Consider the following 112,491-nt stretch of genomic DNA (forward strand, 5'->3'; position numbering starts at 1 on the left):
AAATATATTCCCCACTAAATATCATAAAAAAAACAAAACAATTAACAATGAATACATTATTACATGGCTGAAATTATTGAAAGGCATTTTTAGAACAATATTGCAGGCTTACAATACCTTTAAAGTTGCAAAATGTGAAATCATAAATAAATAATTCCAGCAATGAACTTCCCCGTGACTCTTGTGAAGAAAGAAAATGGATGGATGGATGAAATTTCGCAGAGCTTGTCTTGCCTGAAACTTGACGTGTATTTGACATGCAATGCCTGCCAGCGTTGGAATGTTGCGGTTCTATCCATAGCCATTTATGGTTTTATCTAGGGATGTTCGATACCACTTTTTTTTCCAGATCAATACCGATACTCAGACCCTCAGTACTCACCGATACCGATACCAACTGCCGATAGCAGTAGTACAATTTGACAAATAAAAAAAAAATCACTAAAAGATATTTTTAAACAAATATATTTCCTTTAATTTTGACCAAAAAAACAGCACAGTCACTCTTCAATAGTCTTAACGCTAAAAAAAAAACAACACAAAAATGCTCTTTTAGTTTAAGATTCACAATTTTGAAGTATTTCCAAACCGGTAAAGTTTTGGTGAAAAACTGCTGCAAGCTAGCACCAGTTACAGGCAAGGAGGACTCACTTAACGTCTTCCCCCTCCATAGGGCTCCAGCACCCCCTGTGACCCTTCTGAGGAATGAGCGGTTCAGAAAATAGATGGATATACTGTTAATGTTTTTACCTTTAGTATGAATATTTCATTAAAATTTTTCGCAGAGAAATTTTGAACATGTTCAAAATTTGATTGCAACAACAAAAATGGTTTGAGATTATAAAGAGGGCTTGAAAGTGCCGCTCAGTGAGCTACGGGTTTACCCAATTTTTCCATTCTATTTTGACAACTGTAAAAAAAAAATCGTGATGCTGTATGGAAGCCAAACTCCTTTAATACAACATGTAACAAAAAACGTGTTTGGGTTGTAATTTGTTCTTGATAAACCATGTGTATCCCTCTTTCTGATCACCACAGGCACACTTTCAGTATGATCAAATGTTTCTTATATGGGTGCCTGTGCAATGGTGTCCATGTCCTTTGAGACAAATAAGTTTAAAAACTTGCGTGTGTCTTGGGAGTGCAATCGACTATCCACTTGTGTTTACTCTCACTTCTTGCTCAATTATGTTCCCTCATTGCCTGTATGGAGGCCAGTCTGTTTGTCTGTATTCCGTGGCACTATGGCAAGATAAATAAATGCATAAATAAATAACAATACAACCTCACCAAGTCTCTCTACCGCTCCAAGATGACACACAGACACCGGCACAAACACACCCCAACATTGAGATGACTGATGGCCCCGGGCTCCACTCTGTAAATGACAAGTGCCATCCATAATAGGCAGGCCGGAGCTGGTAAAAGTGATTACGTGCATAGCGATCGGCGTCACGGCAAACACAGCTGGCACCACGTCTGTCATGCCCGACATGAAGGCAAATTGCTTAGTGTGTGTAAAATTATACATTGCGTTTTAGCTTTCTTGACATAGCGTCAAACACGCACGCATACGCACGCACGCACACGGATGGGCTTCATCTTTATTTCCCCGCGCCGACTGAAGCAACTGTGACCCAGCCGGAGGACGTCAGGCCGGAAAAGGATGATAAAAGCCGATAAGATACCAGGAAGCACACTAAAGACTATTGTGAGGCATTATAAACTCGTTATACTTCACTATCTCATGATGACATGCATCATAATTCATTAGAAATCTGCTATGCCTTAGATAATGAGATCTCTATCTGTCAGCATTATGTGATTATTATAATGATTTGTTATCATAACACAGTGTTTGAAGGCAAGTGGACTGAGTTGATGTGAGTACAGTAACATCCTTGCCACTTTATCAGCATATTAACATAGCAATTGTCAACACATTTTTATAGACAAACTATATATAAATATGCAATTATATTATTCATTAATGTATTTATTTGAATGAATTTACTTGTTTTGACTGGTTGTAAAAAAGTAAATTGACTCTTACTGTAGTATACATTGTTGGTGCCACATTAAGAAGCAGTGTTGTTCCGATACCGTTTTTGATACCGATACCGATACCGATACCGATACCGATACCCAGCTTTGCAGTATCGGCCGATACCGGTACCATACCGATACTTACGATTTTTTTTTCCCTAACATGAAAAAGCTGTCCTGCCATTGGTTCAGAGCATTCAAGGGCCAATAGGATATCTTAGATCGGCATGCAGTGAACATGTCACATATCAGTGAATGTTGTGCACGAGCAAGTCACAAGATGCTGCATCCAAAATCCTATATTAGCGTTGGAATTAATGTTATCGACATGTTACTTGTGAGTAGTCACCGATACCGATACCACTGTTTTTATGCAGTATCTCTGCCGATACCAGTATGGGTATCGGAACAACACTATTAAGAAGTCAAAGACAGCTTTCTCTTTCACAGCACACTATATTTAATTGACAAAAGATGAAATGAAAGGTGATGATGATGTTTAATTGCAGTGTGAAAGTGAAGACGATGTGGAAATGGTGACGTAAGAGGACAAGTCACAACAGGATATTGCTGAATTATGTGATCGTCTCCTTCCATCAGTTACTCATTATCTAATTAAAGGTGACAACCGTTCCTTCACATTCCATCCATCTAGTGTTCACCAACACCATCATTTCTTACCAGGCCGCAGGCTCTAAACAGCACTTGTTGGGGGGGTTAAATAGAACATTAAGACATCTGTGACTCAATCTGCTTGGTACAAGGTTTCAATTTCAAGCAGTAGTAGTGTCGCAATTAATGCTACCTCATCATTATCAATTGAAATGAATGGAAATGTCATTCTATTTTTATTTTAACATTTAATTCTCACACATATATTTTTTTTTTTACTCAAATTACACATAAAAATAAATACCTTCCCTTGAAAATAAATACATACAATACGAAATCAAAATAAATAATAATTTGGTTTGCATCTTTGTTATATAAAACTCTTAAAACATTTACCACAAAAAAACTGGAGCTCATTTGAATAGGTCCCCTTTAAACAGGCATTTAAATTTTAATTATCAGGGAAAAAAAACATTCATTTTCCCCCAAGGAAACAAGTTGTAGCGCACAGCCGCACACATACCCTTTAATATTTATATTATGAAATGACTGAGAATGTTTACTTAGCATCTTGGAAATAAAATATTAAGCATTTCCATGAACCCCCTACAATGTGCTAGCATAACCCTAATTGGGAAACACTATTCAAAACCATGATCCTCGTGTGTCCTTTACCTACTGTACAATATTTAATGTGTCAGTGCAATAATCCAAATATTGCTACCGGTACTTAATTAAACCACAATTGTATTCATTATCTTCTTGTGTGACTACTTATATCCTGTTAGCACACCTGATGATTACAATAGTTGAAATCACTCCAAGTTAATTATTATTTTAGTAGAAAGACTCATGCTAACACAAAATGAGCAGCGTCCAAGCTAATATTATTATGGACTACTACGTAACCCAGCTGCCATTCTGACAATTTCTTAGGCGATTCCTTCCCTGTCGATTACACACACCTATCATTTGTTCATGTCAGCATATTTATCAGACCCCAAAGCAAACACATTTCACCACTAATATGCCCTTGTCAGCCTCAGGAGTTGTGCCTACTTGCTTGCTCACGTGGGATTTGTTTGCTCCGCCAGACCACCATCAATCTGATGACTTCTGCTCCATCAATAGGCAACTGGCTTTCTAAAAAGACACATGTAAGTAATAAAACGAATGTTGGATGAATTCCATTTAGCTGCCAGCATATTATGCTTGATGGTTCTCGATCACTGTCATTGCTTATTGGTCACATTAACACAATGGTGCCAACGTTTTGTTGTTTAGTTGTACCAGGAGGAGAAAATGGCTAAGTTAAGGCAATTTTGACATTTGATGAAAGTGTCTGTATGGTCTTCCATTATGATACAGTTAAGCATGCCAAATGGTAATAAGCACAGCCCCGCTATGTAAAACATACTGTACATACAGAATAGTTCTTAGTTTTGTGTTCCTGCCACTACAGCACTGTGGTTATAGATGTAAGTGCAATGCAAACATCTGTGCTGACTGGACAGGTGGTTGCTATGCAGTGTTGTATTCATTGCTATGACTGTCACAACACTGTAAAACTAAATGATGCATAGGGAAATGCAAGTTTGGAAAAAAAAATATCAAACGTCACTAATGAAACAATATTGCATGCACAAACAATGCATGGTGCACTGTAATGAATATTTTGGTCAGAAGCAAATTTTCTCCAAATTAAAGTCCTATTAAAGGTTACTTTATTTTTCGAGACAATAATATTTGTATTTACCTTTCTAAAAGAAAAAATGGTGTGCATGGGTATAAATATAAATCAACCGGTAAATCGAGAATGTCGAAATTATAGCTCCTGCAACATGTATAATAGCTTTTTATATTGTTGTAATGTTTTGCATTTCCTACATTGTAAAATCTCACTGCGCACGATCAAACAAAATTTCACAAAAAGTAAGAAACATGTTGTATTCATTGGAGTTTTATGGTGTGCTAAACTCCGCAGTTAACAGAAGAAAGAGGCAGGCCTGCCATGTTGACCCTGAAGACCTCGAGCATGGTGGTTAGGGGAAGAGAAATTCAGATTCCATTTGTCTTTGAATGGAATCTGAAGAGGTCGGTATACTAAAGTACTTCTGTCTAAGTGCATATCTGCACCTGGAGAAAATAAAATGTACTTTGGTGTTCCTCACTAGACTTTTGTATGTGAAGATGAGTTTGATCTTTGTCATGAACTATGAAGCAAGAATATGATTGTATGTCTAGTACATTTGATACATAAAATTTTGCCCCAAAAATCAATGACAGATCATTTTAAAGACACACGCATACAGTTGTGAACATCGACACAAAAACAAAAAACATCCATAAAATTTGGTTCTTATATGAATTTATTATTTGTTAACAGAAAAAGTGACCGAATCTGCTGGGTCAAAAATACACATACAGCAGCACGAATTTGCAATGTTGGTAACTTTGAAAGTTTGTCAATGAAATGAGCGTCATACCATTGCCATTTAACTTCTTGTGTGTTATTATGAGTGATCTGAGATCATTAAAATAGGGTTCACTGGATACCAATAGGGATGTAACACATCACAATACGATATTATCACGATATGAAGATCACGATACGATAATTATCACGATATTGTTGGCGATATTTAAAAAAGATCACAATATTGTAAAAAAGAGAGCTCATACTAAAACAACAACAACAATATTGTGCTTTTGTACATAACAGCAATGCATATAAACCACCTCACAACCTCAAATAATATTCAGGCACTTACTTGGTAATGCAAGCACACTTTGATCGCTTCACAAGCAAATTACGTTCCCCCTTTTCTGACAATTAGCATAGATTTTAAACATAGAAGGCCAAAACATCCCTAATGAAAATTAAATAGCACTAATAATCTAGCCACTAGAGGGTGCTAGAACTGCACTAAATCAACCTGACTTTTTTAACAGATGTGATCCTTTCAAATATTGTGGACATGACAACGACGATATTGTGGCAGTTTTAATATCACGATGTTGCCCCTATCGTGACATCCCTAACCAATGCCCACAAATGCAATAATGGACAGTCAAAGGAGCTCAGCAGTTGTCAAAACTGATCTGAAAACGCAAATCATTGACTTGAACAAGTCAGGAAAGTTGCCAAGAATTAGAAGCTGCTGGAATACAACTGCCAGCATCCACAGTCAAGCGTGTTTTTGCATCATCATGGATTGAGAGGCCGCCGTGCTGAAGGAAGCTCTTCCTCCAAAAGTGGCACCTTAAGGCTCGACTGAAGTTTGCTGCTGATCATGCGGACAAAGATAAGACCTTCTGGAGGAACGTTCTGTGGTCAGAAAAAACAAAAATTTGAGCTGTTTGACCACAATGTCCAGCAATAATTTTGGAAGAGAGAAGGTGAGGCCATAACCCCAAGAACACCATGCTCATCCGTATTGTACAGTAGCTGATTTGTATTTTAATCATTTGCAGGGCTATTGTTGTGGGTGAGGGAACAGGACATCTTGTAATCAAGCAGAAAGCATTATGCAAATATAAGAAACACAAAAAAGTACAAAAAGGAAAATGAAGGGGTTGACGTTTTAATGCAGAAAGTGAGTTCACCCGAGTAATTCAAACCTGGGAAAAGCCAAATGAACAAAAACAGCAACTAAAACAAGCCATTACATGTTCAAGTGTTTTGAGCCAAACAACCTACAGCATGTCAGTAACACAAATATTCCGACATGATCAGCATGATGAGATATTTCTTTTGGAGTCTCAGCTCAAGTTAATTCAGACGTGTGCACGCAGTCTGCGTTCACTTCACGCACCTGAGCTGGCGTTATGAGGAGCTTCCATGAAGAGATAATTAGTCCACAGTCTGCCATCTTGGAGGATGAAGCGAGAACATTCAGAGCTCCGCAAAGATGGGCGATTTCGCTTCCTGCTTATGCTAATATAACTGTTAGTGCATTCTCATCAAATAAGAATATTGTCATTGTACTTTTAGGAGCACAATTAGGTAATGTTGTCCAATGGTGCGTCTCAAAAAGGAAGCGCATTTGTACGTTTGACTCTTTAGTCTTGGTGTTGCGGTGACTATGTGAGGTCAAGATAGCTGGACGTTTCATGAAGACGCTTTTTAGTCAGGAGATTAAGTATTGAAATTGTGAAAGGGCAGAATGACGCAGTGGGCAATTGACAGAATAAAAGGTTTTGGCTGAAAGTTCATCACAATAAAATGAAAGAGCAAGTCAGGCGGACCGAGGTTTCATTAAATACTGAATGACACATGCTTCACTGTAGAATCAACTGAAAGCAAGGCTTGCTCTGCCCCCCCCAATAATATCCTGTCCTCTTCAGGGAAATTAAGCCAAAACCATTCTCACAACAAACAAACATCTCACTTCAGGGTTGCACAAAATAGCTCCAGTTCTTCCAAGTAATCTCAGTATAGCGTGGGGTTTATTTAGGTAAGTAAACCTTGAGCCAACATCTAAGAAATGTCTGAAATGTCTCAGTAGTTTGTGGAGACGGATGACAGAAGGCGGGCGGGCATTTAAGTTGTTGGCATGGCAGCAGCTGGAGACAAGAAGCACAATTGTGAGCGAATGGGCTTCGTGGTGGAGTGGGTGGTCAAGGCCAATTGGCCTTGTGTGCAACACAGGCAATGACGGCAGGGAATATAATCAACTTTTTCCAAGGAGTCGAAGGAATGGCTGTGTGTTGATTGCAAATGCAGAATGAATGCTAGAATGGATTGTACTAAAGTTTAGGCAAGTTAGAAAGAGACTTTAAAAATGTTGGACGATGACGACTCACAGCTGCTGCAGTGCACTTGGCTCGCTTGATAAAGTGCTGCTGCCACAAATGAAAAAACAAAACATGACATTTCGGTTGACAGAGCAGTGAAAAAAATATTCTCTCGCTTCTTTCATGTTTAAGATCTTAATATCTGTATGTTCAAAAACTCAGTGGTGTTTTTAATGTAAAAAAAAAAAAATCGTTGGGGAACCGATTTTGCTTGGACTCACGTTGTTATGCACAGTCCAGTGCAGTTATGTGCCCCCAAAGAGCTAATAATTGCTTTCAGGGCTGTACTGTTAAAAGAGGGTGGATATTATTCTTTAATTTGGAATCCTTGTGATATTTTGTCGCAAATCATGTCAAAAAGATAGTATTAAGAGGACTAGGAACAGTCTGAAATCATGGAAGAATTACAAAATAATATGTGTGTGCATGGTTTTTTTTTTTTTTTGTAGAAAAGGTTCAACAAGTAGCTTGGTACATTTGTCAGATTTCACTGACTGTGGAGGCCATTTGAGTCAAGTGATTCACCATCATGTAGCCGACCAGAAATCAGTTTGGATTGCATGGATCATTATCCTGACGGAAGTAGTTTCAAGTTGACGATTGATTCTTGATTTGAGTTGTTTACATCATCTGAAATGGAGACTCAAAGAAGAAAGACTTTTCAGTTCTTATAGTGTCCAATTTCAGTGAGCTCATGAGAAACCAAGTTTCAATTTAGTGTTCCAAGCAGGAGGTCAAGAGTGTGTCTTGTTAGATTCTTCACCTTCTTCATTATATAAACAATATAAAATAGACAAAACATGTTTGAGTTGAGTATACTTTGTACATTATTTGAGCTGTTTTAAATTCGACAAGGTCATAGAATTTGAGATTATTTAATTTGATGAATAACTGATTTGTTGGTTCTATATAATGGGAGTGATTAATTATTCGTATGGTCCTTTTTTTGTCATTTAAAGCCAGATTGTGTGTTGGTTTTGTATGTATTTTCCCATATTTCGACACAATAAATCAGGTTTGTTACTAATAATGTACAATATAATGTATACAATTATTTCTTATTTAGAATATCTTTGATTTTATACAAAATACCAAGGGTATTAGATATTTTCTTTTGACATTTTCTACATGTCATTTCCAGCACAATATTGCATCAATTATAACACCAAGAAATTTTATTGTGGGAATGCTTATTGTGATTTTTATTCTCTACACTTTTTTGCCGCCTGACCACTCCCTCATAATACTTAATTTACATTGTTCAAATGTCAACTACCTTAAAAAATTCACGCCTCCCGGGGTATATAACATCTGATTCCACATTACTTACAATGTTTGCACAATTTCATTTAATATAAAATTTTCCCCATTCATTTTCAATGGGACAGTCATTGAACTTTTTCTAAGTATCACTTTCCACGCCCACTTCCATATATATAACGTACCATAATTACCAGGTGTCTGACACTGCTCTGTGGCACAGTTGGTAAGGCGCATTGTCCACTAACCAGGAGGCTATAATTTCATAATTTATCTCAATGTGCTTTCAGCATTCCAATTTCTCCAGAAATTGCACTTAGTCTAGTTTCATTTACTCTTTAAATTTCAGTTGAGTCAACAATGATTTTTGTCTGGATGTCTAATTAGCCTATATTATAAACTTTGTCTTATATAAATTCAATGATAATTTGTTTGTAGCAAACCAGTTTTTTAATATATTGAGCTCTTTTTCCACAGTACTCAGAAGTTGCCCCAGATTTTCTCCAGAGCAATATAAAGTTGTGTTGTCAGCAAATATAACTTTTTTTTTTCCACATTTTTGGATATACAGCACGTCATTAATATATAATATGAATAATTTAGGGTCAACCTTTGGGGGACCCCATGGACAATCTTCAATTGATTTGATTTTGAATTATTGAAATACACATACTGGTTCCTATCATCTTGGTCGCTCTTACAGTAATCCATCTATATGACAGACCTCTTATGCCATATCTTTCCATCTTTTCCATTAATATGTTATGAGCTATCGCATCAATGCTTTTTTTTTTTTTTTTTTTTAAATCTATAAAAATCCCAACTATAAATTCCTTATTATCTATACTTGTGGCTATTTCTTCCACAAGCTCCATTACTGCCATAGATCTCTTTTCTCTAAAACCGTATTGACTTTCAGAGAGAAGATTATGTTTCTCAATAACATTGTTAAGTCTATGTGAAAATAGTTTTTCTAAGATTTTTGAAAACTGTGGAAGTAATGATATTGGTCTGTAGTTAGTAAATAGTCATTTTATCTAGAAAGATACCAGTTTTAAAGGATAAGTTACAGTCATAAGGAAAAGCAAGTATATGACTTCAGTTTGGGTGGGGTGTGGGCAGTGGCTTTACCAAAACAAAACTGTCCTCATAGTGTCAAGGGACAAAAAAAAAAAAAAAAACACTTTACAAACATTGTTTCAAGAAACATTTTAACATTCAAAATAATGATGTGACTTTGCTCAATAAAGGTTGGCAAACACAGAACAGACGGATACAGGAATGAGCCGCAGAATGAGTAGCGTAGTCAGTACAATATGGCCATCTTATGGCCAGACCATGTATTGTTTGTAAGGATCCTGCAAACTGCAGTCAGATGCTCGGGAATGCTTGAAAAGAGCGAGCATGAAAGCTTTCCATTATGGAGAACAATGCTGCTTCTCATTAGACTGGAGAACAGGAAGTCAGTTTCTCAAAGAGAACACTGTCACTGGAAATAAGTATTGTTGCACATGATTAAAATGTTGTGAACTAGTGTAATTTCCTCTTCATTTTCTTGAGGGTTCAAAATCAGACATAATAAGAAATAATGAAATAATAAGAATAAAAAAGCTCGTTTCAGATTATGCATTTTTTTCCCCCTCCAACTAATTTCCTCGCAAAACCTTGCATATGTGGGCAATTGACTCAGCAGTTTTGTGGCTTTTTTTAAATTCTTTGTTGTCTTGTGTTTCAGGTTACGACTGAAACTAAACAAACGGTTGTCAAGGGTCTTGTAAAATATGTTTCCTGATTATTTCCAGAGTCAAAGATAGACGGATAAATCCCACACTGCACACAAAAACTCTCCACTTGTTTGAGTAATGATTTATTAACATTTTCTTTTCTCCAACATGGTTTCTCTTTATAGCAATATTATTTACCTTAAAGTGTATTTTTCATTTTTAAATTACATTTATAATGATTTACTCACATACACACATATTATTCAATATCATCTTATTGCAATAAACAAGAGTAGCCAGAATGAGTCAGGTATTGCTACAGTTCATCATACAAACTCTTTGTCCGTCTGACAATGAAATTCAAAAATAACTTTATTGGCAAGACAAAGTTACATCATAGCCTCTCTGTCTCTCTCTCTGCCCCTGCAGGAGAGACGGAGGGCAGAATAAGGCTAAGGCTAATAGCCTAAACACAGCTAACATGAAACACCTGCTCTGAAAATAAGAATCTAATCTTTTTTTTTTCTTTTTCTTCTTCTTTTTTTCCATTGGTGAATAATGAACATGAGTCATGATAGCTTCAAATGTCCTGTTTGCAGTACATTGGATCAAGTGATGGAACAGCTCCCAAATGTGCAGTTTTTCCAGTATATTGTGTTAGGCCACTTTTGAACTCCATGTGGCATTAGACAGAAGGGAGCGAGCAGGTCCCGGTACACACGAGAACACATACAGTACAGTATGCTACACACACCGACAGGAAGGAGAGCACAGACCCTGGAATTGTTCCTTACTCGCCAAAACTCACAAAAGAACTTTTGCTTCGGCAACAAAAAGAGCACGACGGTGGACGCCGACAACAAGGCCAGCCACCCCTTGAAGTTGATGATCCTCAAGAGTTTTACACCCCGAAAACAACACAACTAACCACAAAACCGCTCTGCCAGTGTTGTGAGTCTATAAGCTTTTGTCTCAAGACCTCTGGTGTTGTACCCTGTTCCCAAAGCGGAGATTACCCAATCAAAAAAAAATAAAAAATAAAAAAAGGCCCTTTAATATGAAGGGTCACTCCCTAAACCCAAATTCCACATATGTTTCTTTCTCTCTCAGTCCAGTTTAGGAACCCTGAGAAGGGTTTACGAGCCTTATGGAAGAAAAAGTATGCGTGCTCCCAGTTTACATGTATGACTTCAAACATGTCACAAAGCTAACAATAAGAAAAAAAATGCAAATTGCATTGCAATATTCAAACAAAAAGGTAAGACATTAGAACTCATTGCTTCTCAATGAAAGGGCACAGTGTACATCTCAATAGCTCAGTTACGGCATTGCTCGCTTTTGACTCTCCTCCCCCTCTTTCAAAGTCCTTAAATCTTTTCCCGGCTTACAAAATAGAATCATTTCTTTGTTGTTGTTGCTCATATTAATACATGATATGAAGTTAAAGCAAACAGTGGGAACTAAACAAAGTGCTCACCAGTCTTTGTGAAGGAAAACAAATCATGGTGCATTTCATGGCTTTCAGTTTCTGGAAGAAAACGAGTGTCTGTGTTGCATTTGACCTTGCTGCGGAATCTGGATCAACTGTCACCCAGACTCAAGATCATCGCTCTAGTCATGTATTTAGCTTTCATCTAGTTCTGCCTACTTTCTTTTAACTCTGATTTTTAATATTAATGTGCTCTGGGGAAGTGAGGTGAGGTGAGGTGAGAGAGAAAGGGCCAGGTTTTGTGGGGGGGAAAAAACAGCACGTTGAGATTGACTTTGCAGATGCAAATGTAAGGGTGCAAGCAGAAATAACTTGGTTACATAATAAGCAAGTTCAAGCTCACTACCCACTGCGGGAAGACGGGGCTTGATGAGAGGTGAGAAAAACATCTTCTTGAAAGCCGTTTGTGAGCTCTCGTCAAGAGATCATGGTGTAAATACAGCAGTTACAGTACAGCAGAACCTCTCAAGTTAAATGTTCTTAAATAAAACGATTTGGAGTTCAAACCATCATTGTGTTGGTTGGTCGTAACGTCAACCATCTTGCTCAATCTCCGCTCAGTTTGTGGTTTCAAATGTTTAGATTGGTATCAGTGATGGCTAAAACACAAAAGTACTCATAGGTACAGACATGAAAACAATTGTGTCTGGCTGCTGTGCACAAGATAAGTAACACAATTCGTTTTCATAACCGCTACATACACACATTTTGACTTTACCAAGCAGTTGCTAACGTAACTAACATGCAGCTGAAAGCATAATGGCATGAAAATAACCAGAGAAGCTTGTCAGCAAATGGCACATTTTTACTTTGCCAAAACCTCACTCAACCTCAAAGGAAGCAGCCACGGTTGCCTTTCTACAGACACAATCCCAGCAGTACTAAAAACAACCACTAGATGACATTATAGCTTTATGGACACCTTCCTGTTCTCTCCAGTATTGACCGACTGCAGCGAAGGATTAGGAGTTCTCTGTTCTAGCCTGATTACACGATGGTTATCTTCTATTTTCAATTGTATATCAATAAGAAATGCTCAAATGTAACTTAAATCACCAGTGTGGAGTTAATACATGTCTTTTTTATATAATGGTGGTAGTTTCAGCATTTAACAACCTACATAAAGTTAACTGTAGATCTATATTGGGCTTTCAGGTGAAATTTCAGGATGAACGTTCTCAAATATGGGGGTGGTGTGTTGACAGGGGGTCACATGTGACCACAGGGAACTTTTTTTTTTTTTGCCATATTGGAAAATAAGTGTAATTGCACATCCGCTACAGTAGGTGGCAGTGGCGCTCTCATTGTCAGAAAGTGCGCAAGGAGTATTATGCTATTTATAGTCACGGGTGGAAATTATTGTCTTCATTCTTTCGGAGGCGCAACAAAAATAATAATTAAGAAGCACTCCTATCCCAAACTCAATACTTTTTTTTTTTTTTTTTTTTTTTTTTGTGAATAGCGAATGTTGTTTAAAAAAAATGTGAACAATTTGGAAGTCACCTTGTACCGAATATGTTCCACCGTACGGCCCAAACTGTTCTAGTTTCTACTATTTGTGAAGTCGGCCTTGTGGAAATGTTTTTGTTGGTACAATCTATTATAGAAATACAGATGTGTCCAAGGTCATCCCATCCAACACTTTTCTCACCTCAGCTTCTCACGACATCACAAAGGAACTCCCCTGCCTGTCATCAGATATTACAATTTATCTTGTTGTTGTTGTTGTTGTTGTTACGTAAAGAGGAATTGCAGGAGTGTGTGCATTATTACCACCATTATACTCTATATGGCGCAAACACAAAGGTTGAATATTTCGGCAAAGCTACCAGCAAAAAAAAAAGTTTTTAAGTGCATAGGATGCGAAGAGCACATTTTATCGTGGTGACAGGAGAGAAACATGTTTTAATGATACATGTGGTTTTGATGGTGCGCATGTGTTTCTTTTGTAGCTATTCAGGCAACCATGGCTGATTGGGCCACAGTGCAAGGAAGCAAAGAGAGGGGAACCAGGAAGGTTTGGGATGTACCAGGGGGTTCAATGCACAATGAACAATTATCTCTTCTCTGCCCATTCCATCTGCAAGTCACACAGAAGTCTCAGAAATGGAGGAAGAGTTTCAGGTAAAGGGAAATACGAGAGACTGCTCCTCCCTCATTGTTTTTTCTCAGTACACATTTAAATAGGTTTGGATCGGTTGCTGTCTGTGGATCATGTTTGTGTCTTCACAGTGTGCTTTTGGAGTGGCTGATCCCGACCGGGCCCAAGTCGGCGGGTAATGCGTCAGTAAGGGGAGAATAGGATGGGCCCGTGGGCGGTGCGGATGGGCCCCGGAGCGGGTCTCAAGATGGCGTGGCTGAGGGGCGGTCCTTGCAGAAGGTGATGATGCGGGTGAGGCGCCGGAGCCGCCGCGCGGAGAGCCAACGGGTTTGTGGAAGCGGCCGCGGCCATGGCGGCGGCCACAGCTAAGGGGCTGGGGAGCAGGCCGGGCCCCAACGCTTTGGTGAGACTCTTGGAGAATGTCAGAGAAGACTAAAACACCACAAGGAGGCACATGAACACATGCAGGGCAGAGAAAGAGAGACATGAAAAAGATCAAATGATTACTTCCAGATTTTTTTTTTTTTTTTTAACCTGAGCTAAGACTCAACAAAACGCAGTTTTCTCAAGTGTGGTGATCTTGCAGAAGGGTCTACAAATGTGCTAACTGCATCACAGGAAGAGCAAAAATCAAATGCAGAAACTTGAAAGGTTACCGTCAGATCAGCTCCCCTGTGCTTCTTGTGCCGGCTGAGGAGGGGGTTCGGCTTGCCTGCCATGCCGTCCCGGTGCCTTCGACTTGATATGTGCTGAAACAACAAAGCAAAAACAAACATTTACTTAGCAGTTAGCACTTGAAGAATAATCGCGCAGTGCCTGAAGATTTTAGTGATGCAATTTACGAGATTTTCATGATTTGAGCTGTTGTTATGCCATTTTCTTTGTTTTCTCTGATTGCAAGCTAAAATTTGAGATCCGAGCTCTGTATGGTGGCAGTGAACTCCACTCAACTCGATTTACAACAAGCAGTAATTTTACATGACAAACATTTTGAAGGTCTGCAATGGATTTCCATCCACTTCGATGGGGAAAGATAATTTAAAGAGACACTTGACTCATTGAGTCATTTTCAGTAGTCAAAAGTTCATATTTTGTCTATAATTAATGTGGTAACGTCATTATTTTTCATGTACAATCAGTACTTTTAAAAAGTAATATTTCTACTTGCTGTCGACTGATGATGACATCACCTGTGCTGAGGAAGTAGGAAATGACCAATCATGGCTCAGTTTGCTGACCAACCCAGTAAACAGGTGAGACATGATTGGTCATGACCTACTTCCTCAGCACAGGTGATGTCATCATCAGTCGACAGCAAGTAGAAAAATTACTCTTTTTTTCTTTTCTTTTTTTTTGTATTAATTGTACATGAAAAATAATGAAGTTACCACATTAATTATTGACAAAATATTAACTTTTCACTGCTGAAAATTGTTCAATGAGTCAAGTATTCCTTTAAGATACACAAGTTCTGAAATTAAACTTGTATTTTAAGGAACTACTTTATGTCTATTACAGTAAGGACATTGATTAATTGATTGACTAATTGATTGAAATATTTATTGATAACAAAGGATGTTTACAAACATACAATAGCTACCAAAGGGATAAAAATACAATAACGTCATGGGCTTATTTCCATTGTGGACATGAGTCTTGAGAATAAATAAATAAATAAATAAATGAATCAACCAATCAACCAATCAATCAATCAAGGTTTGAGCAAATCTCTTTTTTTGCCCCTGCATTTTAATTATTATCATATTAACTATAGCATTAACTACAAACAAATGATATTATACAGTGATCCAGGCCCAACTTCATATTGTTGGTGATGGGGTAACTATTTCTGTCCATATGGTATCCATTGAAAAACATCTCGAACCTCTTCCACATACCTGTTTGAGTTGCAGTTCAGAATTGACCCGCACATTGCAGATCTCACAGTGGAAGGTTCTTTCCTGAGTGTCGGGGTCCACTGGGCCGCCTCCCTGCTCCCCACTGGGCTTGGGACCCAAACGTGGATACGCCTTGATGGGGCCCAGCCCACTCCGAGCCTCCAAAATTGTTTTGTGTTTGGTACCTGCACACACGCACACACAAGCACACATCAGTATTACTATGAACTATTTCTAAATGTTTCTTTTTAATGTTCACAAGTGTCATGAACAAAGGAAAATGTATGGGCGCCATACATGATCTCAATAGCTCAGTGTATTGCAAATGTAGTACGAAGCGTGTCCCCTAAAGAACGCTATTCATACAGCTGCGCAGCAGGTGAGCCCCAAGAGGTGAACTGAAGTTTATCATCCATGTGAGTTCGATTACAATTGTCGATTGAAGTTCAACTGGGTGGATATGGGGGAGGTTAATGTATAGTAGACAAAATGCCACGTGTGTCCCATGTGTAACGTTACTGCATCCATATAAGTTTTATTTTATTGCATCTAATTATGGGCTGTGGAGTCTGGATGAAGGCATTTGGTGTTTGTATTTATATATTTTTTTGTTGTTGTAGCACTACAACACCAAGTGATTATGGTGCTGTAGTTAGTGTTGTTTAGGATTATGATTGGATATGTATTAGTGTGACAATAATAGTCAACAATTCCACCAAGTGTTTATCTGCATAGAAAGACATATAGAAGCCATATAAATGAAATACCTAAGCAGGGAATTCAGAGAATTTGTTTGTGAATACGATATCCACGGTTGAAGATAATTGCTGAAAACATGCAACTATTGCAACAATTTTTTCACCATTTCAGTCTTCCTGATGTTTTGGGTGAAGCTAAAACGGTGCCACGTAACACACTTTGGTGTCCGGCATTAGTTTCCCCTGTAAATAAAAAAAATAGCACCATTGTTCAAACTAGTGGTTACCCGACACAATTGCAACATGTAGTTAGCTGGCTTACTATGTCTTCATCACGAAAATGCATCATGCCTTTGTATATTCTCCCTGACGTGGTCGATTTAGAGCGCCTTGTGGTTGACCTTGAGTGCACACAGCACGCTGAGAAAGACAGAAGAGTGTGGAGGGTGGAAACAAACTAAAAGGTCAACTTTCGAGTGAGTGTGTAATTGTCACGGTGTGTAAAAGCCCAGTGACTGACTATGCATGGGATATTGTTCATATTCCAGCTACCGGAGGCTTTAAGCAGCTATATTTTTGCTGATGAAACTGTTATATGCAAGCGTAAGAAAGATGCTAGACGAAGTAGCATCCATTTTTCCAGGACAGTAGTGTTGTTTGATTGACAGCTGACAGTTGAGTTGGGCCTAGTTTCAATGCATTCAAGCAGACACGCCCACAGTGTTAGATATTGGAGAGGTTTTTTTTGTTTTGTTTTGTTTTAGCATCATTCTGTCGTGTTTCGGTTTTGGGGGGTTGGGTTTTGGTTTAGTTTGGGGTGTTTATGTTGTCTGTTGTCCGGTTTTGTCTCCCCTAGTGTCGTCATAGTTAACCTCGTCCACCTGTGTGTAGCTCCCCGCCCCGTTTGTATTTCTAAGTAGTGGCGTCTGCCTGCTGTGTTTCCCAGGTGTGTCTTGTTAGTGTCTCGTTAGTGTTGTATTTCATCAGTGGGGTTTGTTCACGGGTTGAGGTAGCATTGTCTTGTCTGGTCTTGTCCTGGTGTGGTGCTTTGTTGCTGTTGGGTCAAGTTCGTCTACGTCTGGTCAAGTTTCCCTACGTCTGGTCAAGTTTCTCCACGTCTGGTCAAGTGTCTCTCGTCCAAGCCAAAGTGTTCTCTCTCACATCCTGCCAAGTCTGTCCACGTCCTGTCGTCTGTCTTGCCCATGTCTGTCCATGTCCTGCAAAGTTTGTCCACGTCATGCCCAGCCTGTCCACATTCAGTCCAGTCACTCACGTCCCATCCGGTCTTCTACTTGGTTCTAGTAAATCAAGTTATTCTCATTCCTGTTTATTTCCCAGCCTTGTTTCTCCGCCTTTGGGTCCATCCACCACATCCATACCCCACATATCTTAACACATTCAAATTGAGCAGGATTTCCAATGGCCCTCTTTTATACACGACATTTATTTTTACTTGACAGGCAATTCTGTGGTGCAGACTTTTGATGGTGTCCGCAGAATCACTCTGACATACAATCACATCAATCAAATGATGCCTCATGGACTATAAAAATGAAATATGCAGCAAATTAGAGAGATGTTGATTAAAAACGAGGTTAAATGTTTGCCTTATGTCTGCATTTAAAAGTTATATTGCTACTGGGAATATACAGAAGGGTCATGTTGTTGACTCTTGAAGTGTATCAGTGTCAATCACTTGATCATGTTCTACATCAACAGCTTACATCACCACCTCTTCTATGCCCCCTTGCCCTTGAAGGAAAGCCATTGGCTCAGGCTTGACTCTCCCAAATCCCTTTGAACAGAGTTAAGGTTACAGAATAATGGGGCGGGGTAGGGGTGAGTTGCACGGAGGCTCCACTGAGGACAACGAAGGCTGCTTTCACTCAAGGGCAGAAATGTTCTCTTGGGGTGTCTTCTATTTCGGTCAGAAAATGGATAGTGCAGCGGATTTGTTGTCTTTGTAAACTTGACTCACACGTGTAAACCAACACATCCAAGCACACCCAGAAGCACATTTCTGTAAATAAAAACTGCGGCAATGTGTTTGCCTAAATGTTTGACAGCATTACACACACTTTCTTTCCTGTCACTCTTCGATTCCCTTCTGGGCGCTTTCTCTGTGTCAGTGCTGCCTGCACATGTCTTTATTTTTAGACCCTGCAAACATGCTCAGTTTTGTTTTGGAGAATGAGCGCAGGTCATTGATTCCAGAACATTCCAGCTCATTTGGAGGGGGCTGGACTTCATAGTCATCTTTTGAGGATTGGTTCTTTTTATACTCAGACTTGCAGACACAAGTCATTCAAATTGATTGTTGAATGTAAATGTCTTTATTTGTAGGCTCAAGTGGCAAGTTTTTAGTGCATCAGTAGCCTTTTATTTGTTGCATATATCATTGTAGAAATAAATCCTAATACAGGACAAACTCAAACAAAGTCTCAAACAAGTGAACAACAAATTGCACAGGAATATAAAGGCGTTGAAACCTGCCTTTCCAAAGCCTAAAAGAAATACAGTATAACCCCGAATAAGGGCAGATTTAACAGATCCCTCAGAGCAGAAAAAAAAAAGGTCACATGGAGGGCAAGGAGGATTAAAACAGGCAGACGCTGAGAAAGTGACGTCTTGTTGCATGGAGAAAAGCTCCATGTTTTTCTTTCACATAAACATCTTTAGCGCAAACTATTTCAAGAAGAAGGCCTTGGGCTACGGAGACGAGCTGCATGTAGCCAAAGGACGAGAGGAAATAATCGTGTTCATCTCCGGTAGTCTAATTCTTCATGACAATAATATATTCACAGGGATCCGTGACTTATTTTGTTGAAAGTCAACAGGTGGGTACACATTTCATGCACATTTAACCATGTATGTAAGTTAAGGTTTGTTGCACACTCTGGGGCATAATCACTAAGAATGTGCTGCATCCGGTAATAGTGCGAAATATTGCACCACAACTGCACCCGTAGTCTGCGCCCAGTTGCCTACCTAATCACTAAGGATATTGCTCTAATCATATACGGGCGCAATTGGAGCACATTTACGCCTGATTTACCACACATGGCAATGGATTTGCGCCAAGAACGTTGTTGTTATAGCAACGGTTGCGAGAAAGATGACATTATCAGAAAGCGAGGTTGGATCAAGAGTAAGCGTTTAGAGCACCATTAAGCTGTACAGAGCAGAGAGGATGATAACGAGGTCATTCATTCATAACATACAAATTATTAGTGCGATCGTTTCTTAAAAATAGTTTTTTAGAGGTTGGCGTGGGCGTAAGTATGCATCTGGCACGAAAAAATGATCGTAAAATGCCTCCCCGCCATTGCCGATCAGCCCGGGTTACGTTATGTGTCCTAAACTAACACGGAAATATTTCCCCCTCTCTCTCCTCTCTGCGTGATCTGCCGTGGATGTTGTGTTGCAAATGGCACGCACTGCTGTCATGATTCCGGGATCGAGGTTGCGTCAGGATAATACATGCTTTCCAAAAACGTTACTTGCGTCACGCAAACTTCATGTGGCTGTTTGCGCTGGCGTTAGTGAATTAGAGGCTGTATATCAATGAGCCTCATTTGCATTGGGGTGGGCATATTTTGCATCAAATGTATGCAAATTACTTAATTTACATACGTGCAAATAACACTGGGCACCGTGACGCAATCTGTTTGGCCACGCACATAGTGACCGATTTCCCCATCTGCGCGTGTTTACTAAATTAGCCGCTCCCAGATTGCTCCATTTTTGCCAGTTAGCGCGGTGCAAAGGCGGCACAAACCTTTAGTGAATAGGCCCCTCTGTGCTATCTACAGAGGTTATGTAGCTTCAATAACACTATGGCAAAAAAAAAACAAAAAAAACATGAACATCACAATATGGAGTCAAGTTTATAGAAAAGTCGCACCAGACTGTGAGTGTAGGACGTCCACCAAATTTAATTGTTATATTTATAAACAATGTAAATTATGAATGTTTAGTTATACATTACAACATTGATAGTTAAATATGTCAAGTGCCTTTATTTTAGATTTCATTTAATAATATATTTATGTTAAATGAAGTCTAGAAAGATTGTCTTTTTCTTTTTTTTTTAATTAAAAGTAGCCCATTTATGTAAAGTGGATCCATAAGACTCCTTTTTTTTTTTTTTTTTTTAATTAAAAATAATTATGGGAAATCAAAAAGGTTGTACTGTTATATTTTATTTTTAATAAAAACTAACTTTATCCTTAAATGTCACTGCTAAAAATGAACTTCCAATTCAGTGGCAAAATCAGGTGTTATTTTTATGTTCAGCAGTAGTGCTGAATGTAACTATTAAAGTAGCTTGTTATCTAATTTAGTTACTTTTAAAAAGTAACTAAATTAGATAACAAGCTATCAGCATAATCAGTAACGTAACTAAGTTACTTTTTTTTAAAGGTAACTGTGGCACACGATGTGACACCCAATCCTGGTTGGGAATCACATGTCATGTGTGAGCATGTAACATGGGATGTTAGAAGATATTGATCAGTACTCTATAATCTAGAACCTTCACAAGGTCATCCACAGGTTTGGAGCATTACCCAAATCAAGATGAACGATGGTATTTCAAGACTTTTGTATGTCTGCTTGTTCCATACAAGACCCACCTTTGTTGTGAGCCTCTAGTTGTGACAAAGAATTGACTGCCACCTTGCACAAGGAGCAATACAGCAGCTTCTTTGCCTTGTCCTCCTCTGTCTCCGGGTTGGATGGGCTGCCGGAGGCCGAGGGCCCAGTGGCTCCCGAGACCAGGGGCGGCTCTGAGTTGGGGATGCTGCTGCCTGGCGATGAGGAAGAAGTGGAGCTCGTGGGAGGGGTGGAAGTGGTCAGGGTGGGATATTCAGCGGCTGAATCTATGGGTGGGCTAGGTGGGGTGGTCTGGGGGGGAAGAGGTTCTGTAGGAAGCAGGGGCCCATTTAACAGAGGTTGTGTTTCATCTGCAGAGATAGAAAAAAATAATACATTAACTCATTTGTTCCCCAAAACACATATACGTTCTATTTTAAATATTACCATGATCCCAAAGACATATTTATACGTCTTTTTTTTTTTTTAATGCTAGAACATACAGAAGTCTTTGATGCAGCCTCTGAACTGAAGAGAATGCTTGAAGCATGGTAGTTATTACAAAAACGGTCAGCAGGTGACAGCAGAGTATAAGAGATCAACCCGGGCCATGTTGCAAAAGGCTCTTTTTCCCACTGTTTAATTAAAACATATCCATCCATCCATTTTCTGAACCGCTTGTTCCTCACAAGGGTCGTGGAGGGTGCTGGAGCCTATCCCAGCTGGCTATTGGCAGTAGGAGGGGTACACCCTGTACTGGTTGCCAGCCAATCGCAGACTGTTTAAAACAGATTTGTGAATAATGATGAAACTTAGCTATATTCTCATGCTAATTGCTGTAAAACTGAAACAGAAGACTCTAATCTTTCTTTTGGTAGGTTTCATGTTTTTATAACAAAAGATCACAATATTCTGCGGGCCTTGCAAAATCAGTCAAAATCCAATAAAACAGCCAGGAGCTTCAGTGAAAAAGGCTGGGAGTGAATGAGTTAAATACAGTGATGAAGTGTCATTAAATTGTTGTTAAAAAGGTAAACATTTACATGCTTTAATTTGGGCTCAGTGTATTTAAATGTGGTGAAGCGAGTGTGAAGTGAAACCACAAGGCCAACCATGTGGCGATCACACAAACCAAAGTAAAGCACTTGCAGGTGCAAGTCAAATAGTTTCATTTCCGACTGCACATGGCAAAAATAATGAAAAACATTTTGTACATTTGACATCAAAAAGATGAGAGCGCATATTTCCGGCAGTCACAGGAATGCCTTTTGTTGGGAGGTGTATGTTTTACTTGATTGAAATGTTTATTTGAGGTAGAAAGCCGACACTGCAGCTTGTCCACTTTGGTTCTTTCCCACACAGCTGTTACTTTTGGCCGTGCTGAAGCTCAGGCATGGCACACACTTTGTCACAGGCCAAGGCAGGAAGTACAAAGAAAATGGAATGAAGTGAGATGTCCTTTGACTCGGACTCCCACCTTACTGTACTTCCCATTTCTCCATGTTTTTGTTATCTTTCTTTTATATTCTCTAGATGTTTGAGAACCTGTTAAAATCGACATGTATACACACACACATGTTTTAGATCATCCTTACGCCATGCCTGTGGTATTCACCCTGGGTGTTGTCAGAATAAGACGCCCTAAGTTTGGGTGGGTTACTCACCCCCACCCCCAATGAGGAGGGACCCTTAAGACAAAAATCCCCTGGAAGTAGAGCCAAATTGAGCATCACGGTAAAGCCCCGACCTTATTATGGCATTAAAAGGCTATTATGAGATATTTGTGGTAAGAAAACAAATACTGATTTAAACCACTCAATTGCCTTTTAAAGATTGCCGCTTGCTTTGTCATGACAGGCCATACTCGTATATTTATGTTCCATGAGATCATTTTGGAGTTATGTAAACGGAAACTACATCCACAATTTCATTACATCACATCAGATGAACATGCCATCATAAAAGCTTTCCATTCCAGCGACTTCCAAAATCACAATCTTCTCTTTTCCACACAGGTTTGGAGGATTCCAGCTGCAGAGCCGCTGCCTGCAGGGTGGTGTCAAACAGATGTTCTTTTGGAGAGAGCTTATTTCTCACTATGTTTTGGTAGAAATAGAGCCCTCTCATTTGTCCCATGCTGTGAGCCAGTGTTTGACAGTCTTTACATGGCAAATATGAGCAGGATGCTTGCAAAGCTTAACAGTGGTTGCAATGCAAGTCGATTAAGGCGGAAGCTTGAGTAGATTCTAATGCAAATTGAGCACACATTACACACGCACACATCCAAATTCTAATACAGAAAATGTGATTTGAATTAAAGTTGGGAGGACTTATTGATAAAGGATCAATGGGACTGTGCCATACCAAACCTCCACATCTGGTCAAGCTCATATCACAGCTGAATGCCTCTTCGCCTATGAACCAGGTCATCCAAAGGCTAAACCCCTCTAAGCAACACTAACACAAATCCCTTTTTGTCACTGCCATTGGTTATGGGGATTACCTCAAGATTTGCAAATTATCCATCCATCTATTTTCTTGACTACTTATACCTCACAAGGGTCGCGGGGGGTGCTGGAGCCTATCTCAGCTGGCTTTGGGCAGTAGGCGGGGTACACCCTGGGCTGGTTGACAGCCAATCGCAGGATTTGCTAATTACCATATGTTTTTTTTTTTTACATTGGGAATTTGTCACTGACAGCGTGTTCTCCACAAAGCACCGATAGCGCCAATTAAAGACTGACAAGTGACCTTCCTTCCTGATAGTCTGCCTCAACTCCAAACAGCAGAAACATTCACTAAGGGGGGGTGGGTGTGGAGGTCAACAAAGCCAGCTAACTCAGTCCAGATGCTTTATAGTACTCTGCTGTGTCTGCATACTTAATCCATGTCAGGAAATTAAAGTTATGTATCATATGCTGTTGGTTTGTTGGTAAAATCGTGGGATATTTCAGACAGCCTTTTTGGTTGAACCAAAGGAATGTTGGTTGTTTGATGAGAGTTACAAATTGAGCCAGATGACTCAACTGTAACATTATCTGTCATAGATTTTTGGAAATGCCAAAACATTGGGATTATCCAATTATGTTGTGGTCAGCTGCAACCGCCAACACATAAACTTTATGGAACACGGAAAGTCCAACTCTATTGTAGTAAACAATTCAAATGTAAAGGGAGGAAAAAATAAGCAAGTGTTGTACTTCATTAGCCTATATCAATCATACTGGACTGATGTTAACCCTGCCATATGATAAAAACAAACTACAAAAATATAAAACGAGGCTTGAAATTTGTGAAAAATCAAGCCATTCCTCAAATTGTCAATTAAATGCCACACATTATTTTTTATACCTACACATCCCTGTGTTTAAGTTGTGAAAATTGCTTTCTACGACACAACAAGAGATGCTAGCCACCAGCTAGCTTGCGAGCTACCTAGGGTGACACGAGGCTAGCAGGTGGATGACGGGCTCTTCCGTGGTGTTGTGTCAGTGTGTGGGTCCACATAACAGAGAGACGCTTTAGCAAAAGTTAGCACTTATTAAACACAATAGCGCACGTCTTTCAGCATGTGTCTCATACTACATGACAGACATTTGAGCACATACTTCTTGCTAGTAGTTATACTACGGTATACTTGGAATTCTTTAGCATACATAAGAACATATTGTGGAAGCCTATATAACACAAAACACAAATTGGGAATTTAAAGTAGAACTTTAAGATGTCATGTAAATTGTGACATCCATGGAAAAAGCATTTTTGGAATGTAATCATAGCTATAGCTAGCCAGCTGTAGCTATTTTGGTTGAAATGGCCCAAGTACACTTACAACTAAGTAGCCTAAATTGTAATCGCGTCAAATAACCACTAATGTGAATGAAATTCTTATACAATGGTAGAGTGGGGACTACAATGCCAAACTCTAAAGTGCATCTTGTGGCTCTGTTTTAGCCACAGCCACTAAAGCAGGAAAACTGAAATAGTGAAAAACATTTTTAACGCTATATTGGGTACTATATATAGTCCTCAGTCTTTTCACGTTTTCAGTTATTACCATACAAACTTAGTCTCATATTGTATGTTGCACCATAAGAGAGGCTTCTGCAATTGGCATTTCACAAAGCCGCTTCCCCCATAGTTATTGTGACTACTTGTCTGACAAACTTTTAACATTACACTCCCACTGTCTGTATAAACAGGATCACCTTGTTACTGTAGCTGGTTAAGCTCGCTAGCAGCAGGGCTATAAAAGATCACTTAATTGTTTATGATGGATGAGCTCTGAAACTCAATCCCATCCTGAGAGAGCTGATCCTCATTCAAAATGCAGGCCGATCCCTCTACCTTGGTATACTGTATCTGTATCTTGCAAGCATGGGCCTTTTCAACATCATGATCATACACATGTTTAATCTCTTGTTGATTTTGTAACACATTCCATGTACAAGACAAATGTGTCTGTCCTGTCATGATTTTATCCCAACAACCACTAGAATGAAAAACCCTATCAACACTGTGTAACTTAACACTGTGTAGGCCATTGGCATGCAACCCGAGTGCTCACATTAAAGTCATCTTCTTTAATTGACCTTGGGTGTGCGTGTACCCGTAAGGATGAGTGGACCAAAGGTTGCAACAATAACAAGGTCCAACATGAGAGTGGGTGCATCAGAGAGTAGCGGGAAGAAAAAGATGAAGTTGAGTTCCGTCAAGTTAACAGCTGCTTCTTCATCCACCACAGAGTCAAACCCTCAGCCCACCACACCAAATCCCTCAACGCAAAGCGTCTCTTCTCCAGAAGGCCCACTTGGATAGATCAACAGCATGGAAAAATGACTCCATAAATCTCCTTTTTCTCCCTTAGAAGTGTCAGTACTCACTGCTAGATATATATGGTACACATTGAATACATTAGTTGATATGACTTAAAAGTATGAGATCTGTACACTAGGACCTCCAGTGTATATTTTTTCTCTGACCACATCTTAGTGAGCGACAGTATCAGCAATCAGCAGCAAACGCTCCAATGAGAATGAGGCAGTTAACAGAATTAAGTTTTATTGACCTTCTAACAGCCAGTTTGCAACACCCTGTCATTAAAAACACGAGTCGACATAAACAGCACGCTTACGTTATCGGGGCGATCAAAAATGACGTCATCTTTTCCCAAATCAGCAGATATTTTATCGGGTCGATAAATATCGTGCATCCTTAGTCATCCTTACCGCAGTTCACTGTTGCTTCATTTGTCATGTCAGGCTTACTGTAGTGCTTTTGTTTGCTTGTGTTTCTATGATACTTTGAATTGTGATATGTTGATACAACATTAATTATTGAATATTTTTGTTATTCCAGGTGCCTGTTTTTTCCAGAGTAAACCTTCTCAATTCCACTGCTGTACTGCAGGTTCCAACTCTTAACACCGACAGTGAACTTTTCAAAGAAAGTACTTACTTTTAATGTTGTAAACAAAACTTCAAGTGTTTTATACTGCTTTTATTGAAAGTGTTTTATTTAACTTGGTCCATTATCTGCTGGTACGCACCGAGCATTGAACCTATTCATAAAGACAGACTGGCGAGAAAGCCAAATAGCATTGTGACTATACACACCTTATTTTACACAACTATCTACACTTTCTGCTCTTTGGAGTCCATCATGAGTTGGCCCTCCCCCATTATTCAATAACTTGAACGTAAAGGTAAGTTGCATGGGTTCTTGCTTAGCACCAATCCACAAACTCTTCACGGAAATTGTTACACACATATCAAAAACCGTAGCTCTCTTCCTCGCATTTTACACAAAACACAGTTAAATCGTTGTTCTTGGCCCAGTGGGATGAACCGAAGTGAAACCACACACAGATACATTCACATGCATCAAAGAGGCCAAACAGGAAGACACAAGGTTTAGGGTCACAAGAAGTAGATTCTTTCACATGTTTCTACTTTGTGATGCCAATAATAGCAGGTTTTTTTTGGCTCACCATGTTGGAATGCTCTTTGATGGCGATTTCCAATCCCTCTGAGGGATGGAGAGCAAACCAAACGGACCTCTTGCTATTCTGGGTTTGGTAACACAACAATCTTCACTTGTAAAAATATTTTTGTGGGTCAAAAAAAAGAGTCAAAGAGGGTGAAAAGTTCATGTCTTTGTGTATAAAATATAACGACGTTTTGGCATTTATCTATTACAGCCTTGATCCGACCCTCAAGTTTGCTGCGCAGCTTCCACTCACTAAGGTGGAAATGTCTGGTAAACAATAAGCCACATGCAGGAACCTTTGTAAATGTCACCAAAACATGGCAGCTCTGTGGCCTGGTGCATGATCCAAGGACAAGCGGTGACACTGAGGGAATGGAAAATGCGGCATGCAGAAAGGAACAGACAGGAGGCACACAGCCTCGAGGTTAAAGCTAGAAATACAAAGATGAGCTGAGCGGAGCTGATGGATGAAGCGATTCCGAGAAAACGAACACAACTGAACGGGAGAAGCTTGGATCATGACTCTTATGCCTGTCCAACTATTACTAATGTTTGTTCAATGGCGCCATTTGAATTGTCAGGCAAGTTACTTTCAATTTCATTGCCGCTATTTGAAAGTTGTAGGTTGTACAGTTATATTATAAAAATCTGAGGTTCAACAAGTATGAGCTTTCAATTTAGTACGCTCCAGACAATGATGTCGAAATCTGGCATTAAATAAAGAGGAGCAGACAATTTTACTGAAATGTTATTAGTAATGCCTTACATCATTACATTACAACATAAAAAAAAGATAGTTACTGTAAATGTGCTGGTGTAATAGCGCATTCCGCCCACCACTGCTCACAAGTCACAAAACATAAACTATTTGCACAAAAACAAGCATGCACTCCACTCCTTGAGGAGATGCCAAGGGAATGCCCTGCTGCTCATGTTCAAAACGTGTTTACATTTAACAGATGGAGAACATAACTGTGGTTAGACTTAATTAAAACAAGATATTATTTCTGGCACACGTGTGATTTGTCCTCTTTGAACACCCGGTTACAAATGGTGGCCAGACGACAACCGAAAGCAAGGAAAGGCCTTCTCAGATTTTTGCTATTGTAGACAATGAGCAAGTAAAACAGCACTTCTGGTTTAATGTAATCTGACTGGCACGAGTGTTGTGATCATTTACAGCTGGAAATGTTTATCACAGAGTAAAGACGCTGGAATTCAACCAGTTTTCTTCACTCTGACAGTAATACACTTATGGGTTAGACACGATATTCTCATCGGATCTGCAACAGGGAGGGCTGTGAGTGGTCAATCATGATCAATTAAACCTCAAGCGGCTCCTTTCGTTCCCTTTAACTGGTACGCAAGCGCAACATAGTGAAAGCATTTCTGCAAAACACCCAATTATTGATGTGACGCCCCTCATTGCTGTACCTTATAGATTTGCATGATAATTTGTTGAAATTGTTAGTTGCAAGCTACCAACCTATAAATCGGCATTGATACAGTCACCACAGAGTCGTCAGCAGTTTGCCTCAGCAACACTGACTTTGTATTTGATATTCTTGACTATTTTACATTTCATTTTCCAAGCAAAGATAAGCACCAGTGCCATTTCTGCCTGCGATTGTGTGAAGCATTTTCTGCTCTGTCACCTTGTTTGCTGGTCTCGCTATCAGAGGCGGCGCCCGGGGCTCCTGGAGGAGACGGAGAGGTGGTGGGGGTCACAGTCTGAGGCTTGTCGCCATCTTGACAGCGACTCTTCGATGTCTCGATGCCTTTGACTCTCCTGGCATGGCGGTTTCCTTTGTAGTGGGCTTCGGCTTGGTTCTGGATAGCAACACAAAACAAACGTGGAAGGTGAACCCAAATCACAAGAAAGAAAGAAAGAAAGAAAGAAAGAAAGATTGCAGTGTTTTCATCTCAGACACTACATTAATGTGGCAACAGAGCTAACACAATACACCAGACCAAAAAAAAATAAAAATATCAACAATAGAAAGGCATATTGTACAGTAAACATTTTTAATATTGCACCATGGTACACATTGTTATATATGACTGTATGCCCAAGTTAACTTAATATACAAAATATTTACAAAAATACAATACAAAAATACAAAAAGTAATATTTACTATAAGAAAATTAAAAAACAAGTATTTCCCCACTTGGAAATTCTAAGTACATTTTACCAGTTTATTAAAATAAATAAATAAATAAATAAATAAATAAATAAATAAACTTAAGTGTTGACGAACGAACTCCCCTGTGGAACATTTTTGATCCGTACACTGTAAAAAAAAAAAAAAAAAAACTAGTATTTTTTTCCCCACTCAGAATTCTTTTAGTACATTTCACCAGTTCATTAAAAAATAAATAAATAAATAAATAAATAAATAATAATAATAATAATAATAATAATAATAATACTCAAGCATTGAGGAACAAACTCATAACCTTCAGCCACTCTACCACCTGAGCCATGCCACTCTTGCTGTTTGCCACGATACTGCATTGCTGATGTGTCAAAAATGAGACCAAAAACGGGTCTCTTGGAGTTACAAGGATTCCCCCTGTCACCATCAATATACAAATACACAGCAGGAGTGGCATGGCTCAGGTGGTAGAGTGGTTGTCCCCCAACCTGAAGGATGTGAGGTTTATCCCTCAACCCTTGAGTCCTTGAGGAGCTTTTGTTTTATTTTATTTTATTTTATTTTATTTTTTATTTATTTTTTAAATAATAAACTGGTCAAATGTACTCAAAACTCTCCTTGTAAAATTTACTTAGAATTTTTGAGTGAAAGAAAGTGAAAAACGTGTTTTTACAGTGAACAGCAAAATAATTATGTTAATGGCCTGAAACAAAAATACAGATAAATCGGAACACGTATTAACCAGTAAGTTTGCAGCCACATGCATGTTATTCTATCGTGAGACTGTGCCACAGACGACAGGCTGGTTTACAGAGACACATGAGATGGATGGGACCAAAACCTGCAAAGATAGAGACACTTGAGACCATTTTGTCCTCCTTTGTTCTTCACTCATCACTTATTTGTAATTTCTCTTGCAGAGTTTTCCAATTAAAAGTAAATGTCATTGTCGCTGAACACACACACACACTTGTGAAACATCACTGCAAAGTTCTCAGATACATCGTCTGCAAGTCTAAACTTTCTGACACTGGCTCCAGCTTTTATTATTACCGGACTGATAATGTCAGTACTGCGGGTCACTGAGATGCTTGTTCTACTTGGTAGGTCCATAAACTTCTCGCAGCCCCTTTCCTAAACACTGCCTGTTATTATACAGCATTTAATCAATGGGTTGCCGGCTTTTATGGTTCCCAAAGAGACAAAGACACCACATATCATGGGGGGATCACAACCCTGCATACTTGGTTGTCGAGTGAAAAGCACCTTAAAAAAAAAAAAAAAAACTCACACTGAATGATCAACGTATAATCTAGGAATCGGGAGGTTTTCAAGAAAAAATATAATCTTCCTGTATTAAAAGAGATAATGTTTCTGAGATTTATTGCAGGAACTAATCTCTGTTTGAAACATTCGCCACGAGCTAATGTGTTTGCACAGAGAGTAAACAAGCAAGGTGAACCATTCATCAGGAGGCGTCTGGGGAGTCTTTGTTTGGGTATCTGCGGAGAGGTATGCGAGGCCGGCACAACATGGCGGATGAGACGCAAGGTTGCTATATTGAGCTGTTGCTACAAAATATGAAATAAGTAAGTGGATGTAGGACATTTTCACATCTCTGTCTACCACCTGTTCATTTTATCTTTGACTTTATTATCCCCATCATAAAGGTTTAAGTGTCCCAAGTTCCCAACAATTAAAAACACAACATTTTAGAGTAGCGCTCGTGTGAGCAGATGTGCAAAGTGGGGTAGTAAAATTGTATTGAGACAATTCATGAAGATGATTATTATTTTTTTAAGTTGCTGTCTCAGTCAGAGACCCTCCTGGGGTCTTGACGGGCTGCTGACAGCTGCCTCGAGTGCTGACAGGCTTGGACAATTTATCTGACACTTAGGCCATTGACCACAGGCTGAGGGGACAGATAGACCAGCTTGATAAAGGCGGTGATGGGTGGGCGTGCCCGCTCGTGTTTGTTTGCTGTATGACACGCATAATCTGGCACTGCAACGTCAAGGCAGTGGCTGGACTGACTTAGAAGATCATGTTTTTCTTCTGTATCACTCGCGGGTCCTCTGTAACCACTCTGTAAGTAAGCCACTCACATTATGTGGAGTCAGATTTTCAAATTTATGAGCCAAACAAGAGTGTCGTGACAGTCTGGCATTAAAAACTGGTAAACAAATGATATCAACATTCTTTTCACACACGTAATATTTGGACATAAAAGTGTTGCATTTCCAGCAGTTCAGAGAGAACATATTAGCAATCACCATTTCTTACTTATTCAAACTGCTCAGTGGTTTGCACAAAAAAAACAAAAAAACATTTCAATAGGCCAGTTTTGAGAATTATTTGAGGTTACATATTTTGTTCCATGTTTAATGTTTCTTTTGGAGCGAGCATACTGCAGCTGATTTCACAGCTGGCTAGGTCCCAATGACACAAGACGTGTCACCAGTTGGCCGGCTCATACGTCAAGGTGTTTTTAAAGCCGAACAACGATGCTGACTGAATCATTGTCCTGCTTGAGGTTGCACAAATCGTCAGTCAGTAATCGATTGCGTGAAATAAACTTTCGCAGGTGGTTTTAATAGTTTTGTTTAAAAATGTTTAGCCCGTGTAACTTTAGTTTGGGAGAAATATCAGATGCAATCATGGGAAATTGCTTGCTCCAAACAACGACAGTAGCCAGGTGTGTTCGGTTTATCTAACGGGAGCTTATTTTGCTGCAGTGCAATCAGTCACATTCAAATGAACTGTGATGATTTATGAGGGTTATTTTCTAACTAACTTTGTTTATACTCAAGAATAGGTGGAAGCTGATTATTCCTTCTGTGGGGATAGTGAAAGTCGCCACATCTGTAGAATGTTTCATTTGACAGCTTGTTTTTTTTTCCGTGCAGACATCAGACCACATATTTTTTTTCTCAGGTGGCATATCAAGGACATACTATGGCATTGAAGGCCACCATTTTGGGCCCATGTCAGAGGTCGTTTTGATTTTCCACATACTGAGATTCCATCACATGGATAAATTGAGAACATTAAAACTTAAAATTGGCAATTCACGACGAGGCGGACAGTAATTTTCTAAGGCTTAAAGCATTAACTGCCACATCGGTATGAGCGATTATTGTCATACATAGCCTACATAAACATGTAATTATGTGTAAATATGTATAAATGTCACACTTTAGTCACAGATTACATCATGTTACTGCTCCAAAAGCTAACTGCAGTATCACCATTCATTCTAATGTTTTTTTTCCCCATTTCCTCTCCATGCTTCTCTGATATGTTGATAATGGAAATGCTAGTCTTGACAGTCACGCAAATGTTGACATTAGTACTATTTTTTTTTAGAAACCACATCGCTGTCACACCGACTTGTACAGATTAATAGGGTGGTCACGACTGCCGCAATATGAGTGTAATCAAGGAGTGGTAAACATAGGAACCATGGTGTCTAGTGTATATCTCTTTGCAGGGTCTCTGCATCTGTAGTAGAATGAGGGTGATGTCTGTCTGTCCGCTCTTTCATTGTGGCAGAGTACTGTCAGCCTTTTATTCGTCTGTGGTTTTGTGTGATCAGCAGCAGGCCTAAATACATGACAAACAAATTCATACAAATACACATGCCTGACAATGGAGCGCATGTGAGAGATGTCTGGACAAATTGGTTTGGAAAGGTGAAGAGAGACAGGAAAATTGCCACGCCAGTTACCGAGGTATTGCGTAACCTGAGGTGAGGTTGCGCACTCCCTCTCTTCGCCTCTTGCTCATGTATTTGAACAGGAAAGATGCAAATTCAGAAAATTTGATGATGAAATCATAGATAATGTTGGATTCAAAGGGTGGGTCGTTATAAAGCTCAGACCAAATTGACGCAGGTGAAGCTCTGCCTACCCTACCTGTTAAAGTAGTCTTAAAATGGGCAAACTAACCGATCAAGTGAGCGAGAGCCGTGTGTGGACGGAGGTGTGGAAAGTCAGAGACATGACCTCTCGGATAAAGTTGGTTATAAGAGCAGATATAGTTATTTGGCGGTGCATGGCGAGGCGGCCATCAAGGCTTTCTTAAGCTCTCCTGCTCAGCCAACAGGATTAACTGCCAGGCAGCTGAGTGTCAGTGGGAGGTCCTGCTTGCCCAAAATAAAAGGCATCTATACTGGGACCCACCAAAAAAGAAGAGTGACACACTGATTGCGTCTTCAGAGTAATTTAGACCATTTTTAACAGAAAACAGTTGTGTTTAAGGTATTCCTTAACTTTATACATAGTGTTATAATTTCCATATAAAAACGCGTGTGGGCTCATTTTTGGCATACGGTTGAAGATAAAGGCGTATTAGAATGTGTAATTTTTAATTCTACTGAGGACTACATTTACTCCCACCATCTGTTACAGGATGGAGGGTAGAGGACCCCGGTGCAGGGAAACAGGGCATGGAGGCAGAGGTGCAATCAAAACAAGATTTACCGTATTTTCCACACTATAAGGGGCACCTAAAAGCCTTAAATTTTTTCAAAAGCTGACCATGCACCTTATAATCAGGTGCGCCTTATATATGGATCAATATTGAGCCGCAACAGGTCTCGCTGTCAAGACGCTATCGGTGACCCTGCACGATCGGTGACGCGCATGCGCAGAAGATCCCGCCATCTTAGATCACTAGCTAATACTAATACTTTACCTCAGAGAAAATAATAAAACAGCTGTTTATTCATTTTGGGAGTGAATGGAGTTGTCAGAAAGCTGGTTTGTAATCTGTTAATAAAGTTTGACTGACCTATCTGACTGTTTTGTTGACATTCCCTTTAGCGCAGCACCATCTAATAGATGCATAACGTAACCCCAGCCTCTACTGTAGCGCCTTATATATGGAAAAAGTTTTAAAATATGTCATTTATTGAAGGTGCACCTTATAATGTGATGCGCCTTATAGTGCGGAAAATACAGTAATTAAACAAAAACAAGGATCTGGCTAACAAAAAAATTTATCCAACAAAAACCGCAATGCAAAACATGGGGGAACGCCTAGACAAAAACAGGCAGCATGATGGGAGGAAAACACAATGAATCAACGTGGACAGTGGGTAGACAAGAAAATAAATACACACACACTAATTGACACAATGAGACACAGCTGGGCAAGAAACAAGTGGCAGAGGATGCTGATTGGTTGACACATGAGGAAGGGTAGGCAAACACAGGTGGACATGACAATGCTTGACAAGACTAGGGAGGCACACCAGGACAACAAAACAAAACAAAACACAGATCATGGCTGAAACTTAAAGAAACATGAGGATAAAGATGAAACCCAAACTAAACCTGAACCGTGACAAAAGTAAAATAAAAAACTAACCAAAACCCAACCCAGACTGACACCATCAGAACTGAATTGACTTAAAATGAACATCTTTTGACATTTAACGGCAATAATAATAATAATAATAATAATAATAATAATAATAATAACCTTAAATGTCATTACTTTACACTGAAATTTAATGACTTTTACTAAATGAACCAAAAGATGTAATTATTTGACAGATGCTACGAAGTTTGTGTCCACTGAGGTTGATGTCAAATTTGACCAACATCTAGTAAAATTGATTTTAGATTTACTAGTCACTTTAAAATGAAGCAAAATGTCAAGAATGGTGTCAGACTTACTTATGTTTGGTGTGTTTGTAATTTCCATTGGAGAATGCTAACAACGTTAGCGAGAGGGACTTAGAAAAAGTCCAGAAAACTCTCTGTGTCCCATCACATTTGCACCTGTTCTTACAGAACAATGCTTCGAGTCATGTACTGCATATATGTAATTTTATGGGACAGTAGGCACAGTGTTCACCACTGTTCGAAACAGTCCAAAGAACTGCCTGTTATCCACCACAGGTTTTTCACAGTTCAGTGTAGCAGCATTGTCTGTATGTACGCATAGAAATATAATCTTTTTTTTTTTTTTTTGCTTTGCTGTCGTATGAATGTACCCTGAGAATAAGATTGATTTAAATGGGACAATAATCTCAAATAAGGAAAAAAGCCGGAGCACAGCAGCCACATTATGCATTTACTATGCAGAGGAATCAAAGGAGAAACTATGATGTGACAGCGAGGCTGCAGCTGCTGATTTAAAAAAAAAAAAAATGGACCGACTAGGACAATAACCAAGTACAATTGAAAGTGACGAAGCCATCGGCAGAGGGAGGTGGCCGTGAAGGAGAAAGGAAGCAAATAATTGGATCCTTATCAGACTAATTCTGCTGCAGTACTTGTGACATTGGTGAACGAGCCTGTGATGTCACAAATGCAGCACCCCATGCACCTACAAAACAGATGCTTATAAACCCAATGGATACTTCCCAACATGCACCGGGGCTGTCATGTCTTTGACAAATGTGCCTTAGTAATGGCAGATAATTTTTAAGCATTTCAATGCACTGAATAATGGACAGAGACAGAGAGAGAGAGAGTGAAAAATGCACTGTAAGAGAAAGGTGCTGAGGGTGAGAGAACAAAATCAAAGGTGAAAATTGTTTGTAGTCATTTCAACAAATTATGATAACCTAAATAAGGATTTAAAAATAAATAAATAGGTCATTCATATAAGAGAAAGCAGCTTTTGAATAGCTGGACCACTGTCCCCGAAAGGGATATAATGAAAACAACATGGGACAAAATCTGACCCTTTGTAAACATGGCCAGTATCATAACATTACATCCTACATTCCTGTGTGTTGCCTTTATGATTCTGTACAAAAGAATCTATGATAGCTAAAAAAAAAAACAATAAAAAAAAACATTAAACCTGTTTCATTTTGGACAGTCATGGAAAATGTGAACAAAAATGGTGATCTCAGTTGGACGTGCAGACGACAATCTACCACAACTTTGACATTGCTGACATTCTGCAGCGACTTCTCATGACGGTGACAACGGAAAGCCGCTGCAGTTCCCCTGGTTGCAGGCCTGAGCCTGCCTGCCTCGATGCGCGTGTGTCTTTCTTGTGTGTGCATCTTTTATCTGCCAAGTAGCCTCGCAAGAATAAAAATGATGTGCAAACTATGCACAAGGTGGTCATACAGCATGTTGAGTGACTTGCTGGTGTGATTTGTGCTGAAAACGACACTACTTGACATCAATCGCAGGGTTATAAGAATTCATCAATGGTCAATGGGCGTTCATTAGTAAACACAATTCGATCTTACAGGGATTCTATTCGCAACTTTATAGTTGAGAGACAATTCCTCTACCATTTGAGTCAAGCTGCTATCACAAGATATATAAATCATTTATGGCAAATACTCTTTCCAAAGAAAGACATACTTTAAACCAAATAGCTACTCACAAAAGATAACATTCCAGTTGTTTTGTTCCTGTGCTAATTGAGTGTTTGAATAGATACATTTAATTGCAGACATAAAAATAGTGAGTGCAGGTGGGAGGGAAAAAAACAGTCTCATTTTACCCTTTATCTGCACCAGTTTTGAAGCGGGATGAGAAGATTAATTATTTTTCAAGGAAAAGATAGCTTGTGGCTTTCACAAATCAGCAGAGCTGATCTCACTGCAGCCAGAGAGCCGGTCCATACATCCATGTTTGTTATAAACACTTCCTTAAAGGTAAATTTTAACACATAGCAATTAGTGATAGACCGATATGGCTTTTTCAAGGCCGATACTGATACCGATTATTAGTAGTCAAGGAGAACGATAACCGATATTTCAAGCCGATATTTATTTGCTGTAGAAGAGAAAATATTAGTGTAAAAATTAAAAAGTACTTTTTCTTTTCAATTTTAAACGATATTGGCAGCTTTGTTTAAAAATTATATTTAAAAAAAATTGCAGGGAGTTTCAACATTTCTTTTTTTTTTTTTTTTTTTTTTTTTTTTACTTTTTTTTTATTCTTAAAAATAAAACATGTAGGGAATTCCCAGTGTCAGCATCCTTATTTATAAAGTGGAAATTGAAATAGATCCATAAATGAAAAGTTCCTGTATTTCACTGTGCAAAAAAATGAACGCAAACGTAGCAAATTTGGGGTTTTCATCAGGATTCATAAAAAGTTTCAAAAGATTTTTGCAGAAGGTGAACAAATTGTCAGAATGTGTTCAAAATACCCGCTTTATTGGCTTTCAGATTGGTCAAAAGGCCGATACCGATATTTGTCAAACTGCCAAATATCGGCACCGATAATCGGCCCGGCCGATAATCGGTCTATCCCTAATAGCAATATTGAAAATGCATGCTTCATAGTGTATGTAGGGTACAGTACATCTCAAAGTAACATTGAGTTACAAAACATACAAACAAAACATATAACTTACTTTTGGTAATTGTTTGATTCTTGATGTGGTGTTACATTAAAAGTATTTACATGTCAGAAATATAGGATTCTTTGATTAGTCGAATTACAGCTGACTCCCACCATGCTAACCACTATTTAGCCTTGAGGCTAATGCTCGGCAAGTTAATGCTGTTTTAGCTAAAGTAAGTGGAGCTGTTCACTATTACAGTTATTAAGGTCAGTTTCACTCTTAGTCTCAGTATCATTTCAATTTATATTCACATGGTTATAGGTCATGAGTAATGTTCGAATTATGGCATCGTAGTTGTTTATGACGGCCACTTTGTTGACATGCAACAGGATCCAAACGTTATCTATACTCTTTCAACTTTTTATCACACCTTTTAGCATATCTATATAGGTTGGAAATTTCGAAAAAGATGATATCATCTGATTTGGGCAACACAGAAAAAAAATGTGCAAATAAACACGAGTCAGTCTACCAGTGTCTCTACTTTAAACCTAGCTTATCCGCCCCTCCTCGTGACCTAAGATGGCGGACAAACAAACACTGATCACGTGACTGAAAACTACCAATGTTCTGGCACTACAATTATAAATAGAAAATGCAAACGTATTGGAAGCTTTGGGAGACAGCTTCGCCTGAAACTTTATACCGCTTACAAAACGTTTGGATGTTTGGAGAAGGCCCTGTTTTTGTCCAGCATGACTGTTCCAGTGCACAAAGCAAAGTGCCTGCTTGGATGGGTTTGGTATGTAGGCGAGTGAGTGGTCTTTGTTGAATATGAAAAAAATAAAATAAAAAATCCCCACTAAAACACTTCAACATTATTAGAAAGTATTGTCAGAGGATTGAAACCTTTTGGGTGGCTGAATACTTTCTTTTCTTTCACATTCATCACTTCATATTTTACTCCATATTGTATATGTTTTTTGTGTACCCTGATTCCTGACAAACGAGAGACAAGTATTGAATCACGTAAACATTCCCAGATAAATACCAGTTTAGTTTGAAGATCTAAGCAGATCAGGTTCAAAGATTATAACCTTGTAGTTGCTTAACCGCATGGTTGCCATGATTGCAGACTTAGCAAGTATATTTAGCACTGGTCCACTCCTTCGTGTGGTCTGTAAGCGTCTGACCAAAAAGTCTGCACCACATTGTTTTGAACATCACAGCCTCCACATTGGGCATTGGGAATGACTTGGCACTATTCCACATTGGAGGCTTCCGTGTCATCAGTCACAAGTTTAGAATGCGCTTTGTCTCCTGTTGAGAAGTGGGCAGCGGTTCAAACTCGGAATCACATTTCCACATTTTCAGGATTTTAATAAAACTGTTGATACTCGAGTGAAAATCTACTTGTAAACAACCTATTACTCATCCTTGGCCTCTGTGTCAGATCTTGCAGCTTTGCTCCACAATCTTTATTGCATCCTTTGATGCTACATTACTTTGAAACAAATTAAATTCCAACGGGGTCAAAAGTGCCAAAACAAGGCAGGGAACTACACCAGTGTCTGTGAAAATATCCGCTTACTGGTGAGAAAACAGAGCCGAAGACCTAACAGTTTTCTAATTATAAATGTTGTGTATAGTACCTCTGAGTTGAAGCGGATCTGACAGACGTTACAGGAAATAACCGGCCGCTTGGTCTTGACCAGTGGAACTCCGAAGGTGTGGTTGATCACAGCCTTCTGGACCGGGTCCATCTGCCATGGAACGACGTGGGAAGTATGGAAAAAGGAGGAAGAAATGAAAACATTTGTGAGCTTTAGTTTAGACAGTGAAGTTTTATGTTTCTTAGCTACTCTGAATGAGTCCAAGCTGCATAGGCTATAATGTTCCCTGTTTCATCTTGCGTTAAATGCACATTCAGATTCTATAACATTAGCACAATTGAATGGGAGCTACAAGCGCTGCTTAAACCATCCTTTATTCTTTTCTTTTTTTTTTTTTTTGTATCAGGGACAATACATATTTATAAACAGTTCAGTCAATATGCCAGAATTAGCCAGAAGGCTATTTTTCATCTGCAGTCTCCTACACAGACGGTAAATGTCACCCTAAATGAATAAGAATACAATACAATAACATCAAGATAAAATTACATGTTTAAATATCTATGCTTTAAGGTTACAACATTATTTTTTTTAATTAAAGAATTGTTTACATCCTTCCAAACGGTTCCTTATTGTGTATTATTTAAGTCATTACAATTTTTAATCGTAATTAATCGCATGACTTAAATAGTTAACTCGAGATTAATTACACATTTTATATCTATTCTAAATGTACACTAAAATATATTTTTCTAAGTTTTCATTCTCTTGTTAACATAAAAGTGGGGGGAAAAAAGTTAAATTAATATGGCTATACAGAAATATGGCTGCATCCTTTAGTCATTAATACGGTAATTTTATAATAATTCATAAAAATGAGTTACAATTATAAAGATACACTGAATTGTAAAAAAAACAAACAAAAACAAAAAAACAAGTGTGATATAGATTTGTGTTGAGGCCATTTTTCTGTCACTAGATGGAATAATTGCATTTGTAAATTGTTGGTGGCAACTCAGTAATTGAGAAGTACTGCGTTAAAGGAACTTTAAATTAATTCAAAATGACTGCACTAATTTTGACACCCCTAGTATTATTAAATGGAAGGACTTCCTGACAGTATCAATGAGAACTGAAGACTTTTTGTGTAAGGAGTAGTTCAGGCAGCAGCATCCAACTGCACCTGCTGCAACCAACCAAGACAACTTGGTGGTTGTGATCCTCTAGTTTGGAGTTTTACATTTTGTTGCTGTGTGACCTTTCTGCAGCTGCTCCATCAATCAACAGCGTGCTGTTAAGCATCTCATATATATTTAACTGACTCAGGTTCGGTACTTTAATCTCATCCTAAACACTAAAGGACTCACGCTGAGGTGAATTCATTTAGCATTCATTGCAAAACGGCTTTAGTATTAGTCTGGAGTCAATGGTGTGGTTTTACACCACAGACAGCTCAGTATTTTGTTTGCAGCAAATAGCATACTGTTAAAAAATAAAAATAAAAAATGCACATATAAGCGATGTGGCACTGTTTGAGTATATGTAGGAGGACGAAAACCAAACTCATGGCCTAAAGAGAAAAAAAAATGCAATTGGTGTTGTGCATTCTAAAAATCATAAGACATTGACATAATGTTCCAGAGAGTCTTCCAAATGTGATGCAAGCGTGCTGCTTTGGGAAGGTTCACAGACAAGAAATTACTCAATTTGGCATATCGCCAGCCTTTCCCTTAAGTCATCTCACGCCCACTGTCACACTCATCTATTATAAAGATATTCTCAAGATGAGAATTTCCTCTTCAAGTATAAACAACATGAATCTCCGTATGTTACTCTGAGACAAGTTAAAGTGCATGCAGAGGAGGTCTTAGATGTTAAATTAATCTGGGTGATAGCAAGGCACAGAAATACACCATCTGGAGAAGCATCATGAAAAACATGAACAGGGATGTACTGTATATAGATAAACTGATGGGAAATGGAAGAAAGAGTAGAGACCATAAATGACGTCATGGCATCCTATCACAAAAAACACAACATCGTCCACTCTTATCTCATGTGATTTTTCCCTTGCAGCACGAATGCTGTTCTGTTCTTGATTTCCCCAGAAACTGACTTAAGTGGAATAGAGTAGTAATAGGTGGCAGCAGCACCACAGCGAGCTATATGTACACTCACCGTATACCACAGTGATAAGGTGCATAATATGAACGATTTGCGATTTCAAAACTGTATTCCTTGCAATGTTGACTTGAATTTGATTAAATGTTCAGCACCAGGTTTCAGAGAGTAAACATACCAATACTGTATTGTAGGGCTGTTAAAAAAAAAAAATCGATTCGGCGATATATCGCGATACTACATCGCGCGATTCTCGAATCGATTCAATAATCGGCAGAATCGATTTTTTTTTATTTTTTTTTTTAGGATTCACACCTTGAGCATGGAAGAATGTTATATGAACGGAACATTAAGCCTTAATATTTTATTTTAATGCTGTTCAAACATGAAACAGATTACAACCTCTATAAGACTGAAATTTCAGATAAATAAATAATACATTTTCATATAAATCTTACACTCTACAAGCTTACTGATTAGTATTTTCTAAATTTGAATGAAAAAAATCGCAACAATCGACTTATAAATTCGTATCGGGATTAATCGGTATCAAATCGAATCGTGACCTGTGAATCGTGATACGAATCGAATCGTCAGGTACGAGGCAATTCACACCCCTACTGTATTGTATTTTCATCCTGTATGTATACTGAAAGAGGTCATTCTTATATGGTGCACTCCATATTCTCCAGCAAGCCTCCAAGTTAGTGTCAGATGTTACCTGCACTATTATGAGCAGCGGGTGCAGATGTGCGTTACATGCTGTACAACGGCGTCTACGCCATGACCGGCCATTGCCCCTCTGGAGAGCGTTTAACAAGAGCTGAGGTAACTGTGCACATAAATTATGGGCTTCAATCCAGATCCCTGGGTGGAGGTCAGATACGATCCATCCAGTCGATTCAGCTGTTAAAAACACTGTGCAGCTGCCAAGAGGCCTTTGTGTGTCAGGGGGTGAGCTCACACAGAAACCAACTCAAACTCCCACTAAAGCTCAGGCAAGTAAACACTCTGTGATTATGTCAGCTGGTCCTTGAGAGTGTGAAGATCCAAAAGTTTTGATGTCAACAAGGCCCACATGCACTGTCGTTACAGTAGTGCCTTCAGATACGAGTTGATGTTCGTCAGTGATGTTCGCAACTCAAAATAGTTATGTAACTGTCATGTTGCTGGGCTCTCGTGTGTTGTTTTTTCCTTTCTCTCGGTGCCTGGTTAATGAGGGGGGAGTGTCTCGTTGCACCGCACCTGCGCCGCCCGCATCAGCCATTATGACTATAAGAGGACTGGGATTCCATGCTTCAAATGTCGGATCGTTACGCTGCCTGCTTGCAGTCATAGTTCAGTGTTATCTACTGTTTTTCATCTTCGCTACCTCTTCCATTCTAAAGTTCTTGTTTTGGGTATACGTAAGTTTTGCTATGTCTCTTTTTGTTCCCACCTTTGAGTGGCGTGTTTTCATAGCTATAGTAAAGTCGTTGCTTTCTTGTGTTTGCGGTTTGTAGCCTTCGGGACTTTTTGTGTTGTTAATTTCCCTCCTTGCATTTTCAAGAACTTTTTGTTAATCTTTTGACCAGCTCTTTATGTTCATTTTCACGTGTTTTGGTGAATAAAACACTTGCATCCTCCTCTGTGTTCTGTGATTCTGGGATCCACTCTCCAGTCATACCGGAATCATAACCGCAACAAATAATCTTTTCCCATTGAAATGAATGGAATTGCCAGTAATCCGTTCCAGTATCTCAAATGTCAAGGCAAAACATATACAGTGTCTTGAAATCTTGTAAGTTGGATATGGCACTGTTGGGAAGTAACAAAGTTACTTTAAAGTTAGTTACTTAAGTTAGTTAGTGACTGTATTAAGTAGATTTTTCAGATATCTGTATTTTACTAGAGTACAGTATTCATTTTCTTCCAACAACTTTTTACATTTACATCTTTCATTTGAACATACAGTACACGTATGTACTTTCTACTACTTTGTTAAAAAATTTATAACAAAAATCTTCAGATCTGGACATTCAAAAATTGTCCATCAAATCGGACCAAAAAATAAAAAATAAAAACACTCACAAAAAGGCTACTGTACAGGAAATTAGTATTTTCAATTGTTATAATTAGCTAATATATCCATTAGTCAGTGTTTTTTTTTCTTTTTCTTCACTTTTGTACTCAAGTACATTTCAGAATCTCTACTTTTACTTAAATCAGTAGGTCTACTTGTGTGTGTGTGTGTGTGTGTGTGTGTGTATATATATAGATAAGTATCTGTACATGTACTGAAGTACTTGTGAGTATTTTTGCCACCTCTGCCCATCTCAACCTGACCAGATGAGGTATAGACATCCCACATGAAGGCTCAATTTTCGTAGACAGGCACCCATGCAACTCAGCGTAAAGTGGTGCTGGGGCAAGTCTAGTACACTTAGACTGTACTGTACCACAGCATCAAGGTGCATAATGTAAATTGTAACAGAGACCTGTTTGGAGCATATAGTATACATGCTGAAATGAAAAGAAAAGAAGAGCAATGTGATGTAACAAACAGTAAAGTTATGACAATACTGAATGTCGAATAATAAAATGACAGCCTATTCCAGCTGACCTCAAGCAAAAGGCAGACTAAACCCTGGACTAGTCGCCAATCGATTGCAGGGTGCATATAGAGGCAGAAAAACATTCACACGCACATTTGCACCATCACTGTGACAGAACTGAACTCACACGGCTTGTACTGCAGTCATTCAAGTGTACCACCAGTACACTGCCGGTGACCCGTGTCATGGACTTAAAACAGGAATTTGTACATTTGTGTGTGGTCGAATGTTTCTCGTGTAACATTACAAGTACATATTATATCATATTCCTCTTTGAAATGATACCCTATCTATAAGAAACATCCATTTTTGGAATGCATTACATCTATAGTGCACCCAAAATGTGCCAACGCTTCACTGCCACCGCTAAACAGCTTTTCTGCTGTTGCTATTGACTCTCCTGTTGACAAACTGATTGTAGAGTGTGGCAGCATTCATCACTGGAAAAATCAGGCTTGTCATCATCGAAGGAAACGTCATATGTCCTCAGTCTTGGATGGAACTTCATCCTCCCAGATGGCAACACTTGCCCTTACAGAGTGGTGTTTATCAGAGACGACCCCCCCGATTTGGGAGTAGAAAGAATGGAGCGGCCTGCCAACAGTCCTGACCCGAAGCCAACAAGTAGGATCCGTTTGGGTGTTCTGTTCACGCCTGAGCAAGTGTCACAAGCACGTTGAACGAGTGCAATGCCATCCCACAGAAGCGTGTGACCAAGCTGCTGTGCCTCTTCAGAATGTTTTTTTCTTCTTCTGCATGCTAGCTCCTAACTGCTGATTAAAGCAAACCGCACGTGTCTTGTAGATGTCATTGTAACCCAAAAGGAATTACGGACTACTCGTGAAGAGCCTTTCTCATGTTCCAAAAATGACTTTTGTCATATCTTGCCGTCTTGTTTCCTGTCTCGTCTTGCTATCTTGCAGTTCTTTCCAGTTCACTTCCCTGCTGTGTTTGATCACTTCTAGACAGCAAACTGTTTTCATCATGTCAAACTTGAGCAGCAAGGAATGCTCCCAGTGGCACTACTCTGGCACTTGCGGCGTAATCTGCACTGAAGTGGATGTAACACAGTCTTTGAAGCACAAGTTGTGCTTGACTGGAGGCCAGATTAAGACACAGCGGGGTGAAAGAAGAAGAAATAATAAAAATGAAAAACAAAAACATTTCCAAGGAGCTGTGTACTAACCTTCTTGTCCTCAATGTCTGTGGAAGCTTGGAGCTGCATCTCTCCTCGCGTGTGTGTGCTGGTGTCACAGGTGTGCGTTTGGGTCTCAGAGTGTGTGAGACTGAAAATGCGTGATGCACTTTCCGCTCTCATTCAAGCTTCCTGCTTACTTTTCAAAGATGAAAACAACCTTAAAGGACTAGTGGTGCATTGCCGCCAACAGTGTCTTGGCTTGTCCTTTTTGACCTTTTGGAGATGTTGGGATGCTCTCTCCAAACTCCGCAAGTGTTTCCACACCTTCTGCCTAGCGTGCTCCTCTTCTTGCTCTCAGCTTTCCTTCTCCATGCCCTAATGCTTGCCATGGTGAGTCCTCAAGCTGCACTGCAATGTCTCCTCCCCTTCTCCTTCTCTCTCCCCTCCTTCTCATGCATATTTGCTCTCTCTGGATGTGCTTGAAGGATTAGGAGTGTGTTCCACTTACCCCCCTGCGTGCCAATGTCCAGCCAATCTAAAAGAACCGTGCACAGCTGAACCATTTGTTTTGCTCACCAACTCGGACTAGCAAGATTGATTCATGGTGTTTGAAAAGTCACCGTTTACTTGCATTTGTAAGAATTCAACACTGTGTGGAAGGCTTGACACTCAACTTCAAGATGTACAGAGTCATCAGCATGCAGAGACTCCAGGTGCTACAAAGAAAAGTCAGCAGGTTCAAGAGCATTTTTTTTTTTTTTTTTTACTAACCGGGATCCAGTTCACCGGACTATGATACCCGACCTGTGAAAATGAGAGAAGCTACTGCTGTAGAAATGTTTAAATCTCATCTAGTATGCAACAAGTCTCTTGCCTTGCCTGCCGTCCTGCCGTCTAAATTTTGGACTGTTTTAAGGCCAAGATACAGCAATCCGACGTCGGGAGTCGGACAGCGTTGACATGCGCCGTCTGATTAGTGTATTAATCACTGTCATAAAGTCGGATCGAGTTGGAATATGTCGGGGTTCCAGCAAATTCGACATATTGAATCGGCGTCGGGTGTCGGGCATTTGATCACTGTGATTGGCTGTTAGCTAGCAAATCAGCAGATGTGGCAAGAAGAGGAAGTGACAAACGTGAATAAACAGTACTGATGGAAAGCCTGGATCTTTTTTTTCCCGCTCATTTTGCACACCTGTGTGTGTCTTCCCTTCCCAGTATGTGTTACCAATCAGTGCCCTCTGCCTATTGTGTTCCCCAAGTGGGTCTTGTTAGTGTCTCGTTAGTGTGGTGTATTCAGTCTGTGCTGTGTGTTCACTCGGTGTGGGATTATTGTTCCGTCCTGTCCTGTCCTGTCCTGTCTGGTTGTGTTGGTGTCATCGTTGGTATCAAATTCAAGTCCCCCCCTCATTTTCACCACGTCAGTCGTTCACGTTTCCCCTTAGCTGCTGTAAGTAGTCTACTTTCTGTACCCATGTTTCTGTCAAGTTGCCCCACGCCTCGCCAAGTTTCCCCATGTCCCGCCAAGTCTGTCCACGTCCCGCCAAGTCTGTCAACGTCATGCCAAGTTCTGTCAAGTCGCCCACGGTCCGGTCCCCCCTCACCTCATCACAGTCTTGAAAATGAAGTCCTTACGTTCCTCTCTCCATCATGTGTCTCCGCCATCGGGTCCTACGTTCACATTCACCACGTTCACCCCGCACCCACCAACCGTGACACCTTTAGGAATAATGACTACTGCCGCCGATGGTATGGAGGGGAATTACTTCTCGAGCATGCGATGTACATAATCGTCGGGGTCGGTGCGGTGTATATTTACGTCATTTTTCTACGTGACGTGCCGATATTTATATGGTAAGGGATGTGTCATTTAAACTTAAGTCAAAATGGACACCACACACCTTATAAGGCTGTGGGACCATATTATTTGCAGCTGAAAAGTATTTTCTCCAGACTGATTGATAGGAAAAAATAAAATAAAATCTACAGCAAGATATATTCGACAATACTGAATATAGGTCATAATGTAAAAATAAATGCATAGTTGCACTAATATGAGGACTATCAAGTAAAACTTGAGTCTGATAACCAAAACGATGATCGCTGGTTTATTGGCAACCATCAGTAATGAATGAGCAGCTTTATGTGTCTGTGCTAATATTGTTGACAAATTATTACAGACTGCTAATGATTCTTTTATTGGGCCAGAAGTTTTTTGTTTTTTTCCCCCAAGTGAAATATTCAATGACATCACTTGATTAAAATTTGACACATCTCCAGAGAGAAATGGCGCCGACTGGACTCAGACATTTGTGTTTATGTTCCTGTGGAAGTTTTTTTTTCATTGTCTTGTCAAAATGACAACTTTAGTCATGTAAGATAATAACATTTTCACCTAACATCAGGACTGTAATTCTCATATTACTACTTTTTTTCTTGTTATTTAAATTCTTTTCATCATATACTCCTTCATATAGATTTAATCAGTGAAGAACGGTTGGCTACAGTAATGGTAATGCATTATGATGATGATAATAATAATAAAATGGGTAGAAAAACATGTTGGTATAGCATGATGAATATTATAAAGAAATATATATATGATGTAGTTTTAAATGTTCAGTGGGGTAAAAACTGAATGTATGACAGAACCAATTATTCTGCAAAGTTGATCATGTTGAAATTTGCCTGATAAGACAGCACAATTGACATTTCCTGACCTTTCCTCTACCTCAGAAGAAGCGTGAGCATGTGGTCTATATTGGGACCAACACACACTATACTGTAAACCAGCCCCATCACTGTCCAAAACCCCATTGGCAGTGACAGGCAGGTGGAGTACAAATCATATTACAGGACCATTAAAGCTGTACTGTATATATAGAGGTGACATCGGAGAGGCCATTCCTCTGTTATAGAGGTAATAACCCTCACTGTTAATGTAGGGCTAATTATGATGTACAAACTCAGAGAGATCAATTCTGAAGACAGACAAAGAGTGACTCGCTGCCAGCTAAATGCGCAAGGACATTTCTTAATGTTATGGCTGCAATAACAGTGAGACTCCAGTGAAATATTAAATACGTACGGAAAGCAGAAAGACTCCAAGAGGCTTTTAAGACACTCAAGCACTAATCAGCATTTCTCCTTCATTCATACAAGACGCAGCGAAAAACGGAAGAGTGTTGAATTATTCTTCCACATCAAGCTGCAAGCACATACTCACTGACTTGAAGACGAATCTGGGGCATCTGGAGGTAATAAATTTCTCTTTGTCAAAACATCAGACTACTTCAAAGTTGTTGTTTTTTTTATTGTATTTTCTAAACAGGTTTTACCACGCGGAGCACACATTCCGAGACATCACACATCGGGGAGCTCCTGCCTGTAAATTCTCTCAACTCTAAGATCATTCATTCATTCATTCATTCATTCATTCATTCATTCATTCATTCATCCACCCACACATCCATTCGTTCTCAGCAGATCTTAGCAGCTGACCACCATTTAATCACAAAGCCCACACAAAGAAAAATAACCATTCACACTGATATTCACATTGTCACTCAATGTGAACTGGATAGACCCTGTTTGGAAGACAGGCGAGTGAACCACTAAACTATCAGGACCAGTCTTCTCTCCATTACAGTTGCGGTAAAATGAGATATGAAAGCTGAATCTAAATGTACTGTAAGGACGCGTTATTTGCTGCAAGGTCAAACTTGTTTTCTTGCCTCTCCTGTGGCCCCCTCTCCTGGTCGCAGGTTCATATAACATTGAGCACAGGGGATTTTGTAGACTCTATTGATGGATAACTTCTTTTGTAGCCGCACTCTAAAAAGAGAATTGTTGAACCAATTTAAGATTACAAATTGTTGATCACCTTTAAAAAAATTCTTCACTCGGGTGCTCATAAAAGCTTCTCTCTAAAGAAATATTAAGCTAAAGGTGCTAAAAAGTGATGAAGGCTAACATTTAAAAGCCAAAATTAAAAGAATAAAATGAGTAATGCATCTCATAGATAAAAATGTACTAATGTGTCTTGAGAAGCTACTGATTAAAAAAAAATTCCAATCATTCCATATCGTTTTCAACCTTAATTCTAATTCCGTCCTCGCTTGAACAATGACTTGGACACTTTGTGACCTCTACAATCTCCAATAATTTTAACTAGGGATGTTCGATACTACTTTTTTTCAGACAGATACCGATACTCAGACCCTCAGTACTCACTGATACCGATACCAACTGCTGATACCAGTAGTACATTTTGACAAATTAAAAAAAATCACTAAAAGATTTTTTTAAACAAATATATTTCCTTTAATATTGACAAAAAAAACACAGTCACTCTTCAATAGTCTTAACGCTCAAAATAAAACACAAAAATGCTCTTTTGGTTTAAGATTCACAATTTTGAAGTATTTCCAAACCGGTGAAGTTTTGGTGAAAAACTGCTACAAGCTAACGGCAGTTGCAGGCAAGCAGGACTCACTTAACGTCTTCCCCCTCTGCCATCGGTCGCTTGTACTCGTCTGCGTCACGAGTACTCGAGTACTTGAAAAAAGGCTGGTATCGGCCCGATACCGATACCTGCTATCGGTACTCGCCCATCCCTAATTTTAACCATCTGAAACAGAATTCGATTAAAGTCTTTGCCACTCTCAGAGGTCATGTCGGCAAATGTTATTAAGAAATCAGAAGCTACTTGCTTGTTAAGTTAAATACTGCAGCTAAAGTGCACAGCATTCACAGCATTATTTGCCTTGTACAATCAAGGTGGTGACGGTTTGGTTGAATGCTTATCAGGCCGAGGCAAGCTTGACATCATTCCCCACAGAGAACAAAGCTTAGTGGTTTAACATATTGATGAGAAATGTGTTGACATTCTCAAATGCAGTTTGGGGGAGCAACATTATGCTGAATTGATGAAGTGTTGAATGCCGCCACGCTCCGCTCTGAATTATGAACATCTTTTCAAGGCCTGAGGGGAGAAGGAAAGTTCCACCCTGTCATAATAAACACAGAATCAAACAAACTGTGCTATTTGAAGTACAGCGCTCTGGAGCTGCCGTTCATTTATCAGCCTTGACTCACACAAGCAGAACTACATTTCATCGTAGCGGCCCCAAAATACCACTGTCAATAGTAATGATCATTTATTATTTCAAAGTTTGTTTTCTGAAAATATATATGGGTCTCATTGTAGATTGCTCCAATGTACTGTACTAACAAAAAGACAAAGACGCAACATGTTGATGAGGCAGCCATTTCGTAAATTAAAAGACACACACGGGTGGTGATACAACAGCACTGACCATAAAAAGTGTTCTGTAAGCAATAACAGTAACACTAGCACGTCAATTTCAATGCAATTACGTTTCCACAGTACATTTAATCTTTCCAGTAATAACACCACACTGCGGCAACAACTTGGTGTCATTCAAAGTAGTCTCAGTTTCTCTTGCGCTTCTTACCGTGCTGAAGTTGTGGAAGAGGCTCATGCTGTGTAGTGATGGTGGTGGAGGAGGAGGACGAGGTGGAGGAGGAGGGGTCTCCATGGGGAACTGCAGGAAGGGCTTCATGTCCAGGTGTGGCTGGATCACTGTTGGGGTCCGCAAGAACGCTGGCACCGCTGCCCCGGCACGATTTATACCTCCTGCACACAGAAATGATATCATATTCAAAACTGGATTAATACATTCTACAACTTTACAAAATGTGCACTTTTCCTGTGCACAGTCCCAACTGGGCTCAATTCAAATCTATGTGTTTCACTTCAGGGGCTTTTCCACCGCCGGAACTTTTGGAGAACTTTTCAGTTCGTGCGTTTTTCCACCAACGAAAATTTCCAGAGTAATTAAATTCCCCAGGGGGCATCCAAGTACTATCACAGGAGCAGGCTGGAACTTTGAGGGGGTGGGCTGCATTTGGGGGGGTGTTGGTTTTACATTCGCTGGGCTCATCAAATTCATATGTCATCAAACTCATTTGAATTAATTACGCTGCTGTGGAAACACAATTATTGTTGTGTTCTGGAGTTGGATCCCAAAAACGCAGGCACAAATAAGAGGTTAACACTTTATTCGCATAACATCAAGAGGCGAGGAACTAACTTGACCAGACCAGAAACAACGAGAAGGCATCGAGGAACAGAGGAGCAGGTGGCCAGCTGGACAGACGAATAAATTGGCACCAACACACTTCTCTGTTAGACTTATATAGACAGCAAATGGATCTGATCGGCTGTGGCTAGCCATGTGGCTAACAGGACTGACATGGAATTATCTGATTGGCTGTTGACCAGATAAAGAGATTAAATATTCCTGACATCACATAGCTCCTGACCAGTTGGAACTAGCTGCTGATTATATGCTGATTGCATCAGTTCAAATAAAACAAAACACTGTCGTTACATGCCGATTGCATCTTGCATCAGTTCAAATAAAGTCAAATAAAGCCAAACATCAGACATTTGCCACAAACAAAACACAGTCATGACAGTTATAAATTCTCTGCTGAACTTTTACAACCAAGAACTCCCTTTACCCAGAACTCACAGAATCCTGGGCTTGTTGGTGGAAAAGCAGCTAATCGGACGGATTTCAAACGAAAAACGCTAACCAGGGAAGTGGCAAAGTGAAATGACAACATGGTTGATGCCTATAAAATAATTAGTTAATTGTGAATTGTGGGAACATTTGCTTTGAACATCTTTGAAAAGCGTCCAAAGCACATCCCTTAACAACAAATTCCCTTTCAACTTGAAATCCTACTTTTGTGATCTTGTCTATAGAGCATTTATGGCATTCATTCCATTTATCCACTTGCCCCACAGTTCCACTGGATTAATTAGATTTTTTCTTTTGAGTAAATAACAATTTTAAACTTAACAAAGTTAACCCTTTAGGGTTATAGTGTAGCACAATCACAGATGCAACACATTTTTGTCATAGTTTTAGGTCTCTTTTCTGTACCCTAGTGCCTGATGTTGACAAAACAAAACAAACACTGACCAATCACAGGGCAGCACAGAACAACCAGTCAGACTATAAAGAAACTGAATTTCAACTAAACATCCATCTTTGTGTTTGCAGAACACATTTTCTCACTGGTATGTATAAAATGTTGCTTGGATTACCTTTGAATAATTAAATCTTTTGCTAAATTTGTAGCTTGTCAGCTAACGTCACCGACTAATTCAGCTCGTCTGTGTCATTAATCTGAGCAACACAAAAGTCAAATAATTATCCAATCCCTCAATGATAACAATGATTTCTGAATTTCCATTATTTCTCATTTTGAATAAACGTACCTGTTAAAATGTAAATTATGGACAGTATCAGCAATTCACCTCATGTAAAATCTTACAGAAGAAGATTAAAACCATTTCATTTTCAATTCAACTCAAAAATTTAATTTCATTAAATAAAAAAAAAAGAAATGAAAGCGGACAGAAAGAAGTGAAATTTATATCTGCACCTGATATAAATAAAAAAATAAAATAATAATAATTTGAATAATAATAATAATAATAATAATAATAATAATAATAATAATAATAATAAACACATAATAGATGACAGTAAGCAGTCAAGACGCTTTTATGGTAACAATTAACTCTTTGACCGCCAAAAACGTTTAATAACGTTTAGTAAAATCACGATGTATGGTGCCATAAACGTTAAGTGACGTCAACTACTTTTTTTTTTCTTTTTTTTGTGAATATATCAGTGGTCAGTGCAACGTCCAAGTGCAGCGCAGCCGGGTCAATGAGTTGTGAAATCAAAAACACCCACTAACTATGGCCAGCAGATGGCAGCGGTAGCTGCTCTGGCCCTAACTAGAGCTGCAAATTACAATGAAACATGGCGCATCGATGAAATAGAACGTTTTCAAGGCTGACGTGAATGATCAAAGCTTTTGTAACATTAAACCTAATTTGACGGAGCGTCACTAAAAAAAATATTGGTATCAAAGTCACTGTTGTGGACAAAATGTATCTTTTCGTTTCAATTTTCGCTCAATGTCACTCAAATGACCTATTTTCATATGGTGATTACTAAAGAACGGAATAAGTAGAGACATATTTTTTTTTCAAATGAAATAATGGAATGCCATCTTTCATGTTGTTTATGTAGCAAAAGAACACATTATTCTGGTTGCTTCGAAAAATGAGTTAAAATGCTCGAAATCCGCTGGCATTTAATAACGTGTGGCAGTGAAAGAGTTAAACAAAATGACTGCTCTAACCATTTTCAATGCCTCTGTCTGTTCAAGATCAGTTGTTTTTGTTTTTTGTAACCATTGATGACATTGAATACCTCCCAGAAGTATGTGTGATGTCATGGTGAAAAGGTCTAGTAGCCTTTGTAGATTTAGTATAAAATTAAGAAATTAAAATTAACACACCTGTACAACCCCACAGTGTGTAAATTCCCTAAAAATACATTCAAAGCTGACATCATAATACTTGGCTCCCAGTGCTCGTCATCTCTACTCTTCCCTTCTTGTCTCCTCTTTAACCTCTGTCAAGGATGATAGTGATGGGGCCCACACAGCAAAACTCAGCCTCAGCAAGCACTCGGATTAAGCCTTTTAATATCCGCCGCCGGATTGCGCTGGCGTTCAAATTCCCTCTGCGACTTAAAGCTTTTTGCTGCTCTCCTTTTGGGGATTGCTCCAAGCTGCAGCATATTCTCTCGCTCTTGCTCTTGCGTGTATTTTCTCCCGCTTGCCCTCGGAAATGTTTTCATCTACCTGCCTCAAGATGTAATTGGAGGCTTTTTCGACACCCCTGCATTTTCATCAAGCTTTAAGTCAGCTGAATGGGAAGAGAGCAAGTAATGCGGCTTCTGCGTGGATGATGTTAACTGATGCGCTCGACAAAGTTTGGATTAGAGAGAGCGACTTTGTCAGACTGAGCGAAAGTGCTGTCAAGTACAGATTGCCTTCTGCTGCGCATCTGTCGGCCTTGAGGTGGTGAGGACTGCATCATTACCTCTACTTAAGCACTTTGAACACTAAAAACACGGCCACATTAACAACACTTCTGCAGAAATGAACGCACTCACATGCTCTGTTTAGGGAAATAGACATGAGTAAGTTACAATTCAAACAAATATTTCCATTGTAAGATCTATTTAGGCCCTAAAAAAGCTCATTCCCTAAATTTTAGGGAATGAATTTACTGTAAGTAAGCTTTACAAATTGCCCCTGATATACAAATATTACAAATTGTTAGCGTTCAAAAATTCTGGAAAATGTCATGTGAAATGTCAGCAAATCTCATGAAACTTCAATTCGGTGAGCATCTGCTGCAAGGTTTGACAACACGGAAAGTGTGCTCCCTCGATTTATTGTGAAGTGGGAGGTCACAGCGATTGATGAAGGCAGCTCCTCCTCAGGGGTTGCACCACGAGCAGTTTGACAAATATTTGGCTGGTTGGCTGCATTAATCATAACACAATCGAGGGGCCTATTTTTATTTTTATATAGTTTACATTCCTGTCTGTGACTCCTTGTGCAATTGTATGCAAATATAACTGTGAAGCATCAACACGTAGACAAATAATATAACATTATTCACAGGCATATTTTCTTTATCATCCGTAAAGAAAGACCAATATTACAGCTTGCTGAGGATCTGTGACCGTCTCTTTATAAATCTGTGAGTTTGTTTTATCATGCTCCCAGTTGGTCAAAACACACACACCCACACACACACACCCACACACCCCCACTCACACACATACACACACACACACACACAACAGAAGAAGAATTTCCATTGAATTGAAGCAAAACTGCTCTTTAATTATGCAATTACTGTATGCTTTTTATCAAGTGCAATAGGATTCTATTTTTTATTATTAAAACACTTTTTTCTTTGTTTGTTGCATTATCATTTATTTCATTGCATGGGGAAGTTGTTTTGAGTTGTGAGCATGGTCACAGGGGAAACTAAATAAAAATGTGTATCTAAAGGCACCACTGTATATCAATGTAACATATTTTATTATTTTCCACAATACAGTACAGCATCAGTACTCTAGCTGGCCAACATCCGGCGAGTTAAAGTTTCAACGTGATGTGAATTTTAGAAGTTATCTATAACACAAGCCAATGAATTTCTATATGTTTTATTGCTATTTTTTTATGTTTTGGCGTGGGCGAAATATAGTCTCACAACAGCATCTACTGTAGAGACTATTGATTAGTTGTGCTGTTAAACCAAGAGTGGAAAAATTTTTAAATAGATGACTAATTAAAGTTATTCTTTCTTTTGTACCTGCATCCACCATATAATTTTGAATTCTGCAGAATTTGATGTAAATTCAATAACATTAATTAGGGATAGACCGATAATCGGCCGGGCCGATTATCGGCGCCGATATTTGGCATTTTGACAAATATCGGCATCGGCCATTTTTTGAATCTGAAGGCCGATAAAGCTCACTGAGCAGGGAATACTTGCGAACGTAGCGAATTTGGGGTTTTCATCAGGATTTGTAAGATGTTCGCAGTCAGTTTTTATTTGTCGAATACACATTTGGAACATATTCACACAATTGTTCACCGCGAAAATCTTTTTGAAACGTTTTTACGAACCCTAACAAAAACCCCAAATGAGCTACATTCACATGAATTTGTTACTCAGTGACAAATTATATATAGTTTGAAAGAATTCCCCCCCATTTTACTGCAAATGAATATCGGCTTGAAATATCGGTTATTGGCCGACTTGACTACAAATAATCTGTATCGGTATCGGCCTTGAAAAAACCATATCGGTCTATCACTAACATTAATCAATCAAACCATGGGCCTTCTGTTTTCAAACTGTGTAATTTACCTAATCAATCCATCCATCCATCCATCCATCCATCCATCCATCCATCCATCCATCCATCCATCCATCCAAATCTCGCTTTGGGGACCTCCTCAAAGTTAATTACTCACACAAATATTGCTGCGTAGCACATGCATAAGTTGGCTTGTGTGACCTCTGATGTATCTTAAAAAGTGTACATATGTGACACAGTAGTTGTTGTTGTTGTTGTTTTTTCTTGCAATTAATTTCAAAGACATTGCAGACTGCTGATTTAACAATGCTTAACATTTGAAAACAGTACCCCAATTACTAATTTCTTACAGCCAATTGAAGATGTAGATGCCAGTAATTATTTTTATTTTTATGTTTTCTTCTGAAGAGGAGGCTGCTGCTTGGTGCAGTATAGAAATCATCAATATAGAGGCAAGCAGTAAGGGCTAAAATTAGAGAGGAGGCGTAAGAACGAGATCTAAGAGAAAGCAAATGATTTTCCCATTTGGAATTATTTGCCAGCCTGTCTCAATAGGCCTTGCTGTAGTATATACACATACATACACACTTATTACACATAGTTGAATTATTTGGATGAAAATAACTTAGTAATGGTGTGCTTCCTCTTTATGTCTCAAAATAGAACGGCAGCTGAATATAGAATATAAGGAATATTGCGTAATATAGCGTATGTCAGTTAGAGAGAGGCACTTATGCAGGAGAATCTTTTTTTTTGCCAGCTGTTTTTTTTTGTTTGTTTGTTTTTTCATTGCACAACTGCTAATACAGGCCAAGAGTCTTTCCCCATCTCAAGATGAGCAAACAGGCCTTTCAGGTTGTGTCGCACAGCCTGCTTGCCTCCCCACAGGGTGCTGGGTGCATTCGGGGGAGAAAGTAGGCATGCAGACACACATTTGCTGGAGCTGCTGGCAGCAGCAGCAGCAGCAGCGTTAGGGAAAAGGAGGTGACAGGTTGTCTTTGTGCAGGGCCATGACGCGGGCACTTGTCCTCCTCATGGTGCGAGGATGTGCGCTCAGGTCGACACATGTTGTGATAACATTTGATTTTGGCATATTGATGACAGAAAGACCGATGAGATTTGAGAACAACATCCCCCACCTCGGATTTGCACGATAAAAAGGGAGGCAAATAAATAGCGTTTTGGTCTTTCTTCAAGTTCTTTGCCAAGTAGCAGTTTTAGTGATGAACCGTGAAGCATGCATAATTTATGGTATCAACTGGAGAGTTCTGCAGTATTGGGATCCGATGAAAAGCTGCTCCTACACAATGCATACTTTAGTGGGAGTCAGTTAAAAGATATAAAGCTGTTGCTTTGGGAACACCTTCACCATTAAGCATCCCATACTTTTTCCAAACAAATTAGCTATACACCATGGTGCCCTGAGATATGGGTTTAATTTGTTCCATGACAAGAAAAAAAAAAATCTTTCTCTACTGCAATGATTGAAAATACCAATTATGCATCCCCCACCAAAAAAAAAATCTTTTAAAAGTGTTATTATTATTATTATTATTATTATTATTATTATTATTATTATTATTATTTTGTGAAATGACGCATTACACATTGGCCACCTGAGAGCAGTAGACAGAAGGATATTGTTGTGTTCTGGGGTTGGCTCCCAAAAACGCAGACACAAATAAGATTTTAACTCTTTCGTCGCATAACAGCAAGAGACGTAGAACAAACTTGACTAGACGAGAAACAACGAGAATGTATTAAGAATCATGAGACGCTAAGCTAACTTGGGCTGTGGAGGTGCACAGAGGAACAGAAGTACAGAAGTAATAATCGGACAAAAACACACCCTCCTCAGACAGGCTTATTTAGACAGCAAATCGATCTGATTGGTTGTGGCTAGACATGTGGGTAACAGGACTGACATGGAATTGTCTGATTGGCTGTTGACCAGATAAAGAAATGAAAGATTCCTGACATTGCATAGCTTCTGACATCACATAGCATCTTACCAGTTGAAACGAGATGCTGGTTACGTCAGTTCAAAACAGACACTTGACCTCATGGTCATGACCCAAACATAACCCTTGCATGACCCAAGCATAGCCCTTGCATGACCCTAGTCATGACAGTAAACATAACCCTTGCATGACCCTAGTCATGACAGTAATCATAACCCTTGCATGACCCTAGTCATGACAGTCAGCATAACCCTTGCATGACCCCAGTCATGACAGTAAACATAACCCTTGCATGACCCTAGCCATGACAGTAAGCATAAGCCTTGCATGACCGTAGTCATGACAGTAAACATAATCCTCGCATGACCCTAGTCATGACAGTAAACATAACCCTTGCATGACCCTAGTCATGGCAGTAAGCATAAACCTTGCATGACCCTAGCCATGACAGTAAGCATAACCCTTGCATTACCCTAGCCATGACAGTAAACATAACCCTTGCATGACCCTAGTCATGACAGTAAGCATAACCCTGGCATGACCCTATTCATGACAGTAAACATAACCCTTTCATGACCCTAGTCATGACAGTAAACATAACCCTTACATTACCCTAGTCATGACCAATATATATGACGATGGTCCGAATTCCTCAGTAAACTGCCCTTATATCATTTTTCCCCAGAGGATAAAGAATATATACCTCTGAGTGTCATTACTTCCATCCATCCATTTTCTTGACCGCTTATTCCTCACAAGGGTCGCGGGGGCTGCTGGCGCCTATCTCAGCTGGCTCTGGGCAGTAGGCGGGGGACACCCTGGACTGGTTGCCAACCAATCGCAGGGCAGTGTCATTACTTTGTATGTCTAAATGCATCGTTTGTGTTCAACTATCCCTTGCTTCAAGAGTTATAACACGATGCCAGTTTGGATGGTTTGCTAGAATTAAATTAAGCAGACGTGTTGTGGTTAAATATATATATTTTTTATGCTTAATTTGAAAGTAAGCTTCAACAGGGATTAAAATCGAACGGTTTGAAGCCTCTTTTTTTAAGAATCGTTCATTTTGTGCCAAGAGTTGCTTGTGTAGTGAGTTCAGTTTGAACCACCACAATATTATACAGGGTGCATATCCCAAACTTTGCTTGAAAGTCACAGCAAAAAAATCAGCTGAACGACAGCTTGTATCTAAAATAAAATAAAAAATTGTTACTTTGGTCACACGTATGTCAAGGCACTACTCTCTTTCAGACAATTCGACAACAACAACCTGTGTTTATGTAATATGTGGTTTGTTCTCTTAACATGCTTTTCAGTCCTCGCCTCCCTCTTGATAACGCCCGGTGCGTACACACCTGCGCTCTGGTCGACAGAAAATAGCCAGGTTTTTTCAGCATATGGTTGTTTTCATACTTATTGCACAAGAAGGGAAAAAAGGAACAGGTGTGACCCTGTGCTATTGCGAATGGCTATCAAATGCCAGGCCCTGCAGGTCACAAGGCTGCCTATCATGTGATCACGGATGCCATTACAGACAGAGCTTTCGATGCACTGGAGGCAGTAGACGCAAATGCAGCTCATGCACAAGTGATGCAGAAGCACAGTCAGAATGATTGCGGATGAGCTAGTCAAGCAAAAGGCAACATTCCGATGACTTACAAGTTATTTTGGATTTAGACCCACGTCAAAGATGAAGCAATATAGACCGGAATCAGTCCCACAGCTTCATTTTTAAAATCTCAAATTGCAAATCAGGGTGACGTCGACCAGGTTGACCTTGTCAGATATCCTCCGAAATATTAATTATTGCTGCCTAGACAACGTGAAAAATGAAAACTTGTCGGATTAGACTCAGTCCATTTAAAAAGATCCCGTCGACTGGTGTAATGATGACCTGCTGCAGCTACTGCACTTCCTAAGATCCATTCTGAGCTGTCAGCTATTATCAAGTCAAACTTAAATATATTCATTCACTCTGTTGGAATCAATACAAGAGCTGTGGGTGAAGCTTTCCTACTCCAAGCCAAGCCACAGTCATAGTTGGAAGTGACCACTAGAGGGTACTGCTGAGGTCCCTGTGAGTTCTTCAAATCTTTGCTGAAATCATCACTTAAAAAAAAAATTAAAAGATGAGGAAGCACTCATCAAGATGTATCTGGACCATCTTTTCTTAATCGTGTACGCTAATTAAAGTTCCCTGTGAGAGCTATTCTAATATAGCTTTGATAGAGTGATAAAAATCGATTTGATTGAGTTGCCTGGGATTGCTGCTGATATGCTTAAATGTGAAGATTATTCAGGGAATGTTGGGAAGGCTCCAACATGTTTCATTTCCACAAATATGATGAGAGGTTGCATGTATTGTAAGGTATGTGTGAATGCGGCAGCGTGTGTGTCAGCGAGGGTGTGTCAGAAAGGTCACAGGAGCTCTGTGACTGTGAAACGATCCAGCAAATGTCTGCTTCAGAAACTGTCTTAAATGCCCCTCTGTAATCACAGGTCCTTTCAGATCGTTCTCAAACTAACAATTTGCAGAACGATAATTCGACTAATGCCATTGCATTATAAAAGAAAGTGCAGACTGTGGTAAAAATTGCAAAGGTCGTTTTGGTTCGTGAAAAGAACACCTTATAAGTACTAATTCCCTTCTTAGATTTCTTCCCAAATGTGAATACAAAAAAAAAAAGAAAACATAGAGAAATTATTTAATTTTAAGGCAGGTTAAACCTCGAATTTATGGTGTATGCGTAATGAAAGGGTCGATGCAATAGTAATGACACCCTGGTTTGATTAATATGACAGTTGCAAGCCCCCGAAAAGCCCCCAGAAAGATCCCACTTTGATCTCCCTCAAGTCACTGAATCAAGGCATGGAGGGTTTAATTGCCCGTCTGTTACTTTACAAGACATGCAGGAGTCTTCTAACAACAGATGAAGAGAAGGTGAAGCTAAGAACTAATGTAAAAAATAATGGACTAACTGCCTGTGAGCTTTCTCACCTCACCAAACCACAATGTCTTCAACACACACACACACCCCCACACACACACACCGACGCACGCAAGGGCCAATGCACGTGAGCCGCAGATGCACACCGCTTAATCCTTGAGATAAATCTCTTGCTGGCTCCTGGGCTGGCAGCAAGTGAACCTTTGGAAGTGCTTGGCTTTTGTACTTGTGGCTTGAGGGATTGCGTGTGTGTGGGGGGGGGCACCTCTCACTAACACAGACACACACGCTCGCATGTTGACGTGCACACGCATGTACGCAGATCTGGCGGATGGCAAATGCAACAGAACTTGATTGGTTGATCGTTTTCAGTTGTACTCAACTTTGCACGACCAAGTCCTTTGACAAGCAAGCACAGTGAAGGTGGATGCATAAAGGCATCTGGGCCGCATGTCACAACACGCACTCACTCAGCACAGGATTTATATACTTAATGAAAATATGCTCGAATTGGCTCGGTCCCATTGCATTCCCTCATGATATTTATCTCCAAGCGTGATGAAAAACACAACATGTAATCAAGGCTGAACCGCAGACCTGGCATAAAATCATTTTGTTGTGGAAAAAATAAAAAACTGGGCTCTGGTGTTGCTGTGTTTATGTGGTAACAGAGAGTGTTTGCACTGGTTTGAGGTCAGTCATGACAGACAAATAGCTGCCAGGGCTAATAGGAGAGGACGTAGAATGAAGATGGGGACATAGAATTCACCACGCTGCATGTGCAGCATCGGCCAATTGTAAAGTGAACGCATACATTGCTAATGCAGCACTGTTTATCACAACAAAAGTAATATTCAAAGTAAAAGTAGAACATTAATGCACGCTTGTTCGTTGGCCCTCCTTAGGGTACCCACTCAGAACAATCTTTCAAACAAAAACCTCTCTGGATACGTTATTAACTAAACCAGCACAGTGCATTTTTCATTATTGACACTGTCAGAGAGGTATTACCGTTCCAAATGTCGCCATTAAATTGATTCAATGAGCCATTAAATATAAATATGGATGAAGTAATTTGTTTTACTTAACAATCTTTTATTAATAGTTTGACATCGTCTAGTCAAACTTGAGTATGTCCACCTGTGTTTGCCTACCCCTCCTAATGTGTCAACCAATCAGCAACCTATGCCACTTGTGTCTTCCCCAGCTGTGTCTCGTTGTCAATTAGTGTGTGTATTTAATCTCTTGTCTTCCCTCTGTCTACGTCGATTCATTGTCATTTTCTTCCTGTCATGCTGCCGGTTTTGTTCCACGCCTTGTCTCATTTACGCTTTCGGACTTTGTTGTTTTTGTTTTTTAGTTTGTAGCTCATTTTTGCCTCCTCGTTTTTGTTTATGAAACATTTTTTTGACCGCATTCTTTGCCTCCTCGCCCTGCTTCCTTGCATTTGGGTCCATCACCACACCTCAATCGTGACAGTTGCTTTGCTAGTCTCCCTCTACTTACATAAAGAATATCAAATAGATACCAGTATTCTGTATTTATAAGAATAATTTTCAATAACAAATAATAATTTTAAAAATTATTTTTAAATGATCAAAGATAAGTACTCATTTCCACCAGTACTTACAGGAAAATTTACATAATTTAAAAACAATTAAAAAAAAAAAAAAGAATGGTGTATTTGAGAAGGGCAGTAATCATATAATTAGTGCAAAAAAAAAAATGTATATATTGTGCAAGGATTCAGGTATTCGACAATTCAAGTATTACAGTTTGCAAAGGTATTGCAGAGTGTAAACATTCAAATGTGCAGGATTACTATATACTGCGATTGGCTGGCAACCAGTCCAGAGCCAGCTGAGATAGGCTCCAGCACCCCCTGCGACCCTTGTGAGGAATAAGCGGTCAAGAAAAAGGATGGATGGAAGGTTTACTATATATAGTACAGGCCAAAAGTTTGGACACAAATTCTCACTGAAGGCATCAAAGCTGAATGAACATGTGGCGTTATGCACTTTAACAAAAAACAAGGCGAAAAATTTTAAATTCTAGTTTCTTCAAAATAGCCACCCTTTGCTCTGATTACCGCTTTGTACACCCTTGGCATTCTCACCTCTGGAAACTCATTCAATACTGTTGGAAAACCATTTCAGGTGAAACTCATCGAAAGAATGCCAAGAAAAAAAAAAAAAAAAATCATCAGAGCAAGAGTGACCATCGGGACAAAAACTGTTCCACCCTGAAAACCCCTTTTTGCTCACCGAATTTGTTGTATGTTGTTTCATATACAAATATTCCTTCTCAGGTAAATGCTTATGCATTGGCTGGTGGCCAGATACGTTTGTAACAGGATGACAGCGGTATCCTAAAGACATGCTTAAATGTCACAGGCTGAAGTCAACACATAAGACAATGATGGATGAACTGCTGGAATTTGTTTCAAGAGAAAGGGAAGTGTTGCTTTGTTGTTATGTCTGCTGCAAGACAGTGACCCAGTGTGCTGCGAGGGGATTAGACTTGATAACATGGATGACGAAAGACATGGGGAAAGAAAATGGGGGAAGTGGGCTCAGGGGGAGAAGAAGGTGACACAAGAGTGGCCCCATCTTCTTCTTCCTGCCACCTGCCCTCTATTGTTCCTTGTTTTCCACCACGTTGCTCCCAAAGTCATCCCACCCCCCACCATAAAATACTCCCATCCTCTTGTGGTTACACACCCTGCTGGAACAATAGCCAGCAACTTTATTCCCAGGAACCTGCGCCCTCAGGTGTGGAATTCTATCAGCTGGAGCAGCCCAAATGCACTTTGGTGGAAGAGTCACAAAAGCAGCAGATTCTCTCATAGATTAGACCCCCACCCCTAAAGGAAAGAACGGGAAAAGGGTGGGCTGGCGCAATGCGGGTGATGACGGCATTTAAAAGCACACACCTGTACTCTTTGAGGAACACTAACAATAACGTTGACCTTTATTCTCCAAGGAGGTTAGAGGGCAACATCCTATCAGCCTAATTGAGTAGGGGAGGGGACTGGATGTGTATTGTCTATGAATATAGAGTAGCCTAACGAACAACATGTCCTCTAGAGCTCATTGCGCATCCCTGAGCGACCAAAAACGGAGCTCAATCGTTCTAAGTGTGTGTGTGTGTGTGGCTCCACTCTAATGTCACATGTCATTACAGGCACCACAAATGACACTTATATTCTGTTTAAATCAGCATCCATCAAAATCGCCCTCTGTGGTGAACATCTAAGGATGTGGATGAACGACAAGAGTTGTACTTTCTAAAAGTCAAAGCTAAAATAATCATTTTAAAATTGTACATTGAATCCTTCTTGTCATCAACTTTATCAAAGCAAAGCTGGAATGCTCACTTCAGATACCTTCAAGTTCTGCAACTTTGCATATTTTTTCTATGAGAGCGGGGAATGCATCATTCAATGAGCTGTGGTTGTTTCTGGCTGGAATAAATCTCAATCCTGCAGCACATGAGATCACAGCAAATGTTGTTAATAAGTGATGATAAAACCAAAAGCGAACAGGCTAAAATCACATCCCAGTGGTAAGATTTTCTAACAAAGTAGACCTTGGATGAAAGGCATGCTGCAAATTTTCAAAGTCCATCCAAAGCAGTTTAATGAGCATTGATGATGATGATGATGATGATGATGATGATGATGATATCAGATGCTGAATGTGGCGCAATATGCTTGTTAAATGTGACTTCGAATGTGATCAGAGAGGAAACCTTGTAAAGCAAATGAATGACCTGTCAAAAAAAAGACCTTGCGGTTTTGGGACAACCTTACTCACCTTATATACAAATATAGGAAATGATATACAGTATATACATGTCTACATGTAGGTATGGTGATCAAATATCCGTTGTTTCTAAGGACATATCACAACACCATTGCCATTAGTTAGCCCATTTATTCCATTTTGTATTGTTTGTTAGCATTATACTAAATTGACTTTATTTACCGGTAGTCTTTAAGTTTGTTTTATGTTTACTCATATCTTTCTGTCTCTGATTTATTTATACAGCAGATCAGACCCGTCACCAGAGCCCAGGCTTAAGGGGGGCACATGAAATGCATGGGCGGGCCCAATTATTATGAATACCATACTGACAGCATTAACTTGCCCAATATATTTGTATAAATTTATGTAGCACTGTCGTGCATCTATCCATTGAATGGCACCCGCTGACAGTATTATCATAGACCGCATTTACAGTACACACACATAAAGTAGACTGCAGTGGCGACGTGAGTACGTTGACGCCGCAGCCATATTGGACGAGGCAAAGTGAAGCTATTTGTAAAGATGCCTCCTTCTGTTTCTCCTTGGAGATGTATCATCAAGCCACAACTCATTGGATTAATAAGGAATTATTATTACCTTTGATTATATTATCCCATTCAAAGTCAATCTTACTATTTTTGCCGATGTAATGGCAAATACAATTGCCACATCCAATAGGGCGGATGTGCTGACGTATTGCTTCGAACGGGCCACCTGTTTGAACGGTGTCTGCAGCAGAATTAAAAAGAAAAAAAGGAAAGCAAAATCATACCTCATTGTAGATGCCAAAACGATATGTGGGCTCCGTAGTTTTTTGTTTTTTTTTCCAAGTGACTCTTTAGTTGCCAACACGAAAGAAGTTTGTAGTATGTCCCTCCTCACTTGTCTTGTGCGCCAGCGTCCTCAGAAACTTGCAGCTTCACTTGTACAAAATGTTCATGACTCTTGCATTGAACGCCAAAATTGACATATCTGTCGCGTATGCGTATAAGTCAGCGTAAGGCATACCTAGCATTATTTTCAGTAAGACTGTGATGGCTGTTGCAGATAAGACTATCAATCAAACAAAACCATACCACTATTTCTTCATATTGTGACATCTTGCAAGAATGCGTTACTTGTACAAACGGCCACCGTTGGCCGTAGCCGACGCCAAAAACAAGAACAATTCGGCGAGTAGCGAGCATTAGAAGCAATGAACTGAAGCAGCCAACACAAACGTAACATACCTCCGACACCGCGAGACCTGTGTTGCGTTTACTGACACTCGGATATAAGAGTGCTAAACCGAATGAATGGAAAAATATAATAATAAAAAAAGGAGAACCATTTTAGACATCCATGCCTCAACTGGGCGGGCACAATCATCTTGGTGGGCGGGCACGGACCCCTATGGCCCGCCCATGGTGACGGGTGTGCAGCAAATTTCATACACAAGGTAACTCAATGTGCTTCACATAGTTTAAAAAAAAAAATACACCATTTAACTAATTTGCTCCCAAAAATGTATGAATACGTTTGATTTTAAATATTACCAGGGTCCCAAAAACGTATTTATACTTTTTTTTTTTCCGTAGAGCATACAGAAGACTGATGCAGCATCTGAACTGAACAGAACGCCTGAAGCAATGGTAGTTATTACAAAAACGGCCAGCAGGTGGCAGCAGTGTATAATAGATCACCAAGAGCCATGTTTCAACAAGCTCTTTTTGACCATGTTTTCACCAGGAATGTGAATAATTACGAAACTTAGCTATATTCTTATGCTAATTGGTGCAAAACGGAAACAGAAGTGTGGAGCTGTGAAGAACAAAGTAAGTACCATGCAGTGGACCAAACGTATGATCGTCAGTGCAAAGTAACATCAAATTACGTGATTTCTCTTACACATAATGAGCATCATCATCCAGTCCATAAAAATATTGCCAAGATAAGTCAAATTTATTAATTATCATATTCATAATCAATGGTAACTTTTGATAGATCCAGCATCTCACCTGACATGAATGCTTCATTGCAGACACGGAACCGATTTCTTGAAAAGGAGACTGAATCACATAATAAATAGGAATATACAAGCTAATTCAAGTCAGTCAGAAAAAAATTAGGAAAGAAAAAAGAACTTGAGCCCTACCAAAGTAAGAAATGTGACATATTCCAATACCATGGACGTCCACAACTTCCAAAGTGAATTTGGGTAAGTCAACAAGTATGTTGGGAAAATATTACTTATTAAAATGCTTTCTGTTAATTATAACCTCATTTAATCTAATTGTTTTAGTGTAATTAAGAGAATTCATTTTACTCAACAAAAATTCACTCTAAAATTCTATTTGTGTGGTGGGGCACCAGTTTCATGAAGCAACTGCATGATGGCCTTATGTGCATAATATGGTTTGACCTCACCTTAGGAGAAATAGGCACACCTCTTAGACCTGCCATTAGGTTGAATTTGACCTGAATTTGACCTCCTTTCATGTGTGCTTTTAATCCCTCGTTCTCAAAGCCTACTTGTCTTGTCTCTGACTTTCTAAAGGGTTCACGTTTCCCATGACAAGAACACTTTTTCCATTTGAAAACTTTTCCAATTTCTCAATTTGTTTGTGTCTCTTCCTCTCACTTGTAAATAGATTCAGAGAGGAAATACAGAATCAACCAACATTTTAATGCACTTGGACTTGAAGTATTAACAAACATGAGTGGAATATCTTGTGGGCCACGAGTGCGATCATGTTATTTATGTCCTACAATTGTATACAAATAACTTCAATAATTAAAACACACACAAGCAAATTAGTCTCTTCAACCCCATGTCGCCATCCCGAGGACCAGAAGAAGAAAAGAAGGGAAATGAGGTTGTTCATAAAGAGTAAGTCCAGCGCTGTGGCTACTTAGGTGCCACATGCCACTGCGGCAGAGCCTCATTGTTATTATGATTTTGTTCATAATGAGCAGCGCGTCGCTCCCCGCTGCCATACAAAGCCTTGATTGAATCTGGCATTCTATTAGCATGTTAAAGAGGCCCGGCTTCATCTGTGAGCTGCTGACTGACAGTGGCCATCATCTCTGTAATTGTGTCTCACGCTGGAGCCAACGCTGGCCCGGCTGAGAGCCACGTGGAGCGAGCAAGAGGAGGGAGTTGGAAAAAGGTAGAGAGGGGATTAGGATTTAAAAAGGGGTTCAGAGAGGAGGGGAAGAGGCTGGTGAAAATTAGCCGCGTTTCTGTATATCTGTGTGGTTTCAAAGCTCTGTTGGGTGCCGGGAATAATCGTTTTGAATAGGTTTGAAGCTTATTCTTTTGACATTTATGAAAGCAGTGTTTTGTCGAAGAAGCCCTGCTTATTTGGAGGTGTCTTCTGATCCAGCCATATATTCATACTTGGTGAAACCTTGGCACAATATCCAGTATCCACCTCAGGAATAATTTAAATTAGTACAGTGAGGCACTGACAATCTCCTTTTACAATACTGACATGTTTTGTTTCGGAGAAAAACTTGAATAATCTGTGTTGAGCAAGTCATTTCCAAAATGTTATACAGTATATTACATTTTACTAGTTAGTGGATGTTTGAGCACAACTACTGTAGTTATTTGATGATATACAGTAACAATGCTTTTTGTTGTTAGTTTCATTCAATATGACATTTAACTTAAATATATCAATAGCCAATACAATACAACACAACAGTACCAAAACAACAATGTTAATGATATTAGCGGTTTACTTTCCAGAAAATCATATATATATATACATATATACATATATATTACAATTCTGCTTCCAAAATATTAAAGGTGTACTTTAAATAACAAAATGTACAGACTGAAATTGTAAAAACGTAAATAAACCCTAAGAATATAAACACAAAATATATTGAACAAATAATAAAATAGATTGACTAAATGATACATACACAAAATAATTGTCTCAGATGTGACACATATTGTCAGTTTATATTGTTAATGTGTTCCTATTATCATTACGTTTTTTCGTTATTGTGACTGATTTGTGAACAGCTAAAAAAGAAACCAAACCGAAGCTACTGTACTGATGTCACCGGCAAGTGCGAAGGCGCTTGAATCTATTTTTTTTTTTTCACTCTTAAAGTATTATGCTTTTATATTTTTAGGTTTATTTACGTTTTTACAATTTCAGTCCATTGTTATTTTGAATAATTGTAAACGGCGAATTTCCAGACAATCCTGTAGCGTGACGTCATCTGCAGGCGACCCCGATATAATTTGGCAGCCCGATCACATCTGACACCGACAACGGTACAGTCTGACTGTGCAAGAAGGCAGGACTTAGACACCCAAGTGACACTGATACGTGTCATATGTGGCGGCTGGTTAAAATGGAATGCGGGACAGTTTTAATTCCTCATGGATGATTTTTGTATGACCAACAAGTGGATATTAGACTTTTAATTTATTCTACAGTAAACTAATCCTAGCACAGCTTTATAGCAATCCTTCTAAAATAGGGGGGTGAAGGTGTGACGCCACGGACTAAAATAAAGTGTAATTTCACATCCACTACAGTAGGGGGCAGTGGTGCTGTCATTGTCAGAGTGCACAAGATTACCTCATCTGCAGATGCTTTCTTACAGCAATTTTGTAGACAAATACTATTTACAGACGCAGGGGAGAGTTGGGGAGGGAGTGCAAAAAATATTTTCTTCGTCCTTGGAGCGGCACGGTAGTCGAGTGGTTAGCATGTCCGCTTCCCAGTTCTGAGGTATCCGGTTCGAGTCCAGGCTCGGACCTTCCTGGGTGGAGTTTGCATGTTCTCCCCGTGCCCGCGTGGGTCTTCTCCGGGTACTCCGGTGTCCTCCCACATTCCAAAGACATGCACGGCAGGTTAATTGGTCAGTCTGAATTGTCCCTAGGTGTGCGTGTGAGTGTGGATGGTTGTTCGTCTCTGTGTGCCCTGCGATTGGTTGGCAACCAGTCCAGGGTGTCCCCCGCCTACTGCCCAGAGCCAGCTGAGATAGGCGCCAGCAGCCCCCGCGACCCTTGTGAGGAATAAGCGGTCAAGAAAATGGATGGATGGATGGATGCTTCATGGAGATGCTTCGACCCAAATTGTTCCCATGAATATAACACAATGTTACAAAATGTAAGTTGCACAATGAACATTCTGGGTGAACTAATTGTTCCCTTTCAGAAGTGTACCTACTTTTATCCACATACTGTATAGCACAAGTGGGACTTTCTCCTCTTCCTCACCTAAAACTGCAATGTCCTTGCTTACGCTGCTTTTTCTCCCTCTGCAAACTTTTGGCTCTCTTCCCTGCGGTAAATGTGAATTGAACCAACAACATGATGGTACAAAAGATGGTTAAACACATGCAATACATCCAAAATGGGCCAATTCTGCTTCCAAGCCCCCTCCCCCCCACACTCTCGCTGTCACTCTCTGATGCTGCACTCGCTTCTCTTTTGGGCCGTGGTGACATGCTTGCAGTCCCACGATTTTGTCATCTTCGTGAAGGAGGATAGCCGAGTAGTGCGCGTGTGCCTGCGTGCTGTGTGTTTGTGTTTGCGTGCGCACGCAACTATGATGTGCAGAGCTAGCACATTTTCAATCTTGAGCCGCCCTGGTGACATATTTACCACACAAGAGCGGCTCCCTTTTTTCCAAAATATCACAAAATATTGGCGCACACATTCTTTGACTCAGTGCAGCTAAACTGTGAGATTTTTTTTACAGTATGTGTCCACTGTCCTTAACTACAGTAAATTATTGTTCACTATTGATTTGAAAATGAAATGCACATTTATAAGCAGCTTGTTGCACAAATATTGACTTTGTCATAACGGTTGCGTTGGTATGATAGCTTTAACCGGCCGACTGCATTTATCCCCCTTATCACAGATACTATTACCAGCCATAAGAAAAGGTAGTTTACCAGAAATTGTTCTGCTGTAATACTGTACAGCACCCTTGTGTGTTTCAGATTCAGCAAACAGGACACGGCAGAGTTTTGAGATGCAATGATTGTTGACATTCACATTGTGTGTGCATGTGAAAGGGAAAGGAAAAATTGCGATGTGCCAAAAAAAAAATATCTTTTCTGCATTTTTCTGACATAAAAGGACAAACAAATGTGATGTGGTTGTATCAGTCTAGAAAAAAGCTAAAAACTATTTGTATTTTGCTTGACTTTAGCGCAGATAGAACTATACTTTTTGTGCCGTTGTGGGATGGAACACAGCTAACTCCTGGCCAGTCGAAGCGGCTCCCTGCATTCTTGTTAAAATTAGGGCGGTTGAAGCACACTAATATCATGCCATTTTTAAATTTAGTCTCAGTTTTAGTCCAGGTTCTGTCATGACTAGGGTCATGCGGGGGTAATGTTTGGGTCTTGACTCATGACTGGGTCACGCCATGGTTAAGTTTTTATCATGACCGTGAGGTCAAGTGTCTGTTTTGAACTGATGTTTTGAACTGATGTAATCGGCATCTAGTTTCAACTGGTTTTAAGCTATGTGATGTCAGGAGCTATGTGATGTCAAGAATCTTTAATCTCTTTACTGGGTCAACAGCCAACCAGATAATTCCATGTCAGTACTGTTACCCACATGTCTAGCAACAACCAATGTGATTGATTCACTGTCTATTTAAGCCAAACTGAGAAGTGTGTGTGCGTGTGTGGGGGTGCGTGTGCGTGTGTGTGTGTTTGTCGGATTATTACCTCTGTTCATCTATGCATCTACCCAGCCCAAAGGGGGCTTGGCATCTTGTTATTTTCGATGCATTCTCATTGTCTCTCGTCTAGCCAAGTTTGTTCTACGTCTCTCGATGTTATGCTAATAAAGAGTTAATCTTATTTGTGTCTGCGTGTTTGGGATCCAACCCCAGAACATAACAGGTTCAATCGCGCTTGTTAGTTTTTATCACAGTTAGTCAACCACAGCCCATTTTTATTTAGTCGACTATGAATCTAGCATTTTAGTGTTTATTTTAGTCCAAGAAAACGTAATTTTATTCATCTAGTTTTAGTGAACAAAAACTGTCAATGTTTTTGTCTAGTTTTAGTCAGGACAACCATTTTACCCTTTTATATTTTTGTCAGCAGATTATATGGAAACGTTTTGAATCAAAAAGTATTTCACATCAAATCTTTTTGATGAAAAACAACTTGACACACAATTACAGTGGCTACTATGGCTCCATGCAATGAGCTAGTAAGTTAGCCAGCATTAGTTAGCAGTCGCATTAACATTATTGTTGAAACGTTACAGCCGGTGGATTAATGTGAAGTTCAACTATAATTTACTTTTTTTTTTTTTTTTTTTTACCTTTCACAGTGAATCCAACTCCTGTCTGTTCCATGTGTTTGTTAGCAGAGGGAAGATTTTACAAAATCACATATTTTTCGTCTCGTTTTTGTTCATGAACTAAAATGTCCATAGATTTAAATCCAGTTTTTATTAAGTGAAGGACATTTTCGTCTCGTCTTTATTAGTCAACGAAAATGCATACTGATTCAGTCCCAGTTATTGTTTATTAATGAGGGATTTAGTCTAGTCTAGTCTAGTTTTAGTCGGATGAAAAATGTGTGTTAACGAAATTAAATTTGTTTAGTTTTTGTTGACGAAATTAACAATAACGCACACAATATCTGCAAGATGTACCATGCCGATGATGTACTCGGTTACACATGTGACATAGGCAATTGAAGACGAGCTTGCAACCACGACCGTGTCTGTGTCTTACAGCTCATTTGAGATAAGAGTGCTTTGAGTTTGAAAGCGCTATATAAATAAAGATGACTTGACTTGACTTGACTTGACTTGACTTGACTTGACTTGACTTGAGTTTGGAACATGGCTCAAATTAAACTTGTATTTCAAGGCACTATTGTATTTGTTTTAAAATTACAGAGATCCACTCGAAGGTCAGATTGCTTGACTTTGAAATGTGTCTACAGTTCTTCAAGGGGCTCTCACTGGGATAAGGTTACCATTATGGCACTATAGTTTATTTTATACAGTATAATCTGCATCAGCTCCACTCAAAAGCTATAATTGAGCACACGTTATGTATGTTCGCATGTGAGGCCTGCTGACATGTGATGGAATGTCATCCTCTCGCTCCGCGGACGCCCAAGGAGCCGACAGATGTGACAGCGACAACAAACCATTGTGTAGCCTTTCCTCCGTCTTGCGCACACCCACACGCCCACACCCCGTGCGTTCTTTCTCCTTCAACCCTGCTATGATGTGAGTCTCAGACTGCGGCAGTGCGGGGCAGTGAGACGGAAAATACAGTGATTGTCGCTGACAAAAATAGAGGAGCTTGGTGAGTGGGGGAGGGAGGTGGAGTCAAAGGATGACAATGCAAGGGCATGAAGGGAATTGAAGAAAGGAATAAAAGACAAGGCGCAGTAAAGCGTTGGGGATATATGGAGTCTCCACCCCAGAGAGTAACAGCCCATGCTTCAGATTTTGAGTTGAGGTGTGATGTAGGTGGGACCGGGAGCCATAAAAAGTCGCACCTTGTTCTGCACCATGCGCACGCAGCAACCCAGCTGTCCGACTCCCTCTCACCATGGGGGCCGATCGGGACATGCATCATTCATGAGCAGGGGTCTATTTGGCTGCGTCATCGCCCTCACATCGCTGCCAATAACATTCCCTGCCACTGGATTCACCTTTACTCAGCCCTCAGCGCACTACAGCAATGTTTTTGTTCACAAACGTTCAGATTGAATTACATAAATGATTGATGTATTTGCATTACATATTCTGACATAAATTTCATCTATTGTGACTCATTAATTGAAATCCAGGAAAAAAATATTTCCGCCACTCTGCAATGAAAAAAAGACCACCTCATTGAAGTAATTATGTAGACTGTAATTATCAAAACTAATGTGGCATATTTCATCCCCAGCATCCTTTTGCCTGCCCAGCTCATGTCGCAGCCTGCCTGCCTGCCTGCTTGCTTGCTTGCCTCCCTGCCGTGAAGGTCACCCTCCCTGCAGCTATGGATTACACAGGCGCACACTCAGGCAGAATGTGATACTGCCCTTCAACGGAGGTCTCTGGGTTGCATTGGGAAGGACAAGCCTCCTGGAACTTCTGGACACCATACCACTTTGTATTTATTTATTTATTTATTTATTTATTTATTTATTTATTTATTTATTTATTTATTTATTTGTTTGTTTGTTTGTTTGTTTAGCCAAAATATAACATATTGAGTTTTTTTTTTTTACCAGGAACTATTTATAACAAATTAGCTAAAGTTTAGCTAATGCTAAATCTATCTTGGTTGTCCAACATTTTTTTTTTTTGCTCGGCAGCTATTGGAAGCTGGCTGTGTAATTTACCTCATGCATAAATCGGTGACTGCAGCATGAGACTAGTAGGACTACATTTCCCATGATTCTTAGACATAGAAGGAGGGAGTAGTTCTTGTTCCAGTATGATGAAAACATGCTTGCTAGCAATTTTAGCAGTTTCTTTCTAATTGGTTTATCATATGAATCACACAAAAAAAAAACTGTAATTATCATGCACATGACCCAAAAAAAGTGCTTGCTAACTGGACTATAAATAAATAAATAAATAAATAAATAAATAAATAAATAAATAAATAGTGGGATGCTGGGATGGATGGGACCTGCATAGTAGTGGGACAAAACAATGGGGCTGACTCAAGGCTCAAAAACGGGACTGCCGTGGTTAAAGCAAGAAGTCTGTATGCCCTATACATGTCACAACAACTAATGCCAAAAGTGCTGATGTTCCTATATAGAGGGTGGTGTGTGTGTGTTTGCAGTTTGTAAATGTGTTTGCTGTTTAAATGTCATTCTTTCAGTACTTTTAAGCCACTTTTGCTCACTTTGCTTTGCGAATGTATTCCGTTGTTCTTTTGTAAAATATTTTAGGTGATGTGCTGTCTTGCTTTGTCTTGACTTTAAACTCATTATCATGATCATCCCAAATGCAGCAACAGAACTGTCGTGTGCCATCACTTGTCCAGTTAAGCGGTTGAATCACACAAACAAACAAACAAACAAACAAACAAAAACAGCACATAGAAAACACAGACACACTTTGTTAATCCTTTAGATGCTCGCTGAGATTAAGCCATATAAGGTTTGTGTTACGTTTGATTTTATTAATTTATAGGGCATATCTTTGCAGAACAACTTCGTATGACTCCAAAAGATTTGGGCATGTCAGAGTGTGTCACATGCTAATGGTCTGAAAAGGAATCCAAAAACAGTAGCTACTGGTGGACCCACTACAGTAAAAATAATAATAATAAAAAAATAAAAAAAGAGTCCTCACAGACCCTGAAGGAGACATGAGGGGGTATAGTTCTTTGTTAGGCATTATCAAAGAGCCATCAGGAGAGTATTCATGTCTGTCTTCCAACCTGGATTCAAAAGAGGGCCAGTGTCACCTTTTATCGAGCAAAATGGTGCGCTGGGGGTCAATTTTCTTCTGAGTGGGACAGGAGCCATTTGATGATAACTCGCTGGAGTCATGCCAGTTTTTAGAGGTCAGAGGCGTTGGGAAAAAATATATATTCATACACATCCACACATATACTGTAGCAGCTCGTGTTGTCCTTTGCAGGCTTGGCCATCCCTGCTGTGACCTTAATTTGTTGTGTCTTGAGTAGGCGTGCCAAACGGGCAGCTGATGCACCCCAAGGGGACACGCTGACAGGACGTGTGAGCATTACGTGCATGTCTCTGTGCATATGCGGGATGAGGAGAGGCAGAGACGACAGGATACATGCACTGTATTGATGTACAGTACATGTGAATATGATTGTGTGGCTGCCAGGTAAGAATGGAAGAAGGAAGGAGAGAATCTTGGTCCGCGAGTGCTGGATCTTGGGCAACTGATGAAAGCAAAAGAACACAAGCTATCTCCCTGCTGGCTAATCCTCTAAATGAAGATTTGTGGCAGTGCCTGGCTGGTGGTTACTGGCCAAGCATACAAACAAAAAAACTCATCAGAGCTGTTGTTAATGCAATACCTCATACAAAAACAGCTCATCACAGGCTCAAATGAGAAAATTAGGGAACTGTCATTGTATGTTTTTGTTGTTTATATTATATTTCATTATGTTTCATTTTGTCTTGTTTTCCTGTATTCCCTGTTTCTGTCTTGTCTTGCTCATTAGGTTTTCAGAGATGAACCTAATAGAAGGCGGGAGAACTTGTGTGAGAGCGAATGAATGCAGGACTTAAGACCACTGAAATGAGTTAATATATGAAAAGAGCCGTGTCAAGAGGTTATAGCGCAAATATACGGGTTTCGCACAACTTGCAAAGGCTATCAGTGCTTACTTTCCCACCAATGAACCTCGTTTGCCAGAGGAGACAAATTCTGATAATGAGTCTGACTCATTTCAAGCAGGGAATTTTGTTTTGAGAATGAGTGGTTGCATGAGTTCACCTGCCTGGGAGGCAAATTTAATGAAATGCAAATTTGGCTGTCGATACAATATGTGCTAGCCGAAACATTAACTTATATTTTTAATGTTTAAGTTGTGTAACTTATTCTTTAGTATTTTTGGTAGTTTCTGGATTGTCAGGGTTACCTGTTTGGCATCTATTAAACACGACACAAAAAGGAGAGAAGACACTCAGTTCAGGGCTTGCGAGGAGAGAGGAGAGGAACTGACTGATACAATTCACTCCTGCACTCTCTGAAGATTCCTCTCCTCACCCTCTCTATTTATTTGGTTTTCCACGCCCTTTCCTTTTTTTGTCAAAGTCGGCTATTTCTCAGGAATACAGTGTGCATCTCTAAACGCTCTGCTAAGTTAGGGACCACAGTAAAAAATAAAAATAAAAATAAATAAAAAGCCCTCATATAATTGTGGCTTAGCAAACTATAGGTAAGTAAATATAACAAACCACTCTTATGACGTGTTTTAGTTCTACACCACTGTTAACAACAATATTAAAAATGTAATTGAAATGATAATTCTCTGACATTGTCATTGAAAATTCTCATTTACAGCTCAGACAAAAAGGAGCCGAAAAGAAGAAACATGTGCTTTATATTTACTGTAATAGCACTTCCAAAATGCATTGCTGTCCTCAACCCCAACATTCATAACATTATTCAAATGTAAATGATATGTGACATTTGTGTACTATATATGCCGCTACCAACTGCATCAAAATGCTAACGCTTTGTGAATTGTGCAGCCGGCATATTGTATGTCCGTTTTATGTGTTATTTTACATTCAAGAATCCCATAAATGTGGCTTTAAACTACTCTGACGTTTGGAAAATGCAGAAATAGAAAAGTCATTTTCACCCATATGATAAACACCTCCCACACATACACACACGCACATTGAGAAACTGGATGGCCTCAGCTCCCACTTTGGCCCTGACAGCCTTCTAATCTGCACCTCTGGCATCTCCCTCCCCTGCCCCTCCCTTCCCCCCGGCCTCAGGCAGGGGCAGGGCAGAGTGTGGGGCAGGTCATGGCAAATCCCTTCTCCTCCCTCTTGCACTGTCACTTTAAGGCAGTGGTGTCAAACATAAGGCCCGCGGGCCGGATCAGGCCCACAAAGGGGTTTAATCCGGCCCGCAAGAGGATTTTTGTCAAGTTAAAAAAAAATACAAAAAATAAATACAAATGTAATGTCGGACTAATTAATCAATCGGCCACAATCAATTTGTATAAAATTTGTAACTTCACAAATAGTCCTCAGATGAGCAATGCAACTTGTACGGGGAATCGTCGTCCTGGATGTCGGTATACTTAAAGTTACGGTTTGTTTAATTATTATTATAATTATTATTATTATTTTTAATCATAGACCGACAAACATGTTAAAGGGATACTTTACTTATTTAGCCATTTTTGGCAGTCAAACATTAATATTTTGTCGATAGTAAATTTTATATTTTCATTATTTTTCACATACATTTAGTACCTTTAAAAACACATTTTGCAAATTGCTGTCGACTGAAAATGACATCACAAGGGCTCAGGTAACCAATCACAGCTCAGCTTGTGAATGTCACACGACCAAACCAAGAAAACAGGTGAGTTGTGATTGGTTACCTGAGCCCTTGCAATGTCATTTTCAGTCGACAGTAAGTTGCAAAATGTGTTTCTAAAGGTACTAATTGTACGTGAAAAATAATGAAAGTATCAAATTAATTATAGACAAAATATTAACTTGTTATTGCTATAATAGGCTAAATAAGTGAAGTATGCTAAATACAACACAAATTCAATTACTGGTAACAAATTCGACAAGGATTGGCATCCTTATAACGTCATTAACTGTGCCACACTATGCATTCTGGGAACAATATATACGCAAAACAGGTCGATTTAACTTCCAGGACTCAGTGTTGCCACGTTCCACTTGCATTTGTATTATTTTTTGGAACAATATGATTACAGTTGAGTTCCGTCATTTAGGGCTGGCACACAAATAACGAAAATCTGCGTATAATTGATCGTTTTTAAGTTACATCCCTAGATTTTACCGATCCGGCCCACTTGATAATATATTTTCCTCCATGCGGCCCCTGAGCTAACATGAGTTTGACACCCCTGCTTTAAGGGATTCTGAGACAAGCTCGCAAGGAGACAGGTGTGCATACCAGACGCCTGCACTGCACCCTGCAACGACTTCTCATTCAACTAAACGGCTAAATAACTCCCTCGGTGGCTGTGCACTCGCTGTCAGTGGTCTGGATGACACAAAGGGGCTACTTTAGACTCAAGCTATTGCCGTATTTTGTTTAATCACAGGGCCATTACGGACACCATTTTAAGATTTAGTCAGCAGCGTCAGCGTGGTGATTCGGGCTATTTTGAGAATGTTAGCGTAACATTCAGGATTAAGAGCTAGACAGTAGCTCAGGGTTTCTTAGAAAGCAAAAGAAGCTACTATACTGTGTGCATGGTTATCGCACGGCGGCTCGATTATGAAGACAATATTAATCATGATTAATTTGGTAATAATTTAAATCACGATTAGGACAATTTTTTTGAGTTTATTGGTATAAAAATAAAATTTGTGAATGTAAAAAATGCTAAGCCAAATACATTTCTTTGAAACATTACTCAACTCAACTTTATTTATAAAGCACTTTAAAACAAGCATTACTGTGTACAAAGTGCTGAACATGAAACAGAAATAGGTCATGCAGTAAATAATAAGAAAAGAAAAACAAGAACAAAGCAAACATTTTAAGTATACAAGTATTTTTTGATATACAAGTAAATAAATTTTACATCAGTAAATTAATAACAAGAAGTAGGCAAGTGAATAAATAAATATATAGATAAATAAATAGAATAAATATCCGATTCATAACACAAAACACAGCGCGCACTACAAAACACCAAAAACAATGTTGAGTCTCATAGTGTGCCAAAAGCCAAAGTATACAGATGGATTTTAATTATACAATGTTCTATAATTGTGCAAGTTCATTTTTGACCAAACAAGATTTATTAAATGAGTCTATATATATATATATATATATATATATATATATATATATATATATATATATATATATATATATATATATATATATATATATATATATATATATATATATATATATATATATATATATAAAATTGGTATTAATAATCTTTTTATTTTTGTTTACAGTATGCGATTGAATTTTGATTAATTGCACAGCCCAAGGTTATCACTTTATAAAGTAATCTCTATAAATGCAAGTGCAAAAATCCAGTGCACACAACAGAAAAAAAAAAAACATCAGGGAAAACAACATGGACACAAAAAGAATGTGTCTCATTCCTGTCCATAGTCCTTCTCCTTCTGAGGTCGCAGAGAATCTGTTTGACCTGTCATTAATTGTCTGTTGGATGCACATGGCACATCTGGATTTCCACAATTTCATACAAACAACACAAATAATCTTCTCAAACAGTTCCTTTAGTCATTTGTCTTATGAAGGAAAAGAAAATAGCCTTTTGAATGGTTGGGATCACAGATTGAGGTGACATTCCCAGCAGTGTGTCATGGATAAAGCTCGTATCAGCCAGATTCCATGAGTCAGATGATACAAGAGACGCTTAGGCTGTATGGGTGTGCGTTGCGGAAAAGAATCTGTTTCTTCCCGTAGGCCAGCTTTAACTGAAAGACTATCATCTGGCCCCTTTCTATCGTCTTACTCTTTGCTCATTTCCTCGCTGCCTTTATCCACTCGTCCCTTCCGTCTCTCTCCCCCGCAAACTCCCATGGATTCCCATGCGGCTTCCTCTCCGGACATGGCAACCAGCATCACCATCTTGACCTTGCTGCGTCTCAAGGAGAATTGATTTCTCTTTGGGTCTTTGCACGAAAGAGTATCTCAACAGCCCTCAGAGGATTTTCTTCTAATTCCTCCCAAGACCTTATTGTCTTTCATGAAGACACTTTTCACTGCATTATATCAGCCAGCCTTTCTCGTGGGCTACCCCTCATCATCTTCAGGGTGCACAGAAATAGAGCAGCCATGAGTAATGCATCATCTTTGCCTGCCAAACGTTTGCTTTGCTCAAGCGTTTTATACTTGGCTGCTGCTGCTTGGGGAATTGTTATTAATGCCCCCTCCCACACTGCAACTGAATTAGTTGATCGATAAAACACTCAGGGCTTTTACTTTTCATGAACATGATCGGTACTGACAAAATATTCTGCTTTTAACGATTGAAATCAACACAAAAGTGAATTTCCCAAAATGACTCATTTGATTTTGCCATTGTAGTGGTGCAAGTGCAGCGGATCGTCATTGCACCGTGGTCGGTTCGGATCGTGCCCGATCCGTGGATTGGTGGTGGGCGAGAAAACAAGAACAAAGCGCGCATTCACAGTCGATGCTATTCTGACATGTCAAGGAAGATGAAACATACTCGACGTAACACGCTAAGCCTGACTTCAAAAGAAAGTTTACCAAAGACAGTAACACATAGACGGCAAAGCAAATAGCATTAGAACGCTTTTACTTTGAAGTTTGCCCACGTTGTGGCGTGATGGCTAGCATGACTTCCCTTTTAGATGTTACTTTCTCGTAGTTGATTGACAGTGAAGTTGCGGCCAACATCAACACATCCCGAACTCATGTTCAATCGCTAATTTAGGACGCTAAGAAACCGCTTATTAATTACGCCGTCATACGGCAGAAGGGGCTAGTGCTACCTGTTAGCATGACCAACGAGTGCATCATGTGTCCCGTAGCAACTTATTTGAATTCTTTTTCAATATTCTGGACCAAGGCTACTTTGTAATTCACTCTCCGTTTGTAAAGGAAGGGAATGTGCTTTAAATTGCACGTTGAGGTTTTATCATTATTTAAAAAAAAAAAAAAAAAAAGAGAAATAGAACATTGTCTTCATTCATTCATTCATTCATTCATTCATTCATTCATTCATAAAGCACTTTTGCCCATTAAAAAAAGAAAAACATTCAACTCAAAATGTCAAAATTAGCTGTTTAGGTTATAGGAACACAACTTTAAGACATTAATACCTTACACATGAACCACGTAAAAATAAGAATGTTTCTGCCTCATATTGCACTTAAAAGTTGTGTTCCTAAATTTAAACAGCTAAACTAGACATTTTGAATTGATTTTTTAATTATTATTATTTAATGGGGAAAAGCACTTTACAAAATAAACAAATGCAAAGTACTATTTATCTTTTCTTCTTTTCTTTTTTTTTTTTTCGGATCCGAAAAACGATCTGATCCGTGACTCAAATCTGTGATCCGATCCGAACCGTAACTTCTGTGATCTGTTGCACGTCTACTTTCTAGTGAAACTACACTGTATGCAGTTGTCACAGTAAATTCAATTTTATAAACAAGATTCAGAATCTTAAAGTGCAACAGAAACAGATGAATATTCATATACATATATAAAATTCTAGTCAAAAGTTTGGACAAAAAATTTCCTAGATGATCAAAATCATCACGTTGCCATGTCGGAATTGGCAACAAATGTTTTTCAACACAAGTGCCAGTGAAGAAGCTACCTGCCAAACACTGCAAGGTTATTATGAATCATCTGTGCCTATTTCTACTGTGGTCACACTGCCTGTTGAAGCATAGCGAACATTGTGCAGGCTTCAACTCCCAGGTGTCCCCTAGCCTGAGGATTCCTCAGTGAAAGCGCTAATGTGACACCATAATCGCACACAGGTGCATGTTGGCTTCACCGAGCAGCGGCACTACTTCGGAGGCAGGTGTGCAGTGCTGGTGTGTGTGCATGTCACTCATTCACCTTGCATGTTGTCGTGGTCTTTGACAGAGGGCACTGCGTGAAACAGACAAGAAATGAACTTCTCTCAGCTCTGCAATGTTGAAAACAACATTGCACATACAACAAGGATGCACTGTAGGATTTCTCTCCACCAGTACAATTCAGGCTTATTCATTCGAGTCTCTTCAGGTTGAACCTACTATAGTAGTTGACAAATAGACTACTCAACAAGTCGACTACACTACTTTTACTTTTTGGCATCTCGTGCTTCCAATCAGCCATTTTACAGAGGACTTTGACTTGTCACAGGCCAATAACACTGTAATCATTACGCATAGCTAAATATAACTCTTTTTAGCCTGGATTTGAACATTATTAAGTTTGAGACTGATGTTCGGGGGGGAGACAGAGTGGACTGAAAGGGCCCCCGGTTCAGACCAGATCAAGTGGAGTCCTGGCTCGGCCCATCTTCAGTGTCCAACAGTTTAATTTAAACTCTGGAGTAAAAACAGACCAAATTCTTCTTGTGTGAAAATTTGGCTAACCTTTGCTAATAGCTAAAATTCCTACGAGAAATCAAAGTCCAAAAGGAAAAAGAGGTTGCAGTCCAAGTTGGGCTGACCACAATGAATTTGATCCACAAAGGAGTAGAAGACTCACAAAAAAAAGTTAAAGAAAAGATACCACAAGGTGTGTCTCATATTTTCCGGGGGGCTGTTCTATATTTTAGCAGCATAAAACTGAAATACAGCCTCACCATGTTCAGTCCTGACTCTAGGCACCAGGAGGAGCCCACTACCTGAGGTTTGCAGGGCACAAGAAGATTCGTATGGCTCTGACATGGCAGAGATGTACTTTGCCGCTAGACCATGAAGAGACGAGCACACAAGCAGAGTTGTTTTAAAGTATGTTCTCTGGGCAACAGGAAGCCAGTGTAGAAACCTGAGCACCGCACTAATATGATCGTTTTTCCCCAATTTAACAGTCTTCATTATGTCAGCGCAGGTATGAAAAGTATAAAATAATAAGCTGGATTTGGATGAGCACCCACGGAAGGGAAAAACATGCACATGGCTCCCACTAATTTCAACAATTACATTCAGGAGATTAGTGAGTATTTTCAAACGTCTGTTTTTATGTTTCTGTGTTGGTCTTTCAAAAGATGTCCTTATGCTAAACCGGTCTGTGGCTCAACGATGTTTGGAAAACGCTGTACTGTGCTGAAAATATATCAATAATGTTATAAACCAGTGGTGTCCAAACTACGGCGCAGGGGCCATTTGTGGCCCGTCATCTATTTTTTAGCGGCCCTGAGCATAAACAAAAAAATAACTTTTGACACAGCCTGTTTTTCTAGACTAGATATGCAAAGAAACTATTTAAATCTAAAACAGAAATATTTATTTTTGTAATTTAATGAATTAAGTCAGTGATTTCAGTTCCAGAAGCAAAACTGTTTTCCTCCATGTTCCGCTGTCTGTGTCAAGGTCTAATTTGTGAACACATCACATTAATAATTAACTAAGATCCTCGAGTGATTTAAAATTCGTCATTTTATTTACCGACTACTCTTCCTTTGATTCTGAATGTGGAGATTGGTTCAGAGATGGGGCGGAGCTATTCTTGTGTGATACAGGGGTGTGGGCTACCCCAAAATTAAGAAAAATTCCAAACTGTCCTGTTTAAAAATAACTATCTAAACTATAGTACATTATTAATCGACTTATTAGTTTTAGCATGTTTAATAAAGTCGGACAATTTCAAAATGGCCCGAGCATCCTTCAATTATTCTGTATGCGGCCCTCAAAGGAAACGGTTTGGACACCCCTGTTATAAACTAATCAACTTCAACTCAACTTTCAACAAAATGTTTAAAAAATAATAATAATAAATGCCATCTTTGAACCCCTGACACCCTGCTTGGCACAAAAAGATCAAGATGAGTGGCTACGGTGTCTAGTTGACCTGAAAGGCTACCTCAGGTTGGGTGAATGAAAAGAGACCAAGTGCTGCTGCATCTTTATCTACAAACACTGACAACCTCATCTCTCTCTCTCACACACACACGCACACACGCAGGTCTCCTCAAACACGTTAAGTGTCACATAAATTTTGCCTCCTAGGTCACTCACATGACACGGACCTCATTTCGATTATGATGATGAAAGTAAGCCGTGTCATTGAAAGGTGAAATAGGTCAAATGCAATATCATTTGTCACAATACAATACTGTATAACAAACAGTATGCATGAATGCACGTAGGCTACTGTATCTCCATTCGTGCATTGGTGTCTTAAGACATCCCAAATACTGGAATTGAACTCATTCCATGACCACACTCATAACTTAGTGTACTCGTATCTCAAATGATCTTTCCCTGTTGAATGGAAATGCCATGAATCCATTACAGCCCCAACTCGCAAAAGAACACAAAATGTTTGCTTTTAGTAAAAAAAAAAAAAAAAAAAAAGTTCAGGGTGTACCCTGCCTACTGCCCGAGGCCAGCTGGGATAGGCTCCAGCACCTCCCGCGACGCTTGTGAGGATTGAGCGGTTAAGGAAATAGATGGATGGATAGTTTACTTTAAACAAAAACTTAAAATAACAGCATTACGTAATAGAATGTAAATAAACAGTTATTTTTACAGCTTATGGCCACCTGTGCGCAGAATAATTCTGATTGAGTGTAGCGACGTATGAATGTTTCATAAGTAACAGTCTACGTGTCTTGATGCACCATTTGCATTCACACATATGTGTTCACTGCACCTGCTATGGTTCACGTCATCAAAGTGAGTGTTTTCAGTTTATATTTAGTTTTGATTCATTTTGTCTTATTATACAGCAGTCAACTTAGAATAAAAGAATAATTTTCGAAAAAAAATGTAAATGATAAGATAACAGTTTCAAAGCTGTGAGGAAAAAAGGGTGACAACAAAGTTGTATTAAAGTTATAATTTGAAGAAGAAATAATGAGATGGGTAACAAATGTTTACAATTTTTTTAATGAGCGATGCAAGGAACCTTTTCTAGATTTTTTTTTTTGACTGCCCTCGTTTGATTTCTCTAGCACATCGGGGTTTCTAAAAAATAACAATAATGTAAAATGTAATAGTAATTAAATTTAGTAATATTTATGAATTAAGGGTAGGTTCAGCAACAGGTGGATTATTTTTTTTTTTTTAACGATCATAGCTATAATTTACACCACATGGTATAATTCATATTAAGCAAGCTTTTATAGGCCACATTAAAAACAAAAAGAAAGTAAAACGATCCCAAAAAAAGTATTTTTTAAATCAGTGTCAAAAATACAAATAGGGACACCTAAAGCCACCTGTGATTAAAATTTGCTGTTGACCCGTGTTGTATTATAACAATTTTTTAATGTGTGGCCCTAATCCACATTCCATTTCAGTTTTAATGGCAGTCAAAATGTGGTGTGGAAACCAGATTGATGTATCAGGACAATGAAAGAAAATTGATTTGAAGAATTGTGGTCAATTGAACATTCCACTATTTGAGCCAATTTTTTTTCATTTCCTTATTCACAACTCTCAAGCGGCCATTGTTCTAAAACCTCTTTATATCTTGGATATGCAAAGAACCCCAAAGGGATGAAGTGTGCCTGCATGCATACCAAATGTCTGACTCATTAAGGCGTTCTAATTACTGTGTCACTTTGACATAAACACGAAGACCTGAGCAGTTGAGAAAATGGGGAAGATCTGCTGAAGAAAAAAAAACATATTCTCTCCCTCATGTGCCATTTTAGGTTGACCTCCAGCAGCCAATTGAGCGCGTGCAGGGGAGAGAGGTGATGGATGTGTGAATGAGCGAATTAAATGATCATTATCTGTAAAGACGGGTCAAAAGAGAGGAAGGTTTTATGAAGACTGATTAGCCAGCCAAATACAAAGAGTCAGCCGAGGGTAGATGAAACATCCACACCCGGTAACTCACGCCCGCCCCCTCTGCAAAAGGTCCACATGAAGCCAAGAAAGTGCAACATCACAAGAACATTTTTTGCTTGTCAAATGCTCATCATGCACCAATATGACTGAAAGTTTTTAATAAAGCACGCTATGTCAAAATATTATCTATCAATTTCCTACCCTTCTTAAGCAAATTAGGGCTGAATTTTGTCTAATAGCAAACGGCCTCAAGCTGTTTATTGCCGCTCCCAGTTGAGGTTTACTGTCAAATTAAATCTAAAACAAAATTAAGAATGAAGCCCTTTTCACGCTGCATTTAGCAGGGTGCAGCATGCTGTCGTCAAATCCATTTAGACAGTGTGTACTCAAAACAATCACACAGCTTTGCCTTCTGCTATCTTAACTCATTCACTGCCATTGACGGATATACACGTCAATGGGAACGGAATTGACTTAATTCATTCACTGCCATTGACGGATATACACATCAATGGCAGTGAATGGGTTAATGCTATCATACAATGCAAAACACTATAGATGGGTTAATGAATAGAATCAGCAGTTGTGGTGTTATAACTCTTTATGCAAAGAATATCTGAAACAAATGGCGCATTAACATTTAGACAGATAATATAACAGTTACTTAGAGTAGTTGTGAAAGGCTTCATTTTTCTCTTCACGATTGTAGGTGGGTGTCTATCCACCTATTATATTCAAATTTTCAAGAATTGCAAAAAAGAAACTGAATGGAAACGCCAGAAATTCGAAAAAGGTCCAAAATTCGAAAAAGGTTTTTACGCTTGGAGGGGGTGGATTTTGAAGTGTATCAAGAAAAAAAAAAAAAAGGAAAATGCACGTTTTGGCGATGGAAACAGCTTTTGCAATTTACTGACTACAAGACCGAATATACGTTGCAGGTTTTGACCGAAACTCTTTGTTGTCGCAAAAAAAAGGGTGGATGATTATGGTAAGTAAGATATGTTTTGCGGCGACGAAGAAACACGATTTCTTTTTAGAATTAATTAAAGAAAAAATACATAAATGGAATTTTAGCTCGCTTTATTGACATCAGCTCTCAATGTAACGACACACTTCACTTACATGAGAGAAGCCAACAAGACAAACTACTTCCGTTCAGTCCATCAAAACCAGCATTCTTACCCGGAACTCCCCATCGTCCCAACGTTCCGTGGGTGAATTATGTACCCCTCAATATGTCATATTCGCAAAACAAGAACGGATGGAAACGGACATAAGTCTCATGTCCGTTTTGCACATTTTCACAAAATTCGCTTAAAAATGTCAAAATATTTGGATGGAAACCTGACTTGCATTGTACTGCCCCCGGTGGTTAAGTTGCACACATCAGGATTTGCAATGAATTGATTATGATGTGAGTTTCCTTGCCCTCTGCTGCTTGAGTCTTGTAAAATCGCACAATCCTTCAGTCAAATGGGACCGAATGGCACAAAACTGAGTGACAATTGATTGACTTTATGATCCGCGAGCTGCCCTGGGGCAGCCAAAGAACACATCCACTGACATTATCATAATAAAGTCATATTTCAAGATTGACACCTAGAGCTTGGACTACCTTCACAAAAAGTGAGTCTTAAGTACAAAATAAACAGGGGAAGGGGGAGTTATAGAACAGTCTGCTCAAGGTCATTCAAACTAGCAACACAGACGTGGCTGGTGATGTAGACTGTAAACACACGCATTCACTCCCTACACAAAACACACAGTCCCCCCCCCCCCCATCTGACTTTATTCATGTTCTATCAGCACTTGTCACAGAAATGCATGTGAAACATTTCAGATTTGTATCAGATAACTGAACGTGATGACAGAACATCCACATCAGCTGGCCTCATTCTTGCAAAGGTCATTACAATGACATTGCCCTTTTCAGCAAGGATGAAAGCCAGAAATGTCAAATCGCTCACCAGCCATATCTTAACATGTGCACTAAGTGTAATAGGATCAAAATGGTGGGCAATGGAAATCATATACAGCACATGCGTTATTGCTTATCTTGAATGACAGCTTCATTTGTGGTGCACATTTGGCAGGTGCTAAAGTGGAAGATTCTACAGACCATGAAATGCGACGAAAAGTTCATTGATTTGGTGCGACTCAGCCATAGGTGAACCCGAAAATTGTGCAGGCAGCAAACTAAAACCGACAGCCTCCCTTGTGACCAACATTGTGCTCTGTGTTTTGCTTCTGCTTCGTCACCAGCCATCGCTCTGCTGATTAAGTTTGTCACTTTTGCAGCTGAGCGTTAATGTTGCCGTTCACACATGCTAGCCAAATATAATTTACAAGAGCTGCCGCCAGCTGCAACCAGATCAAGACGCTGCATGTCTAACTGTTAAGTAGTCGCTTGATTGTCCATGCAGCTGCGGGCTCTGGCAAAAACACAAACAATAATGTTGTAAACTCCCAAAATTAGGTGAAGTTGTTCTTTTCAAAGTCTGCATGAGTCGCGATAATCATCCGAGACGCCTGCTTGAAAAACATGTCTGCCCAGAGAGCAGAAGGGCAGAGCTTGAATCAGTCCAGGCATGCGTTAACACAAAGTGGCGTCTCCGGCAGTGCACATAGCAACGCAATTAACAAACACACACATACACACTATCTGGCACAACCATACACATATTAATATGCTTGCAGGTGCTGGCGGGCACTTTCCTTACTAGTTAAATGCATGAAAATGCATGTCCTTCCCAGCCTACACACATCATGCATGATTGCTCATATGGACTTACAGTGGCAAGCTCCCATCCTCTGCGTGAATGCACAAGGCAGCTATGTGGAGCACACAGGATCCCACTCTCAGACATGGCCACTATGAGACCAGAATACTAAATAAGAAAGTGCTGGCTGAGTCAGAACACAGCAAGACTGCATAATAACTCAAAACGACACTGTGCAGCACGCATACAACTGAATATTTGTACAAATACAACATAATGTGTGGAATTCCTGAAATGAATTTAAGATTTTAACACTGTCAAATGCATGACATCAGTTCACCAAAACCATCAAATACTTTCCCAAGTAGCTGTGAAATTCAGAGTTATCTGATTGGATGTTTTGGGGTGATGCTATGACATCATTGCCACATTGTTCCTTTTCTGCTCTCCACTTGACTGCCATGTAGAAAAGGTCTCCATTTCAGACCCACATATGAAAAAAATAGAAGGATGCAAGTGCCAGTTTAAAATTTTTAGACTTTATTAAACATGCTAAAATCAAGCAAGCAAGCACTTGAATATTGTTTATATTTTCTAGTTTATTTGATAAACTGCTATATAGCAGCTTTCTGTTAAAAGTGATAAGGCAAATAGTTCAGAATTTTGATTTTGGGGTGGTCAACAGCCCTCCACACTCAGAACTTAAAACTGTAGTAAACTGACTGTCATGTCTGGTTCATGCCAGGGTTAAGTTTGGGTTATGCAAGGGTTATGTTTGGGTCATGACCGTGAGCTCAAGTGTCTCTTTTGAACTGATGTAACCGGCATCTAGTTTCAAAGGGTCTTAACCTATGTGATGTCAGGAGCTATGTGATGTCAAGAGTGCTTAATCTCTTTATCTGGTCAACAGCCAATTAGATAATTTCATGTCAGTCCTGTTACCCACAACCAGATCGATTCACAGTCTATATAAGCTGTCTGAGAAATGAGTGTGTTGGTCGGATTATTACCACTGTTCCTCTGTACAACTCCGCAGCCCAAGGGGGCTTGGCGTCTCGTGATTCACGATGCATTCTCATTGTTTCTCATCTAGTCAAGTTTGTTCTACGCCTTTCGATGTTATGCGAATAAATAGTTAAAATCTTATTTGTGTCTGCGCTTTTGGGATCCAACACCAGAATGTAACACTGACCATTTTTAAAATAGTTTGTTTGCATCTTTGCATATTAATTGAGAAAATATCTGCAGTATATTACACCAATTTATTAGTAATAGTGATGCCTATTTTGCATTTATTTATTTATTTATTTATTTTTATTAAGCTTGCCTTGCGGGCCGTGTCAAATGTCATTTTTAGTCGAAGCTGTGGGACGCTTAAAAAAGGATGGCGGGCCACAAATAGCTCCCAGGCCATAGTTTGGACACCCATGCTCTAAGTGAAGAAGATATGATGTAGATAATATAATAGAAATGGTGAGTTTCATGAATTATTGGTTGACCTGATACTATCTTCAACTCCTCCGACGGCACATGTGAGCCTGATCATGTGACCAAATAATCATACAGTTCAGTGCTAAGCAAGTTGACCTTCCCTGTCATCACTCACACCTGCCATATTAATGGCACACTATTATAATAATTACAAGCCCTTGCCGCGATTTAAGGGTTTATCCCGCCGGTCTGTGTTGACAGATGTGGAATGAACACCACGCGGCGTATACTGTACTACTAATGAAGAGCCGCAAGCTTAGCAAAGGAATTAGTGGTCCGACAAATGATTGACCTTCCAAGCAGAAAAAAACAAAAAAACAAAAAACAAATCTGCAAACTCACCCAAAATCATGCTGTGTTGCTGGCTGAGGGTCGTCCAACGGCCCCCGTTTCAAGGTCCTTGGGACAAATAGCTCCAAAGTCCTTCGTCAGAGTTCCCCCTTGGCACTCCAGCAGGAGGCAAGTCAGAGAGGCTGATGTGAGGAGAGAAAACTGCTGCTGCACATGCCGTCCGGTATGCCTGCCCTCTCCAGGTGAAAAGCTAGGTGTGTATACGAGAGAGAGAGAGAGAGAGAGAGAGAGAGAGAGAGAGAGAGAGAGAGCGTGTGTGTGAGTGTGTAGAGGGGGGTGGGGGTCCAGTGATCCTGCAGCTGTGGCTCAGGTAAGCTTGAGGACACTATGGAGGGGGTTAGTTGCAAAGGGGAGCAAAGAGAGAGAGAGAGGAGAGTCAGGAGGAGGCGGGGGAACTGAAAGTGAGGTAACCAATCAGAGGGGGAGACTACAGAGCCAAGATCTTCTTCTTCTCCTCCATAGAAGCCAGGAAGGATTGCGGTGGTCTCCAAGAAACAGCTGACAACTTCTTCCCAACTATCTTTTCATTTCCATGCTTCAGCTGGGAGAAAAGAGCACACAAACACACGCGCACTCGCTCTGTGTAAAACACACACTCACTTCCACAGCTCTGCCGCTTGTTTTTGGGGCTGGGTATAACCTAGAGGCACCTTGCATGCCTTCACTCTGATTGGTGGCAGCCACCGCCAATGGGAGCCGCAGCAGACACTTGTCATCATGCAGAGTGGAAGTCATGAAGGAGAGAGGATGAGCTTGACTGAGAACGCTGTCCCCTCCCACCACAATTTCTCACATTCATTTCCCACAATCCACGCATACACACACACACACACGTCACCTCCCCGCAGGCTCTTCGATTGTCACATCTGTTTACTGCAATTGTTGTCCGCTGGCCCTCTCCTCTCCGTGTCCTTTAACTTGGTGTGTCTGCGGACTTGCCAAAGGATTAACCTTTTCTCTATTTAAATCTTTGCCACCACCGTTTCTCTTAACCTACTCAGCCAAGGTTATCTATCCAGGCAAGAAGAGGGGGATGGCCACGTAAAAAAAGATGAAATGGAAGGCGACAGATCAGAGGAAGAAATAAGGAGGAGGGGGCAGAGATTAGACTAAATGCGAGGCGACAGAGGGATGAAGAGATGTGGAGTGACAGGAAGAGACGATGCAGAGCTCAGACAAAGTCACGGCAGAAAGGCAGCAGAAAATGAAACATTGTGCAACAGAATGCAGGCTTTGCCTAATTGAAGAGCCTCTCAGCAGTACCCTTCGCACCAACAACCAACAAACAGGGCAATGCCGTGTCTTCAGTTTCACAATGAAGAGGAATCACAGGCTAAAGTATGGGGGGGGACCTTTTGAAAAGCACACTGGCGCAATGTTACGGCAAAGCCCGGCGCTTTAGAGAAGGCTTAACAAAGCTGTCAAAAAATTAATCCCCCTGGGCCTGCATGCTTGGAAACGCAAAGATACAAACACGTGAGCCTGGGGCTATAGAAAACACTGCCTGATGTTCACAGCGCCTCCTCTAGTCGCACGTGCTCACTGGCTGGCTTCTCGATCAACCCTCATCATGCTCGCAGGTGGAGGCGATGAGTCACTGGGTGCTGGAGTGAATACCAACAAGGCTCCTCAACATCTTCACCAGTTTGCAAACACTGACAAGTAACAAACTCAAAAAAGCCACTCGTGTACATAAACATTGAGATCTTGTCTCCATTGGACGCGTAGCTGAGCATAAAAAAAAAGACTTAGAACACTCCTTATCTCATTCACTCTCAGCCATTTACACTGAAGCAACCCCCCGGCTATTTTACTGCATTTTTACTGATTTTGCAAGGCCCACAGAATATTGTGTTCTATTGCTATAAAAACATGGACCCTACCAAAAGAAAGAGTCTCTTATTTCATCAGGAAAAAAAAGGTATATTTGTATTTGTTTCCGATGTGCAGAAATTATCATTCGACTATAGTTAATTTAATCAATATTCATGTAATTCCTGGTGAAAATACTGACAAAAAGAGCTTGTGCAACATGGCCTTGCTGATCTCTTATACTCTGCTGCCACCTGATGGCTGTTTTTTTTTAATAACTACCATTGCTTAAAGCACCTCTTCATGTCAGAAGTTACATCAAAGCCTTCTGTATGCTCTTACATTTAAAATAAAATAAAAAAAACGTGAAAACAGTTTTTGGGAGAGAAGGACAAAGTATTAAAAAACACGTTTACACATGTTTGGGATTGAAGGGATGATGCTAAATAAACACAACTAGCATGTCCTTCATAGCGTTTCAAGGAAACATAGTTGGCATACGTGATCCATGTGATTTCTCCCATCCAAAGGTCATGTTCCCAATGGAAAGGTCATGATTGAAAAAAAAAATGAAGACAAAGTATAATATACTGGACTATCATTATAATGGTGCAGTGAGACACGAGGTAAATATTTTCCTTGTAACGCAAAACTGTCATGACCCGTGTTGCTTGGATTTGTTTCATGTTATGTCATGCACTCTTGTGGTTCATGTCTTGTCCTATTCGTCAAGTCTATTGTTTACACCTGTGTTTATCTACTACCTGTTGCCTCATCTACCACACAGCTCTCTCAGCCATTTATGTCATGTCAAGGTGTTTTTCAATGACTACATTTACATGCAGTCAATATTCGGGTTAAGGTCAGAATTACGGTTTCTGAAACAATCAAGGTAACATGTTTACATGTATGGCGGACAGAGTTACTCCTTCTTACATGCTCATTTGTACGCGATTGGAATATCCCATTCGGACCCCGACGCGCAGACAACGTAATTACATAAGTGACGTCATTTCTGCATTTACCTTACTACATTCAATGAAAGACATTATATTTATGTCACTAACCACACTAAATAAAGTAGTCGGTCTTCGTCTTTGTTGACACCAGCTTGTGTATTTCTGATGGGTTACATGCCAGAAGGACCGACTTATGTACTTGTATATATGTGTACATAGGCGCAAAATGTGGCGCTTTCGTCGTAGAGACACAAAATAAAGTGAAAATGCCGCGGAGAAAGCAATGTATTCAAGCGAGTTTTCCGATTTCATACCAGGAAGTGAGCACTTACATCAGAGTTGCGAAGTCAGTGGAAAAATGACCCGGCTTCACTAACTGGCTTCAATCTTACGTCACTCGACAATGCCAAGCCCCATGGAGAGACAGAGCCTAAATGGCAAAACAATTTAAAATATTTTAAGCAGGTATTTATTTATATTCATGGATTTGTTCTTGAATGTAGTTGTTTGAAATATGTTCACGTAACAAACCGTGATTCGGAATGACTGTGTTAACTACTTGTAGAACAACAAACAATTTCTCAGAATCAGCCATCTTTGTTTTTTTTTAAATATTTTCCACGAATGCTTTGAGGTCAGAACTAGGACAATCCAAGTGGGATAAATCCGACGTCCCACCTTCCTCCAATGCAGTAATAGTTCCTTGTTTCTGTTCAGTCTTTGTTGGATCGTTTGCATTTACTCAGACAGTCATTTGAACTGTCCTCTGCCCTGGTGACTTCAGTATGTTTTGGTTGATACTTTGTCTGTTTTTTGATATTTTGTTAGTTTAGTAGATTTGATTGTGCGCTCCTTGTTTGCATTACGTTTTGTTTTGTTTTGTTTTTTTGCGGGGGAGATTTGTTCACGGCTGCTGATTGAGAAATGAGTTGAGTTCACTGCCACAAATCACCATGGAAGATTTGTAAAAACTGGAGGGAAAAAAATTCAGGTTGATTTTTTTTTGTTTTTTCTTTTTTAATTTACCAAAGTAAAAGTTCTTCTGATACATAGTACTGCAATAATAACGGTTAAATTTGTAAGTATTTCAATAAGTGCTCTTTGGGATTAGCTGTTATGAGATCAAATTCTCAGACGATTCAAATGTAGTAATACAGGAGTTCAGTCAAGTGCAGTGCCAAAGCAATATTTTTATATTGACAAAGTGTGATGGTTCTGTTGTCTCTCTAGCAGTTCCAGAGTGTGGCAGGAGGCGGCGCCAACCTCGCAGGCAGAGGCCTGCTCCCACACCTGAGGCTCATCAGCCTGATGAGCCAACAACCTATTTAACCAGCCCCTCCTTTGGTTCTGTGCCGGAACATTCCCTTGCCATACCTGCTACGTTTGCTTGTCTCCTCCTGCCACACCCTTGTTGTGTTCTAGTCCCTGGTCTCCGGCTTGTAGTGGTTTTTTGTTTCTCGTTCTACCGGTCTATTAAGACGGCTCTTTCTGTTGCTACTTTGGTCCCTAGTGTTTTATGTTGCTACTTTGCGCTTTAGTGTTTCTTCATCCCTGAACAAGGTGATTTTTGGTTGCTACTTTGTTTTCTAGAACTTTTTCCCTGAGCAAGGTGATTTTCTGTTGATACTTTTGTGAACAATAAACTGTGGACTTTGTCTCTCACTCTGCATCCTGGGTCCTGGCCTTGCTTTGCCTCACGGCACATAACAGAATGTTCCGGCCATAATGGACCCAGCAGAGTCAGAGCGCTTAAGGAGTGCGCTTTCGGCACAAGGAGCACTTGTTGGACAACACCAATCAACCCTGCAACAAGTGATGGACCATCTACAGCAACTCACCACCAGTGTGGACCAGCTGAACAAGCAGATGGCAGCCATGAGTCACCAACTGCCGTCGTCCAGCTCCTCTGGTTGCTCGCCCTCTCCATCGGCGGCAACCCCTCCAGCCTCCCAGCCGTCTTCTCCCAGAGAGCCATTTATTCCGATTCCTGCTAGGTATTCTGGAGACTTAGGCACATGTGCTCAGTTTTTGCTACAATGTAGATTAGTGTTTAACCAGCAACCCAGTACTTATGCTACTGCCCAGTCAAAAATCGCTTTCATTATGAGTCTGTTATCAGGACAAGCGGCCGCTTGGGCCTTGGCAATCACAGAACAAGGATCGGCAGTGCTAAATGATTATGAACAGTTTACCGGAGAAATGAAACGCATTTTTGATCACCCGGTGCGAGGCAAGGAAGCAGTTGGCCAGTTGCTGGATCTGCGTCAAGGTAGCCACTCTGTCTCTCAATATGCATTAACTTTCCAGGTTCTGGCAGCCAGTAGCGGATGGGGGGACTCTGAGCTACAAACAATTTTTCAAAAGGGGCTCGCTGGGGAGATAAAAGATGAGTTGGCTTTAAGGGATGAATGTAACTCACTAAATGACCTTATTACATTAGCAACACGGATGGACAATCGGCTCAGGGAGAGACGGCGGGAGAGGAAGATGGACACGGCTCGTCGCTCGTCAACTTTCTCACCGTCCAGCTCAACCGTCATGGGGAACTCCACCGCCTCATCTCCGAGCACCGCTCCTGAACTCCATTCCAGCACGACACCTCGCGACGAGCCCATGGAGTTGGGCAGGGCTCGACTCACCCCTGTCGAACGACAGCGACGCATAAGGAGCCGACTGTGCCTGTACTGCGGCCAGGGGGGCCACTTCTTGGCAAGCTGCCCCGAGTTGCCAAAAGCTGGGGCTCACCAGTAGGAAGGGAGGCACTGGTGAGCCGAATATCTTCCCCCTCGTCCTCCCAAATACAGGTACCAGGTATGATTCACACGACACTCTGCTCGTTACCTGTCCAGGTGCTGATAGACTCCGGAGCCGATGACAACTTCATAGACATTGACTATGTTAAAAACAACAATCTTTCCCTGACTCCACTGACCTCCCCCAAGAAAGTTCTTGCAGTCGACGGGAGGCTTCTAGAAAGGGTTACACACAGAACCGCACCCATTAAACTGACACTCTCTAGTAACCATCATGAAGTAATTGAGTTCTATGTGATTTCCTCCCCCCTCAACACCGCAATTCTAGGGATTCCCTGGTTGAAGCTGCATAACCCCCACATAGACTGGTCCACAGGCACAATTCGGAACTGGAGCAACTATTGCCATGCCCACTGTCTAAAGTCAGCCCTACCTGCCAGGGGTCCTAACTCTCCCCACTACTCAAAAGATATTGACCTAAGTAACGTCCCCAGTGAATACCACGATTTAAAGGCAGTTTTCAGAAAGGACTTGGCGTGCTCCCTTCCCCCACATAGACCCTATGACTGCGTTATAGAACTGCTCCCTGGGGCTCCACTCCCAACACACAGACTATACAACTTAACCAAACCCGAACGGGAAGCAATGGAAAAATACATCACCGACTCATTAGCTGCAGGACTTATAAGACCGTCTTCATCTCCATTAGGCGCAGGGTTTTTCTTTGTGGAAAAGAAGGATAAAACTCTGCGTCCTTGCATTGACTACACTGGCTTAAACACCATCACAGTTAAAAACAAGTACCCTCTGCCGCTCCTGGACGCTGCATTCAGCCCTCTCCACAATGCAATGGTGTTCACCAAATTGGACCTCCGAAACGCCTACCACCTGGTAAGGATACGCGACGGCGACGAGTGGAAAACTGCCTTCAATACCCATTTGGGACATTTTGAGTATTTGGTCATGCCCTTTGGGCTCACAAACGCTCCAGCAACATTCCAGTCATTTGTGAATGATGTACTCAGAGACCTGCTCGATAAGAATGTTTTTGCATATCTAGACGATATTCTCATCTTTTCTCGATCACATGAAGAGCATGTGGGGCACGTAAGAGATGTCCTGCGGAGGTTACTAGAAAACAAACTGTATGTTAAAGTTGAGAAATGTGAATTTCATGTTTCCACTGTTAATTTCCTGGGCTATGTGATAGAAAAGGGGCGGCTCAGGGCCGATCCCTCTAAAATCGAAGCGGTTAAAAATTGGCCTCTGCCTACCAATCGGAAGCAGCTGCAACGTTTCCTTGGGTTCGCTAACTTCTATAGGAGATTTATCCGAAACTATAGTAGTATAGCTGCTCCTCTCACGTGTTTGACCTCAAACAAACTTCGCTTCGTGTGGTCTGCTGATGCTCAATGTGCTTTTAACCGTCTGAAAGAACTCTTTGTTAATGCCCCTGTTCTCGCCCACCCAGATCCCGAGCAGCAGTTTGTGGTAGAGGTGGATGCGTCAGATTCAGGAGTGGGGGCCGTCCTCTCTCAGCGCCTGCCTGCGGACCAAAAACTACACCCCTGTGCTTACTTCTCCCGCCGGCTTTCCCCGGCGGAGCGCAACTATGATGTGGGCAACCGCGAACTCCTGGCAGTGGTCCTAGCCCTCCAAGAATGGCGGCATTGGCTGGAGGGTGCAACTCATCCCTTCATTGTTTGGACGGACCACAAGAACTTGTCCTATCTTCGCACCGCCAAACGACTGAACTCTCGTCAAGCTCGTTGGGCTCTCTTCCTCGGACGCTTCAACTTCACCCTCACCTACCGCCCCGGCTCCCGAAACCTGAAACCTGACGCCCTCTCCCGGCAGTTCGCCTCTGGAGAGGAAGAGAGGGACTCAAGCACGATCCTCTCCCCTGAGTGTGTGGTCGGGGCGATGCGGTGGCGAGTAGAGAAGAAAGTTCAGGAGGCACTTGACAACCAACCAGTTCCAAATGAATGTCCTCCAGGGAAACTGTTCGTGCCACCTGCCGCCAGGACTCCTGTGCTCCTCTGGGGGCATACCTCAAGAATCGCTTGCCACCCTGGGATCCACCGGACACTCTCCCTGATCCAACAGCGCTTCTGGTGGCCAACCATGGCTGCCGATGTTCGAGCTTTTGTTGCGTCATGCTCAGTTTGCGCCCGCAATAAACCTTCTCATCAAGCCCCGGCAGGCCTATTACGCCCCTTGCCCATCCCCTCTCGGCCATGGTCGCATATCGCGGTGGATTTCGTCACGGGACTTCCCCCATCCGAGGGCAATGACACAATCCTTACCATCGTCGACAGATTCTCCAAGTCAGTTCATTATGTCCCCCTCCCAAAACTCCCCACCGCCTTGGAGACTGCTAACCTATTGGTCCAACATGTATTCAGGCTCCACGGAATCCCCACAGACATCGTGTCGGACAGGGGTCCACAATTCACCTCTCAAGTCTGGAAGGCTTTCTGTCGGGCACTGGGGATCTCTCCCAGTCTCTCCTCCGGCTACCACCCCCAAACCAACGGTCAGACGGAGCGTGCAAACCAAGACCTGGAAACAGCTCTGCGCTGCGTAGCCTCACGCCTTCCTGCCTCCTGGTCCGCGCACCTCCCATGGGTGGAATACGCGCATAACACACTGATCAGCACTGCCACAGGCATGTCCCCATTTAAGGTGACCTCGGGCTACCAACCCCCTCTGTTTCCCAGCCAGGAGTCCGAGGTTGCCGTCCCGTCCATCCATGCCCACTTCCGCCGTGCCAGACGAGTCTGGAGGGAGGCTCGAGCAGCGCTGTCCAGGACAGCGGAGCGCAACCGACGCCTGGCTGACCGGAGGAGAACCCCAGCCCCCGACTACCAAGTGGGACAGCGTGTCTGGCTTTCCGCACGTGACCTGCCCCTTCAAGTGGACTCCCGCAAAATGGCTCCACGCTTCATTGGCCCTTTTCCCATTGACAAGATCATCAACCCGAATGCTGTCCGACTTCGGCTCCCGTCATCCCTCAGGATCCACCCCGTTTTCCACGTGTCTCTTCTGAAACCGGTCGTGGATAGCCCCCTCCAGCCACCCGCCCCACCGCCACCTCCTCCCCGGATCGTTGATGGACACCCTGCATACACCGTGAATCGCATCCTTGATGTCCGCAGGCGGGGCAGGGGGTTCCAGTATCTCGTCGACTGGGAGGGGTACGGCCCGGAGGACCGCTCCTGGATCTCACGTGCCCTCATTTTGGACCCGCAACTGCTGCGTGAGTTCTATGCCCGTAACCCTGATAAGCCTGGTCGAACGCCGGGTGGCGTTCCTTAGGGGGGGGGTACTGTGATGGTTCTGTTGTCTCTCTAGCAGTTCCAGAGTGTGGCAGGAGGCGGCGCCAACCTCGCAGGCAGAGGCCTGCTCCCACACCTGAGGCTCATCAGCCTGATGAGCCAACAACCTATTTAACCAGCCCCTCCTTTGGTTCTGTGCCGGAACATTCCCTTGCCATACCTGCTACGTTTGCTTGTCTCCTCCTGCCACACCCTTGTTGTGTTCTAGTCCCTGGTCTCCGGCTTGTAGTGGTTTTTTGTTTCTCGTTCTACCGGTCTATTAAGACGGCTCTTTCTGTTGCTACTTTGGTCCCTAGTGTTTTATGTTGCTACTTTGCGCTTTAGTGTTTCTTCATCCCTGAACAAGGTGATTTTTGGTTGCTACTTTGTTTTCTAGAACTTTTTCCCTGAGCAAGGTGATTTTCTGTTGATACTTTTGTGAACAATAAACTGTGGACTTTGTCTCTCACTCTGCATCCTGGGTCCTGGCCTTGCTTTGCCTCACGGCACATAACACAAAGCTTTGGCCCGAACTCAAAAACAATAAAAAGATTCACAAGTTTGCAAATGTCAAACCGCAAATGTGTTGCTTCACTGAAATATCACCGCAATAATTCAAAAGATGTCTCAATCTGCATACCTTTCTCTATTGTGGTAATTAGTCATCTGTTTAATTTACGATCGTGTGAGTTAGAATGAATGCAGGATATTTCCTTTTGAAGATCGGAACAAGCAAAAGCAGTCAAAGTGATCAACACTGTCACGTGTGAAGGTCTCTCTAGTCTATGAGCTTGCGTGTCAGCACAAAAGTTGCGATAGGGTTTCCTCATTAGTTGTGTTGCTATCAATAATTCAGAGATGGTCCTTGTCTGCGTTCAATGGTCCGAGTGCTAATGTGCTGTCGGGCCAACGGGGGCCCCGGGTCAGTGCCACTTTAATGGATGTCATGATGAGAAGGTGAAATAGGAGCACGGAGATCCGTTGTCACCGGTGAACAAGAGCAGTGAGAACCGGTGGGGCGGGGAGACGGCGGTGGGCCGCAGGCCTCCGGGGAGAGGACAGATGGCTTCATTGGACAGGTAGTATGCGAGCGCAAGGACACGGTGGGGGAAATGAGCAATTACTGGAGGTCTGCAAGCATTTGCAAGTGGTTGAAAATCACTTGATGTGTTGACCTCTGTCTCCTGTCACCGCATGGGAGACACGTCAAAGAACAACACAAAGATTATTTTCTATGAATAATAAAACGGCGTTGTCTGACTTGGGCATTCTTCTGGGATTGATCTCACAACACTCGTAGTGTCAAGATGATGACAAATGACTTTTTAAAGGACGTCAGAAGAATGGAATTTAATCATTTTCACATGCTATGTGCTGTCTCGGAATCAATCACATGGATGACAATTACCTGCAGTTACGCTAAGTGGGAATGAAACAGTCATTGGTTGGTATCATGTTAGCAATATCCTAATCACCCCCCCTCCCCACCGTGGGCTTATATTCCAGAGCACCCCCACAATAAGTGAAATTCAAGATATAGAAATATTCAATGTAAATATCCTCCAGACATTTACGGTACTTTTTTTTTTTTTTCCACCTGTAAACAGTATGTAGCTGGCGCTAGTATTTCCCCTGAATGGTTGCCTTGACAACGAAAATATGCAGTCTTTGTTTGAGTTTATTATTATTATTTTTTTTTTATAGATATTCTTATTTGACTGTAAATGTACATAAAACCATTTATAGTTTTGTTTTTCTGTTTATTTTAATGAAACAATTTATGCTGAGAATATTCCTGTATCAATCACTTCCGGTTCGGGTCAAAAAGTTTGGAAGGTGCTAGAACGCGAGAGAGAGACACAAAGAGTGAGAGAGTGTGAGAAACGAAGCGAAAGAGAGTGAAAGACCTCCTGTGGACATCAATACGAAGCCTGATTCTTTATCGGGGTAGTTACACAGTACACACATTTAAAATAACACAAACACATTTAAGCATAAAATATTGAGAGTATAATTGTGCATATCTTCATGAGAAATGTATTTATTTAGGTATTTATTTGTTTGTTTGTTTATTTATTTGTGCTTTATGTTTCGACTGATGTTATGTACAGCACTTTCCTACAGCGGTGTGTGTGTTTTTTTTAAGTGCTCTATGAATAATGCCAGGTGAGTAGAAACACCTGTGGCTAAAGCCAAACTGTGGCAGGGTGTTAACTTTGAGGTCCTGGATTTCACACCTTTGATTAGGACAGAGACAAAAGACATTTTTTCTTTTTTGCTCCAAATATCCTCTTTATCTATTAACTTTAGCTGCAACAACAAGATCATTAACTAACTACGTAAATTAAATGTGATGTGACATGATTGTTTTTATCCCTTCGTGATCATTTCAGTGGGGCTGAATCAAAGGAAGTAAGTGCACAGTCAGGCACACTCAAAAAAGTGTAAGTGGACTCAAGTCACTAGTGATTGAAGGTTATCTTAAGCTTTGCTGCCCTCTAACGGTGGAACAAAGTCAACATTTCAGTCATTTCAACGCATACGGTGAACCTATCATGTTCCTGTATCTTTGACCTTTGTGGAAAGTTCCTGAAAGGAAGAAATGATCTAATGTAATGCTTAAGTTTGAAACAATACAGCAGTCAACAATCAGCGAGCTATGAATACATAAAAACCAAGAGAGTGAACTTCAAATTCCTACAGTGTTATCCATCCTCCGCATTCTTTCATGAAGGGGTGGCCACTCGGTAAATCTCTTACTATTGAAGTATGTACAAGTCAAATGTGGTGTCAAGAGGCAACTTGTGCTCAAGTCATTTATTAAGAACCTGCGGCAGAAAACTGTATGTTGCGAGTTTGTCTTTCCTCTTCATGTGTGGCGTGATATAAAGGTTTGATGTTGATACAGCGCGTACACTGAGGTCATATATCATGGTTTCGGGTGTCTCCTGGCACTGTGGTGGTGAATTTAGAGCCTGCCTCTGATAGTTAAAGGTGAGAGAGGGGCAACCGAGCAATGGCAAGCAGCATAGTTGTGCTTTCTCTCATCACTGGGAAAAAAATGGGGAGCAATATTCACTTGAAAAGACATAGTAAATTTTTACACACTCAGATTCTAAGTACATTTTACAAGCAGAGTTTAATTAGAATTTCTGAATGAAAAATAAAAACTTTACTAGTTAGTAGTAGGGGAGACCGGGGCTAGTTGTATCACTTTTTATACTTTGATATATTTCTTGGAATCAATACATCACATATAAACAAAACGTATTCCAGATGAAAGTCTTGGGTATATTTTTCGTATTCATGTCATTTTTGTACTTTGTGTCGGTGAAGAGTTATAAGCCATCCAATAGAGGGAGTGAACATGTGACATGTTGCCCCACTAATGGGTAAGTTGTCACACTACATGGGGTAAGATGTCACGTTGGATTTTGCAACTAATAAAACAAGGATGATGATGATGATGATGATGATGATGATTATTATTATTATAGGAAAATTATCCTTGTTCTCCTATTTTGTTTTGCTTGTTTTTACAGCCAGAGAAATCGTTTATCATTTATCTTGACAATATACTATAGTCATTGAGCAAACTTTAACATAAAATTTTTATGAAATAAATGAAAGTGGGCGGCACGGTAGTCGAGTGGTTAGCACGTCCGCTTCCCAGTTCTGAGGTCTCCGGTTCGAGTCCAGGCTCGGACCTTCCTGGGTGGAGTTTGCATGTTCTCCCCGTGCCCGCGTGGGTCTTCTCCGGGTACTCCGGTCTCCTCCCACATTCCAAAGACATGCATGGCAGGTTAATTGGGCGCTCCGAATTGTCCCTAGGTGTGCGTGTGAGTGTGGCTGGTTGTTCGTCTCTGTGTGCCCTGCGATTGGCTGGCAACCAGTCCAGGGTGTCCCCCGCCTACTGCCCAGAGCTAGCTGAGATAGGCGCCAGCAGCCCCCGCGACCCTTGTGAGGAATAAGCGGTCAAGAAAATGGATGGATGGATGGATAAATGAAAGTCCTTAGGAACTGCTGGCATATAGGTCATAGCTCTCAGCCTCAAATGGCTGTTTTGCTTCCCTTAACCTGGTAATTTGAGGTTAAATTTAATTTTTTAAAAATTAAACCATTTCAGTTAATAGATGGATGGTTCATTATGAAACTTAAACCAGTCCTGACATGTGAGCATTCGGTAGTTCCAACAACTGGAAAATCCATTTTTATCAATAAAACAAAACCTATCAAACTAAATTTGTCATTCTTCAGACTCATCATCTGAAGAAAAATTCTGGCATACGTAAACAGAGTTGGCAGAGGTGCATTTTTCATTGGCCCATTCTTTGCATATGTGGCAGCAAACCCCAAAATAACTGAGACAAGTTGCCCCAAACGACCATGTTGGCTAAAACTTGCTCTAGTTCAAAGTTAGCTTAAAACAGAGCAGTGACTAAGGCATGACAAGATGGCTGAATCTCTCCTCTAACAAGTCCACATGATTTGCTGCTAGAATTTGTCTATGTACGACGCCTGTTTGAAAATCTATGAAGTTGAATTTTTTTTTACTTTGGGTTGTGCAAAACAAATAACTGGCACTCATCTCAGCTCACAATGTGCTATTCTCTTCTCTGACAGTACACAACCACTGACCATTTATACGAAGAAAACTAGTATTCTACTTTTTCGTTGCGCCCTCTGGTGGAGAACAAAATTGCAATGTGACAACTTACCCATGATACAACTAGCCCCGGTCTCCCCTACAGTGAAAATAAATATTTCTTCTGCGTCTGATACCCCACTGAGCATAGTGTTAACTACCCTGCCAAATTTAAATTATGAAATATATCAAGTATATGAATGAGATTTCAAAATTGTAAAAACCATATCATGGTTTCCGTGCACGTCTGCTAAATTCCCTCTACAGGGTCTTTAAATTAAAGAGGGCTCACCTTGAATTGGCCTGAGCCTGCATGCAAGTCTGACATTGGAGTCTTATCAGTTTGCAGTCATCACAGATAATCAGCACTCTGCATTTAGACCATTGATTGTATGTGCAGGAAACATCCGCAGGTACAGTTTGTTTCCAGTGGTAATGATGGCCACGACCATACACACACAAAGTTTGTATTATTGTTTTACAGTAGGGAATGCAAGGTTTGACAAATTGATGTTTGTGTGTACTCTAGTGGCTGTGTGGTCTGCCCAGAAAAGAAGAATGTTGAAGTTGACTGTCACACTCTTAACACCTTCATGACATTTTTACGCCCACACTGGAGAACAGGGCATCTCTCTTTTGCAAGTCCATTCGGATCACATGCATGCATCAAATTCTATTCTCTTTTGTCTATTCAACTAATGTCAACAATTGGCTAGAGAGTCAAAAAAAAAAAAATCAAGGCATTCCTCACCATGGTGATGTTGCACACTCACGTCATAGATCTTACAATCCGCAAACATCTCACCCACGGTACTTAATGTCTAGACATGCGCACACGTATTTCTTATCAATGCATTTTTATGTTCCCACCTCTTCAAAAGATTATGGCAGGGGTGTCCAAACTTTTTCATGTGAGGGCTACATACAGAAAATCAGAAGGACGCAAGGGCCACATAATGTTATGAAGAGAAATTGTGGTTAGTACTAAAAATTACACAAATAATTTATTTGTATATATATTTAGCAAAATGCTACAGTATATAAACTAATTTATTTGTAATATGGCAGAAGGGTTATTATAGTTTTGGAATTTTTTCATTTTTGTTAGTTTTCAGGGTGGTTCTGTTAGTTTTCTTTATTAGTTTAGTTACTTAAAAATGCTTAGTTTTAGTAGTTTTAGTTTGTTAGTTTCAGTATTAGTATTAGTTTTGTTTTTATTGTGTATTACTTGTACACAATATTTAAAAAACACCATGTGAGCAACGTCATCTGAAGGTGCTTTTCTATTGGCTGCTGCTAGATGACATCACTTCTGTGTGACATACTTTGTAACGTCATTATTCCAATGTATATATATATAAAAAAAAATCTACTAAAAATCACATTTAAAATCATCCACAAATGCTCATGCATTAAATTAATTACCAAAGACTAAAACGAAGGACATGTTTGCTATAATTATAGTTAGTTTTAGTTAGTTTTATAAACATAAAATGTAGTTTCAGTTAGTTTTCGTTTTTTAATAAGCATTTTCGTTTTTATTTTATTTTGGTAACAATATTGTTTTTTTAATTTTAGTTTTAGTTTTTCTATTAGTTTTAGTTAACTAAAATAACCTTTAATGGCACCTTTTTTTTTCAATACATTTTTAGCATATGTCGCAGGCCACTGAAAAATGGACGGAGGGCCGCAAATGGCCCCCGGGCTGTAGTTTGGACACAATGGATTACAGTGACTTTGATTTACCTATGATTCTCAACGCAAGTGCCGTAAGAGATCAGGGGTGCCACGATAAATTATCCAATTTCACTTAATTTGACCAAAAATGATAATTTATTAACTACAAATCTCTCTGTAATCATCTATCTATGCCAGCAAATTACAGTAACAGGCACAACAATTAAGTGCTTGTCCATTAGATGGGAGAAGGTACTAGCACATATCCTCCTTGGTCATTTTTACAACACAATAATAGCTTTGTATTCAGCAACACAAGGTCATCCTTATATCCATATTCGTACTTTTTGTTTGCAGGTGTGCTGTATGATATATATATATATATATATATATATATATATATATATATATATATATATATATATATATATATATATATATATATATATATATAAATATTATTATTATTATTATTTTTTAATTAACATGAGTTCCCTTGGCTTACTAAAAATTGGGAAGCTCTGACCTATTCACACTTCAGTATTATCCTTATACCTTAATCCTATTACATAAGTCTGGAAAGTGGAAACACAAATATGTATCATGATGATCACAATCACACATCACATCACATCACAATCCAGAATAATTAACACAGATAGCTTTTCAAGTCAAGGCAGTGACACACTTTTCTGCATCCATTCACAAAATCCATTTCTTGCCCTTCATTCGAGAAAAAAAAAAAATTACAATATATGGCAGCATTCAGCATCAGTTAGAATTCAAGCAGATTTTAGTAGGGGAAAGGCATCCTTTCCTACCTGCACCCCACATTGATTGCCCCTCTGCTGCACTTCCTGAGTGAGTCAAATCTCCCGCACTGCCGAGTCACACTGAGATGCACCTAACTCCTCCGTGGAAGTGTTTCTTGCATAGAACTAGTCAACACACGCACCACATGGATCTTGTTATCATTCTTTTGAAAATAATTTAAGACCAGCACAAGAGAAGTGCTGTATATCCGCCTAGGATGGTAATGTAAAGGATGTTGTGGTGAGGAGACAGAGACCACAAACGTATTGGCGCCATCACCAACCCCTCACTCCCTCCTTCCTTGTTCCCCCTTGCTTTTTTGCAGCACTGTGTGAAAAAATCTACAGCGAGAAGGGAGAAGCCTGAGAGTGCGTCAGGGAGGCCATTGGCCATGAGGAGAGAACGTGTCAAATGTCAATGAAGTCATGAAGAGTTAGTGAAGTGCAGCACATTTCTTCAAGTTCTTCAAGTCATGCTGGCAAGTGCCTCATGGCTGGTTAAAAATTAATTCAGAGACACATATGTTTAATGCATCAAAGGCCCAGGGTGAAAATAAGTAAAATTCCAATTGTGATCTGACAATGTTTAGTTGCTTATTAAAGAGTAAATGTAAAACACAATTAACTAAATTAAATTTTGATGGTATGCATGAATGCTGTTCCTCCCAATAAGGGGGGTGGGGGGCAGGCACACCACAAATTGTAAATTATAGGACCACCTTTGTGTCTATAATCTGAACATACATTTAGTAACTTTACTACTCTTAATTGCCAATAGGGGGAGCCATGGTCCTTTGCTTCCCCTGGCCTATACTGTACATCATTTAAATGTTTTCGAGCTCCCGTCATATATTTTTGACCACCTTTACAGGTGACGAAAGGCATGAATGGATGAATGAATAAATAAATAATAAATAAATAAATAAATAAATAAACTGTTTACTGCACCAACTACTGGAATAATTGCACTTTGGACCAGAGATCAACTATGACTCTGCTTGATTGCTTATTAACTCAGTAGGCTACTGATACAAAATGTGAAAACGACATTAATACAAAAATATATCGGCTGCATGAGACTTTGGTGTCACGTGTAGGCTACAGTATGCAATCAATATACTGTGCCCCCAAATACTTTTAATTTAAAACATCAAACATGGGGATTACATAAAGGTATGTGCATGTACCAAACCGCATCAGATTATAACCACGCCCACTCAATCAGCGTGAACTGGAAAGTCCTGCGAAGGTTAGGAAAAGGCAATTTCACGTGAAGTTCTCCTTCCCCCGTCCGATGCGTACACTAAAGTGAGGATTAAATCAACTGCAGGACGTATGGTAGAGAAATGTCCAGCTTAGAGGTTATCAAGAATAGGTTTGAGTCATTTGACAATATGTACAGTCGTGATTTACGTTTGCAAACATTTACCAACTGGCCATTTCGAGAAGATTGTAACTGCACACCTGATAAGGTAAACTCTCGCTGACTTGTCACTTGAAGTGAAATTGTGTCATCAAGGTATGCTCGAAGTTAATAATTTCAGGCAAATAATGTGTTGTCATTTGGGGGGTTGTTACTGTAATCCACACCTTGTATGATTAAAAAAATAATAATGTTTTGCTCTTAATACTAGTCAAATGGAGCTGTCGAGTGAGATATGAAACGTTATCGTGGGGTTAGCATATACAAATTATTACTACTGTAAATTGTGCAACATACCTGCCGTTCTACCACACATTTTAACAAACGGTGACATCTAGTGGATATTTTTATGCGGTACATGTCTAACAGCCCATGTTGTACTGTACTTTTTGTGTGCAGATGGCCGATGCTGGGTTTGTGCACTGTCCTGCTGACAACGAGCCTGATGTTGTTTGCTGTTTCTTGTGTCTCCTTGAGTTGGAGGGCTGGGAGCCTGATGATGAACCCTGGTGTGTAAAACTACAAATTATATGGGATTGTTCTCTATAGGTACTACCAAGCAACATTATGGCCACTTTAATAGTACAGATTAAGATCGGGAGAATTTGCTAGTCAAACCCTGAAGTACCAGAACAAAACAATTTGTTAACCTTTGTGATGCTGTCACGGGAAAAAATGATTCAGCCAATTCAATTCAAAAACCTGACATTCAATTCGATCTTGTCCACTGTCTGATCTCACTTGTTGTACAACTCAAGTCGCAAGTTTACGTGACGGTGGACACGATCGTCGTCCATTGCTGGAGCGCTCCATTGCAAGCCGGCGAGACTTCCTTGTTCGCCGAGCTGCTCACTCGGCCAATGACAGGTAGTTTGCAACGGCGGAGTCCAACCCAAGACACGCTTAGGACCGCCCCCTCATTTGAATAACATTTCGACTTGGCTGTACTGCCCAAAACTGCCAAAATAAATAAATAAATAAATAAATAAATGACGAAATAAATAGATAAATAAATGACTAAATAATTAAATGTCTAAATAAATGTCTAAATAAATAAATGATGAAAAGTGAAAATAAAAACGGATTTATTTCCATTTATATTTTTTTAGGTATAATTTTGGAATTATATATATATATACACCTTTTATATTCATTTTTATTTTCACTTTTAGACATTTATTTATTTATTTATGTATTTATTTATTTCGAATTTTGGCCGTTTTGGTCCTCCATATGTTTGAACATACTTCAATGGTTAACTCCACATCACGTTTTATGGATGCCATACTGTCACTATTCCCAGCATTGTCCTGCATGCACTTTGGCATTAAGTAGATGTTTGGCAATTTTTTATATTCATTATTTTTCCAGTGTAGTTGCACTTGAGATTTATTGGTTTCACTGTGCAATGCTTTGGTCTCTCCAGAAATGAATGAAATAACATGACTTTTTTTTTTTTTTTTTCTTTTAACTTGCAGGGACGAGCACATGAAACGCTCCCCTACTTGTGCGTTCCTCCTCCTGAATAAAGACGTCAATGACCTGACAGTGGCTGAGTTGTTCCACTTGGTGAAAGAGAGGACCAAGGCCTTTATCGTGAGTGACTGTGTATTAAGTAAGGTCCGGTCCTGATTGTGCATTGTTTAATGGCTTTTTCTTCCTCATAGAGGAAAGTTGGCGGTATGAAGATGGCACAATTGAGGGATGCGTACGAAAAGGCCCAAAAGAGCATTCAATCAAAATTGCATCCAGGATGACCGTGGTCAGAATGTTATTTTTGATACATATATATAACTACATGTTACGTTTTATCTGTTTCCAATATAAATAAATGTTATGCAGTTGCAGTATTACAATGCTTTTGAAATAAAAGTAGACATATTCCACAAACTATTGGAGCTCCCTAACTCAACAAAGACTTCACAAAAGCAATCCAAAATGAAAGCACACATTGAGTTAGATTACAATGTAGTCTATATTCCTTCCTTTCAAGCACATATTTAGCATATTCGTGAACGTGTAGCCATCTCCAACATCCCTTTTCAAACCTTGACCCTGGACAGATGGCTTGAAGCCCCTCCCTTTCAATACCAACTGTTGCCTCAGTAACATCTGTTACATATGGAAGGAGACCGTGTACACTGAGAGGACCCATCTCGACACTCGACTAACCCTGGGAGGAGCGCTGACATTTTGGTTAATTGAGAATGAGAAGTGTGCTCATGTTGATGCTGGCACATTATTCATTATGATCCATCATTCAATATAGCATGTTTAGATGGCCTTTTTTTCTTTTCTTTTTTTTCTTTTTTTTTTAGAAGCTGTTTTAAAGTTCTTTTAAAGGAGTCGGTGGGTTTCATTTTGTTGAGTGAAGCTCACCATGGGACGGTTGGTGAGATGGGATTAAACTTGATGCTACATCTCGTCTTCGACCTTTTACTCTTCTGGATTAACGTCTAATGTAACGCTCTGGCCACTCAGCCTAGATCAGATGCTTAATTCTTTTATCCACTTGCTACTCGAGCAAATTCAGAAGGAAACTTTTTTTTTTTTTTTTTTTTGGTGTTACTTTTGCCAGAAAGTTAAACTAGTCGACTCTTAAATGTTGCGTTGTATCTTCATGCATCATTTGTGATGTTTTGACTCCTCCAGATTTGAACTCTTGGTTTAACAGTGAAATGCAATCAATTTCTATTGCAAAAGCCTTTTACCTTTAAATTAAAAGCACCTTCAACATAAGTTTAAAAAAAAAAGAGAAAATTCACGACTGCTTCTTGAAGCTTTATTTACCCATGGAACAACGCTCCCTTCTCTTTTGTGAATGAATGGTATTCGTCATTGTAAAGTTTAGTAAAAAAAAAAAAAAAAAAGAGCACACGGCTGTAGTTTGGACATATTGGAAACTCACAATTGTAGAATTCACTTGCATGGAACATACAATACGTGTTGACTGTCATTAGGAATGTGACACTAATCACCGTGTGACAAACTGTTCATGTGCGTGCTCATGGCGTGCGTTCTGGGCCGCACAGATGTCGAGTGACGGTCTTATCTGGGCATGGGAATGGTGCAAACGTGTTAATTCTTTCGGATAATCGCTGATCCTCAGACCCATGAATATCCGGAGTTTGCAATTTCATTTTTTTGGAACCCATCTTCTGTTATTTGTGACAAAAAGTCATTTGCAAGCGTGGCAAAATATTGTCTACAGCAGCATTTGGTAGATTAATTGTACCTTCTACCGTCTATTGGAAGAGCATTTAATTCAAAATCTTAAACTTACTGGATGACACAGTATAGTTGTGTCTCTTCAGTTAAGACAACAGTTACTGTGAACTCCAAACATGCCAAAAAAAAAAAAAAAAAAATCAAACTAGTAATACGCTCTGTTAAATTTATGCAGCAGGAGGCTCATTCCTCATCTCATCACAAATATAGCAGCCGCTGTAGTACATTTGCGGTTGACAGTCAGCAGGTGTACCCTCGGGAACTTTTTTTTTTTTTTTTTTTTCTTTTTTGGTTTCGTTTTTTCTAAGTGTAATTGCACATCCAATAGGTGGCAGTGGCACTCATTGTCAGATTACATAGTATTAGCTCACCTGCAGAGGTGTAAAGTTCTAAAAAAAATTATGAACATGATACTATTTATAGTTGTGGAGGGGGGGAATACTTCCTGTTTTGGGGGGTGTTTGTGGCGTCCGGCAAAAATAGAAAATAGTCTGCATCCGGTGAAAACCCGGGGTTAGTTTAAGGTGCACTGCACAATTTGTTTTTAGCACCTTACACTCGTTTTATTTTCAACAAAAATAAATGCCTTTTTTTTTCTCCCATCTTGCGCTCCTCTTCATATGCAAAAGCATGCACTGTACATTGCACCACTGAACAGAACCTTGCATGTCCTGCACAATTACCAGCCATAAATGTGATTTAATAATACTCACTGTGCACACATTAAACAGACAGGGTTTTAGTTCCTCCTGTTATAATTGATATGCAGTGACAAAGGGATTGAACAAATGGCTCGGAGCACTATCCCCCCCCCTAATTAATCAGCTAAACAAACTGTAAACAACAGTAAGTGCAGCAGATGGACAAACGGCCAGATGTTGCGAGCCGAAAGTTTACAACCTGGGCCTTCCATCAGGCCCATCTGTTGCTGCTGAACCTGGTACCTCCCTCTACCCTCCTCCACCGCCTGTGTCTTCCTATTCTCTCATCAGCATCTATCACTGCACCCTTCTTCCACCGAGCGGCCCCATTTAACCTCCTGCCTGACCTGCTTGAACCCTTGCGAGACAATTAGCCGCTTATTATCACATATGAGTACAAGCTCAATTATCCTGCAATGTTACATTCTCTGCCCTTTACCTTATCAAAATAGATTATATATACCAATATGTAGATGGAAGATATGGTCATAAAAGCAACTGAGGATGCTTTGAAAACATTCTGATACCTTTTGGTGCCACCTTACAATAGGAATACAATTTTAAAGGCTTTCAAGTGTTTTAAATGTGGTAATTAAATAACCTAAACCATTTTTTTTTTAAATTAAACACCCACTACAAACTAAAAAATATATATTCTGCTCTCCAAGTACCACATTCATAACCAAGCTTAAAATACAGTAGTGTTGGAGGCCTACGTGTTCCCCCCAAAGTGAGACAGTTTCTAGCTCTAATAAGTGCAGTTATAAAATAATTGTAAGCCACTGTAACATTAATCACAGTTTAATAGGGATGTATCAATATCCAA

At 40.0% G+C, this 112,491-nt stretch overlaps 2 protein-coding genes across 5 annotated transcripts; one reads left to right on the forward strand and one right to left on the reverse strand.

Moving 5' to 3' along the window:
- Positions 1-10,565: 10,565 nt before the first annotated feature.
- Positions 10,566-90,985, reverse strand: znf385a (zinc finger protein 385A). Of its 4 annotated transcripts, none has more exons than XM_077512987.1 (8): positions 90,330-90,985; positions 50,578-50,759; positions 39,287-39,397; positions 28,862-29,036; positions 21,260-21,589; positions 15,928-16,112; positions 14,686-14,778; positions 10,566-14,461 (listed from the first exon to the last, which is right to left on the reverse strand). In XM_077512987.1, the coding sequence occupies exons 1-8, from the start codon at positions 90,337-90,339 to the stop codon at positions 14,213-14,215; spliced, it is 1,335 nt and encodes a 444-aa protein (XP_077369113.1). In that variant the 5' UTR covers positions 90,340-90,985; the 3' UTR covers positions 10,566-14,212. The 4 variants fall into 4 exon arrangements, with proteins under 4 accessions (XP_077369113.1, XP_077369115.1, XP_077369116.1 ...); XM_077512989.1 differs by lacking the exon at positions 90,330-90,985 and adding an exon at positions 88,569-88,646; XM_077512990.1 differs by lacking the exon at positions 90,330-90,985 and adding an exon at positions 65,396-65,501.
- Positions 90,986-107,521: 16,536 nt separating this feature from the next.
- birc5b (baculoviral IAP repeat containing 5b) lies at positions 107,522-109,592 on the forward strand. The gene is made up of 4 exons (XM_077515270.1): positions 107,522-107,785; positions 108,136-108,245; positions 109,215-109,332; positions 109,404-109,592. The coding sequence occupies exons 1-4, from the start codon at positions 107,660-107,662 to the stop codon at positions 109,491-109,493; spliced, it is 444 nt and encodes a 147-aa protein (XP_077371396.1). The 5' UTR covers positions 107,522-107,659; the 3' UTR covers positions 109,494-109,592.
- The last annotated feature ends 2,899 nt before the right edge of the window (positions 109,593-112,491 follow it).

The sequence above is a fragment of the Festucalex cinctus genome, chromosome 2 (assembly GCF_051991245.1).
Source record: "Festucalex cinctus isolate MCC-2025b chromosome 2, RoL_Fcin_1.0, whole genome shotgun sequence".
Classification (NCBI taxonomy): Eukaryota; Metazoa; Chordata; class Actinopteri; order Syngnathiformes; family Syngnathidae; genus Festucalex; species Festucalex cinctus.

Bases quoted from the DNA above. Each gene is read 5' to 3' on its own strand.
- znf385a (XM_077512987.1), bottom strand. The intron at 39,398-50,577 runs GTAAGAAGCGCA...GTTCCATGGCAG, and splicing joins TCTTCCACAACTTCAGCACG to ATGGACCCGGTCCAGAAGGC. The intron at 29,037-39,286 runs GTACTATACACA...GTTGCTATCCAG, and splicing joins AGATCCGCTTCAACTCAGAG to AACCAAGCCGAAGCCCACTA.
- birc5b (XM_077515270.1), top strand. From the start codon at position 107,660: ATGTCCAGCTTAGAGGTTATCAAGAATAGGTTTGAGTCATTTGACAAT. The intron at 107,786-108,135 runs GTAAACTCTCGC...TTTTGTGTGCAG, and splicing joins GTAACTGCACACCTGATAAG to ATGGCCGATGCTGGGTTTGT. The intron at 109,333-109,403 runs GTGAGTGACTGT...TCTTCCTCATAG, and splicing joins AGAGGACCAAGGCCTTTATC to AGGAAAGTTGGCGGTATGAA.